At 42.1% G+C, this 144,179-nt stretch overlaps 1 protein-coding gene across 4 annotated transcripts; it reads right to left on the reverse strand.

The window, feature by feature from the left end:
* Nucleotides 1–14,871: 14,871 nt before the first annotated feature.
* Nucleotides 14,872–108,095, reverse strand: LOC148529023 (uncharacterized). Of its 4 annotated transcripts, none has more exons than XM_088468980.1 (20): nt 107,938–108,095; nt 31,558–31,662; nt 30,960–31,009; nt 30,336–30,404; nt 30,135–30,179; nt 28,949–29,021; nt 28,651–28,680; nt 28,357–28,392; nt 27,426–27,467; nt 27,099–27,135; nt 26,795–26,857; nt 26,588–26,641; nt 25,513–25,609; nt 25,010–25,096; nt 24,482–24,568; nt 23,942–24,040; nt 23,703–23,783; nt 23,014–23,079; nt 15,050–15,246; nt 14,872–14,918 (listed from the first exon to the last, which is right to left on the reverse strand). In XM_088468980.1, the coding sequence occupies exons 1-19, from the start codon at nt 107,970–107,972 to the stop codon at nt 15,122–15,124; spliced, it is 1,281 nt and encodes a 426-aa protein (XP_088325106.1). In that variant the 5' UTR covers nt 107,973–108,095; the 3' UTR covers nt 14,872–14,918; nt 15,050–15,121. The 4 variants fall into 4 exon arrangements, with proteins under 4 accessions (XP_088325106.1, XP_088325108.1, XP_088325107.1 ...); XM_088468983.1 differs by lacking the exons at nt 14,872–14,918; nt 15,050–15,246 and adding exons at nt 22,905–22,926; nt 23,497–23,535; XM_088468982.1 differs by lacking the exon at nt 28,357–28,392.
* Nucleotides 108,096–144,179: the final 36,084 nt, after the last annotated feature.

A 144,179-nucleotide genomic window follows, 5' to 3' on the forward strand; every position in this document is an offset into this window, starting at 1 on the left:
GACTCTGATACTATGTTTACCAATATATTTATTCCACAATGGATTGTTGTGGTGTAGTAGAATCCAATAAAAAAATTACAAAGGAAAATAAATGCAAAAAATAAACAAATATATAGATAAATATCATGGATAAAGTCTGTGCAGATAAATATATAGTCCCAATGCGTTTCATCCCTATAGGGGACTTTATCAAGGGCATATGGTGGTGACTAGCTTCTTGAATAACTTTAAATAGGCCCCGTTCGCACGGCAAGAGAGCCGCACTTCCGGGTTGCTGTCTGTAGCGCATGCACACTTGTTTGTTATTGTGCACTGTCATAGTAACGGAACCTTCCATCAGAGATAAAGTGTGGCTTTGTGTTGGGTGTCATGGAGACCAAACTCTCTGCTGGAAGGTCATTACATGGGACACCCTGACTGTCAGTATTTTTCTTTTCCAACATAGGGGGAGGTGTACACTACACATGGACATGAGTGTCCCATGGTTTCATAGACAACCCCAGTATCTTCTCCCAGGCCTTATATGACTGTATGACTGTTTACAATCTTTTCAACCTGCCAATGGATCTGTTCTAATGTAAAATGTGGATGATTTATTGTTGTATTTAGGTCATGTTTAAATGATATTAAACTGTTGTGCTTTATCTCTCGCACACAGGACACAAGGTCGCTAAGGATAAATGGCAGCCATGCCAGGCTAAGGTCAAATACTTGGAATACTGTCCAACCCAGGGACCCAGGCAATATTTAGAGCAGTAGATATTGATAACAGAATTTAACTTGCAGGAATTTGTGTACAAATACAGTGTCCCTAGAATAATTGAATATAGGAGGGATACTCTTTTCACAAGTAATGTCTTTTATAACCTGTGTAAGGTGATGGGTATTAATATCAAGATCATCCCAGACCATCTGTCTACCTGTCTCCCTTTGAGATACTGTTTAACTGGCAGCCTCATGTGAAAATATGATAATGAGGTTACTGTGCAGTGTCTCACGAAGATGAGTAAGAACAACTGAAATTGAAAATGTTATTTTCCAACATTGATGCAAACTGTCATGATGTCAAACCTTGGGAATTTGTTATGATCCAAATTTTTTTTAGCTCAGGTTGTTTGACTGACCGGTGGAAAGGTCCATATCTGACATTGTTGACAAAGTACCACATCCTCAAAGGGTGGCCGGGGAAGATACGTGGCTCCATTCCACTCACTATAGGGAGGTTAACCAACTGGTGGAGATACAAGGCAGAGATGAGGCCGATAATGTGGACCTGTCGATTGCGAGCTTGTGCCGGGAGGATTAAAAAGGTGACAGTGAGAAATCTGAGCTAAAAGAAAACTGTAGATCAGTGTCGCAGGAAGGGATTGTTCTGCTGTGTTCATTTTTTTTTATTCTTCTTCCAGAGTTTCCGTCATCTTGGTTTGTTTGGGGATACCATGTTTCTGTGATGGAGGACAGATAGAGGAGATGGGAGCTGATGGCAGTGCTGATGGAGTGTAGCCAGGAGGAGTGCAATGCCAATCAGGGGAGTATCTGACCAATCTTAGTACTGGTATTGTTAAGAGAGCTATAATTCCAGATACTTGGGGATGGTGTGGAGGTTTATCATCTGAAGATTCCTGTATTTGTGAGCTTTATGGGTCCCTAGTTGATGAGAACTGTATTCAACAGTGCCAGACTAAATATAACCCGTATTGGGGTGGGTATCCTTTAGAGGATTATCATAGGATGGTAGGCAAAGTGTTAAATCAAATTGATTGCTGGGTGTGTTCACATGTGCCACAGGGACAGCATAACGTAGGGTTGGTGCCATTTCCGCTGAATATCACAGAAATTTTAGAATTACAAAAAGGGAAAACATTGGATGGGAAATTCCTCTCATCCAAACGCCTCATTTCAAAATCTATCAATTCCAAGTAGATAGATCACTTTTGTGTTTAAACATAACCAACCCCAATAAACCCGGGAGTTGGGAAGTGACGGGGAATAATCAGACAATGACCTTCTCATAGAGAGGTGATAATGAGTCCATAAACCATGATCTGTTATGTTCAATTAAATCTAGTGGGAAACATTTTAGGTACCGGTACACATTGAGTTCCACCAAAGAAATTATTGGTAAAGTACCAGATGGTTATTGTGCAAAAATTATACAGCCCTGAACTAGGAAATACCATCATCTAATGTATTATATTTAGACGTGCATAGAATGTATTATTGAAATGTTACTTTTGAAACACCTCAGATAATGTAAAGTCTCAATTTCCCTTCAAGACTGCCTTTATAGGACTTGTGCATCCCCACATCTTTCACATGATCTCCCAAGGTCCGTGGTGGGTAGTTTTATGTCCCTTCCTAGAGACACATTATTGATGGATTAAGAACCACCTTGTGCCATCCCCTAATAACATTAAGTAATATACGTATGTATGCCTAAAATTAATTTTAACATCAGGATGGGATAGCATGTTGTTCGCTATCAAAGGGTGGACTGTCAAAGCTGGATTAGTGGTTGAGATGGAATCAGCGTAAAAATTAGCATGCACGATGCCATCTTGCGAATGGCAGCTAGACTCCATTTTAGAAACAAGAATCTGCAAGACGCCATTTTGCGACCAGCGCCATTTTAAGTTACAACTCATGAGCTAAGTACAGGAGGCAATGTTTTTGTTAATCTACCAAGGACAACTGGAAGAACAACCTCCTGAGAAAAAGTAAATAGAATAGACAATGCACCAGAATACTGTGAGTGTTTAACATACAATTTGGGAATCACTGTATATAGACAAGTATAGTTGTGGCAATTGTAATATAACCCATACATTGATCTACACAATTGAATTTGTCTGAATCCTAAACAGGTTTAAGTCCCACACCCAGACAGAATGGCCCCGGCTTCACAGCTGGGGGTAACACATTTGCATTGCAGTTTGAAACTGTGAGAGAGGAATGAGATGTATGTGTGTGTGTATATATATATATATATATATATATGTGTGTGTGTGTACATGTATATATATATGTATATATTAAGTCCATCATAGATAGAATCTCATGCATAAACACCACACATTACGCACAGTTGAGCTGCTAACATGACACACATTAGCGAATGCACAATATCCTGCATACAAACACTGTTTATCAGCTGCATGCATGCACATCTGCCCCAAATCAGATAAACCTAACTAGCTTCTTTTCCCATATCCCTAATACTTACATAATGCACATTTACACAAAAGGTTCCATAGCTATAAAGTAAAAGATTCAAGTATTATTCATTTATTACAAATGCTGTGAAATAAAGACTATTTTGGTATCTAAGGTTTAATACATGATAAGTAAGCCGTGTTTGATATTATACTGATCCGCACTTTATCCACAGCTTCCCGGTATCAACGGTGTGAAGATCGGAACATGCGTTCACAACTTATGGACCATAAAGACATAAAGAACCAAAATGTATTTTTGTGCATGCAGGGGAAATAGAGGAGGCAACAAGCTGTTAGAGGCTGTTCTGTGTCCATTTGAACCAACCTGTTAAATGCTCTGTAACAGATGCGTCCCCCTTGGGAACCAATGGCATCAGCAACAAGCCTTTCTATTGTGTTGTCTATTTCTGGGAGGGTATAAATATGTGTGCTCTGACCCTGGGTTTCTAGTCTTCTTGCTGATTGCTGATTGACCGAGGTAATCTTGCTGATGCCGGGATCTGGTCCAGAGCTCCTGCGTATGTATAACTGTACTTGGTTCTGTATAATTTCTTTGCGCTAAATAGTACTTAGATCATAGTGTGTAACTGACTGTACTTTTACTTGAATAATACTTTGTGCTTTGGAACTACAGGTTCAAGATCTGGAGTCTTTATTTAATGTATAACTGCGTACGCAAATAGCGTCAACCTTAGAGGTTTATAGGCAGGATATTAGAAGGTATAGGCAGGAGTGTATAGAGGTTAGAATCCAGAATCCTTAACCTTTGCCACAGAGAGAGAGCACGAGAAAAGGAATAGTCTTGTTGCTTCACTTTTTAGCTGGCTCCACGATTCACAGCTCCTATTGAGTCACCAGAGGAACCCATGCAGATTGGAAAATCTCCTCTTCCTACCACAGAAAGAGAAAGGAGGTTCAAGAACAAACTGTTTGTACTGTGGTGAATCAGGTCACCTCCACTCTGGCTGTCCAAAGCGTCCGGGATATGAGAAGGCCTAAATGATCGAGGGGTGGTCAGTTTAGGTGCATTGAAATGCACCCCAAAAAATCAAGTTACTTCCCAGTTTTCCATCAATGTAACCCTGGTTGTGGGAGATTCCTGTGAAGAAGTCAAAGCCTTCTTAGATTCAGCTGCTAATGGCAATTTCATCATGGTTAAAAAGTTCCAAGAGTTAGGTATTGCTAGCATGAAGCTGCAAAAACCCCTTGGCATCATTGGCATGGGTGGAAATAAACTTACCATGGCTACCATTAATTCACAGATGACAGAAATCACCATGCAAATAGGGGCTCTTCATTGGGAATCAATAACATGCTTTATCCGCCCTTCAGCCGAAAGTCCTGTTATCCTGGGCCTTCCTTTGGTTGCAAGCATGCCTCTGTCCGGGCCTGGAGAGAGCCTCAAATCCTGTCATGGGGTTCTCAATGCCAAGGGTCTTGTTTATTGTCTGTCAAACCACCTCTTCGTATCATTTGGACCTCCGTTGTCTCATCAGAAGATCAGCTTCTGGCTCCATACCAGTCCTTCAGAGATGTGTACAGCAAAATGGCTGCAGAGACACTTCCTGTCCATAAGGAGTGGGATTGCAGTAAAGATTTATTGCTTGGAAAGTTCCCACCTTGTGAAAGAATTTTTCCCCTCTCACTTCCCAAATCCCAGGCAGTTACTGAATACATTACAGAGAACCTGGAACGTTGATTTATCAGAGTCTAAGGGCCTGATTCAGAGCTGCTTGCAAAAAGCGAGCACTCGCTCTGAATCAGGACGGGTGCTTGTTTTTTAAGTTGCGGCCTCCTGGCTGCTCACACAGCTGTGGGTGACCACCCACAGTTTATGTGAGCGGCCAGGTGATGGGCTTGCGATGAGACCCTTACGGTAGGGTATCGTGGCTGCAAGCCCCAGTGGACTTCCTGCTCTAATAGTAGGGCTGCCCATAAATGGCAGGTATTCGTGCAGGAACGACTCCTTTTTCCCAGCTACCCCCCCTCCCCGCCTTCCAAACGGGCGAGCTGTCGATCATCATCGACAGCCGCCCCTTTTGGATGCAAGCACCGGAGCGAGTGCTTTTGTGCTCGCTCCGGGGCTCATGCGTGTGCACTGGCCCACCATCAACCCGCTTGTGAGTGCTATGCACTTGCGAACGGGTCTGAATCAGGCCCTAAATCTCCTGCTGGAGCGGGTCTCTTCTTTGTTAAAGAAAGGATGGGGTTTTGAGACCATGCATCAATTACCATTGCCTGAATGCAATTACCATCAAGGATCAGTTCCCGCTACCCCTGATTTCAGAACTCTTTGATCGAATTAAGGGGGCAAAGATTTTCACTAAGCTAGATCTTCACAGGGCCTACAATTTAAACAGAGTCCGATCTGGAGACGAGTGGAAAATGGCCTTTAACACTCGAGATAGCCACTACAAATACTTAGTTATGCCTTTCGGATTAAGCAACGCCCCAGCTGTATTTCAAAAATACATTAATCATATTTTCCAGGATCTGTTGTATAATTTCGTAGTGCTGTATTTGGACGATATCCTAATATTCTCTGAAGATATAGCAAGTCATCATCAACACGTTTGTGAGGTGCTGTCTCATCTCCGAGCTAATCAGCTTTTCTGTAAACTTAAGAAATTTTCTTTTGAACAGAATGAACTGATATTAGTGGGGTACATAATCTCGGGCTCCTGCCTTCGAATGGACCCAGAGAAGCTTGCAGCTATTGTCAACTGGTCCCTTCCAGTTGGATTGAAAGCAATACAACACTTCCTGGGTTTTTGCAACTTCTACCGTCAATTCATCAGGAACTGCTCTTCCATCACTGCTCCCATCACTGCTCTTACCAAGAAGGGTCAGGACACTCGTGAGTGGTCAACTGAGGCAGAGGAAGCCTTTGTCCATTTAAAACAGCACTTACTTTCAGCACCCATCCTAAGACAACCTGATTGTGACCAACCATTTTTTCTGGAGGTGGATGCTTCCACGGTTGGGATTGGGGCAGTCCTGTCACAGAGAGACAAAGGAAATAAGTGGTAGTCCTGCGGTTTCTTCTCCTGAAAGTTCTCTACATCAGAGAGGAATTATGCTGTTGGTGACACGGAACTACTTGCCATCAAATTGGCTCTACAAGGATGGCGATACTTGTTAGAAGGAGCTAAATTCCCCATAACAGTCTACATGACTCATAAGAATTTGACGTACCTCAGGACAGCTCACTGTTTAAATTATCGTCAGTCCAGATGGTTGTTGTTCTTTGATCGATTTAATCTAGTGATTACTTACTGGCCGGGTAATAAGAACATCAAGGCCGATGCCATGTTTCGAGCATTTAGTTCTGCTGAAATGGAAGAAGTAAAGGAGGATAAGGCCATTCTAAACCCAGCCTGTTTCTTAGCAGCCACCAAGAGGGTCAAGATTCCACTGGGGAAAACATTGAGAACTTTGGGCTAAACTACTTCAGTGGGCGCATTCATAACATTTCAGCAGGCATGCAAGCATCAAGAAAACCTTGGAACTGATGATCAGATGGTACTGGTGGCCGACGATCCGTAAGGATGTAAAGGACTTCGTGGTAGCTTGTCATATTTGTACTCAGCATAAGATTCCACTGCATTCTTCATCGGGTTCCCTGTTGCCACTAACAGTGCCTGATTGTCCTTGGACTCACATTTCCATGGACTTTGTGACTCATCTTCCTTCATGCCAAGGATTCAACACAATTCTGGTGGGGTGGATAGGTAGTCCAAGGCCGCTCACATTATTAATTTAAAAGGTCTACCCTCAGCACCAAAGTTGGCAGAGATTTTTGTAAAATAAATCTTTAGGTTACACCGGTTTCCTAAGGACATTGTTTCCGCCAGAGGGGTACAGTTCATCTCTAAATTCTGGAGAGCATTATGCAGGTACTTTGGCATCAATCTGAGCTTTGTTTCAGCCTATTATCCCCAGTGTAATGGCTAGACTGAACGAGTAAACCAAGAATTAAAAAAATTCATTAGGATGTATGTTTCAGCCAATCAAGATGACTGGGTCTCTCTGCTACCTTGGGCTGAATTTGCCCACAATAACCTATACCATGAGGCATCGGGACATTCTCCATTCTTTGTTCAGTATGGTCTGCATCCAGTGTTACCCGAGTTACCAGGTCTTCAGCCAGTATCACTCCCAGCCGTGCATGGTACAGTGAATCGATTCCTTAGGGTCTGGAAGATGGTAAAGAGGAATTTGTGTAGATCTTCTTCAAGCTGTTTGCAGATAGTAGAAGGCAGAGGTGGGGAGTCCCCAGCGCCCACTGCCATGCCGTCTCCCCCCGGGCCCCCTGCATGCCGGCTGGAACTACAGGTGGCCGCGGCTCTCCTAGGAGCACGCTTGCTGTCCTGCAAAGTAATTTAAAGGCACAGGCACTCCAAATGTGAAGTCACGTTTGCCCTGAGATTTGAACTTCCTCTATAAGAGGTAGTCTCTGGTGCCAGAATATAGGCTCCATTCCATACTCCCGCATTCATAGTATTTACCTGTTACCCTGATCTTGATCTTGGCTTGTTTGTGACTCTGATTTCATCTGACTCCTTTTACTGGTCCTGATATCTGGTTCTGACCTCAGCTGCTTCCTGTGACCTGTTTATGTCTGCTCCCTGGTACCGTCTCTTCTGTTTGGTTCTGACCTGGCCTGTCGACTATGTTTATTCTTCTGCACATGATCCTTTGTCCACAGGTACCTGTATAAGGGAACCAAACCTGAGGGCTGTGACCTGTGTGTCGGACAGATGCCAAGCCCATACCTTCTTGCGAGGGTCCCTGGTGAATACCGCCGGCACATTAGACTCTGTGCCTCAGCTATAGGTTTAGCCAACTCCCTAATATGTTTTTGTTGTGAGTCTGCACTGGCAAAATACATGTATAATTAAGCTGTCTTTAATTAAAAGCATTGTCATTTATTTTAGAATCTGTATTTGTGTGAATTATTGCATTATCTTTTATAATAAGTAAGGTTTGTAAGTAATCAGGAACATAGTGCATTATCAATTTTTGAGGCCCCAGCAGCGGGATGCTCCCAGTTTACTCCCGCTATAGGTCATTGATTGAGGGAAGGAGAGAGAGAGGGCACGGGCAGTAAGTTGTGTTGCTCATAAAAATTTTTTTAAGTGCGGTATTGTTTTTTTCTCTCCCATTTCTCCCTCGATCTCTCATGTAGTGGTAAGTTAAACTGTGCTGTATTCATTGAATGTTATGGATTTGTTCATTCTTGTTAGAAGTTTGATAAGTTTTTCCCCATATATTAATAGGGATTATAATAAGTGTAGTTTTGCAGCCTGTCAGAAAATGGTGCTATGAGCTGTGTGTGTTTTTTTTTCCTTTCTGCTTCTCTCTCCCTTAACAGTCTGGGCAGTGTACCAAGTAAATAAGAAAAGCTAATGGTATCTACTGTGTTTTTTCTTTCCTTCCACTAAAATATGTCAAAGGGTAAAATATTGATAGTCTTTGAATTTGCAAATTGAGTGATTGTCTTTGCATTATTCTTTTTATTGGTACATTGATTTTTGAAATTATAACTGAATTACAGTTTTTAAGGGATTGCATTATCTTTCAGATATTGGACAGACATACTGATGTGCCCAGCTATAATGTGGCATCACAGCGTTATCTCTCACGCCACGCATGGCGTGCCACACACCACGCCATGAGTCACGCCACAAAGAAAGTTTAGTAATGAATAAAGTCATTACGTGTAATACAACATTTTGCCCACCAGATGTCACTTTTCCTAAACTACATAGCGCATGCGTCTGATTTCATTACCTGTAATACAACATTTTGCCCACCAGATGTCACTTTTCCTAAACTACATAGCACAGGCGTCTGATTTCATTACGTGTAATACAACATTTTGCCTACCAGGTGTCACTTTTCCTAAACTACATAGCGCATGCCTGTGATTTCCAATGTACCGTACGGTATGTTCTGTATCACCGCCCGATGATTGTTTGACAGAAGCGGTGATTCGGTACACTATACATTAATACAGCGTTTTCCACATGGAATCAGGAATGTACGGTATAATAAAGCGGTAGAAGAATGTCTAATCCAGTTTGAAATCCTTAAGCTCTGTATTACCTACTGACTGTGCGGTTGAAATCATACTGTGTTTGCGCAAATGTAAATACTGTCAGCACTGTCCCAGACTTAGACATTAGACTTTACAAACTACAGAACTCTAGTAATGGGTGAAGTGTGTTGCCTAGCGGTCTAATGCCTAGTCTCACTGCTTCTCCCCTCTTCTTGTTCAGTGGGTTCGAGACCTTGAAAATATGTTTTTTTTAAATCTTCACTTAAAATATTTAGTTTTCAATACAGTACATGTGGAGCGCATGTGTCAAAATTGCGTCAATGTCAGCGCATGCCCAGTGGTCGGGTTTCAATCACAATGGAATGTGTGCCGCATGTCCAGTGGAGCCAAGCCATGCACTAAGTAGCGCTATGCCATGGCGCATGCCCAGTTGTCTGTATTGCTACAGTACTGTTGAATTTTCACACTTGTGCCATTCTGCACTGTCCGAGACTTACCGTACAGTATACACAATAGTAAATTCATGACTTCAGAAAGTGCTACAGTAGTGGACTTAGTTTGGAGGGAAGTCTGTGTATTACATACTGACTGTGATGTAGAGCGCAAACTTGCGTCAATGACAATGCTGTCCCAGACTTGGAAACTTTAGTAATTTAATGTGTTCAGTAACTGATAGTTGACACTGTTTAAGAGAGAGGTCCCTGTAGTACAAACTGACTCTGTGTTTAAACCGAAAAAATTGCATCAATGTCAGCACAGTTGGTGCTGTGGTGACTTTTAGCCAGTTCTGATGGGTTACGGTACAAATAGGATCTCTGGCGCGTGCCCAGTGGTGGGGTTGCAATGCATTGCCAGTGGTGCTGTGCCATAGCCATACCCTTGTAGCGCTATGCCATGGCGTACAGTATGGAAGATCATACAGTAGCGGGTTTAATATTATTATTACACTGACTGTGTAATAATAATATTAAAAATAAAATGTGTAACCTTGACTGTCTAATAATAATAAAAAAAAAGTTTAACCTTCCAGGTTTCGAACCCGGAACCGGGTTGTACAGATGTCTGCAATGTAGAATTTCAATTTCTTACCTCTACGCTATAGACGCCTGAGTACTTCATCGTATGGTACTGTAGATGTCACATAAAGTACTGTAGAGGACAGATGCAATTCTTACTAGGAGAGACTTGTGAGCAAGGGGTTAGGTGATCCGTCTTGCTTCCACTTCTCTCCTTATGTTCGAGGCCTTGATAATTTAATTAATTTTTTTAATGTTCACTATAGTACTGTAGTTCAGTCTTGTTATACAACCCTTACAAAAATCAATATATTGTACTGTAGATGTGCCCAGCTACAGTACTGTAGTTTGTTGCTCCATACGGTACGCCATACAGTATACCGCATTGCTAGTTGCGCACTACACTGTGACGTATTGAGTCTCATAGCACTGCGCATGCCCAGTTGTCTGTATTATAGTAAGTACAATATGGTAGACATTGTAGTGATTCCATGACTCTAGGAACTACAGTACAGTAGATACAGTAGTCTAGGGGGCTAATGCCTAGCCCTACTGCATCTACCATTTTCTTGTCCCGCTGGTTCGAGACCTTTAAAGTATATACTGTATACGGTAATTTTATTTTGTTTTAAATCTTCACTAATACATTATCCAGAAATTCTGGTATTTCTATGCCACAGTACTTTATGACAAAAAAGTTTGACCTTGACTGTGTAATAATAATAAAAAATAAAAAGTGTAACCTTTCAAGTTTCGAACCTGCAAAAGGGTTGTACAGGCAGCGTAATGTATTGGTTTGATTATTTACCATTACACTACAGCCACCTGCAATACCAAGGTTGCACCTGGCTTGAGTGTTTCCTACAATACTGTACATCATTGTATCTCAGGCGCATGCCCAGATCTACAGTATACCCATGTAGCGCTTTTTTTTTTTTTTTAAAGTCTTCGCTACTTTTGTTCAATATTGTTATCCAACCCTTACTAAACTCAGTACATTTTATATATTAGGGGGTAAATGTACTAAGATGGGAGTTCTATTAAGAAGCGATGTTGCCCATAGCAACCAATCAGATTCCAGGTATTACTGTATCTTCTAGAAGGTGCTACTGTAGATAAATGAGAAGTAGAATCTGATTGGTTGCTATGGGCAACATACAGTACAGTAACTTCTTAAATAGAACTCCCATCTTAGTAAATTTACCCCTACATGATTAACTTTTTCCCCCCAATTTTTTTTCTTCCGCCCCCAAAATGAAAGTGAATTTTTAGTGTGTTCTGACTTTTTTTTAAAAAAAAGTTACGCAGTTTACAGTACCTTTAGGGGACTGTCTTAAGGCTGCACGTTAAAGGCTTCCAGCAACGTTGCACCCCAATTCACCAATTTTTTCCGCCTGCTATTCACACAGTAGGCGAAACTTTTTCACATACTGTCTTACTGTACATTGCATTGACTTCCCGCCTACAGTAGGCAGAAAAGCTTTCAAATTGAATACAGCGATAATTTTACACCTGGCGAAATGACGTACTCTGCGAAACTTTTTTTAGCCAATCACGTGTTTTTGCTCCAATGGGTGAAAAAGTGCAAACCAATGTGCTCCCAACTGTCATCTTACAGGCTGTGTTGGAAAAATGACAGTTGGGAGCTGATTGACTGACACTGCTTAGTACAGTAAATAGACCCCTTGGAGTGAAAAGTTGAGACCGGCTAAAAAAAGTAAATAGACCACCCCTAAATTGAAAACGGCCCTCAGTGTATACAGTACTGTATGTCTACTGTACTGTATTCTACTGTAAGTGCCAGGCAGCTGTGAAATCACTGGGATGGGCAACAGGGATACTGTACAGTATATGACTGAGGGTGGCAACCCCCATCGGCCGGCGCGCCCCTGGTGAGTGAAATCCTGGCCAATAGGACGATACAACCCTGCATCTGTGTGTTATTGACTTTTTGTACCTTTTTAATGACAGATGCACATGTTGGGTCTCAGGTGTACTCAAAGACTGAATTACAGTACATACAGTACAAACACCAATTGTATAAATTAATGACAATTTTTATTTAACCTACAGTAACATGCTGTACAGAGGTGGGGGACTTCTTTAGCTTTCCACCCTGTAGTCCTCTACTGTCCCATGCTTCTTTCTTCTACCGCTGGCATGTCCTGGAATTCCAAGCTGGACATGGATATGACTACTGTACAGTACCTACAGTAGGAGGAAGGAGATGACGTGAGAACAGTCCTTCCTCAATGCCGACCAATACGCCCTACTGGACCGAGGACTACAGTACAGAAAAAGATTAGGCTTTTAAGATAAAATCATCACTGGCACTTTTGGCCTCAGATCCAGAGTTTCACGTATACCAGGTGCAGACTCTACCTTGCATCAGAGTGCAAGGTCCACTGTAAGCCCTGAAGAAAGGAGGATAGGCATAGACAAACAGACAGTAAAAGACAGACACACAGGTCCTCACCAGAGATGCTTTTGTTCTTCATCCTGCTTGATCCCACACACCCTGTACTGTATGAGAGAGAATCTGCTGTGCAGGGCCCTTTCCTGCTCTAACCGTGTCACACTAATCCACTTCTCCACATTAATATACTGTATATGCCCTAACTAACCAGACTAACAAATGTATTAATTACTAACTTGTATTATAATTAAGCCTGGTGGTGAAATACTGTAAGCAGTGCCCCTAGGCCCACAGCCCATATAACGATAAAAAAAACAACACATGCAACAAGACAGTATTTGGGTGCCCCAGATGGAGGTGAACACCAGCTGTCTTTTTGAGGTCAAAAGTGAAAATAACTCCACCCCCCCCCTACTGTAGCAGCAGGTGGCCCTGGGTTTCCCAAAGAACAAACTGGCAGGGAGCTAGAAGTATCAGAAGATTTGTCTGAATGCGATGACAGAGGACTAACATTGGCAAAAATGCTTTTCTCACCTTATCCTGATGTCGAAGAGACCACCGCTTCAACCATACAGTAGATGTACAGTAGATGTACAGTAGAAGCCTGTCTCTCAATGCACGGTGCACCCACTACTGTACAGTACTGTATGTCTGCAACTATGGATGTGGATGTTGAAGCAGCCACTACTACTGTACTGTATATGAACCAAAGGAACCTGAAAACTTGAAACATCTGCATTACAAATGGCAACATCAAGCGCAGTAGCAGAAACTGGCAACTGCAGCACAATCTGTGACGATGCCAATGTGTGCCTTGGAACAGGGGGCAATGTACAGTAAAAGTAGGTGTAAGGAAAAGAGGAAAAGTATGAAGTACAGTACATAAGGTACAGTAAGGGAAAGTTATTGTAAATAAAGAGCTTATAAAATAAATTAGGAGAATACTGTATACTGTATAATGTAGGGACAGAAAGCACAACCACAATACTGTACATACAGTATGGACACAGTGTACAGTACTTAGCAGTCCGGATCACAAACTGAAATGAGGAAGTTAAACCCCTCCTCCACATTACTAATTATATACAGTACAGTATAAGCTACATAGCAGTTGCTTGACCATTTCTTTCGATGACAACTGGTAAGACTCTATGGAGATGATCAATATAATTGTTACACTGGACACGTGTCAATACTGTTCTCCAAAACTTCATTATCCCATCCAAAAGTTCCTGTTTAGTTGTTGGTTTCACATCAGACCTGATGAACCTCTTCAACTGGGCCCAGACCATTTCAATGGGATTCATGTCCGGTGACCTACAGGAAAGTAAAAAAAAAATCAAATATTCAGTCACACTACTGTACTTTAGTAAAAAGTGTACTAGAATAATTACTGCTCGGCACTGTAAATACTTTTTGGTACAATAAACAGTTAATACAGTACTATAGGACAATACTCACTCTGGTGGTGTGCATTCCCAATTTATCCCTCTCTCTTCCATGAATTTCGCTGAAGCCGAATGTTTTGGATTATTGTCCTGGAATAATCGATTTCCTGATGGAAAGCATTTTCTCACAAATGGCACCATACAGCAATCTACTATTTTTTCTTGGAAGAAGGTCTTATCCATGATGCCTAAAGAGATGAGAAATTGTCAGTAATAAGCGTACACTGTACAGGACTGTAAATAATTTTTACAACAAACATTACTGTACTGCACCTTCAAAAATATAGATTGGTCCTGTACCCCAAAGAGATATACCTCCCCATACATGGACCTTTAACGGATGCTTCGGACGTGGTTTAAGTGAGAGATGTGCATGGTGTCGGAAGGACAGTCTTGAGAACCTCTCGAGAGAATCTGTGAAAATTACGTCATTAAAATTCTCTCCACTCTCTATCCACCGTCGTGCTTGTTCAACTCTCTTTACTTTATTAACATCCCTTATCATGGGATTTATCCTGTGGAATAAAAACAAGTTTTAGTTTACTGTCATGTAAAATCAGTGCATTATTAATATACAGTATATATATATTTTATGTACAGTACCTTGTAGGGCCAAAAGTCCATCCCAGTTCCTTACCCATCCATTTGATGCTGGAACAGGAGATGTCCAGGTCACATTCTGCTTTTAGAATACGTTGGATTTGTAAAGCTGTACGCTCATCATCCTCACAAGTCAATTTGTGCACAATCTTTTTGACGCTCCTACGGTAGAACACATACAGGGCATATACTGTAGCAATTATTGGACAGTTAGTGTTGAAATTGGAACACAATACAGTAGCAATCTAGCAACATACAGTATAATAAAAAGAAGGTTGATGTAAAGTACCTACCATGTGCATTTAGAAGGAAATCTATATCTGGTCTGCGTTGTCTCAAATGCATGATAGCGCACAGTCTGTAAACTAACAAGAACACCACACTCTTTCAGCCAGGCCTGGATCTGTCGTGTTGTTTTGTGTTATTTTTTCATGCTTGCAATTATCTTGCTGATGGCTTTGCTGATTTTTGCCATGTTTGATGACAAAATCTGTGGAGAGAACAAGAGAAATATGGTACAGTACTGTTGCTGAGTATACAGACTGAGTACAGTATACAGTACATAATTTAATGTTCAGTATCTTAAAAAACACAGAGGGGTATTACATTGTTACTGTACATCAGCCGTAACATGTCTACTCCGGTATATACTGTACTGTACAGTATAACCAGCTAGTAAATTTCATTTTGCAGGCTGTGTTTAATAAATGATAGTTTTGAGCTAATTAGTGATATATATTTCCCAATTTAATCTCACATCAAGCTTTCATACAGTATGCCCCTTAATACGCAAATATGCATCTACCGTATGAAGGAGACAAACAGGACAATGGGCCTGATTCAGAGCCACTCGTAAGCGGCCGCTCGTTCGTTCGTAGCGATGTTTTCCCAACTGCGCATGCGTACGGATCTTAATACGCATACGCGAACCACACTGTGAATCTGCTACTTAACTGTACGGACTTGCTGCTCGGATTGTCTCAACGGCACGTATCAACAGTACGAACCCTTGAGATACTACTACTACCACCTGCAATGCTGCCTGACTTCTAAGTCGCTGTTGCTGCTGCTCATTACCGTGATCTACCTCTGCAACTCTGCCTGACTTCCGAGTCACCTTTGTTGCTGTAACCTGAGCTTCTACAGCTGTTTCCTACAGTATCAACCCGCTGGTACTGTAAATACGGTAGGTTGCTATGTTATGGTTCACGGTCATTTTGCAGTTTGCTGTATTAGACGCTGATTTGCGTAGCGAGGTTTCAATGCATACGGTACCGTTTTGTTTTGCTCAGCAGCCATTTTAGTTTCAGTCGCAATATTGCTGTGTTTATCGTCCCGCTGCCTCGGTATGCCCCGTCCTTCACCCATCCCCATAGATGCTTATTTGTGTATCGAGTAACTATCACACACACACTGATCGTTTCCTAGCCTCCCGCTGCCCCTCATAGCCTCCCTTGAGTGATCCTCCTGTCCCCGCCGCCATCTTGTTTTTCTCGGCAGCCTTTTTAGTTTTAGTCACAATATTGCTGTGTTTATCGTCCCGCTGCCTCGGTATGCCCTGTCCTTCACCCATCCCTGTAGATGCTTATTTGTGTATCGAGTAACTATCACACACACACACCGATCATTTCCTAGCCTCCCGCTGCCCCTCATAGTCTCCCGTTAGTGACCGTCCTGTCCCCGCCGCCATCTTGTTTTTCTCGGCGGCCATTTAAGTTTCAGTTGCAATATTGCTGTGTTTATTGTCCCACTGCCTCGGTATGCCCCGTCCTTCACCCATCCCCATAGATGCTTATTTGTGTATCGAGTAACTATCACACACACACCGATCATTTCCTAGCCTCCCGCTGCCCCTCATAGTCTCCCGTGAGTGACCGTCCTGTCCCCGCCGCCATTTTGTTTTTCTCGGCGGCCATTTTAGTTTCAGTCGCAATTTTGCTGTGTTTAACATCCCGCTGCCTCGGTATGCCCCGTCCTTCACCCATCCCCGTAGATGCTTATTTGTGTATCGAGTAACTATCACAAACACACCGATCATTTCCTAGCCTCCCATTGCCCCTCATAGACTCCTGTGAGTGACCGTCCTGTACCCGCCGCCATCTTGTTTTTCTCGGCGGCCATTTTTGTTTCAGTCGCAATATTGCTGTGTTTATCATACCGCTGCATCGGTATGCCCCGTCCTTCACCCATCCCCGTAGATGCTTATTTCTGTATCGAGTAACTATTACACGCACACTGATTGTTTTCCTAACCACCCGCTGCCCCTCATAGTCTCCCGTGAGTGACCGTCCTGTCCCCGCCGCCATCTTGTTTTGCTCGGCGGCCATTTAAGTTTCAGTAACAATATTGCTGTGTTTATCGTCCCGCTGCCTCGGTATGCCCCTCCCTTCACCCATCCCCATAGACGCTTATTTGTGTATCGAGTAACTATCACACACACACCAATCATTTCCTTGCCTCCCGCTGCCCATCAGTCTCCCGAGAGTGACAGTCCAGTCCCCGCCACCATCTTGTTTTTCTCGGTGGCCATTTCAGTTTCAGTTGCAATATTGCTGTGTTTATCGTCCCGCTGCTTCGGTATGACCCGTCCTTCACCCATCCCCGTAGACGCTTATTTGTGTATTGAGTAACTATCACAAACACACCGATCATTTCCTAGCCTCCCGCTGCCCCTCATAGACTCCTGTGAGTGACCATCCTGTCCCCGCCATCTTGTTTTTCTCGGCGGCCATTTTAGTTTCAGTCGCAATATTGCTGTGTTTAACGTGTGTTTTCATTATTGCACCACTTTGCACATTAAACTTTTACACTAATGGTTCTAATGGTACTGTACACACTAAGGACCTTATTCAGAGGTGGCAGTACGGTCTATGACAGCATGGCCATCTCGATGTTTTGCCAGTGCGCATGCGCACGAGGGAGCTGGCCCCCTCGTGTGCATGCGTGAGACCCGCTATGACCGACAGCGCCAGTCGTAACGGGTCTCTTTCTAAAAGGGGGTGAGCTGTCGATGTTGATTGACAACTCGCCCCATTTGGAAGGCGGGCCGGGGGGGTGGCAGCCCAAATGGAGGTGTTCCAATGGGAATGCCTGCCATTTGGGGGAGGCCCCACTGACATCACTAGTGATGTCAGTGTAGAGCTTCCAGCTCTGACAGAGCCAGAAGCTCTCCGGGGCTTATGACAAGTGAGACCCTACCCTAGGGTCTCGTCGTAAGCCCCGATAGTCGCGATGGTCTCTGACCATCGTGACCATCACCTGAGCAGTCGTTAGAGCTGTGGGTGTTAACCCACAGCCTAACAACCACAGCAGAGGTGGGTGGTCAGGATGCAAGTGGCCGCCCAGTTTCTGAGCGACCGCTTGCATCATCCGACCGCCTCTGAATGAGGCCCTAAGTTTTGATTTATGTTATAAAAATAGCAAATTTGGCACTCTACTTTACAGTACTGCACTGTATATCAGTTCAGATATTCACACATTTTATTACTGATGAGCTGACACCTACCATACAGTACTGTACAGTATATAATTAAGGAGTGTTTTTTAGACACCTGTATTTATCATATTTATTATCTTGTGCCTCTATACAATCTCACAATAGTGGTTAGTGCTTTAACAGTTTTAGTGCTGTAATCTCCTATATTTACCTGTATATACTGTATAACACACGCACAGTCTTAGGAGACAGTGAAACTGTAAGGTACTTTACAAACCAATCAGCTACCAAATGCAATTATTCAAATGCAATGTTGAGAACTGATTGGTTGGTGCAGTACTGTACGGTACCTTACATTACCGTATCTCTTTTCAATGTCTCCTAACACTGCTTAGTATTGTGTACAGTACTGTACCGTACAGTATGTACTACGGTATATTTGATTGAATCTACGGTATATTTACTGTTAAAAAAAACATTAAAAATGACCAGGTTAAATGTAAGGTCAAAGTGACCCTTTCACACAGTAAAAATCTGATCAGCAAATTACTGCACTAAGGCCCTGATTCAGAGCCGGACGCTCTGACCAGAGCGCTCGCTCTGAATCAGGGCCCACCTCCATTAATATGGAGCATCCTCCTGGATGCTCGTATAGCTGTGGGTCACCACCCACAGCATATACGAGCGTGCAAAATGATGGTTGCGATGGTCTTGACCATCGCGACCATCGAAACTGCAAGCAAAAGCCTGCGGTTGGGTTTTTCAACCGCAAGGCCAGGAGTGATTTTGGCTCTATCAGAGCCAAAATCACTCCCACTGACATCACTAGCCGGCCCCCGGCTTCAGACGGTAGGCATTCCCTTGGGAATGCCTCCGTCTGGCAGGCACGCCCCCGGCACGCCCACCAAAGGGGGCGTGCTGTCAGTCAACATCGACAGCACGCCCCTTTTGATGAGACACTCCAAGCAAAGGAAAGTCCTTCACTCGTCAGGTCTCGCACATGCGCACGACGGAGCTCCCTCCGTCGTGCGCATGCACAGTGGGGACCATCGACCCACTTGTGAGCGGACAGCCGCTCGCGAGTGGGTCTGAAAAAGGGCCTAAGTACAGTAAAGTGCTTTACTGTAAATGCTACAGTACTGTAATTTGCTTTTCTGTGTGATAGGGTTATTACTGGAGTTTTATAGAGTACAGTAGCAGCACATTCTTGAAAGTGCAGTATGAGTACTGTAATTGTTTACAGTGTTGTAATGTGAAACATTTACTGTATACAGTACATGTATTTCCACTATTTTACTTAACATTTTATTTAGTGTCTTTATACTTGTGTATTTCAGAGTGCACCGAACTGTAAAAATGGTGAAGAGCAGAGGTTTTTACAATGGAAACGAATCTTGCCCACTTCCAATGACCAAAAGGCTGAGTGCACTAGTCCCACAACGGTCTACAAGCAAACCTTCCAAGAAGAATACAGGTAAGGAAAATTTACAGGTACCTCTTCTAGTCAAGGCAAGGAAGAATGCAAAGCCAAAAAACAACACTTTGCAAGTGGAGCAACCCATGAACGTCGAGAACCAGGAGGAAACACCAGTCATTTATGGGCCAGAAGAATTGGACACCTTTGAGCCTCTTGTTGAAGATGTATCCCACTCACCAACTCATCAAAAACTGTCATTCCAAGAAGATAACGCATGCACATGTAGCTGTGCTAGGATGGTGAGAGACCTTGTTTGAAAAGTTGGTCAACTGGAAGCGAAAATTGACAACTTGAAAGAAGAGCTGAAGGAAGGGCTTAAGAACACCATTGCAGAAGCAATGAAAGAAGCAATCCATCAAAGTAAAGAAGAATGGCAAGAGGCCGCTGCCCAGAGTACCAGGAAGAGACATGACCAGGCAATCCAGTATGAAATGGTCACACCGGATGAATTTGAGCCTGAGGAGAACGACGACGATTTCAACTTGGAGACTGACCCATCCTTCCACTTGCTAGATATGGACAATACAGTGGCATCAGAGCACTTGGACATGACACCAGTGCCATCATGCAGCCTGCCTCAGTGGGAGAGTACACCAGTGGCATCATATCGCCTGCCTGAACGGTCAGTTGAAGAATCGAGGATCAACAATGCAAGCATGCCTGTACTTTCACCAGGAATGTCTGTTATGTCGAGCACCCCAGCACCACTGACTGTATTTGGAACACCATTACCGGATATACCACTGGCTGTAATCAATGTTGACAAGGACAATGAAATTTACAGAGCTGTCAATTGTGAGATGCATCGATATGCGCAAGCAATATTTCAGGAACACGTGCCTTACGACCTGTATTGCAATTGGACGAAGCGGGTGAACTTTGATGGCAGTCGGAAGAAAGTGCCAATCCCCAACAATTTAAGAGAAGATATCCTCTCAAGATGCCGGACAAGATTCAGGATTGGAAAAGAAGAACTTACCCAGATAAAGGACATGCTGAATGGGGTGCTGCGCATGCCAAGGAAACATGCATGGAGGACAGTCACGCATACAAGTACAGATCTGCAATCAACAAACACGACTTGAAGGGACTTGTCAGAAGACGGGAAGACCCGGCGCTGCCGCTGTCCAGGACGTGGCAGCGGCAGAAGAAAGAAGCTGAGGATAGGAGATGACTAAAGGGGTGGAAAGCAAAAGAGCTAAAGAAGTTCCCCCCCTCAAAGCCTCTTCCACCATAACAGATAGGCCCTATGTGAGGCCAATGGAACATTAAACCCAACCTACTGTAGCCCAACAGGTCTGAAGAGAGGAAGACCCGTGTGAAGAGAGAAGCGGAGGACAGGAGAGGACTACAGGGTTGGAAAGCAAAAGAGCTAAAGAAGTTCCCCCCCTCAAAGCCTCTTCCACCATAACAGATAGGCACTATGTGAGGCCAACGGAACATTAAACCCAACCTACAGTAAACCAATAGGTCTGAAGAGAGGAAGACCCATGTGAAGAGAGAATCGGAGGACAGGAGAGGACTACAGGGGTGGAAAGCAAAATAGCTAAAGAAGTTCCACCCCTCAAAGCCTCTTCCACCATAACAGGTACCGGTAGGCCCTCTGTGAGGCCAACTGTAATGTACATTAATTAATATTGTAGTTTGTTAGGCTGGTGAGATACAGTAGGGCTGATATTAATGTTACAGTAGATTAGTGTGACACTATTAGAGCAGGAAAGGGCCTTGCATGGCATATTCTCTCTCCTACAGGGACCTCTGTGTGGGATTGAGTGCGACAAAGAACAAGAGTATCTCCGGTGAGTACTGTATGTACCATACCAGTGTGTCTGTCTTTTACTGTCTGTTCGTCTCTGCCTATCCTCCTTTCTTCAGGGCGTACAGTGGACCTTGCACTCTGATTCAAGGTAGAGTCTGCACCTGGTATAGGTGAAACTCTGGATCTGAGGCCAAAAGTGCCAGTGATGATTTTAACTTAATAGCCTAATCTTTTTGTGTAGTCCTCGGTCTAGTAGGGCGTATTGGTCGGCATTGAGGAAGGACTGTTCTCACATCATCTCTTTCCTCCTAGGTACTGTACAGTAGTCATGTCCGTGTCCAGCTTGGAACTCCAGGACATGCCAGCGGCAGAAGAAAGAAGCGTGGGACACTAGAGGACTACAGGGGTGGAAAGCTAAAGAAGTTCCCCCCCTCTGTAAAGCATGTTACTGTAGGTTAAATAAAAATTGTCATTAATTTATACAATTGGTGTTTGTACTGTATGTAATTCAGTCTTTAAGTGCGCCTGAGACCCAACATGTGCATCTGTCACTAAAAAGGTACAAAAAGTCAATAACACACAGATGCAGGGGTGTATCATCCTATTGGCCAGGATTTCACTTACCAGGGGAGCGCCGGCCGATGGGGGTTGCCGCCCACTGTCATATACTGTACAGTATCCCTGTTGCCCATCCCAGTGATTTCACAGCTGCCCGGCACTTATAGTAGTATACAGTACAGTAGACATACAGTACTGTATACACTGAGGACCTTTTTCAATTTAGGCGTCTATTTACTTTTTTTTAGCCGATCTCGTCTTTTCACTCCAAGGGGTCTATTTACTGTACTAAGCAGTGTTAGGACACAGAGTGAAAAGTGATACAAAAAAAAGTGATAAGGTGTCAGTCAATCAGCTCCCAACTGTCATTTTTCAAACACAGCCTGTGAGATGACAGTTGGGAGCACATTGATTGGCACTTTTCACCCATAGGAGCAAAAACACGTGATGGGCTAAAAAAAGTTTACTGTTGTCGTGTATTTATTTAGTTAAAGCTTAGACAGAGATAAAATTGTAGATAAATAGCACCAACCAATCAGATCCTAACTGTCACTGTACAGGCTGTGTTTGAAAAATGACAGTTACTGTAGTAGCTAATTGGTTGGTGTTACTGTATTTACAATTTCTCCAATTTTATCTCTCTCCAAGCTTTATTAAATCACCCGTTAAGAGTGGTCTGCAATTAATAAAAGTACTGAATGGGTGACTTACTGTACTGTATTTTCTTACCTTTTAGTTGCTACAGTATAAATAAATTTAAATACAGTATACTGTACTTTATCCACATAACCAAGTAAAGACAGAAAACATTGTACTGTATAAAACAAATTTTAATAAAAATCAATATTAAACAAAAATAAAGTTAACAAAAAATTAAAAAATAAATCCACCAGGTGGTGGGCCATCTGGCGATATAGGGCCAAAAAGAAAATAATTTGTTCTGTAGGGAGAAAAAAAGGGTACAGTATTACAACACTAATATACAATATTGTACAATCTTGACACTACCATAAATACTGTACTCTACCTCGAGTCAGGCGTGGTCCCTGCCTCCCTTGGGGCCCCTGCCTCCCTTGGGGTCCCTGAGTGAAGACTGTAATGGAAAAAAATATATTCACATTAACAGTGCTGCATTTACCTTTATATGGTATGGTGCTACTGTACATGGTTTGGCTACTGTAGCTCCTAACAAAGTACTGTACAGTACATAAATGAACAAAACAATACAATGGCTACAGTACGGTACAATGCAGGAAAAGTACTGTACAGTCTAAACATTGCTACACCAAAGGTCATTATATTGACTGAAGCTTCAGGCTGGCAGACAGAGGGATACTTTAGGTGCGGTGTAGATACAGTACAGTAACCTCCCACAATTTAATGACTATTACTGTACAGTATCTGCAAAGCATGTTTGCAAATGATTGATGACCCTGACCCTTGTTCAGAGTAGGCTCATCACATACTAGTAGGCTCATCACATGTAGTAATCATGCAGTGGTTGTCATACCGGTATCTTTAAGTGGATGGGCACCTTTAGAGTGATGTCCTTTATAAAAAAAATAAAAACACAAAGTATGTAAGGAGAAGAGGTTGGAGATGCGTCTTTGTATTACAGAAGAGAGAGAAAGAGATGCTGTGAAAACAAAAAAAGGAGAGAGAGACAGTACAGAAGAAGACAATGTACTGTACAGTTGTGTAGGGTACAGTACTTACACAACCTGTGAGGCCTGCTTGGCCCAGGTTCCGGCAACTGGCCGGTGGGGGGTTGTGGCTGTGGCCTTCCACGTTCCCGCACTGTGGGAAAAAAAATATATATTCCTGTTACACAAGTACAGAAACAATTAGTGTGTAAGGAGAAGAGGTTGGGGATGGGTCTTTGGAGTACAGGAGGAAGAGAGAGGCACTGAAAAAAGGAGAGCACAATGTACAGTACAGTAGTGCACGGTACTTACTCAGGGCGGCAAGCCGCATTCTAAAAGAGGAAAATGGTGGTGCCGCCACTGCTGCTGGTGGAGGTGGTGCTGCCGCTGCCACCATTGGTGGTGGTAGGACTGTGGAAAAAGAACAGTTTCCATCAAAACCATTTGGAAACAAATAAACTGTGTAATGGTGCGTACACACTACACGATATGCTCCCTGAGTCGTCCACTTTAACACCCAGTGGATAAATCTTTATCGCCCATAAATCTTGAACAGAGCGTCCATAACATCAAAAACAAACACATACAGAGGGAGAAAAAGAAAGAGGGAGGGGGGAGAGGGAGAGAGATAGACAGAGAGAAAAAGAGAGAGAGAGAGAGAGAAAAAGAGAGAGGGAGGGAGAGAAAGACAGAGAGGGAGAGAGAAAGAGAGAGTGAAAAAGAGAGAGAAAAAGAGAGAGGAAGGGAGGGGGGGAGATGGAGAGAGAAAGACAGAGAAAGAGAGAGACTGACAAGGGAAAAATAGGTGAGAGATACAGTGCTGTAGAAAAGAATATGGTGTACTGCACTTACGCGGCATGGAAACGCCACAGGAGGGTGGTGGTGCCGCCGCTGCCGCCATTGGTGGTGCCACCGCTGCCGCCATTGGTGGTGGTAGGACTGTGGAAAAAGAATAGTTTCCATCAAAACCATTTGGATACAAATAAACTGTGTAATGGTGCGTACACACTACACGATATGCTCCCTGAGTCGTCCACTTTAACACCCAGTGGATAAATCTTTATCGCCCATAAATCTTGAACAGAGCGTCCATAACATCAAAAACAAACACATACAGAGGGAGAAAAAGAAAGAGGGAGGGGGGAGAGGGAGAGAGATAGACAGAGAGAAAAAGAGAGAGAGAGAGAGAGAAAAAGAGAGAGGGAGGGAGAGAAAGACAGAGAGGGAGAGAGAAAGAGAGAGTGAAAAAGAGAGAGAAAAAGAGAGAGGAAGGGAGGGGGGGAGATGGAGAGAGAAAGACAGAGAAAGAGAGAGACTGACAAGGGAAAAATAGGTGAGAGATACAGTGCTGTAGAAAAGAATATGGTGTACTGCACTTACGCGGCATGGAAACGCCACAGGAGGGTGGTGGTGCCGCCGCTGCCGCCATTGGTGGTGCCACTGCTGCCGCCATTGGTGGTGGTAGGACTGTGGAAAAAGAATAGTTTCCATCAAAACCATTTGGATACAAATAAACTGTGTAATGGTGTGTACACACTACACGATATGCTCCCTGAGTCGTCCACTTTATCGTCCAGTGTGTACGCACCATAAATCTTGAACAGAGCCTCCATAACAACAAAAATGAACACAGACAGAGGGAGAAAAAGAAAGAGGGAGGAGGGGAGAGGGAAAAAGAGAGAGAGAGAGAGAAAAAGAGAGAGGGAGGGAGAGAAAGACAGAGAGGGAGAGAGAAAGAGAGAGGGGAAAAAGAGAGAGAAAAAGAGAGAGAAAGGGAGGGGGGAGGGAGAGAGAAAGACAGAGAGAGAGAGAGAGAGACTGACAAGGTAAAAATAGGAGAGAGATACAGTGCTGTAGAAAAGAATGTGGTGTACTGCACTTACGCGGCATGGAAACGCCACTGGAGGGTGGTGGTGCCACCCGCTGTCGCCGTTGGTGGTGGTGCCACCGCTGCCGATGCCGCCGTTGTTGGTGGTAGGACTGTGGAAAAAGAAGTTTCCATCAAAACCATTTGGAAACAAATAAACTGTGTTTTGGTGCGTACACACTACACGATATGCTCCCTGAGTCATCCACTTTATCGCCCATTGTGTATGCACCATAAATCTTGAACAGAGCCTCCATAACAACAAAAACAAACACAGACAGAGGGAGAAAAAGAAAGAGGGAGGGGGGGAGAGGTAGAGAGAAAGAGAGAGAAAAAAAGAGAGAGAGAGAGAAAGAGAGAAAAAGAGAGAGGGAGGGAGAGAAAGATTGAGAGGGAGAGAGAAAGAGAGAGGGATAAAAGAGAGAGAAAAAGAGAGAGAAAGGGAGGGGGGAAAGAGGGAGAGAGAAAGACAGAGAGAGAGAGAGAGAGAGACTGAAAAGGGAAAAATAGGAGAGAGATACAGTGCTGTAGAAAAGAATGTGGTGTACTGCACTTACGCGGCATGGAAACACCACTGGAGGGTGGTGGTGCCTCCGCTGCCGCTGTTGGTGGTGGTGGTGGTGCCGCCGTTGGTGGTGGTAGGACAGTGGAAAAAGAAAAGTTTCCATCAAAACCATTTGGAAACAAATAAACTGTGTAATGATGCGTACACACTACACGATATGCTCCCTGAGTCGTCCACTTTATTGCCCAGTGTGTATGCACCATAAATCTTGAACAGAGCATAACAACAAAAACAAACAAAGACAGAGGGAGGGAGGGAGAGGGAGGGAGGGGGGAGAGGGAGAGAGAAAGACAGAGAGAAAAAGAGAGAGAGAGAGAAAAAGAGAGAGGGAGGGAGAGAAAGAGAGAGGGAAAAAGAGAGAGAAAGAGAGGGAGGGAGAGAGAGAGAGAGGGAGAGAGAAAGAGAGAGAGGGGGGGAGAGGGAGGGAGAAAAAGAAAGAGAGGGGCAGGGGGAGAGGGAGGGACAGAAAGACAGAGAGGGAGAGAGAAAAAGAGAGAGACAGAAAAAGATACAGTACTCTACTTACGCGTACAGAGGCGAGGGAGCTGTGGCTCTGGTTGCTCCTGTTTGAATTTTTTGACTGTGTGTTTAAGAAAAAACGATTATGCGGTTGAAAAAATAACACCTCCATACTGTACATTAGACCAATACAAACACACAAAAAATGAGAGTGATACAGTAGAAGACAATTTATAGTACTGTATACTGTAGTAGTGTAAGGTACAGTACTTACGCGGGCAAAAACCCAAATTTGGGTCAGTGGGGGCCTGGCGCCGGGGCTTTCCTTGTTGCAGAACTGTGGGGGGAAAAAAACAGAATGTTCCTGTTATACAAGTACAGTATAGAAAGAATTACAGTAGGGCCTGAGTCAGATCCACGCACAACCAGGTCGATTGTCCGGCAGTGCGCACGCGAGCCCCGGAGCAAGTGAGATGGGTCTTTGTAGTACGGGAGGGAGAGAGAGACACTGTGAAAGTAAAAAAAAGGAGTGCGATACAGTAGAAGACAATGTAAAATAGTGTACGGACAGTACTTACACAAAATGGACTTTCCATTTCCACGGATCGTCTATGCCTTCATAGAGAGAAATAATTAGCATGTATTGAGAAGAGGTTGGAGATGCATGGAGAGAGAGAGAGACAGTAAGTATACAGTGGTAGAACAATGTAATGTACAGTACACTACTGTATTTACAGATCGGGGCAGGGCTGCTGCCTGCCTCCACGATAAAGCAGTCATCTGTGTGTCAAAGAAAAACAAATGTTGACAAGTAAAAAAATGTATGAAAACACACGAGAGAGAGAAAAAAAGAGAGAAAGAGACAGAGAATGAAAAAGAGAGAGAGAACAATGTACTGTACTTACGCAAACTCTCGCTGGGGCTGGCTGGGGGTACGGTCTCTGGAACTGTGGGAAAAAAAACATGTAACATGAGAAAGGGAAAAACATGAGAGTGAGAGAAAGAGAGGGAGAAAGGGAGGGAGAGAGAGAGGGAGAGACAGAGAGAGGGAGAGGGTGGGAGAGAAAGAAAGAGAGGGAGGGAGAGAAAGAAAGAGAGAGGGAGAAAGATAGAGAGAAAGAGAGAAAAAAGAGAGAAAAAGAGAGAGAGAGAGAAACAAAGGAGAGGGAGAGAGAGAGAAAGAGAAAGATAGAGGGGGAGAGAGGTATAGAGAAAGAGAGAAAGGGAGAGAAAGAAAGGGAGTGAGAGAGAAAGAGAGGGAGGGAGAGAAAGAAAGAGAGGGAGGGAGAGAAAGAGAGAGAGAAAAAAAAGATAGAGAAAAAGAGAGAGAGAGAGAGAGAGAGAGAGAGGGAGGGAGGGAGATAGAGAGAGAGTTAGAGGGGGAGAGAGAAAAAGAGAGAGAGAGGGAGGGAGGGAGAGAAAGAAAGAGAGAGAAACAAAGGAGAGGGATAGAGAAAGAGAGAAAGAGAAAGAAAGGGAGAGAGAAAAACAGAGAGAGATAAAAAGAGAGAAAGAGACAGAGAAAGAAAAAGAGAGAGAGAAAAAGAGAAAGAAAGAGAGAGAGAGAGAGAGAGAGAGGGGAGAGGGAGGGGAGAGGGAGGGGGAAAGGGAGGGACAGATAGAGGTAAAGAAAGACAGGGAAAGAGAGGGAGGGAGAAAGAGAGGGAGGGAGAAAGAGAGGGAGGGAGGGAGAGAGAGAGAGGGAGGGAGGGAGAGAGGGGGAGTAAAAAAGAGAGAGAAAACAAGAGAGAAAGAGAAAGAAAAAGCGAGAGAGAGAGAGAAAAAGAGAGAGAGAGAACAATTTACTGTAGTGTACAGTACTGTACTTATACAGACTTTCGCTGGGGCCAGCTGGGGGTACGGTCTCTGGAACTGTGGGAAAAAAAACATGTAAAGAGAGAGAAAGAGAGAGAGAGAGAAAAAAAGAGAGAGAGAGAGAGAGAAAGAGGGAGGGAGATAGAGAGAGAGATAGAGGGGGAGAGAGAAAAAGAGAGAGAGAGAGAGAGAGAGAGAGAGAGAGAAAGAAAGGGAGAGAGAGAAAGAAAGAGAGAGAAAGAAAGAGAGAGAGAGGGAGAGAGAAAGAGAGAGAGACTAGGGAAATAAAGCAGAGAGATACTGTACTGTACTTACATGGCATGGGGAGGCCACTGGTTGGTGATGCTGTTGAAAAAAATGACAGTATGTTACAGAAAAGAGAGAAAGAGAAAAAGAAAGAAAGAGAGAGAGAGAAAAAAAAATACGCTGCTCTCCAGCTCCACAATCACTATATGGAGGTGTTCTGTGTAAAGAAAATAATAATACAGTATTGTACAGTACTCAGTGGGAAAGTATAGGGTAAACATACTCAACTGTAACATTACTACAGTATATAATGTACTGTATTACAGTATTAATACAAAATATCCTACAGTATAAAACTATACAGTACTTTCTTGGCTGGGGAGGGGAGTCTGGGTCCTCCTCTTGCCCTTGGGAGGGCTGAGGTCCTTCAATGTCTTCAACTAAAAAACACAAGGACAGAAACAATTATTGTGTATTGAGAAGACGTTGGAGATGTTTTTAGAGAGAAAGACAGAGGGAGAGAGGGAGAGAGAAAGAAAGGGAGAAAAAGAAAAAGAGAGAGAGAAACAGAGGGAGACAGAGAGAGAGAGAAAGAGAGAGAGAGAAAAAAAGAGAAAAACGGAAAGAGAGCAAAAAAGAGAGAGAGAGAGGAAAATTAAAGAGAGAGAAAGACAAAGTGAAAGAAAGAGGGAGAGAGAGGGGGAGAGGACGAGAGAGAAAGACAGAGGGAGAGAGAAAGAGAAAAAGAGAGAGAGAGGGGGGAGAGGGAGTGAGAGAAAGAAAGAGGGAGAGAGGAAGAAAGAGAGAGTGGGGGAGAGGGCGAGAGAGAAAGACAGAGGGAGAGAGAAAGAGAAAGAGAGAGAGAGAGGGGGAGAGGGAAGGAGAGAAAGAAAGAGGGAGAGAGGAAGAAAGAGAGAGTGGGGGAGAGGGCGAGAGAGAAAGACAGAGGGAGAGAGAAAGAGAAAGAGAGAGAGAGAGGGGGAGAGGGAAGGAGAGAAAGAAAGAGGGAGAGAGAAAGAGAGAGAGAAAAAGAGAGAGAGAGAGGGGGAGAGGGAGGGAGAGAAAGACAGAGGGAGAAAGAGAAAGAGAGAGAGAGAGGGGGAGAGGGAAGGAGAGAAAGAAAGAGGGAGAGAGAAAGAGAGAGAAAAAAAGAGAGAGAGAGAGGAGGAGAGGGAGGGAGAGAAAGACAGAGGGAGAGAGAAAGAGAAAGAGAGAGAGAGAGAGAGGGGATGAGGGAGAGAGAAAGAATGAGAGAGAGGGGGAGAGGGCGAGACAGAAAGACAGAGGTAGAGAGAAAGAGAGAGAGAGAGGGGGAGAGGGAAGGAGAGAGAGAAAGAAAGAGGGAGAGAGAAAGAGAATGAGAGAGAAAAAGAGAGAGATAGAGGGGGGAGAGGGAGGGAGAGAAAGACAGAGGGAGAGAGAAAGAGAGAGAGAGGGGGAGAGGGCAAGAGAGAAAGACAGAGGGAGAGAGAAAGAGAGAAAGAGAAAGAGAGAGAAAGAGAGAGAGTGAGAAAGAGAGAGAGAGAGAGAGAGAGAGAGAAAGAAAGGTTTACTGGATTTGCTGCTCTCCAGCTCCACAATCGCTATATGGAGGTGTTCTGCATAAAGAAAATAATAATACAGTATTGTACAGTACTCAGTGGGAAAGTAGAGGGTAAACATACTCAACTGTAACATTACTACAGTATATACTGTACTGTATTACAGTATTAATACAAAATGTCCTACAGTATAAAACTGTATACAGTACTTACTTGGCTGGGGATGGGAGTCTGGGTCCTCCTCTTGCCCTGGGGAGGGCTGAGGCCCTTCAATGTCTTCAACTAAAATATACAAGGACAGAAACAATTATTGTGTAAGGAGAAGACGTTGGAGATGTTTTTAGAGAGAAAGAGAGAAAGAGAAAAACAGAGGGAGAGAGGGAGAGAGAAAGAATGGGAGAAAGAGAAAAATATAGAGAGAGAGAAACAGAGGGAGTCAGGGAGAGAGGAAAAGAGAAAGTGAGAAAAAGAAAGAGAAAAACAGGGAAAGAGAGCGAAAAAGAGAGAGAGAGGAAAATTAAAGAGAGAGAAAGATAAAGAGAAAGAAAGAGGGAGTGAGAGAGAAAGAGAGAGAAAGAGAGAGAGAGAGAAAAACAGAGGGAGAGAGAAAGAGAGAGAGATAAAGAGAGAGAGAGAGAAAGAGAGAGAGAGAGCTAAAGAGAGAAAAAGAGAGAGAGAAAGAGAGAGAGAGAAAAACAGAGGGAGAGAAAGAGAGAGAGAGATAAAGAGAGAAAAAGAGAGAGAGAAAGAGAGAGAGAAAAACAGAGGGAGGGAGAGAGAGAGAGAGAGAGAGAGAGATACAGTACTGTAGAAAAAAATGTGGTGTAGTGTACTTACGCGGCCAGATGAGGCCACTGGGCCGGGGATATACCCTTGACTTGGTGATACTGTTGAATAAAAATAATGTTACTATTACACTAGTACAGAAAAGAGAGACACTGAGAAAGAGAGAGAGGGATAAAGAGAGAGAGAAAGAGATACCATAGGTAGAGAGAGACTGACAAGGGAAGAAAAGGAGAGATATACAGTGCTGTAGAAAACAATGTGGTGTACTGTACTTACATGGTATGGGGCTTCCTGCAGCCTCCTCATCAATGACGAGTCTGTCTGTGTATACAGTATAAGAAAAAAAATATTATACAAAAAATCAAAAAGGCAGTAGCATGACACTATTGTGTCCATACTGTAACTGTTGTAATCATTACCACTATCATTTGAGGAGGAGGCTGCAGAAGGTGGTGGTGGTCGTGGAGGTAGGACTGTGGAAAAAGAACACTGTACTGTCAGTTTCCCTCAAAACCATTTTGAAACAAATAAACTGTACAAATCTTGACCAGAGTCTCCATAACACCAAAAACAAACACACAAATGAGAGAGAGAGAGAGAGAGAGAAAGGAGAGAGAGAACAGTGTACAGTAGTGTGTACTGTACTTACTCCAAAAATTCAGCCCACTGGACCCGGCTGCTGGCGGTGGTGGGGTTGGTGGCAGTGGTGGTGGCGGTGGTGGTGGCACTGCCAGGGCAGGGGGTGCTGCTTGCCCTGTGGGGAAAAATACATGTCGTCATTAAGGAGCATTTGAAAACAAGAGTTCAGACCTCTATTCCAAATTGGAGAGGGATTATGGTACAGTACTGTAGATGGCCTTAGGGAATTAGCTATTGATTAAAATACAAACCAATACAGTATACTGTAGTACAAAAACTACTGTAGTCTGTGAAGCTGGCATTGGGCCCAAAATAAAACAGTATGGTACTGTACTGTACTGTATATAAAAAATAAAGTGGTGCAACATCACACATAGGCTATGTGGGTGGCACTGTCGCCACCCCACGAGGTGTACAAGATGGCACATGCGCATGACACTGGAGCCCAAACCCAGCGGAGGACCTCGCTGAGGACTTTGTGACACCTCGCCGGAGGGGTAAGTACGGTATTAATAAATACAGTACCAGTGGAATTTTCATTTGTATCACAGTGATACTAAACGAAAATTCCCCCTGGTATTTCCCTTCATTTGTAAATGGGGCACAGAGTGAGAAGTGATAAGATACCAGCCAATCAGCTCCCAAGTTTCATTTTTCAAACACAGCCTATGAGATGACAGTTGGGAGCTGATTGGAGACCCCTGAATCTGTCCGTGACCTACAGTAATAATGGCAGACTTAAAGGGGGCATGCCCAGCACCGAAAAATAGTGTGTACAGTACTGTAGGTTAACATAGATTTGGTCGACAGAAATTAGAATGGTGGATCAATCAACTTGCCTTTTGTTACTGTAGGTTTATTAATCAAACAAGCCATGTCGACCAATAGTGTGTAACCCTTTAGTCCATGTACAGTACAGTACTGTAGCTTTAATCAGCCTGTCAATCAAATGTCTGCCAGTCATGTCAGTATGTGGTAACAACTGTCAGTCATCGTCAGATACTGTAGTATCCTACACCCTACAGTGCAGTGTACAGTAATGTAGAGTATGTCAGAGTCATGCATTGTACTGTATTAGTTTTTGTACAGTATACTGTAATTCATGTGATTATACAGCAATGCTGTACTTACTTCGAATTATTATTTGCCTCTTGATGTGCTCTAGGCGAGGCCTGTCCCTCCTCAGAAGGTCACTCCACCTGCACTGGAGTGAGCGTACTTTGCGGCGCACGCCATATAGGCTATATATTTCATGGCTCGCACTGCTGTAGGTGAGCTCTTTGTCTTGGTTTGTGGCGAACGCTTGGTCCCGCCACTTCACCAAGACAAAGAGCTCGCCGGACGAGTAGCGTCTTGCCCTCATAACAGCCATTTTCACTAGCCAGTGACGCACGTCGTACATCGCACGACGCACGATGCACGTCGACACTAATTCACCAGAAATCCCATCGTAACCCTCCTACTGGGCATGCGCCTGCCAGAGATGGAAATTCAACAGCATACCGACTGCAGTAATACAGCCAACTGCACATGCTCAGTGATGGCATAGCGCTACATGGCGTATGGCTTGGCGCCACAGATCCCATTGTACCCCTTCCATTTCTAATCCATCGCAGATGGCTGACAGCCACCATAGCGCCAACCGTTTAATACAGAGAGCTCTCTCTCATACAGATCCCAGTACTACCGTACTTAGTGTGCAAGGTTCGAACAGCATCACCATTGTCATAAGTTTGCGATGCAACGCTATTTTGCGCTTCAAACGCACAGTCAGCTTTGAACACAGAGCACTCTCTCACAGTCAGAAACCACTCTCAGACACAGTCCAAGGGATGTAGCTATCGTGTGTAAGGCCGAGATGCATCTACGTTGTCGCATGTTTGCGTTTTGCGCTTTCGGCGCACAGTTTATGATACAGAGCCCTGTCTCTCATTCTATACAGTAGATTCACTACCAGTTTCTGCAGTTATGAAATCACTATTCTGTGGTGCTAAATTCAATGGCACAGTCAGTTTTTAATATATAGTACAGGCACATTCATAGCGGCACACTAGTTGTCCTAGCAGACGGGGGATGGTGTCCTTGGCAATGGTCACTATTCGTAGCATTTTTCAGGACACTAGGGCAGAGCTGACTGCTTACAGTAAATGGGTTAACAAAGCATCCTTTATTAAGGTATTGAGAGGCTCTTGCTTGCTTTGGGGGAGGGAGCTGATGCACTGTGTATGACTCTCGGCCCACTGGGCATGCGCCAGAAATCCCATCGCAACCCTCTTACTGGGCATGCGCCCGCCAGAGATAGAAATTCAACAGCATACCGACTGCAGTAATACAGCCAACTGCGCATGCTCAGTGATGGCATAGCATTACATGGTGTATGGCTTGGCGCCACAGATCCCATTATACCCCTTCCATTTCTAATCCATCGCAGATGGCTGACAGCCACCATAGTGCCAACCGTGTAATACAGAGAGCTCTCTCTCATACATATCCCAGTACTACCGTACTTAGTGTGCAAGGTTCGAACAGCATCACCATTGTCATAAGTTTGCGATGCAACGCTATTTTGCGCTTCAAATGCACAGTCAGCTTTGAACACAGAGCGCTCTCTCACAGTCAGAAACCACTCTCAGACACAGTCCAAGGGATGTAGCTATTGTGTGTAAGGCCGAGACGCATCTACGTTGTCGCATGTTTGCATTTTGCGCTTTGGGCACACAGTTTGTGATACAGAGCCCTGTCTCTCATTCTATACAGTAGATTCACTACCAGTTTCTGCAGTTATGAAATCACTATTCTGTGGTGATAAATTCAACAGCACCATCAGTTTTTAATATACAGTACGGTCATATTCATAGTGGCACACTAGTTGTCCTAGCAGACGGGGGATGGTATCCTTGGCAATGGTCACTATTCGTAGCATTTTTCAGGACACTAGGGCAGAGCTGACTGCTTACAGTAGCATCCTTTATTATGGTAATGAGAGGCTCTTGCTTGCTTTGGGGGAAAAGACCTGATGCACTGTGTATGACTCTCGGCCCACTGGGCATGCGCCAGAAATCCCATCGCAACCCTCTTACTGGGCATGCGCCTGCCAGAGATGGAAATTCAACAGCATACCAACTGCAGTAATACAGCCAACTGCGCATGCTCAGTGATGGCATAGCGCTACATGGCGTATGGCTTGGTGCCACAGATCCCATTGTACCCCTTCCATTTCTAATCCATCGCAGATGGCTGACAGCCACCATAGCGCTAACCATGTAATACAGAGAGCTCTCTCTCATACAGATCCCAGTAATACTGTACTTAGTGTGCAAGGTTGGAACAGCATCACCATTGTCATAAGTTTGTGATGCAACGCTATTTTGCGCTTCAAACGCACAATCAGCTTTGAACACAGAACACTCTCTCACAGTCAGAAACCACTCTCAGACACAGTCCAAGGGATGTAGCTATCGTGTTTAAGGCCGAGACGCATCTACGTTGTCGCATGTTTGCGTTTTGCGCTTTTGGCATACAGTTTGTGATACAGAGCCCTCTCTTGGCGTTAAAGATCCCATTGTAACCCCTCCACTGGGCATGCACATGAAATCCCATTGCAACCCCTTGAAGCAGACAGCCACCACAGCGCAGACATTGACGACAGTTTTGCACTATTTAAACGCACAATCAGTTTGCAATATCTTACTTTTAAGCAGCCTTTAAACAACAACACTACAGTATTACAGTACAACACTACTAAAGTAGTTTCACTATAGTGTCCAGAGCAGACAGTGACAATAAAAAAAAATATACGGTACGGTATTCTTTTCCAGGGATCGAACCCGGGACCATAATTCTACCAAAGTGATCACCTAACCACTAGCCCACATGACAGCTACAGTGAACCGCACAGAGCGGCCTCATCCTTGTGCACTCCTCCCGCTGCTGTTTTTAATTAAAATAAATAAATAATTGTCATACTGTAATTCATCCCATCTCAGTGAAAGCTGTGAGTGCATCTCATTAATCTACATTATTGGTTATACCATGACAACAACTCGGGCAACTTCTCTACTGTTCAGTTACTGCACCGTACCGTATGTACCATACAATACTGTATGTGCAGTGATTTGCATCCTGTTATAAGATCTTACTGTATGGTACAGTACTGTACTGTATGTACATTATGTGACTGGTTGGTTGTGATTGGTTGTGTGAACATGCAAATGCTGTGAATGTGAAATCCATCCAATTTACTGTAAGTTTAACAGTATGGCATTCAGTACAAGGCATTCAGTACAAATTACAACAGTGGAGCACTCGCCACCCAGCGGTTAAGCACTGTATTACATGCAATTACAAAAGTGGAGCACTTGCCACCCAGTGGTTAAACACTGTATTACATGCCGTAGCATATCATTCATTGAAGAATACCACAGTATTCCACAAATCCATGGCGTGACTCAGAGGCCTGCACGCCACACCACAAGTCCACGGCACGACTCACGCCATGCCATGAGCAACAAAATAGCTGGACAGATCTGTATATGCTATAATAATTTCTTGAGAATAGAATGTATTGAACTTGTATCAATGATTTGCATGATATCTTCTGCTTCTTTTTGTGCTCACTCTGAGATAAAAAAAATTGTGCAAACCAGTTTTAATTTTTTTTTCCTTCCCTGTATTGTATGAGAAAGTGGTGTATATGTGTGTATGGTTGGCTGATTTTTACGACAGCAGGATCTGGTCAGAATTCTTCCTGAGTATTGCTTATGGCTGCCACCTGGAGTTAGAATTAGAATAAGGGTCTTTTGTCACTGGTGAAAAAACACACACTATAAGGTCATAGACAGCAGTGTATGTAACATGTGTGAGTTATCCATCAAAATAAGGTTGCATATACTTTCTCTCACCTTTCCTCCTTCTCCCACATTTATTTTCCTTTGGTATAATCCCCTGATTGGATGGTTAAGGTAGATGTGTTTTAATTGTTGGAATTTTGCTGTGTTAGATTTAGCAGACAGTTTGATTAACATAGATCAGGTTCTCCTGAGGTGTTATGATATATTGTAAATTTGAGGTGTTTATTCCTGAATTTAAAATATTGTTTAAGATTTGTTTTGTATCAGATAAAAGTTTAGGTTTTTTGTTGTTATTAAGTAATTATTTAGAGGTTGAGGTGTTAGATATTGGTGACATAGGTGTTTTTTTGGATTTTCTTTGTTGTCTTTTCTGAAAGGTGTGTATTGAGACATGAATCTGTTTATGTGGGAGTTGCAGGGGTAATATTATAGACAAAGAGAAGAAATCCATGTGGCTAGATAGTGTTAAAAAGATCTGCAGATCTCTGATAACAAGATAATATTGATGTAAAGGTGCTAAATCTGATAATGAAAGACAGATAGCACAGGGTAGACTTGTATAGTAGTTACAGGTGGTGTAACAGGTGTGCTGATCTGATAATGAGGGACAGGTAGCACAGGTAAGGTGTGTTAATCTGATAACGGACACAGGTAACACGGGATAGGTTTTTTTGAGGTTTTTATTGTGACTGATGTGTTACAATTTTAAAGTGAAAAAAAAAGGTTAATCTCTGTTGTCTTTTAAGGGGCAACACTGTCTAAGTATTTGTATGGGATTGAAGAGAGTTCATGTAAGTGATATAGAGGGTATGAGCAAGTGATTTGAATGTGCAGAGGTTTACTGCAGTCTGCAATAAAACTACAGAGTACGGGCGAAGGGAGTGTGAATCAGCTGGATGGCAATGGTTGTTTGAATGAAGGTGAAGGAATTGGTTTGGTGAAATGGTTAATGATACCAGGGTAGGTTACTACAAATTGTATAGTATCCCACTAACAAACTTAAGCTTAGAAAGAACTAATGTTTCTCATCGCAGGTGTAAACCTTCTTTGAGGCGCTGGAAGAAAAAGTGTTCCTATTTTAAGGTCAAGAGATTAGCTATTTGAAGGTAAAAAAAAGAGTTTTACTTTGCAGCAGAGAGGAAAAAAGAGAAAGACATTTCTTGTATATGGCATGGAGTGAATTGCCAAGAGTTAAGGGGGTAGTCATTTAAAAAAATGTTTAGAGCTTTGCAGCAGAGGATGGGGAATGAGATTAGCATTATACGAGATTTAGGGATAATAATAAAAAAATCATATGTGATTAGGAATGACAAGTATGACATAATGCAATTATGAAAGGCTTGTATGATGATGATAGTGTGAATTTTGTTTCTGAATTATATGAAAATATCCAGAATGGTCACCAGAACCAGTGTTTAGCACATTTAAGATGTCTATTTAAGAAGCTTTTAAAGCAACAATTATTGTATCCAAATTGGCCAAATTTAATTAATCAAACAACTGTAATTTTTTACAGTGTAGCAATAAGAAGCTACACAATGACACGTACCATGCAGGATGGCAGTCAGCCAATGGCACCCCCTGCCCTCACAGCTCTCTCCTCCTTCTTCCTCCCTGTGCCTTCCTTCCCCAAACCCTCTTACCTCCTTCCTATAGAAATGTTATTTCATCTACCCATTTTGTCTCTTTATTCTGTTTTATTCAAAATTTATACCTCAGAGACAGCTGTCTCTGATTATGACAATGCCGAAGTTTACTGCTATATTTATGCTTGCTTTTCCTAATCAACAATACCAAGATTTGTACTTCAGAGACTGTGGTCTCTGATGAAGCTGATTTAATGTCTAAGCTTACTGTTATAGCTATGCCTGTTTATTTTTAATCAATAATTTGTTTATAACCATTCCCCAGAAGAGAATTGTTAAATCTGATTCAGCTGATTCAATTTATGACCATTACTGATATCCGTGTCCCTCCTGCAACTAATCTCACTATTATTAGCAGGTTCAATGTGTCCTGGATACCTTGCATTTATCTAACCATTTATTGCTTGTGAGTACTTCACAGTTTCCTGATGAAGTGACCCGGATGTTGTCACAGGAATCCTACATAATGTACAGCATCATTCACAGCAAATAAATTGTGCAGGAATTTGTATCCAAATATAGTATCCATTGTGTTGTTGAAGGTGACAGAGGTACACATTTTACAGGGAAGGTATTCCAAGCAATGTGTCAATATATGAGTATTAAAAAAAATTTAATATGTAAATATTAACATTAAGTACAAAGTTAGATAAAGTGGGTGTGGGGACTGCCATGAGTTGACTGGGGGTTTTACCCCTGGTTTTGTTTAGCATTTGCACCACTCCAAAGCAGCCACTTAACCTGTGCCCTTATGAGCTACTTTTTGGAAAACTGCCTATCCTCGTTGTAATTCAAGCAACAGACTTGTCACTGTTATATGATTTAACTATGGACTATGTTATACAATTCTCACAGTATCTGAAGACTTTACAAGAAAAGCAAGGAAAGTTTATGAAGAGACTCCCAGAGGGACCTTGTCATGGAGTCCAGGCTGGAGACTATGTAATGGTGAGAAATTTATTATGTTCTGGTTGTCTCATAGATCAATGGCAAGGCCCATTCCAGGTTTTGCTAACAACCTTGATGTGGCTGAAAGGGACAATTGGATTCACTCATTTCACTGCAAGAAGGTTTCCGACTTGGTGGTGAGGTCAGTTGAAGCAAGAGAAGACACATATAAAGACATTGACTGTGACTTAAATTTAACAAACTTATTTGATGATGGGCCTGATCAGAGCCACAGTTCAGACCAAGATAAGGTTAACAGAATCAGGAGATATCCTTAGTGATGTTTCAGTGGATTGTGGACAAAGAAAAGGAAAGATGGCTATTGGTGATCAAGTCTCTGTGTAACCATTGATTGAAGTAGTTATTTTTGCAGCATTTTTTTTTTTTTTTTTTCTAGTGAATATCAGGGACTGGTGGCTGATGAGGATGGTGTGGAGAGTTATCCTAGGGATACTGCCAGGGTCATAATGGTGGACTCCACTCCTACTTTAAAACCCATAATTATAAGGGATAGGGTATTAACCAAATTAAGAGCTATAACCAATGTAAAAAATTCTTAATAACCCATATATAAAAATAATTAGAAAGTTTTAAAAAAAGAAATACATTAAAGTACTAAAATATAGGTAAATAGGGACTCATACTGGTACTGGGTATAAGATACATCTAGTGAAGTATCGTGAAAAGAAGAGCCATTACAGTAAGGAAAAGTTGTGGAGGTTTGCCTCACAAATCCAAAATGTATATGAATACTGTGGTTTAAATTCAGAGAAGATGTATATACAATGGTACAAAGACAGCACCTCTATAAAAACTGACATTTCGTCCATGGACATTTATATTGAGCTCATAGGAAAAACAATAAGGTTGGTTGTTGGGTATGTGGTCACCATGTCATTCAGAGAATGTTGTGTTAATGTCTATCTCACTGAACTCAAATCAAACAATATTTCACTCACTATGTGGTACTCACACACTTGAACCTTATAATGTCACAGGTTCCCTATATTTAAAATTAATAAGGTATCCAAGGTATGATCAGGACAACATCATGTGTATTAACAAAATGGTACGAGAGCTGAAGGTACTTATTTGGGAACTAGTATTTATAACACAATCTTACAAAGCGGGCTTTTCAAAATTAAAATTGTTTGGGGTTCTTTTAGAAATTATTAAATACACAAAATCTAATAATGAAGAATGTGTTAATGCATTAATACACTGTGTAATAACAGAAGGAATGTGGGGGTACAATAAAACATACAGTCATTGATTGCAGGATTAGAAGAGTGCCCGTTGTAATGTTCCTTATAATGCTTTTCTAAACACATTGTCTAATAAACCATGACACTACCACAGGAGTTATATTATATATGTATAAACATAGGGCTTATAAATGAGTATGGGTAAATTATTTTGGAATATGTATTATAAAAACATTGCTACCAGACGCAGTGATAATACAACATGAGGATCTAAAAGAAAGATATAAAATAATTACTGAGTAAAAATGAAAAAAAAAAAGATACAAATGATATAGGAAAAGTACAAGCACCTTTTTACACTGTCCCAAGATTACAAGGTTGATAGAGGAATTAGGAGAATTAATAAACAATATCATGGACATTTTGGTGTGTGAGCTTCAAGCAATAAAACACTGAATTAATGCAGCACAGATTATTTTATAGCTGCAACTTCAGGATATTGTGTCACATTACAAACAGTATATGAGTTAAAGTGTTGTACATACATCACCAATTATTCTGATGCAGAAGAAATAATAAAATAAAGGTTAAATAAAATTACTCAGATTTAATCAAAATGAATTTGCTGAACAAATAAACATGATAGTGCAATTCCTGACAGCTGGTTCACCTGGTTGAACCCCAGTACCAGGTTCGCATGAGTTAGAAATTGGTTAATCAATATTATGTACACATTGGGAAGGTTAATATATATTTTTGTCATGATAATGTTGTTGATTTTCTATATATTAGTGAAATGCTTCAAGAAGGTTTTCCAATGCATTAAGAAGAAATCAGACGATGCAATTTATGAGAGATATGATCTTTCTTTGGAATTATGTTCAGAATGTTCAGAGGATGGAACTGATAACGTAGGAATATGTGGATGTCCACATTCCTTCAGCAATTCACAAATATATGCAGGCTTATGTTATTTTATTATTTTACACTGCAATTTAGAGTATATAGAAATAAAGAAGAATATATAAATTAGTTGAGTGAGTTGCAGAAGACCGCTTTTGTTGAATGGCCTCCGGCCTAGAAAGGATAAGGCCTTCCATTTTCTCTCTAAAGTAAGCAAGTGTATGTCTGATGCAGCAGCCATCTTGTTTAATATTTTAGCTAAAGGTATGTTAAATGATGAATTAAAAAGTATGTAGAGATTAGTGTTTTATTTCTATGCAATTGTGATTAACTGCAGATATATGTATTGGTTAAATGCTAGATCCAATGTTTTAGCAATAAGAATTATGGGTTTAAAATGTGTCAGTTTTAGTGTGTGAAGAAAAGTAGACAACAAGTATCAGGAATTTTATAAACAAAAATAGTTAAATCAAGATAGCATTTGTCTGCAGTAAGCAGCTGAAGGCTAAAGGGGCAATTATATTAGAATTCTAAATGGAAACAAACTGAAAACACAGAATAGTGTCAATATTATGGTTAAGACACCCATAACCAATTAAGGCCTAGCACATATGAATTTTAATTAAATTAATATTCCCCATTGAGTTAACTGGAGGTATAGCCAAAATTATAGTATAAAACTCACCAGAGAAGGAAGGAGGGGGGAGCAGTCAGAGAACAGAGTAGAGAACACACAACGAGGGTCTGGGTGTGCTGGTGCCATACGTATGTATGAAATTGGCTGACTGATATTCTGCACTGTGTATCACAAATTTATTTTACATGTATTCCCTAGTGCTGCTGATATAACCTATGTATTTGTTGTGAGTCTGCACTGTCAAAATACATGTAAATATTAAGCTGTCTTTAAGTAAAAGCATTGTCATTTATTTTAGAATCTGTATTTGTGTGAATTATTTAATTATCATTTATAATAAGTAAGGTTTGTAAGTAATCAATAACATATCGCATTATCAATCCTTTTCCCTGTGGGTTTTGTTCCCAATAAGTATCCTGGTAAGCTTCGGCTCATTTAGCATCTCTCTTACCTATCAGAGTGGTCTGTGAATGAAGTTGTATCTCCTGAATTCTGTTTGGTGGTGTATAATTTTTTGACAATGCTTTTGCTATTGTTAGGTATTATGCATCCAGAGCCCTCATTGCTAAGATAGATGTTGAATTCACTTTTTGTCAGTTTCCCTTGCATCTTGATTCTTACACATCTTACAGATGTGTCCTCCTACATCTATCTTCAATATGTCAAGCAATGTGGCATGCAACGCAACTTGCCTGCCATGAGTGAGCCACCAGGTCCTGTGCAACTCTACGTCAGGCATCTTTTTGTACCTAAAATGCATCTCAGTTGCAATGCTAAAGTTTTTCAAAAAAGCACAAGAAATGGATCATCCCAAAGGCAAGCATTTATCTATAAAATATCCACCCTTAGGGGGCACATCCACTAGCAGACTTTGAAATTACTGCATGTTTGCAACATTGTAATCATGCAGTAATTTCACAGTCTCTGCTGTGCCTACACTGAACATTCAGTCATTCTGTGTAGGCACCCTCCCTCATCACTGAACATGGCCAATCTGTCATTATCGTCAGGTTGACCAGCATGTTCGGGCAATGATTGATGTCAGAAACTAACAGCGGGCATGTGCATCGCTGGTCATTTCCGACATTAATGTGCCCAATTCATGCATGATCCATGAGCGATTGAACGATAATGATATCATTATTGTACAATCTCTCATAGAAATCAGCAAGTTTAATGTAAAATCCCATGTACAGATGTGTCCTAGTACATCTTTGTTGCTGATCCACTAAACAGCCCTCCCAGGTCCCATGCGCAGCACATTAGCCTGCGGAAAAGGTGTGGATGTGTCTCACCAGAGATCTGTAGCTTCTAAATCTCTTTTCAATCATGGTTGCTTTGGAAGTATGGAGCAAGCAGCTATGTAATTGCAGTATAATGCTGAGATGTGACAACTTTGGCAATGTTCCTGTAATTAATCGGCAGTGAGCAATATCTTTGCTGGTTTTGTGTGTGCTTAAAGCATTTGTTTTAACTTGTTTGCAATGTAACATGATTTTTAAGGCCCAGCACATGCCTGAGAGAGAAAAAGTAATAGCCAATGCATTCTTTCAAATTCAGTCTAATAGATTTAAAATTTTGGCTCCTTAAAAGGATTTGCAGTACGCGTATTAGGTCTATGGGAATCTTGATGTGGGACCTGCCAGTGCTAGAGAGGTTACCAGTCTCAGGAGTTTTTTCTTAAACTGTTTATTTTATTTTCAATTTAATATTACAAAATAATAATAACATTGAGAAATAAATCTACTGACCAAAAACAAAATGTATAATACAAAAATCCTTTCCCTAATTATGGACCAACAGTCCTCTTCTGGGGAATCCCAAGATCACTTTCCCATTGTAACTCATATTTGGGAATGGAGGGTTCTATAGTATGTAAAAGTTAAATAATTCTCTCATGAAAGGTATAATTTAATCTCTATATATTTTAACAGAGTAGTTCAAACTGATTAGTTTGTATAGAACAGTTTTGTGATGCAAAAAAAAAAATTTAGTTGTAGATAATTGAAAACATTTACATCTTGAAAATTTAATTTGTTCTGTCTGTCACCCAGGCTCATACAAGTGCCATCTTTAATAACATCCACTACAAACCTAATACCCCTAGTAAACCAAGGTGTAGAGAAAGTCTGAGAAATTCCTGGGGGAAATAATGGATTGTCCCATAGAGGGATCAATGGGGAATGAATTAGGGATGAGCGGGTTCGGATTTCTGAAATCCGAACCCCCCCTCCCAAGCCCCCCCGATCCGAGCCGGGAACCAAGTCAGGCTTGGGTTTTCCTGCCTAGCTCGGAACTGAAATCGAGGCAAAACGTCATCATCCCACTGTTGGATTCTAACAGGTTTTGGATTCTATAAAAGGTCCCATGATCGCTGCCATTTTTCATTCCATCTGAGAAGTGTGCACAGGGGGGTAGCTGGGATATAGATCTTGGTTGCTGCTGACTGACGCTGACCATAGGGGCATGCTGACCATAGAGGCTGGCTGGCTACTGTTGCCCAGTGTTGTGCTGCTGTCTGTCTAAGGCTGCTGTGGAGTGTACACAGGGAGGGAGCTGGGATTTGTTGGTTGCTGCTGATGCTGACCATAGGGGCTGGCTGGCTACTGTTGTCCAGTGCTGTGCTGCTGTCTGTCATCGGCTGCTGCCCCGAAAAAAAAAAAAACACACCTGTCACTGTCATCAGCATAGCTGTTACTGTCACTTTCATAAAAAAACACCTGTCACTGTCATTGGGGTGGCTGTCGCTGTCACTGTCATAAAAAAATACCTGTCACTGTCATCGGTGTAGCTGTTGCTGTCACTGTTATCAGCATAGCTGTCGCTGTCATAAAAAACACCTGTCACTGTTATCGGTGTAGCAGTCACGGTCACTGTCATCGGTGTAGCTGTCACTGTCACTGTCATCGGTGTAGCTGTCACTGTCATAAAAAACACCTGCCACTGTCATCAGTGTAGCTGACGCTGTCAAGGTCATCGGCGTAGCTGTCGCTGTCACTGTCATAAAAAAACACCTGTCACTATCATCAGTGTAGCTGTCGCTGTCACAGTCATAAAAAACACCTGTCACTGTCATCGGCGTAGCTGTCGCTGTCATAAAAAAACATGACACTGTCATTGGTGGAGCTGTCACTGTCATCAGTGTAGCTTTCGCTGTCACTGTCATAAAAAAATGACTGTCACTGTCATTGTTATTGCAGTCACTGTCATAAAAAACCCACCTGTCACTGTCATCAGTGTAGCTGTCACTGTCATCGGTGTAGCTATCACTGTCACTGTAATCGGTGTAGCTGTCACTGTCATTAAAAAAACACCTGTCACTGTCATCAGTGTAGCTGTCACTGTCATCGGTGTAGCTGTCAGTGTCATCGGTGTAGCTGCACAGGGGTCATGTGCTGCTGTCTGTCAAGGAGGGCTTGCCCCCAAAAAATATATTTTTACAGGGGTGGTTAACTTAAAATAATGGAGGATAAAATATTGGAGGACAAAACAGGGAAAGTTCAAAAACCACTTCCTCCTAGTGCTGAAGCTGCTGCCACTAGTCATGACTTAGACGATGACATGCCATCAACATCGTCTGCCAAGGCAGTTGCCTTATGTCATAGTAGAGGGCATGTAAAATTCAAAAAGCCAAAGTTCAGTAAAATTACCTTAAAAATAAATTTAAATCATCTGAGGAGAAACGTAAACTTGCCAATATGCCATTTAATACACGGAGTGGCAAGGAACGGCTAAGGTCCTTACCTATGTTCATGACGAGTGGTTCAGCTTCACATGACGATGGAAGCCCTCCTCCTCCCAGAAAATTGAAAAGTTAAGCTTGCAAAAGCACAGCAAAGAATTGTGCATTCTTCTAAGAAGATATCACAAATCCCCAAGGAGAGTCCAAGTGTGGCGGCGGTTGCAATGCCTGATCTTCCCAACACTGGATGGGAAGAGGTGTCTCCTTCCTCCATTTGTATACCCTCTGCAAGTGCTGGAAGGAGCACCCACAGTCCAGTTGCTGATATGCAAATTGAAGATGTCACTGTTGAAGTACAACAGGATGAGGATATTGGTGTAGCTGGCATTGAGGAGGAAGTTGACGAGGAGGATTCTGATAGTGATGTGGTTTGTTTAAATCAGGCACTGGGGAGACAGTTGTTGTCTGTGGGATGAAAAAGCCCAGCATGGTCATGTCTGGGCAGAAGACCAAACATTCCACCTCTTTGGTTTGGAAATATTTATATCCAAATCTGGACAACAACTGTCTTGCCATATGTACCATATGTAAAGGTGGAATAAGTAGGGGTAGAGACATTAACCACCTAGGAACATCCTCACTTATGCGTCACCTGCAGCGTGTTCATAAAATTTTACTGTCAAGTTCAGAAACTGTGGCTATGACCATAAGCAGTCCAGGGACATCTAAATCCCTTTGTCCTGTTGTATCCAAGCACCTGCAAACCACTCCATCAACTCTCTCCTCATCAATTTACTCCTCAGTCAGGATCAGAAGTAGTCTTGCAGGCCATGTCACTGGCATGACTGACTTTCCTATCCGTGATTCCTCAGGAGGATCCTGCATTGCTATGCCTACTGCTGCCGCTGCTGTTGTTGCTGCTGGGAGTCGTTCATCATCCCAGAGAGGAAGTTGGAACACCACTACTTATTTTACTAAGCAACTGACCCTCCAACAGTCCTTAGCGAGGAGGATGAAGTATGATAGCAGTCATCCTGTTGCAAAGCGGATAACTGAGGCCTTGACAGCTATGTTGGTGTTAGATGTGCGTCCGGTATCCGCCATTAGTGCAGTGGAATTTAGACAATTGATGGAGGTAGTGTGTCCCTGGTACCAAATCCCATCTAGATTCCACTTCACTAGGCAGGCGATACAGAGAATGTACAGAGACGTCAGAAAAAGTGTCCTCAGTGTCCTAAAAAATGCGGTTGTACCCAATGTCCACTTAACCATGGACATGTGGACAAGTGGAACAGGGCAGACTAAGGACTATATGACTGTGACAGCCGACTGGGTAGATGTATTGCCTTATGCAGTAACAACAGCAGCGTCACCAGTAGCAGCATCTCAGAAACGCCAGCTTGTTCCAAGGCAAGCTATGCTGTGTATCACCAGTTTCAATAAGAGGCACATCACATACAACCTCTTAGAGAAAATGAGGGAAATCATCGCCCAATGACAACACCACCAATATTGTGCGGACATTACATCTGGGCAAATTCCAGCATGTCCCATGTTTTGCACACACAATAAATTTGGTGAATTTTGGCAGAATTTTCTGAAAAAATGACAAGGGCATGCAGGAGACTCTTTGGGTGGCCCAAAAACTTTGTGGCCAATTTCGCCATTCAGCGACTGCGTGCCAAAGAATGGAGCACCATCAAACACTCTTGAACCTGCCCTGTCATCACCTGAAGCAAGAGGTTGTGACACAGTTGAACTCAACCCTCTATATGCTTCAGAGGATGGAGGAGCAGCAAAAGGCCATTCAAGCCTATACATCCACCTATGACATAGGCAACGGAAGGGGTATACACTGGACTCAAATGCAGTGGAGAATGATTTCCATGTTGTGCAAGGTTCTCCAGCCTTTCAAACTTACCACATGTGAAGTCAATTCACACACTGCCAGATTGAGTCAGGTCATTCCCCTCATCAAGATTTTGCATAAGCAGCTGGAGAAAGTGAAGGAGGAGCTAAGATGGATCGAATTTTGCTCGGTATGTGGGACTTGTGGATGAAGCCCTTCATTCCCTTTGCCAGGATTTGAGGGTGGTCAATTTGTTGAAATCAGACCACTACATTTTAGCCACCGTGCTCATTCCTAGGTTTAAAGCCTATGTGGTGTCTCTCTTTCCAGCGGGCAAAAGCCTGCAGAGGTGCAAAGACCTGCTGGTGAAAACACTCTCAGCTGAAGTGGAACGTGACATGTTAACGGCTCCTTCTTCATTTTCTCCAACAACTGGGGCTGTCAGGAAACAACTTAGGTATCCTAAGCAACCCGCTGGTGGTGATGCTGGGCAGACAGGACCAAGTTAGGACATCTGGTTCAGACTGAAGGACCTGACAACAATTTCTGACATGTCTACTTTCACTGCATATGATTCTGTCACCATTGACAGAATGGTGGAGGATTACATCGGTGACAGCATCCAAGTAGGCATGTCAGACAGTCTGTACCTGTACTGGCAGGAAAAAGAGGCAATTTGGAGGTCCCTGTACAAACTGGCTCTTTTTTACCTAAGTTGTCCCCCCTCCAGTATGTACTCCGTAAGAGTTTTTAGTGCAGCCGGGAACCTTGTTCATTGAAAGGTTTTGCTTCCAGAAAATGTGGAGAAGATGATGTTCATCAAAATGAACTATCAATTCTTCCAGGAAGACTAGCTTCCAGAAAGTACAGAGGGACCTGTGGTGGTGGATTCCAGTGGGGATGAATTAATACTCTGTGAGGATGAAGACAACACTGAAGAGGGTGAGGAATCGCTGGATGAGGAGGACAAAGGCGACATCTTGTCTCTGTAGAGCCAGTTTGTGTAGGGACAGATTAATTGCCAGTCATTTGGCAGACCCTGGCGCTGAAATGATTGATTTGTTAAAGTGTGCATGTCCTGTTTATTCATCTCTTTTTTCTCTGCAGTATGTACTCTTTGGGGACTAGTTTTTCAAACTGCCATCCTGTCTGCCACTGCAGTGCTACTCCTAGATGGGCCACATGTTTGTGCCGCCATCTTGTTTCGCTTAGCATAGTCATCCAGCTATCTCCGGTAAACCTTTTTGCCTAAAAACAATATTGTGAGGTGTGTGGTGTTCAGAGTAGACTGGAAATGAGTGGAAATGAATGTTATTAAGGTTAATAATAGCGTAGGAACAAAAAAAAACAAATTCTGGTATTTTAGCTGTTTTAATGCATTTTTCCAAAAAAATACAGATCCAAAACATAAAACTAGAGATGTGCGCCGACCCTTGTGTTTTGGTTTTGGTTTTGGATCTGGGTCTCCCCTGGTTTTGGATCTAAATCTGGTTTTAGATTTTTTTCCTTGGTGTTTTGTTTTCGTGTTTTGGTTTTGGATCTGGATTTTTTTCTTAAAAAATAAAAAAATCATCTAAAATCACATAAAATGTGCCTTTTCTTGTTCCTACAGTGTTAGTAACCTCAATAACATTTATTTCCACTCGTTTCCAGTCAATTTTGGTTACCTCATAGCTCACAATATTGATTTTTTTCATCTAGTTACAGGGCCAAAAGGTTGCATCCAGCTTGCTGGCTCAAAACTGATTGGTATAATTATTAATAGAGTTGAGGACTGTGCAAAGATGATGGTTGGAATACCCATGAGGATTGAAGGCATGGGCCTTCATAGAGGACAAGGAAGTTGACAGTTTTGCATTATCATGATGACTGCTGGCAGCAGCTACAACATGTGCTTCTTGGCCTTGCTCTCCTGTCATGTGACAGCCCTCCATACTTTCTGCAGTCTTGAAACAGTGTCACAAGCACTAATAGTGTAGCCAAGGTACGGTTACAAAATTCACAGGCATGCAAAAGACACTATTTATTTTGGAGGGGGTCCAAGAACTTGGGCCCAGAGCACAGATTGGTGACGACTGGAGTCAGGCAGCACTAGGTTGCATTGCTGTATCTTGTGTGACTAAGCCTAACATGCACACACAGAAAATAAATAGACAAAAGACTATTTTTGGGGGGTTATCGAGTCCAGAACTTGGGCCCAGAGCACAGATTGATGACTGGAGTTGGGCAGCACTAGGTTGCGTTGCCGACTTGAAAGATCTTGTGTGGCTAAACCTAACATGCACAGACACACAGACAAGAATTTGAAAAAAATACAATTGATATGCATTTTTTTTCAGCTCCAGAACTTGGGTCCAGAGCACAGATTGATCACGACTGGAGTGGGGCAGCAGTAGGTTGCGTTGTCGACTTGCTAGATCTTGTGTTGCTAAGCCTAACATGCACAGACACACAGACAATTATTAGAAAAAAAAACAATTGATTTTTATTTTTTTTCAGCTCCAGAACTTGGGCCCAGAGCACAGATTGATCACGACTGGAGTCGAACAGCACTAGTTTGCAACTTGCATTGCTGGCTGGATCTTTTGCGTTACTGCGGTTAAGCCTAACACACACGCAAACACTCACACAGAAAAATATAAAAGACACTTTGATTGATTTTTTTTTTTAGCAGGACTGGAGTCGGGCAGAACTAGGTTGCAACTTGCATTTCTGGCTGGATCTTGTGCAGTACTGCAGCTAAGCCTAACATGCACGCACACACAGAAAAGTATAAAAGACACTGTGATTATTTTTTTTTTTACTAAATATATATATTTTTTTTTAGTCCAGAACTTTGGCCCAGATGGACACAGCACCAGCCCAGATGTATATGCAGTTCTGCACCAGCCCAGATGAACACAGCAGCCATTAATAACACCAGTCCGGAATGTATCAGCAGCCCCAACCCAGGACACAGCAGACACACAGACAGCCCAGATGGATCAGCAACAGCCCAGATGGACACAACAGACAGGACCAGCACCTCTCCCAGCCCTACACTACCCACCCTCACTGTTCAGTCTCCATAGCCGGAGTGAAATGGCATCTGTCACGTGGTTCCTTATATACTACATTGATCATAGAGACAAAAGCTTGCGGACCGAGTCAGGCGCGAAACTCTGAGCCTGCTTGGATCCAACTTGGTTCTGCTAAATTTGGGTGGGTTCAGATCTCTGGAATCCGAACCCGCTCATCTCTACACAAAACCCAGAACCCAAAACACGGAAGGGTGGTTTTGGCAAAACCAATCCAGATCCCAAACCAAAACACAAAATACAAAAAGTGGCCAGTGCACACCCCTAGAATGAATAAAGATAAGTTTAAATTTACAAGTACACTGATCCTAAATTGTACAAGTGAAGTTAACTATGGGGTGATATGAGACAATGTTTTGAGGGAATCCCTAATATAGAGGGAAAGGAAACAAGCTTGCAAGCAGCAGTTTCTAGTTCTACCCATCTCTAAGAGGGAAACAGTCGGGAAGCTGTCATTAAACCTATGCCAGAAGCCCGACACCCAGCTTACTGATAGAAGGTAAGCCGTGTGCCAGGTGCGGACAGCCATTTTAGGTTAGGGGCTCCCGGGGTGGACTTAGGGTTAGGCACCTCCCCGGAAGACTGAGTGTTAGGCTGCAGGGAAGGGGTGGTTAGGTTTAGGCACTTAGAGGGGAGTTAGGGTTAGGCACTTGGGGGAGGTTAGGGTTAGGCACCCCTAAGGGAAGGTTAGGATTAGGGGGAGAATTAGATTAGCTATACTTACCTTAATGGACAATCAGGATTTCCACCTCTGCCGGGCTGCCGCTGTTGGGATTAGAACCGCCGTGCGGCTGGCGGTAAATCATACTGATTCCCTCTGAGAGGTAGTCCGAGCAAACAATGCTTTAGCATGACTGAGGTGTGCAGATAAATAATAAATATTAATATCTGGGTATCCTCAACCCCCATTGGAAGTCTCTCTTCTTAAATTTAAAAAACTAGTTCTTCGAATCTTTTTCTTCCAAACAAACTGTTTGAACCACTTGTGTATTTGAGAAAGAACACTATTCAGTACACTAATTGGTAGTGTTTAAAATAAATAGAGAAGCCAGAGTAAGACATTCATTTTGATAGCTATAATTCTACCAAACCAGGAAATAAAATAAGATTGCCATCCACCTTTATAGAGGATACAATTCTAGGATAGTTAGCATTATAAAGTAAATCATAAGTACGAGTGAAAAAAATTCCTAAATATTTTATTCTGTCGGTTTTCCAAGTAAAGCTATAAATAGATTTAGGAGCATCTAATTGGGAACTAGGAATATAAAAGGGAAGAGCCTCTGTTTTTGAATAGTTGATTTTATATCCAGACATAGGGCCTGATTCAGAGACAGACGCTAATGCGATCACAACTGTGTATTCATACGCAACGCAGTTGTGAAAATATGCAAAATGCCAGCAAAGATTACTTGAGCATTAAGACGCCCACTGCTGCCTTCTCACCTGCGTGTGACTACGCATATCTACGTAAACATCGGTAACATCGAAGTACATCGGCAGCCATCTTACCCTTGCAGCAGGTCTGACTTGCTGCAGCCATGGGAGCTTTTCTGACACGCAGAGCTGCATAGGCAATCACATTGGCTAATTTATGCACGTCCATGTAACAGCGTTTAAACGGACAGGCACACCTGCGTTTTTGTGACCACAACCTATTATCTGCGAGAAAATTGCTTTAGTGTCCATCTCTGAACCAGGCCCATAGAGCCATAATAAGTAAGGAGATCAAACAATTTAGAAAGCGATTGCTTGGGAGAAGACAGGTGATTAGAACATCATCAGCAAACAGGTTACAATTATTCTAGTTTAGCATGCACTCACATTGTAAATATGTCAATATAATGTACAGTGTGCAGTAAATTAATACAATTAATGAGGATATGTACTTCAAGTGATTTCATAAGTTTTTATTGATATGCTAGGTATAAAGAATAATTTGCCAGATAAAGGGTGTGGCAAGGGTCAACAAACGTGGGCAACAACAACAATGGGAGTTGGGAATTTTTCTTTCCCCTAGTTTCCTTAAAAATATTCGTATACCTGGAGATAAAATTGAAAATGTAAAATGTATATAGTTAAAAACTAAAAATTCAATTGAAATAAGTAAAAACTAGCTAGACAAATTGACATCCATATTTTTGGCTCCTGTAGCTGACACTCTTACTGTGCTTTGCTCATCTTGTGTTTGGAAGGTAATCAAGCAGGCATGGAGGGCTTAGTGAAAAATCTTTTACCCCAAGCACTCTGAGGGTATACTGTCAAGCTTAGGAAGAGTGAGAAGCTTTTTCCCATGTATGCAAACATGGAAGTTAGAGTGGGCTTCAATTGATGTTTTCTTTTACGTGGCAGCTTTATGCCTCTGACAAATCCAGGGCAGTGGTTTCCTGATACATGGCGAGTATTTCATTTTTCTATAAGTTAAATAGCCACCCCAACCTTAAAACAGTTATTGATTCTAAAAGTCTTGAAAGGATGGACGTGCATGGCTCTGTTTGTGCTGGACAAGAGGCGTCCTATTAATGTTTTTCTCCTTACTTCAAGTCTTATGGCCTTTGAGATTTCAGAGTTGGAGGCATCCTCCATATGGGTAGATGTGGCTATGTTCCCATCAGATGTCTTGGTTGGAGAGCAATCATTTCTGTATAAGCTCAGATGCTGCAATACTGATCAGCTCGGTAGGGGCTACAGGATTTTGCTGGTTCCTTCTCAGGACTAAACACAAGAAAGAGAAAAAGTAATTCCTTTGTGGGGCAATCGTGGATCAAGACTATACAAGATGGCAATAAGTATGTCAACTAAATCGGGGAAACATTCTGATATATTAAAATTTAACTTTTATTTGTCCTATCTAAAATAATATCAACTCACAAAATATAAAGGAAAAAGCAATACATAAAGTAAAACTGCGTAACCACTGTTATTCTGACTGTGTTATACACTATAAATTTAATACACATATACTCATCATCATATAGCCAAATGGTTTATTCTAAGTTCATTAAAGTTAATTTAACTGGGTGTCTGCAGTACATGGGACATACCACACTTCCCCTTAATTTGATAAATAAGATACTATATTATGTATCTCCCCGGGGTACTGTTGTCCTACCTTAATAGAGGAAGTCTATTAGTTTGAGTTTTAATATATCTTAATATCACATTATCTTAGAGGCAGAATATTATGTGGAAATATCTCACATCAGGTAATAAGGCTTGCAACAAAGATCCACACTATATTATCCCTACATACTAAGTATGCAATATACTGTGTATCAATAACATCAATGAGGGATCTCATATATATGGTAAATCTACCCATGTACTGGAAATTAAAATTCCCATACTTGCTATTGTGTCACATGAGGTAAAAAAATGTTCAGCACACCTTATATATACAGAATGTGTAGTGATTCCAAAGTGAGATCTCACTATTGCTAAAATAAAGTATTCCTAGTCTGCTATGAGTTAGTATCTATGTGGCTGTCCTTATAATGTTATAAAATATAAAAGCTAGACTGCATTAGCCTCCTATAACCATTATACTAGGTTGAATAAGTGTCTCAAGTCACTGTATCCATTGGCGTCCCTTGATCCAAATTAATTGAAACAGTGTGTCTCATACTCTCCTAAATCTTGCAGGTCACATGCACCTGCTGACAGCGTCCTTATGTCTAACAGACATCCTCCATATATACAGTGATATTTACAAAGTGATAGTGGTTTCAACACATAAATATAAAATAGCACACGCTAAGTAGTGAGTGCCGCGTGTCTCCTGATGCACGTTTCGCATCTAGTGCTTAGTCATAGGATAGTGATAGTGATCCTATGACTAAGCTCTAATTTTGTGCTCCCCTCAATTAATTTTAGTTTGTGCTGCAGTCTGTGTTCTGTAGCTGATGAGTGTACCTGGAACACCCTGATGAACTGCCCCTGTCTTGCATCAACTAATACTTTCTCTCCCCAGAAATTTTAACCAGATCATTGTTATCAAAATATGAGCTCCAGTGTAACTGTATTTTCCCAGAGTACTCTACTAACCTGTCCCTGAGTTGCAGCTATCTTGCACTCCTGTAAACCTGCTCCACTGTTCCAGTTATAAGGTATCCTGTAAACCTGCACCAGTGTCCCAGCTGTCAATCACTCCAAAATATCTGTTCCAGTGGTCTGGTTATCAGGCACTCCTGTAAACCTGTTCTGGGGTTCCAGTTACTAGACTGTCCTGTAAATCTGATCCAGTGTCCCAGCTATCATACTTCCTGTAAACTTGATCCAATGATAAATAGGCCCCTTACACCTGTGTCTGCCTCAGCTAATGTAGTACACTCTGTGTGTCGGCCTGAATAAATGTTACCTTGCTTTAACTTCTGCAAGTGTATAGCAGTATTTTTTACCAGAACACAGTAAGCTTATCAGGAATCATAACAATTTGTAATTATCAGCACAATATAGTGTCTGAGGATGCAATAGAAGCAGCAATGGGTGTGCTCACCCAAATACTGTGCACTGATCCGAGGGCCCGATTCAGACCCACTCTCTAGATGCATTCGCACACTGCCAAAGTTTGCAAATCCTGCGATCGCACAGCAAGGCAATAGCATGCCCACTATGTCTTGGCATGCGATCGCGGTGTGTATGCCAATGCCCACCAGCCTGTCTTAAGATACCCAATTTCCCTTCACAATAAACATCATCTCCAGGAAGTGTATGCAACAATCAGTAACATCAAGAAACATCCGATGCATACGCAGAACTTGTGGTTGACCATATCCTACCGCAAGCACTGTGAGTGCTTCAGTGTAAAAATCAGCCAAGTGACATGTACGATGATGCTGCATATTAATTATGCACACTCCTGAAATGGCGTTAAGATGCTCAGGCACACATGCGTTCACATCACCACTCCCGGGTTTCCATCGACCAACCCCTGTCACCACCCACAAATGGCTCACCCTGTCTGTCACTCAAGCTAGCGAGGCATCTATGCACAAGGGGCAATCGCTTGGCAATTGCATGGACTGGTTCATGCACGCGCACTACAATGCATAAGCATGCGCAGAATGCAAACATCGGCAGGCTGCGTGCGAACGCATCCTAGCGAGCAGGTCTGAATAGGACCCCAAGTTCCCAACAAACACAGAAGATAAACCGTATAAGCCATTCACAGAGTGAAGCCATTGAGATCTCCCATGCCATTTACAGAGTCAGCCCGGGGTCTCCCATACCTATGTCATCATGCGCATTTCTTTTCAGTTAAAAAAACCAAACTGTTATATAGGGCCTGATTCAGACCCATTCGCGAGCGGCTGTCCGCTCGCAAGTGGGTCGATGTTATGGACTGAGCATGCGCACGACGGAGGGAGCTCCGTCGTGCGCATGCGCCAGACGCGACGAGCGAAGGAAAGTCCTTCGCTCGTTGTGTCTGATCAAAGGGGGCGTGCTGTCGATGTTGATTGACAGCACGCCCCCTTTGGTAGGCGTGCTGGGGGCGTGCCTCCCTGACGGGGGCGTTCCCACGGGAACGCCTCCCGTCAGAAGCCGGCCCACTGACATCACTAGTGATGTCAGTGGGAGTGATTTTGCCTCTGATAGAGCCAAAATCACTCCGGAGCTTGCGGTTGAAAACCTCAACCGCAGGCTCCGGCTCGCAATTTCGATGGTCTCGATGGTCTCGGCCATCGCGGCCATCAAAATGCACGCTCGTATAGCCTGTTGGTGGTGACCCACAGCTATACGAGCGTCCAGAAGGACGCTCCATCTTCATGGAGGCCGGCCCTCATTCAGAGCGTGCGCTCTGCTCAGAGCGTACGGCTCTGAATGAGGGCCATAGTGCAAAAAGAGCAAAATGTGTTGATAAAATTGTTAAAAGAATACATCACTATGTATGTGATTTTGGGTTATTTCAACTTTTGAAATCTACCATTTACCTTAGTAGCTGGCGTCATTGATTTCAAGCTGAGCCAGTAGACACAGGTATGGCAGACTGATAGACTCCAAGGGGTAAATTTACTAAGATGGGTGTTCTATTTAAGAAGTGATGTTGCCCGTAGCAATCAATCAGATTCTACTTCTCATTTATCTAGCACCTTCTAGAAGATAATACCTGGAATCTAATTGGTTGCTATGGGCAACATCACTTTATTGAACTCCCATCTTAGTAAATATACCACCAAGGGTCAGGGAGGCATGTGCTGAGCTCCTTTAATCAGAGTCTCACCGCAGCAGTGTTATGTCTGCAGGAGTGATAGTATCTGGTGCCTCTGCAACATGCTTTAACCCTTGAGGCAGCAGTGGCACTACACTGTACGTTTGCAGAAGTGTGCAAACTTATTCATTTTGACCCCCTTCACCTTGTCCACGACAGTTGCTGGAGTACTTAAAAAAAAAGACTACATTGTGAGTCATGCTGATGGTGGCTTGCTTACGGGCCCCTTAGGACCTACCGGGCCCTAGGCAGCCACCTCCACCACCTTGTGAATAATCTGGCCCTGGCCATCCAGTCACAGACAGTGAGAAGTTTAAAGGAAGACTCTGTAAAATATTATTGACTCCAGTGTCTTCTGCTTTCTACTGTAGCCAGCCTGACCTTTGAGTACTAGACGACGAACAAAGAGTGAAATTCCTTCTGATATTTTGTTACATGCAGGAAACCATAAACTGTATGATTCAGGTCTCTGCAAACCTTCAGTTTTGCAAACACTTCTCTTTGTTGGTCTGTGTCTCATCTCAAATACATATTGAGCTCAAAAAAGGAGTTGTTGTGTCAGGATAACTGTTTTCTAAACCAACAAAGGAGTGGAGAGAATCTGAAGCTACAACATGTTTCCAGCACATGCCACTGCCCTAACGTGTTTAAAGATTGAACGACTAACTTACACCCACGTATCCATTTTCTTTCCGACAAACATGGTATATATGTTTGCCATCTATCATCACTTTCTGAATATGCTGTACATTGTTGTAGTCATGCATATAAATCTGATTGTTTTTATAAAACGTTACACTTAAATTAATCATAAAGCCATTCATACTGTAGGACTGCATTTACTTATTTACATGTCATTTATGTTTAAAGAAGTTGCTTGTAAAATAATCACAAACTTTATTTAAGGAAATAGTAGCTTTTGGCAATGAAGTGTCGACTTATTAAGGGGCTGATTCATAGGGAATTGTATGGCCATTTGTGGAGCACATCTTGCATTTATTTGCACTGCACAGACTGTACTCCAAATACAGCCACATGCAGGTATGGGCAATGCAGGGACATACAGATTTCAATTGCATTTAAACTTACAACCACATAGGGGGAACATGAGTGTTATAGGACATTTTCATGTAGATAAATTTCAGTAAGGATGTGTTCTAGCAAATATGGGCCTTGCAGACCTGGCCATAACCAAAGATAAGACTGAAACATGAACCAGCCCTATACCAGCTGCAAAAAGAGACATATGCTACACACACAGATGCCTGGAAATCACCAGATGCATTCAGATCTGCATTTTTTATGTGCATCTTTTTTGAGAAATTAATTCCAAATTTACTTCCAAGCCTCCCTATATCTAGTACTGTTACAAAATAATACTAGTGCTTCATGACAAAAATCTAGGAAAGAAAAGGAATAACTGTTGTTCAATGTAGGTTAACATGTTATAGGAGTAAAGAAAGAAGGGCGTCCTCCAAGTTCACAGCTGTAGAATGTCAGGCAGCTATCCTAGGGGTCCACTACCACCCAAAAACCAACCGGAAAAGATAAATAAAATGTGATAGTGCCAATCGTCTAACCCGGACCAAAGAGGTACACAACAAATTGATAATAATATAATGCAATTTATTGTTGGGTAATTATAAAAAACAGGTCTATATATGCAGATCCTGGATAATTAACATACATAAAGTGCATATGTACATTAAAAAGGAACCAATTTGCACATATAGTTCCACAAGTGATATCACTGAAATAAAAAAATGAAATAATGTGTAAATAATCATAATAATAATGATAAATAAGCAACAATTTAAATGAATAATGATATATAAATTAAAAATAGATTAATTCAATGACAAATGTCAGATCTTATGCCACCTATTCAGTAGTGTGTGCAAATAATAAATATAATGACATAATCATATTGGATTCATAATAAACTAAATGAATAAGAAAAAAAGTCCAAGAAATTAAGTATAGATTAAAAAATAAAAATTGTAATATAAAAATGGTAAACTCAATAGGGCATTTCAAACTATTTGTGTGGCAATCGGGGTGCACCTCTTCGAGCACTATGAAAAATGTGTCAGTTATCTTCCCTGAACAGGCAATCCAAAGGCGAATGACAAGTGCTAGATGGCACTCCGTTTTCCTCCGATTTTTTATCCTGAGTCTGCACAATATGTTGTGTTTTTTATAAATAGCCAACAATAAATTGCATTATATTATTACCAATTTGTTGTGTACCTCTTTGGTCCAGGTTAGACGATTGGTGCTATCACATTGTATTTAACATGTTATTGGGCCTGATTCAGCAAGGTTTGCAACTGCGATCCCGGCTGTGATTGTGCACGCAGTCTGTCTGCAATGATATGCTAATCCATTGCAATTGCTATGCCATCACAGCACTACATAAGAATGCCCTCCTTACATTACACACATCCACTATGTTTAGCAAGACTGCAACACCATCGGTAACATAAAGTACAATTGGAGCCTCATGTACACTTGCACAAGGTCACACCTTATTCAGAAATTTCTAACCTCATCGCACGCAGTAAAAAGCCAAGCTGCGTATGGCATTACAGTGGATAATTTATGCATGCCCCTGAAACAGTGTACTCAACCTCCCACTCTGTTGTGAATACAGTAGGTCATGTGACAAGGAAGCCAGCAGAATTTTTACCCCAGCTGGGATTAGTGCAGCAGTCTGAGGATTCCTCACAGTGGTATCAGGGGAGGGAGAGCATGGCAGCTTGGAACATCCAGCAGACAAAAAAAGTCAGCAATGGGTAATCTCCAATAAAGAGTCACCGGAGGGTATATGAGCATGCTAACATGTTTCACAGCCACTCCTGTTGGCCATGTATTATTATTATTTGGTAATATGAACAAGAAGATACAAGGCCACATCTCAAATTAAATTTTTTTAATCAATCATTCTTTTTTTTAGCTTCCTTCCACTACATACATTTTCCCTGTACTGCCCTTGTGCCTCTGAGCTAGTTCCCCTCATATTCAGAACTCTGGGTAATACACACTTTAGTACATTTATGAGATGCACCAATTAGGAAGAAGAAAGGAGGGGGAGTAGTACAATCAGCTTTTCTTGCAACCCTTGTCAGGAATTCTTGGCTAAATTAACATTGTATTCATCTATGGGCATTTCTCTTCTGACAGATCTCAAATTTAATTTTCTTAATCAATAAATCAATCAATTAATGATTTACCTGCCTTCCACTAAATACGTAATTTCCCTGTAGTGCCCTCATGCCTCTGATCTACTATAGTTCTATGGTGTGCATGTACTATCTTTTTTTACTATTTTTGGGGTACGGGTGCTGGCCACCTGCTGGCACTTGTAGTTCCACAAGTGCCAAATGGCAGACATGCAGGCACCTGTAGTTACACTGTAAAAAAACAATAGTATAATTCTATTTTTCACACTATTACTCCTGCACCCACCGGCTTGGGGTGCAGGGAAGAGCCCTGGGCTTCAGCATAGGCCTGGGGTGCTTGGGAGAGAAGGGACCCCTTTATTGGGGGTCCCCACCCCCCCTGAGAACCCCAGCTTGGACTGACTAGCTTGTGTTGTTAATGCTTTGGCCAGGGAGACCTGGTGAAAGGAGCTCCTGGCTGTGGAATGATACCCCACCTAGGTTTGAGTCCGGTGCTGGTTTAACCATAGGGGAAAGCCTACTTGTTTTTTTCCCCCTATTTTAAGAACCAGGTCTGTCTCAGGAACCTGGGCCTGGTTATGCTTTCTCTGGGGGGAACCCTTCGGTTTTATTTCAACATTAACCCATTATTTATTTTTTAAACACACAAGCAGCCTGCACATATTTCACTTCTATGTGCAGGGTGCTGGTTTGGGTGAGTTTGGCTGTGGTCAGATTCAGGGAACTGAAATCTTGATCACATACTTTACATCAGGGATGGGGAACCTCAGGCCCGGGTCCGTATAAGGCCCTTGGAATCATTTGGTCTGGCCCTCTGGGATTTTTTCTGCTATCCTCATCTGGCAAGCAGGGTGCCTAGAATGGCACCCTGCAGCCAGAATATATACAGCAGTGCTGACTGGGGTGTCCTTAGGATGCTTCAGATGGTCACACTGCTGCCCTTACAGCTCCCTGGAGCATCCTCAGGATACTCCGGACATTGTTGAATTCACTGGCAATTATGGACCTGTCCCCATGTTGCATCAAATGGAGGGGGCGTGGCTGGCACCGGCCGTGCAAATAATGTTATATATATCAAAATGGCCCTCGGCAGAAAAAGGGTTTCCTGCCTCTGCTTTACATCATCGGAAAATACGATTTCATCAATTTCCGATTCTTGGTGAATTTGAGAGTTACAGCAGGGAAAATCACCAGAGTTCAGCAATGAAAATTGAGTTTCTACTTGGACAATCTCGACCAGATACGATTCTTAGTAAATTTACCTCCTAGCCTCAATACACCATGCGGCTCAAGATACCTTGTGCGAGTGAGCCACAAGGTCCCATGTGACCCAACTTGTGCTGGGCATCTTTTTTTGCCTGAAAATGCATCTTACAGTAGTCACAAATGGATGCAACAAATCGGTACAGGAGACTACATTGTTTCATTTATATGCAACCCTTGTATATCTGTGTGCGGCTGAGTCTGATTCTGTACAGAAAGTGTCACAATGCAGTGGCCACAGCTTTTTTTATGCCAAATCAACCAGACCATTACCTGGGAACCCCTCAAAACAGGGATGGACTGTGGATAACACGGTGGGGCATGGCCAGGGTCCTAGCAGCCAACAACAGTATATTCAAAAAGAAAACTACATCATGAGGCATCTAATAGTAAAAAAAAGTAAAAAAAAATCCATACCAAAGATAAATGAATAGAACAAATGGCAAGTAGAAAAAGGTAAAAATAGGGATGAAAGGAAATAAATATGTATACCGAAGTGTGACCAATGGTGACACTCAAGTAATGCTGATAATGAAACTTTGCTAAACTGATCCCTGAAGATGGTTTGTAAATAAATAAAAATTTTGAATAAACATTTTGCCATTTTTTTGTTTGATTTAAAGTCCATGGAGTGCCGCCTTGAGGAAAGGTATGTGCATTATGCTATTAGTATTAAGCCTTGGATAGGCATACTGCCCAGTAATTCTTTTTAATGGAGCACCAGAATAAATGTGCTTTTGTATTTCCACTGCTGTATTGTTGGTTTTAATACAGTTGGCTGGTTAGAATGGGTTCATATCCCGACGTTGGAAGCCCAAAGGATGAAGATGCCTACAGGGGTGGTAAGTATGCTAACTCTACCCCTCTCCCCACTCTAACACTAAGCCTCCCTTAGTGGTGCCTAATCCTAATCTCCCCCAGGAGTGGCTAACCTAACTCCCCCTCCCCGTAGCCTGACCCTAACCCTCCCCGGGAGGTGCCTAACCCTAATCTCCTTATTTGACTCCTAAAACTAACCATCCCCCCATGGCTAACAGCTTACAGGGCCCCGCTTACCTTTGTTTGGGATGCCAGATGTCGGGCTTTCGTTGTTGGGCTAAAGATAGGCATCAGGATTCTGACAGCCGGCATCCCAGGCACCAGTAAATTAACTACTGTACATCCTGGCTGGTCTAGGCACACAATTATTCTTTTAACAATTGATGTACCTTTCATGTGCAATGCTGTTTTGATATATTTTGTTATATATCTATGGATTGCACAATCTTGTTTTTGACTAGTGTATTTTCACGTATTGTGAATACTAATAGGTATGCAACCAATACCACAGATCAGATACACTAAAAAACGGGGATGTGGGAGCACTAAATAGAAATTATGATAAATACAGAGTCACACTAGAAAAACTAGGGGAACAGTGTCCCACAATTTAATAAGTATCAATATCACTATGCAATATTCATAATCTTATAAAAAGATCATCATGCGTGGTAAACATATTTAAACAAATAGCAAAGCAAAAAAATTATCAAACATCAGACATTACATTTTACAACAGACATACACGTTACAAATATGTTGTTTTAGCAGGACTATCCTATGTACCATGCAGTGGAAATAGGGTTTCCTTTAATTAACTGGCAACAATTAAGTCTTAAGTTTTAAGTATTTCACCTGTAAGTGATAGTTATCACCCTAGAGGCTTATAAGGATGGTTTACCAGTGTGAGACTTGTTACCTCTGAGGAAACAGCCAGTTTACCTAAGGCCAAGAAATGCATTAGGTTCTCTCACTTGGAATTGCCATTGTTACAGATTTGCTTATTTGAAACCAACCCATAATATTGAGTTGGACTTTTGGCTCCGAAGCCTTGCACAGTGATATACTGTACGAACAGAAGCAATGGCAGTACTATCACAGCCGTACCTTACCCGGAGCTCACCAGAGCGAAATACAATTTGTGGCTATATACATTTCTCCTGGCAGCATCGTGTCTCTCACTACGCTGCTCAGGACATATCTGTCAAGCGGGTAAGCTGCCGGCATTATTACAGATTTTTATATTTTTTTCATGTTCTATTGTCTGATGTTTGATCCATTTTATGCTCTGCTATTTGTTTAAATATGTGTACCACGCATGATGATCTATTTATGATATTATGAATATTGCATCTATTTGATACTTAGTAAATTGAGGGACACTTTTTCCCCTATTTTTTTCTAGTGTGACTCTGTATTTATCATAATAACTATTTAGTGCTCCCACATCCCAGTTTTTTAGTGTATCTGATTTATTTCTCTTGGGGCAAGCCTTTCCCCTTAGTGGTGAGCTGAATCTTCACTCATTCACTACAATTTTCTGGAGCACCTAAATCATTTTATTGTTGTTATTCAATACCACAGATGTATACAGAGGTATTTCCAGACTATCCCATCCACTCTGTGAAATATTTTCATTTTCAGACAGAAAAGCTAAAGCAATGCTATCTAAGCATAATCTATTTTCCACTAGTTATTCTACCAGTGGGTAACTCAATTTTGAGTTACTAAAACTTAAAAAAAGAAATTGATTTATTATTGCATGGAAACACACATTCAGACTATCATTATGTCAAAAATACACAATTACTTATTGAGATGGTATGAAGTTGTATTGAATTTGCAAGTTGCTCCTTCAACTTGATGTTACTAGTCATTGAGGAGTCAGCTAGAGAACTCCATACCATCAATGAAAAAAAACAGCCAGTTTGCAAGTACATAGAAACCTACTCTACTGGCAGATACCAGCTTAAATTGGCTGTAAAAATTTGAGAAACAAGTTAGTACACACAAAACTGACTTGATAAGGTTAAAACAAGAAAAAATATAGAAGTTTAATATAGATTACCTTGAACAAAAAAAGCACAACTGGCTAACTAGCTTTGAAGGAAATGGACACAGATGAAAACCCACGTTCCTTGAGCGAAGGCCACCCAGACTCACATTTGAAACCAATCCTCTAGTCAACAGTTCTAATCACAGAATGAAATTGACCCCTCTACCCTAACCCTACAGACAGGCCCCTTTCAGGAGTGAGCACAGGCATTTAGCAGGGAGGAAGAGACACTGCACAAAGAGTTGAGGCCAATGACAAAGGAGGAAAAAGTGTACTCTTGCAAAGGGGCCAACTAATGTTTAATTTTTCTTTTAGCTTGTTTCCCCAATTGAAACCATGTTACTTAACAAACGTTTATCATTTTAAACAACATATTATTTTAAAGAGTTTGATTGGAAAATGTACCTGTATAAACTCCACAGAAATCTCAAATTGAAAGAACACATTAAGTACCAGGAGTCTATCCCAGTTGGGAAAGAATCAGATTATTCTAAATTTAAACCTAGATCAATATTTGACCCCCTCATCCAATTCCTGTATAAAAAGCGTTATGAGATTCTTGGAAAGTTCTGCTAAGAAAAATTAATATTGGTTATTCACCCAGTGTATAAGGGAGGTGGTGTGGCCAATGAGAATATGTTGGATTACAAAAATGAAATCGACTGACAACTTGCAGAAACCATGGTCTATAAAGATTTGAATGTGACCCTACAACCATTTTTCATAAATAATTAGATACCGAAGTAAATTTTTTTTATGTACAATGATTTTCCTAAAGTACTTCTACTCTATACCAAACCTAAAATACATTAAAAACCTCAAAGAACCCCATGGCCAGCCCATCATACCTGCTTGTGATTCTTTATACCAGCCTGGATCACTTTCAACCCTGTGTCCAGGCTAAATGGATTTCCTTAAAGACACCACCTCTCTTTAGATCAAACATTGTGAATTTGGCCCTATCTCTTAGAACATATGGCTTTGAAATTGAGATGTTAATAACTTATACAGCATTCCCCATGTACAAGGTATTCAAACAACTATAAAGCTGTTGCTTTACAATCCACTATACAAAGAACCCAACCTTGATTTGTACCTAGAGCTACAGTACATGAACTCACATTAACCAGAAATGTCTTTTATTTTGATTGTATGTAAATACTATCTACAACAATCTGGCTGTGCTAAGGGCGGAACACCATCACATGTTAATGCGTATATGTTTGACATTGAATAACAATTCTTCTGTTCAGTTAGGTCTACCAGTGACAAAATACATTTTTATAGCAGCTATATTGATGACATTATCTTGTGTTGGACTGGTACCCTCAGTCAATTTATAATTTTGGTTTCCATGATCAATAACTTTGATTGCCCTATCAAACTGTATACCATTGTGATCGAAATGAAATAAATTTCCTAGATGTGACAATCAGAATTATGAACAATGAAATCAATACTAGTGTATACAGTAAGCTTATGGGCAGTAACACCCTCTGGCAAGCACAGAGTAACCATCCACTGGCAATTGTTAATTGTTTGCCATATTACCAGTTATACAGTGTGAATATAATATCCAGTGATTTGAACACCAAATCACAAATGGATATCATGTGTAAACTTTTTCTTTACTGTGGATACAACAAGAAATGACTAGAGCAAACCAAAAAAATGTTATCTATTCCACTAAGACACTAGAATTGTACCATACTTCAAACCCTGAAGGATCACATCTATTGGTCACAACAATATACTACTGCAGGTCCTTCCTTCAAAAGAAATGCCAGTAGAATATGTCCAATAATTAATATAGATGAGATCTAACCTACTCTCAAGAAGAAATCAATTATGCCATGCTATCGCATAGGATGTAACATAGGAGTTTGACTAGTACATGAAATTGTCACAGACAACAAGGGCCCTGAAACACCGAAAGTGGCATTGCTATAAATGTTTGGGATGCTCTACTCAGGCAAAAAAAAAATTCAAATGAGATGCTCACTGACTTACACTGCTACTCATGTGATTTACATGATTATGTGCCCATGCAATCTGTTATAGGCAAAACTATACGAATGTTCAAGCAGTGTATGGCCTTGTACCGTTCAGCCATTTGAGCTGCACTAGAGAACAAAACAACCACTGGCTAAACATTTTTCTGAAGTCAGATACACTCTTGCCATCCTCAAATATAAACTTATCAATCATATCACGTTAAAATTTAAAGGTGGAGATGGAGACAAAGAACTTCTTTGGCTTAAAAGCAAATGGATTTTTCATATGAACATAATTCATCCCAAAGGACTGAATGATCTATTTGGTCAACAGAGTTTCCTTTAAAATAAATTTAAAAAAATCCCAAAAAAGTTACTGTCGCACCCATTTTTATTTATTCATATATTTTTGATAATTTTATTTATTCATGTTACTTATTTTTATAAGTTTCTGCCGTGAAAGGATTTATACTTCTCATTGTCATTACTATCATCAAGCTGCTGCATTGAAATTATATTATACAGTATATGCGTTTTCTATATTGTATGTAATGTATCAATGTCCTATATAAGTTTTGTTAGACATGGTCAGTATATCTTTATGCACCTTTGCTAGACATTTTCTGTCCCCTGCTATAGCATCAGCCCCAGGCTGGTTCAGCCTAGTGCTGATTTTTGGAAAATAGGTCGTACCCCACACCATTTTTCCCCATATTTTCAAATATCAGTCTAGGCTCAGACGCCTGGGGTAAGGTATGGATTTGGGGGGGGGACCCCATATATTTTTTTCTGATTTTAAACATTTATAAATATTTTAAGCAAACGAAGCATGATAAAATCATAGTGATCTGTGCAGTGCTTCACTCAAACTTGCTGCCACAGATAGGTACTATATAATGTTTGGTTGGGTTTGCCGTTGTTTTTATAGTCTGCTTTTAATAATTTTGCAAACTTGTGCTTAGTTATTCTACGGTTTGTATACTTGTCTATGTGAAATAATCGATAATTGATTCAATGTTTTAAAGTTGGTCATTTTGTTTTTCCATAAATTTTTTGCCTTTAGTTATTAAGTCGATTGCAAAACCAATGGAAAAGCAAACAAAAAAAATAAACTGGACCTTCAGTAAATTTACCCTTAAGAGTCTGCTGTAATACTATTGGGCTGCCTGACTCACATAGTGGGGAACCAAGACAACCCAGCCTCATGGTCCTGCACCACAAAACCACCCATTGCAATTTAAAAACATAAACTAAATAACCTAATCAATAGGAATTCATCTATCCGTCAATTTGTCCTAGGGCTATGTAAATAATAAATAAAAGGCCATCAATAGCTGTTACTTCACCCTATACATTATATATAATAATAAGACTAATGGGAAATCTGGACTATGTTTATTACATGTGTTACTATTATACATTTGAATATAACATTGGTTAAAAATATTTTTTCCTCTATAAAGTGTACTTGGAAGTTGCAAAAGACATGTATAAGCCATGGCCCAATCTTCAACATCTACAAAGATATTTAATCCCTACGCTGCAGAGGGGTGATCACCAGACAATAAGTTCTAAGGGTACCCTTATTCAAATGTATATGCCCCTGAATTTATGGAAGCCAGGTTTGGGGAGATCTTCCTTATCACTGGACTTCATGATTATTTTGTAGAATAGCACCCTGTGATCACACCACCATCTTTCTAATTGCCAGGATTGGGATATATAGTTACTTAGGGCCTAAGGGACTGGGATGGCACTTTATTCCGTTATCAAGATGGCCACCAGACCCTACTATGGCACATGTTTGACACCTTTTAGCCACTGTGTATGAGTGACATAGTGGGAGACTGACTGATATCTTCCCCTTAGCTCCTTTGACCTGCAACCTATACCCGCAATACCTCTGTTCCAGCACCAGCATCGCTACTTTATCCAAGAGAAAGTCAGCAGCTGGTGATCTATCTGAACCATGCTCCTCTTCATGTTCTTTAACCAGTGTAACAGTAAGTACAGCTGTACTAAAATTTGCTCAATAAACCACATTGTCTGGTTAAGCTTTACTGGAGTTATCCTTGGGTCAATCACACATTCTGCTGGTGTGTACATTAACTCTGCCAAACGACCATCTGTACACACATTTCCAACACACACCAATCAGTATTATACCGTTCATGGGTGCTAAATGTCAGAGACTCAGGGGTTTATTTATCAAGCAGTGAAAAGTGTGGAGTAGTGGAGCAGTGGAGAAGTTGCCCATAGCAACCAATCAGATCCCACCTATTATTTGATAGACTGTACTTGACAAATGCCATTTCAAAGCTGATTGGTTGCTATGTGCAGCTTCTCCACTGGTTCACTTCTCCACACTTTTCACTGCTTGATAAATAGACCACTTAGTCCTTGCACATCTGGACACACAAATGTGCATAAGGAAAGGAGTTTGTAGGCCATTTGCATATAATTGCAGATGGGAGACTGCCAATAGACACTGCTGCATGCGCTTTTGCGTGTGACTCAGAATCAGGCCCTTAAGGTCCCTCCTCCAATTTTAAAGCATTTTATTTTCTACCTGTATCCACAAGTGCAACAGTACAACACCTCCTCCAACTTGGGACAAACATTCTGATCACCAGATTGGGCAGTCCTCGAAAAGCTGTTGACAACATCTCTTTGTTTTAATAACATATCTGTCAATACTTTGCTAAAGGATTTGCTCAGGAATCTCGTTATATGTTCCATTTGATATATATAGAAATCCTTGTAGCAGACCACAGTGATGATGGGCGAGAAATGGGTTCTTTCAGGAGACAAGTACAGTATTTGTCATGTAGCGGCTCTCAAAATATGGCAGAATTTATAGGTGTGTTTAGAAAGCAATATATTTTTAGTGTATGCCCACCTATTAGATTTGTGAATGTAAATAAGATCTGCCATTTGCTTCCTATTAAGACATACTTGGAATACTTGCTGCACTTCTACTAAGTGAGGGTAGGAAAGATAAACAATAATATATGTCTAACATCTTCTCCGTTAAACCTGTTCATGTGTAGTTTGATTTAGATGTCTTTCAATATTATTCCTTAAATTGTTTAATAGAACTAGTCCAGATGTTCAATGCACTATTTATAATGAGCAGCACAGATTTGCAGCGACATAAACAAGACGCTTCTTATTGTTATAAAGCAGTTAAAGCGATCTGCAGTAGATCACAAGGAAACTACAGTTTAGCCCGTATTCAATTAGTTACGCACCCGCAATACTTTTTCGCACTCTGGACTTTTCGCCTACTTCATGTGTTTTGGACTCGAAAACTTTTCGTGTGCGCCCCTGCTATTCGTCGTATTCAATTCCAAATGACACGAAAATGCGTCCAAGCAAAACTCAAAAAGGCAAAAAGTGCTGTCAAAGATGGGGAAATCAGCCTAACACCCCCCAAAAGATTCACTAACATTGGGGATCAGTATAGATGTCCCCAAATAGCCCCCCTGAAGCTATTTGGGGTACTTAAGTGCTTTCAGTTGCCTCTATATAGCGTATTTGCACAAGTGGTGAAGAATAGCATTAAGCAGTATTTTTTGTGAAAATAAGTAGTCCTGACAAATTTGGGGTACTTGAAAATAGGTGCTAGCATGGTTTAAATTTGCTAAAGTGAAGTTTTAAGTGACGGCAAAAACGCACCTTCAGCAAGTGCATGCAATCAAAAGAACACCTCCCCCATACTTGCAGACCACCCAAAAGTCTATTTTGCTACTTTTTATGTGTGTACCCCCACTTTGTACTTTTTTACCCCCATTTTCAAAGTAACATTTTTGTTGTTTCCCTCTTTTTAAGTTTTTTTTTACGCAGTTATCCTTTGGGGGGCTGTCCCAAGGGTGCAGAGTGGTTTTGTCACCTTTGCACCCCAAAACCGCTATTCTGCACTTTTTCCGCCTGCTATTCATAGACTAAACTTTTTCGCCTATTACATTGCATTGACTTTCCGCGTACGCGAAAAGTCTTTGCAATTGAATACAGCGAAAGTTTCCACCTGGCGAAATTACATTATCCGTGATACTTTTTTGAGGATCACAGCTGTTCACCGCTAAAAGAATATGGCCCTATGTTGTAGACCAGATATTTTTTTTTACCAGTTCTATATACTGAAAGTTATATTGTCTATATAGAATAGATTTATCATAACTCATAGAATATTTATGGTGTTCTATGCTATCAAAATAGAATAATATATATTCAGAAAGATAGAAAGCTACACAATGGGGAAAATGTATTAAGCGGTGGGTTCTAAACCTCGGGGGTTTGGTGGCAGTTTGGCGGTGGTTTCTAAATGACAGCCCTGTTCTATTCTGTTCTAAAATTTGTTTTGATGGCAGTTTTGCAGTGGTTTTGGCGGCGTATGGCAAAACCGCAGGGGTCTAGAACCCACCGCTTAGTAAATTTTGCCCAATATGTTTTAGTTTTTTGACAAATCGTTAGATCTGTTATGCCAGTTCCCCATGAGGAGTATGGTTTAAATTTGTACATACAGTATATTGTTTGAGCCATCTACTTTATAGATACAAGATGGTATTTACATACCCCCTACACCAATGCCGGAGACGGTCAATTTTGCACCCAGTGCCCTGCCATCCCTGAACATGTTGGAAGAAGTGTGCTCCGGTGCTACCTCCTCCAAGTACCCTGACAAGGTATGCTGACTTGGCAGTTGCTAGGATCTGCTTGAGTCAGTTAGACAGGAACAACCTCTGACATGCGCTACTGTGCAGCATCTCCAGTCGTCTTTATGCCATGGTGTTCCATGGGGACAGTCGGACCAAGGAAACTCACACCATACAGAGCCGCAATACCAAATAGCAAGTACAGTACACTGTATTACCACCACTAGTGTGTAGAGCACCAGTGATACCGTCTGCCGGTGTACAGTATTTAGAACAATTATGCCCTGTGCACTACAACACTCAGCAATGCCCTAAGCTCAAGACTGCCATTACTTATAAAATCTTCATACTGCTGTTACACGTGTGATATCCCTGTGTCCTATGCTACCTGTTCTTCTACCTGATTCAATATATCTAAAAACTGGTACTAAACTGTACCACGTGTGGACTAACTGCCACCAGCATAAACAACTGAGTAACACCACATGTACCTTAGCCAAAGTGCATTATAAACTGGTTAAACTTGTCTGGAGTACTACTGCTCCCAGCATGTCACTTGCATTTTATATTGATAGCCACATTAGCCCTAACATATTGCATGTAGTTCTGTATGCTTGGTTCCAGAACATGCGCAAAGAGAAAACACAAAATAAACTCTGCAAATGGACTTGTGTTCAACTCTGTACAAGCCTGATTATACTTTTATTATTTTTAAAATAAGTTTACTATATTTTATACAGTAATATATTATTTTTTTATTAGTGGAACTGAAGTCCAAATCTGTCACCTATAAAACTTGGCTCACCAAAATCTTTGTTAACTAACAATACTTATTTCTTATTGCAATGATGCACCAGTGCTATACTTACTACTGCAACCATGCTTCTATTGATAACTAGACTACTTAATACTGGGTGAAAGTCTAATTATTACTCAGGGCCTAATTCACTACCGATCGCAACTGCGAATGCAATAGCGATTACACACACAGTTCAACTGCGATAGTATGCGAATCCATTGTGATCGCTATGCCATCACAGCATAACATAAGGACGGAAACTTTATCTTACATACATCCGTAATATTTATCAAGACTGTAAAAGCATCAGTAACATTGAGTACTATCGCAGCCTTACGCACACTTGCACAAGCTCTGACCTTACTCAGAAATTGCTAACTTTATGCTAAGAGTCCTCAAGCTGCGTAAGGCTTTGCAGTGGATAATTTATGCACACCCCTGCAATAGCGTTCAAATGCACTGGCACACCTACAGTGTACTTCCTGTCAATCACTCTGCGATGGGTCTACGTAGTTACTGCGATCACAGGCCCTGATGCAGAACCAGACGCTCTGACGGAGCGCTCGCTCTGAATCAGGGCTGTCCTTCCTGATTTTAGAGCGGCCTCCTGGCCGCTCGCATAGCTGTGGGTGACCACCCACAGCTATAGTGAGCGGCCAAAAAGATGGTCGCGATGGTCACTCACCATCGACAGCATGCCCCCTTTGTAGCGAGACCCATAGTGATGGCTTGCCCATCGCTATCCGGGTCTCGCGCATGCGCATGACGGAGCCGGGTCCATCGTGCACATGCGCAGTGGCCCAACATCGACCCACTTGCGAGTGCTCAGCGCTCGTGAGCGGGTCTGAATCAGGCCCACAGTTCCAATCACAGTGGCCGGTTCGCGCACAGCTGGCATACACATGAACAGTATGCAAAAATCATCCGATTGCATGTGTAATCACAGTTGCGATTGGTAATGAATCAGGCCTTTATTCACTAGCTAGTACTTACAAAGTGGCTGATAAGCAATGCAGAATTTATTTTGAATGTGCTGTGCACCATGATTTGTGCAGGTTCACCTAGATTTCCCACAAAGTACAGTATATGCATTTGCATTGCTAGCTGTAGAGAAGCAGAGGTATGGACAGACAAAGGGAAGACTTAAGCAAACTGAGGGAGTCCCTTGTTAACAACACAGAAGGCTCATTGGTACACCTACTGTAGTTTTTGTAGCACTACGAAAGCTATATTTAATTTTACTGAGTGAGATTATTAGGGTGGACAGGGCTAATTTTTAAAGGTATTACAGGCGAATGGGCTCATTTCCACTCTGTGAAAGGACTTTTGCACCAGCATAGAGCTAATGAGATTGAATCTTAACCTAAATTCTTAATGAGCTGAACATCCAAATGCACTGCAGCAGAGAACCACCTTTGCAGTAGCACTATGTTGAATGTAAAAAGTAAATAAACCTTCAAACACAGAAAAAGACTACATATGATATTATTAGTCCCAATATCCCCTCACTCATGACCAAATTAAGAAGTAATCAAGACTAAACTGAATAGTAATGAATGTGAAGAACTTGCGCATTTCTAGAGTCACAGGAGGTTGACCTTTAATATAATGCTTAGCCTTTTTTGTGTGTCTCCATTATGGTCTCATTAAATAGCATGTGTCAGGATCCAACTAGTTTGATCCAAAGTTTTTGACTGTGGGCACATGGACTGGGACCACTGGGCAGTAGATGAAGCTGAATTGAGATTGGCAAGTGCTTTAATAATGCTTCTTGCTGGAGTAGACTCTAGGGTAATGAGCTGGCTGGAAGTGGTAATGCTGGAATAAGGTACACTGAACCCCAGACTGATACCGGTGGGAATGAACACCAGACTGAACTGGTTGCACTTGAACTGAACATCAGGCTGATACTGATGGGACTGAATACCAGACTGAACTTGTGGCACTTGAACTGAACACTGGGCCTGAACTGGAGGAACTGGACATTGGGCTGGAACCAGTGCAACTGGATACTGGATTGGGATTAGTGGAATTTGTCTGGACACCAGGCTGGTACCTGTGGTGCAGGACACTGTGGTAGCTGCAAAATTGCAAAACTATGGCTGAACACTAGGCTGGGGCAGGTGGATGAGAGCAAGACAACAGACCAGAACCAGTGGATCTGGACACTGGGCTGGGATCAGTGGTACATGAGCTGGACACTGAGCAAGGCTCAGTGGAACTAGAGGGATGATTGTTTGCTGAAGTGGGTTCAGCGATGTTGGAGATGTTGCTGTACAATGAGCTGGAATTGACAAGTAACCAAGGAAATATACACACAGGAATATATGCTTGCTTTCAGGAGATTCTGGGGTTAAATGCACACCAGGATACAGGAACACTGCAACAGAATGAGGAGTACACTAATCCAGCAAATGGTTAACAAGTCTGAGATGAACTCAGGCCCTGAATCAGCTTCAGACAGAATAGCTAAGCTGTTCGCAAGCAGCTTAGTTATTCTGTCTGTGCTGATATGGTAATACATATCCAAGCTGCGCTGTCCAACGCCATGGGGTTATGCAGCCGGCCATGGCAGCTGAGAGGAAGAGTTCAGGAAATCTCCATCAGCCAACAGAGATCATGGCCTCTTACCTACCCCCCAATGGCAGTGACAAGCCTTCAGGTAACAGAAGCTGTCACTGCCCCCTCGCATCCCCAAATGGCAGCAGACTTGTCAATCACTGACAGCCTGCAGCCAGTTTATGTTCGGGCTCGCAGACCCATTCTGCATATGTGTAGAACAGGTCTGGTTCCTGCACAGATCCCAGAGCATAGGGAATCTGTGTTCAGCAGTGCACTGACGTGCACTGCTGAATTAGGCCATCAGTGCAATTTGCAAACAGCAGGCAAGATATTCAGGTGAAACTCACAGGTGGATGATTAATCTGGAAGGAAACAGCAAACTGAGAAGCAGACATTTATGCAAAGCTAAAGGTACCTACAGACTGGGAACTTGAATATATTAAAGAGTTTTTGAAATCAGTGGACTGTAGCTGAAGTCTGCACAGAACTGAGAGGTTGGTGTCAAATATGCTGTAGCTTGAATTGCAGGAATTTAGCTGATAAGTGTCCAAGGAAATTAGGAAAATGTTGTGGCTTGGAAGTCTAAGAAGACATTAAATCCAGCAAAGCAAGAAACTCTGGAAAACTAAGAACTGTAGTCTTACTACTAACTGGAGCCAGGAAAAGCAATGTAGCTTGCTGCAATCAGGAGCTTGTGAGTCAGGATGTGACTAATTGCTCTGGCAATGAATTAATGGCCAGAAAAGGCTTAAATAGGAATTAAAGCTCTCTGATTGGTTACTAGTGTAAGCTAAGGCAAAGAGCACTCTGACTTGAGAAATGCATGCAGCTATCATGCTCCAACATGGCAATGTCAATGCATCTGTACACCATCAAGACCAGCAGAAAACCTAACCTGCAGGACAGTTGAAGGTAAGTCACATGAGTGTAAAAAGTCCGGGACAGTACTCCCCTGTTCAGGATGGCCACTGGACACCACAATAGATCTGGGAGAGAACTTGAAAATCTACAACAAAAATAACTTGATAGGTGAATACAGGTTTATTGATGATTCCTCTTTTTTCTTCGAGAAACCAACCAAACCAACCAAAGGAATCAGAATCTCCGGTAAGGAGAAAACTTTGTCAGAAAACATTGGACCTCTAAGGAATTGAGTAGCATCATGATCAGGATCATAATCAGAGTCAGAGTCCAAGTCTAGTATTAAAACTGAATCCTTCTTCTTTGTATTGAAACATTCCAAAGAGTCACTATAATAACATAAAGCAGAGGATCCTATACAAATTGTAAGACTCGAAGGACCAGAGGACTGAGTATTAGAAGAACACTTGGAAGGCTGGGTAGATGATGAAATCTGAGGACCAGAATACTCAGAGGAACCACTATATGAAGAAGACAGAGAAGTATACCCAATTCTCATGTAGGTTCTGAAGTGCTGCTTTTCTTAGAGGCTTCAAAGTCCTTAGTATGTTGGCCCTTTAAAGTTTGATTTTGCTCATACTGCAAAGGAGTGGAGGACTGTGCAATAGATGGATTCTTGGCAGAAAAGGTAGAATGCTTAGATGACCCCAAACGGAATGTATTTGGACCAAATCTTTTAATTACAGTATCACTGAAGGACAGTAAACCTTGGATTAGCCCATTTTAAGGCTTCCCCTCTGAAGGCCAGAAAAAGTTATCTAACTATATTGGCAGGAGTAATTCCAGATGACAAATCAGACTTCATAACAGTGAGATATCGATCTACCAGTACACAAAATTGAGTTAGATCTCCATCGAAATAAATAGATGATGAAGAAGCATTAGACTGACTCTTGGAGATTGAAACTTGCAATGAACATAGAAAGGCAGTAGTAGAGTCAATCAGAGACTCTCCTGACTAGAAAGAGGATGCCATCTCTGGAACTGACTTGCAGATGTCCCCGACTGGTACTGGCAGAACACTTAGAGCCCCCATTGGTGTTGAGACATTTCCATCTCCTTTTGAGGTTATCGGCTCAGTACCCTTAGTTAAGAGAAACAAATTGAAACCCCTTCTTGGGGTGGCAGGTTGATGTCTTTTACTGAGACAAACAGATGGAAGTTTTTCCAAGGAGTCAAATCTTTGCTTAACTTTATTATAGAAGTCTTGAAGATTGTTCAGTACTGGATTCTTAGACTCAATGAGTTGATTAGCACACTCCAAGGCTGTACCCCTAAAAACTGAGACTAAGTAGTTCACTGCTAATGCTAAAGAGATAGGTATTGAGGCTGTTGTTTGAAAGTACATATGACATTGGTGCATCAGAGTGCAGAGTTGAGCAAGATTTTCCATCAAAGTAGAGGGAAGTCTGGGAATCAACTGAAGATGGAATAGGATTTTGTCTATAGACACTTGAATCATCTAGAACCAGAGGAGACAGAACCAGACATATGTATTGAACCGGATGGAGTCTGGATGAAGTAACAAAGACTGAACTGGACATAGAGATGAAATTGGATTGACTCCATATGAAATTGCATTGACTGGAACCAAAGGAGATGAAATCTGGCTTGAATCGGAATGGGCAGAATCCAGGTTGGAACCGGAACAGACAGAATTTGAATGTTCAAATGACTCTTCTTTGCCCTGAGCCATGCTGAAAGTTTTGAGTCACTGGGCAGAATTCAAAGACAGATTTGAAAAAACGTTACTCAAACTGGTGTCCAACAGAGTGGTACTTTCAGGAGATGATTAACAAGAGTTGATATCTGAATCTGTGGTGCTAAAGATCCTTCCTTGGGCTGAGGCTCTGGACACCCCTCCTGGGGTTAGAAACACAGACACACCTCCTGGGGTTGTCAACTCAGATGCCTCTCCTGGAGCTAGAACATCAGACAACCCTCCTGGGGTTGGAAAATCGGACACCCCTCCTGGTGTCAGAGCATTGGACACTCCTCCTGGGATTGGAATATTGGATAGTTCTCCTTGGGTTGTAACATCAGATACCCCTCCTGGGGTCAGAACATCAGATACCTCTCAAGAGGCTGGCAAATCAGATGCTTCTCCTGAGGCTGGCAAGTCAGATGCCTCTCCTGAGGCTGGCAAATCAGACACTTTTCCTGTGGCAGGAAAATCAGATGCCTCTAGATTAGATTATATTATTAGAAAATTAGATTATTAAAGATTTGAAGATTTTTTACTGGTTCCCAAACCTGAAATAGGGTCTCCTTGACATAGGACCCCAATACTGAATGTGAGTTTCTTTTGGGTGACTTCTTCAACACACCTAATTGGAATGGTGGGAACAGAAGCTGCAGATGACACATGATATGTGCTTTTCCTTCCTTTACTTATATTATCTACTCTATACTCCTTATAACAACACCTAACCCTTGACTTTTGCCATTCTGCTACTGTTGCAGCAATGTTTATATACCATGTACTTGTCCTGCAATGTCTTATACTGTATGTCAGTGTTTTCTTGTTCTGTTCAACTGTTTATGTACTGTTTCTGTACTTTGTTTTTGAATTTGTTAGGCGCTGCGTAAACCCTTGTGGCGCCATATAAATAAAGGATAATAATAATAATTTGTAGACATTAATGCTATGACCTTGAGACTTGTCACCATTTCTTGACTTGCAAAGGGAATAGTCTTTAATGAGGTTATTAGAACTTCCACAATAAAGGTGAAAGTCCTTGCGACACTGACATTCAGCTTCTGAGAGCTTGGACCATGGGTAGCTCCAATGTTTATCTTTTCTTCTTGGTAGTAGAGACCTTAGTTCTAATGGATTTAAATTCAGTAGGCTCTTTGGTCACAGTAAATGAAGCAGGATTCTTAGCAGTGTCAAGAGTACTTTAGAGGAATTCTCTGACAGTATCCCGATAATACTGGTTTTGAGATTTTGTAACTGTTCAGCCATCTTACAAAGGACTTCCAGAGCAAACTGTCAGGATCCAACCAGTATGGATCCAAGGTTTTTGTCTGTGGACACAGGGACTAGGACCATTGGGCAGTAGATGAAGCTGAGTTGATATTGGCAAGTGCTATGATGATGCCACTTGCTGGAGTAGACAAGCTGGCTTAAAGTGGTAAATCTGGAATAAGGTACACTGAACACTGGACTGATACCGGTGGGACTGAACACCAGACTGTACTGGTGTCACTCAAACTGAACACTTGGATTGAACTGGTGAAACTGGACACTGGGCTGGAACCAGTGGAACTGGAAACTGGATTGGGACCAGTGGACTGTGGCTGGAAACTGGGCTGGTACCGGTGGTGCTGGGCACTGTGGTAGCAGCAAAATGCTGACTTGGAGAGGTGGACAAGAGCTGGACACTGAGCCAGAACCAGTGGATCTGGACACTGCACTGGGCTGGGACCAGTGGTATATGAGCAGGACACTGAGCAGGGCTCAGTGGAACTAGAGGGAAGACTGTTTGCTGCACTGGGTTCAGCAATGCTGGAGATGTTGCTGTACACTCAGCTGGAACTTTGAAAACGAACCAATGAAATATACACACAGGAATATATGCTTGCTTGCAGGAAATTCTGGGGTTAATTGCACACCAGGATACAGGAACACTATGACAGAATGAGGAGTACACTAATCCAGCATATAGTAACAAGTCTGAGATTAACTCAATTTGGAAATAGCAGGCAAGATTATCAGATGCATTGAAGAGTTTTTGAAATCAGTGGACTGTAGCTGAGAGGTTGGTGTCAGATATGCTGTACAGTAACTTGATTTACAGGAATTTAGCTGATAAGTGCCCAAGGAACTCAGGAAAAGTCTGTGACTTGGAAGGCTTATCAGATAGGAAATCCAGCAAAGCAAGAAACTCTGGAAATGTAAGAATTTAGCAGACAGGAAATCCAGCAAAGCAAGAAACTGGGAAACTAAGAACTGGGGGTAAATTTACTAAAGTGAGAGTTTTTAGAAGTGAGTTTTAGAAGATATGTTGCCCATAGCAACCGATCAGATTCTAGCTATTATCTTCTAGAAGGTGCTAGTTAAATGTTTAGTAGAATCTGAGTATGGGCAACATCTCTTTTAAAACTCACTTGTAAAAAATCTCACTTTAGTAAATTTACCGCCTGTAGTCATACTACTAACTGGAGCCAAGAATAGCAATGTGGCAGTGCTGCAATCAGGGTCCTGTGAGTCAGGATGTGACTAATTGCTCTAGCAATGGATTAATGGCCCAAAAAAAGGAATTGCAGGTCTCTGATAGTGTCAGCTGAAACAAAGAGCATTCTGAGTGGAGGAATGAAAGCAGCTGACATCATCCAACTAGAGATGGCTAATAGAGGGGTGTCCATCAATGGTTACCATTGATGGGTCAATCTGTGGTTACCATTGATGGCATAAAAATCTTCTATGGTGAACCATCGACAGTTTGCACCCCTTGAGGGCCACCGCTGCGTGCAGGGAACAATGGGGGGCCGCATGCCAGTCAAAAACATGGGTGGGGGTTAGACGGCACTGTGGGGATGGGCTAAGCTCTGTCCCATCCAGAAAAAAAAAATTGTCTCCCACTCATCCATCGATGGCATATAATCATTGGCTCTTTGCCATCAATGGTAAAAGTATTCAACATCGGCCATACACCAGTGATTATTTTGAATCATCGATGGTCGATGGTCATCCCTAGCTCCAACATGGTGACGTCCATGCATCTGTACTCAAACAAGACCAGCAGAAAATCTGACCTGCATGACAGGTGGTGAAGGTAAGTCACAAAACAGATTACTTAGAATATGAGTGTAGAAAGTCAGCATCATGACAGCATGGTCCTTTCTTTTATTAGCTTGTTAAAAAAATGTTTTTGTGTTTCACTTTTTAACCTCTCTACTTTGTAAATAAATCAAATATATTACTTATAAAAAAAATGTAAACTTCATATTATATACATTATTTGTGTCATAAAATAAATAAACAATCGAGCATAAGTTAAAAATAGATACATCACTTATCCCTATTATATTGTGCATGAAGGTATAGTTTGTTATAAAAAAAATGTTAACCATATTTCCCACATTTTTTTAAAACCTTAAATCTAAGATCATGGCAAAGTACCAAAATGGATCTGATATATTACATTTTTACACACATACCCTCAGTCTTAGGTGTCTCGGCACCCAGCATCCACGTGACGTGTGCCCCCATCCCTTCCCTCACTGTGCTCTCCCCCAGAGCATAATATAGTAACAGAAGCAAGTGGGTGGATGCCGTGGACCTACTGCAGCTGATCCCCATCGCTCCTGTGCGGCCGCATGCACAGAGTGTGCCTGGAGTCAACCCTGCATGCACACACACACACATATGTTAGTGAAAAAGAAAAAGGAGGGGGCACTCCATAGTGCATTAAAAGAGTTTTTTTTAAATTATAGATACATAAACCTGGCATCACAAGGTAAGATGGAATCGTACCAATGTTAAAAACAGTGTGGGCTGGTTACCACATGGTTTAATTTGAAAGTACTCCACCAGCAATCTTGTCCAAGGCACCACAGAAGACTTCACCGGGCACACGTCTCATGCTGTATACTGTAATCGGGAATAACAGCGTTCCGGGAACACGCTGACTTGAGTGTGATGAAGGAGACCAGGGAAAGTTAAGTGACGTCACCAGGCCACGCCTTTTGACTTTTGAGTAAATCACCCTACATTAGGACATAAGGATTGCAATTGCAGTGGCAAAACCAAAGCAAACCTAGAAAAAGTGGGACGTACAGTACGGTATAGGAGGGGTAAAAATACAATTCTTCTATATCACTTAATTTATTTATTTCATACCTCATAATTTAGTTGATTATCTCAACCCTCACCTTAATTTTCACAGGCAAAATGCATCAAATTTTTTTTGTCAGATATACATTAAAGTCATCAAAACAAATAACATTACTGTTTAGAAAGCATGGGTAGCTTTTAACATCATATATCATTCTTCATCTAGTTTGATAATAAATTTGATTAAGGAAAAAACAGCCAACTTTGTAATAATAATATTTAGCATTTTCTGCATAGAAGTCTGGTCAGACGCCCAGCCTTCACAGCAAAGAATGCCCAGAGCAGACCAATAAATAAAATTGGCACCAGTCAAACAAAATTAAAGCAATGTTTTTCTAAGAAGCTGGAGTCCTCAAGATTGGTTTGCTGAAAATGCAGACTCAAGTCGGAAAATATTCTACATATTCTCCAGATTTCACTATCAAGGTGTAAACCAGATGCTAGCACATTCCATCTATGCAGACATTTTTGAGCTGTGATATTACTCATTAGGGTATGTACAATAATAGCAATAATGCAATCAACAGAGACAATTTGTTAAAGTGAATGTACTTCTTTAGACACAAGTAGCATGGAAAGAATGTGAATCTTTTTTAAGAGTCAGTGCAACTGTACAGTAATGTGTTAGTCACACTGTACAACTTCCTTACTACAGTTTACTTAACCAGTATTGTGATTCTTCTCTTTAAGGGCCAGATGTACTAAGCTATGAAAAGTGATAAACTGGAGAGTGATAAACCACCAGCCAATTAGCTCCCAACTGTCATTTTTCAAACACAGCCTGTAACATGACAGTTGTGATCTTAGTGGCTTGTGGTTTATCACTCTCCAGTTTAACACTTTTCAGAGCTTAGTATATCTACCCCTAATTTAGGAGAAATGTGACACAATAATGTAGTCAGTGGGTTTTGGCATTTGCAAAGAAATATATATATGTCAAAAAAAGGAGAAAGGGCGCTCACTTAAACAGTATAAATCATACTTGCCTACTTTTGAAAAAGCATTTCTTGGAGATTGTGAAAGCAGCACCTATGAGCGCGGCGGTAAAGTGGGCGTGTACTGCTACATCTGGGAGGCGTGTCATAAAATTGATTTACATCCAAATGTAAACGAGCCCCAAAGCAGTTAGTAAGATCTACACACTGATACTTTTTAGAAAATGCATGTAACCATAGGGATCATTGTGCCTTATAACCAATGCAGGGAAATTATACTAATGATCCTATTTGAAAGTATATAAATCTGTTTTTTATTTTATATAACAGCTTCATAATGGGGGCAAGGTGAAATGAGGGAGATTGCTAGACTATTCAGGGAGACAGGGAGATTGCTACTATTTCAGGGAGTCTCCCTGACCATGAGGGAGTGTTGGCAAGTATGGTATAAATATGTATAAATTATGAAACAGTCAACAATAACAGTAAACTGCGTATTTCAGATATAGTGTAAACAATATTAACGGCAATCGTGGCGCTCCAATAATCAGTCCTAGATACAAAGATAGATGATGGATTTTCTCTTCTTTTCCAGGATGTTTTGGATTATGGAATCCTGTTGATCTTTGAATGTTACAGGGTGATGACAACACCGTTTTCAGGATATGCAATCCCTCCTTCAGATATAGCTGAAAGATACCCTCACACCAGAAATACACCCAAACAAACAAACAAAAAAAAAAAGGACCAATAGGCTATATCTGAAATACGCAGTTTGCTGTTATTGACTGTTTCATAATATATACATATTTATACTGTTTAAGCGAGCTCCCTTTCTCCTTTTTTTGGTGTTTATCTATTGGATATCTGTCTAACAGAGATATAAAGAGAAAGGTGCGGCCACTCACTATTAATTTTGTATTTATTCTTACTACTGTTATTAAGGAATTAGCGCAATATAAGGGCATTTGTTTGTTTATATATTGCCCGCCTTTAATTCTTAAAGTTATCAATGAGTTGGATATAAGTGACAAAATTTACTTTCTAGAGTATGAATAAGTGGTTGATTATTTCAGAAAAAGTTTTGTTATTAAGAATGTTTAGTGTTTTTGAGAATACAACAGAAGTTACAGTAACTAGTTCTTGACACTATTAATTTATCTATAAAATGGGCTGAAAATAATGAACCGATATTAAGATATTACTTTAACTATAATTTAATGTCAAATATATTACATTTGTTTTAAGATTATTATGTAATGTTGTACATATCCATCGAGTGGAAGGCCCAGAACAGGCTCCATGGTACAAAGTTCAGTCAAGCGCACTCCGCTGTGTGGTCCAACCAGGACCCTAAGCACTCCGTTAGGCATTCAATACTAATTGCCACCCGTCTGTGCAGGGCCAGTGCAAGTTTTCTCTGCACCCTAGACAAAACTTCAGCCTACTCCCTCCCACACAATCCATAAGCTGACCTAACTGCATGACGCATTCTAAAGAGGTCTGGCCAGGGAGGCACAAGCCTCCCTGTCCCTGCTCCCCAACCCAGCCTGCCCCTGATGCAGGTACAGCTCAGAGAACAGTGTATGTTTTCTTCCCCACCCTGTACTCTTAGTGGTATGGCATACCACTGTATACTGGCTCACTTTGAGCCTTGATGTGGGGTGAGCTGACTCATAGACAGCGGCACCCATGACCACCGCTAGTGCAATTGAAAAGAAGGATGTCCAAAACATCCTCATTTTTTTGTTTCATTGACTCAGCGCTGCCCTCCAGGTGCTGTCACCCTTAGGCAGCTTAATGGTGGTGCTGTCCCTGCCTCTGTAAAGTTTTTATCCAAGTCTATACAGTGGAAGGCCTAGAACAGGCTCCCCAGCTCAAAGTGCTGCCCAGCGTTCCCTGATCAAAGTTATGCAGAGCATACACCAACAGGAGGTCCAACAGGCACCTCAACCACCTAGTATGTCTTCCGGGAGCCAGTGTTACAACTCTGTGAAGTTTTCATCCAAATCCATCCAGTGGAAGGCCCAGAAAAGGTTCCCCGGGGCAAAGTTCTGCCCAGCATACACCAACTAGAGGTCCAACCAGGAACCTAACCCACTTTAATCCGGTCAGTAACCAACTGGACCATCTCGCATTGGTTTTATCCAAATTGGTGCAGGGGTGTCCAAATGCATAACCGGACAGTCAGAGTAGTGATATCTGATACATGCCCAATGCTATTTTGAAACTAATTCATCAACACATACACAGTTAAATAATTCCAGTATTCGCCTTGTATTGTGAACACTTGCGAAAACATGTAAATTGGTAATGTAAATGGGTCCCAGTAAAGAGTTATCAATCGAAAAGTGATTTGCCATAGTCACTTTGGAAAATGCAGAGCATAGTTTGCATGAAATGGATTGCCTGGAAAAGGTTTCTCTTGGTGGCATTCAGTGTACCCTCAAGAGATACGCCATACACAACAGTGTACCACGACCTGGACAACACGAAGTAACCACAAAATAGGAGGACAAATTTATCAGAGTGTGTTACAAATTGGACAGATTCCATACAGTTCATTAGATCCATGCTGCTCAGATAGAAATGAGGAAGAAAAGCATGTTAATCATGACCGTCAAATGCTGCCTTGTAGCATTTGACTTGATGTGATGTGTTGCAGCCTGAAAACTATTGCTTATGCCAATAGATAAAAAGAAGAGGCTGTTGTTGGCAAAAAAAGCACAGGACCATAGTCAATGGAATAAGGTTATTTTCACGGACAAATCAAAGTTTGAGGTGTTTGTGTCCAAGAGGCGCAAGTTCGTTTGTCATGCAACAGGCGAGCATATGTTTCCTGCTTGCATTCATCCCACAGTCAACAATGGAGGAGATTCCACCAGTGACGTGCAGTGAAGTAAATGGCTGGTGAGGTGCTGGCTAGTATCAGAGCCAGATTCACAGATACATATATGATCCCAAGGATTCTTGTAATGTCTATAGGGGGTGCACGCTTCTGTATGCTGTGCTGTAGTTTGCCATATAGGCTGTATCCACACTCACAAGTGTGCATGCTGCTGTTTGCTGTTTTGTACTCTGCTGTTTTGGCTGAGCTGTGTCCATTAGTAAGACATACATGTGCATATATAAGCCCTGTGACTCCATTCCATGCTGTTTGAATAGAGCTGCATCTGCCACATCAAAAAAAAAAATTACTATTATTGTACTGTTTGGTGCGCTTTGTTTTGTTCACGTGCATATATAATCCATGTGGCTCCAGTCCATGCAGGAATAGAGCTGTGACATAAAAAAAAATAAAGTAAATAATTGTACTGCTCTGTGTGCTTTGTTCATGTGCATATATAAGGCAATCCCTGTAGCTCCAGTTCAGGTAGGAATAGAGCTGCGCGACCAATAAAATAAATATTGTTTTTGTTTTTACTGTTTGGTGTGCTTTGTTTTGTTGTCATGCATATATAAGCCCTGTGGCTTCAGTTCCCATAGGATTAGAGCTGTGACATCAAAAAAATAAATTCAATAATTGTACTGTTTGGTGCATTTTGCTCACATACATATATAAGCCTTGTGGCTCCAGTCCATGCAGGAATAGAGCTGTGACATCAAAAAAATAAATTAAATAATTGCACTGTTTAGTGCACTTTGGAGCTGATTCAGACCCGCTCACTAGGATACATCTCTTCACTCATCTCAAAATATCTCCCAACCCGACCTGACCGCTCAGCACAAGATCTGCGTCTCTCATCCCCATGCATTACTTGCTCCCATTCATGGTTACAGGAATTTCTTCGCGCTGCACCCACTCTATGGAATGAACTACCTCGCACAATAAGACTTTCATCTAGTCTCCAATCCTTCAAGCGATCCCTGAAAACTCACCTCTTCAGGCAAGCTTATCAAATTCCAGAACCTCCCACATAACCTTCATAGCTTCCATATCTAATTACATCCCCTTTTACAGTCCACACACAATCTCACACATTGTATTTCTCTCACATCCTCATGACATTTGGTCGACATTCCTGTGTGACTGGATCATGCAGCCAACCAAGAAACTGTGCATTCTGGCTGGACCAAATGCAATATATAGCTCCTTTCCTTGTGTATCAATGCCTATTTCCCTATAGATTGTAAGCTTGCGAGCAGGGCCTTCCTACCTATATATCTGTCTGTTATTACCCAGTTTTGTTCTATTAATGTTTACAATTGTAAAGCGCAACGGAATATGCTGCGCTATATAAGAAACTGTTAATAAATAAACTGTTAATAAATAGCTGGCAGATTTTTGCAATCTGCACATGCATCGCTGTGCGAGTGCACAAACAAGTGTGAGAGATCAGGAAGCGTTCGATCGAAGCGCATAGACAGCACTGAAGAGTGAGTGTCAAGAGAAGCCATTTGTGGGTGATGACAAGGGCTGACCATTAACAATGGGGGAGTGGAGGGGTGAACGTTGGCATGCCTGAGCATCTTAATGCCATTTTCAGAGGTGTGCATAATTAACAGGCAGCGTCATTGTACACGTCACCTGGTTGTATTTCACACTGAAGTGATCGCAGTGCTTGCAGCAGAGTATTGTTAACCTCAAGCGCTGCGATCACATCCGATGGTGCTCGATGTACCAATGTTTTCAAGCACTTCCCGGAGATGACGTGCACAAGTGGGAATTTTAAGAATGGCTGGAGGACATCTGCATACACTAAGTGATTGCATGCCAAAACATAGTGGGCATGCTAATGCCTTGCTGGGCATGTGCTGGATTTGCATATGCAGTTAGCGAGTGAACGCATCTAATGAGGGGGTCTGAATCAAGCCCTTTGTTCACATGCATATGTAAGGCAAGCCCTGTGGCTCCAGTCCACGTAAGAATAGAGCTGTGACATTAAAAAATAAATTCAATAATTGTATTGTTTAGTGCACTTTGTTTACGTGGATATTTAGGCCCTGTGGCTCCAGTCCATGCAGGAATAGAGCTGCAACATAAAAAAAAATAATAATTGTATTGTTTGTATTGTTTTGAGCTAATTTTTTCACGTGCATATATAAGCCATGCAGAGATCTGCAAAGCGAAAAATGGATAACATTCAGTTTAGAGAAGAGCAACCAAATACTGTCGCTGCAGCAGCTGCCACCAGTCATGATGACAACTCTAGTTCTTCAACAAATCAAAAAAACTAAATGCAGTCTAAAAGAAAAAAACACATCTAATAAAGGGTAAGTGTGGTCCAGAAAAACATAACATATCCAACATGCCATTCACCACACTGAGTGCCAAGGAAAGACTTAGGCCTTGGCCTTTATTTATGAGTGTTGGTTCTACCTCTCATGATGATACAAGACCTTATTACTCAGAGTGTAGAAAAGGTGTAAAAACATGAAAACCACTAAGGCAGGAGAACATACTGTGCATTCAGAAACAGAAATGTCACAAATCCCTGAGGAGAGTCTAAGTGTGTCCACAAGTGCAATGTGTTTGCCTGATGTTTCTGATACTGTTGTACTTGCAGAGAAGCCACCTTCCACCATATCTGCTCCCTCTGCAAATGTGGGGATAAGCAGCACAAATATAGCTGATGACATAGAAATTTAGGATGCCACTGAGGAAATGCAAAAGGATGAATGGGATATTTGTGTAACTGACACTGGCACTAATGAGGATGTTGAGGATGAGATGTTGTGTGTGTAAGTCAGGAACCAGTGGAAGCAGCTCTTGGCCATGATAAGAGGGAGGATATTGTCATGCCTGGGCATAGGACCAACAATTGCATCTCTTATGTGTATAATTGTTTTTAACCAAATTCTGACAACAATTGTCAAGCCATCTGTAGTGTTTGTAAAACCATGATAAGTAAAGACAGGGATGTTAACCATCTAGCATCCTCCTCCCTGTTACATCACTTGCAGTGAACTCATGAAACATTTTAACAACATCAGAAACTGGTGATAAAAAAATAATAACAAGTAGTCCAGAATCAGCTAGCTTCCTTTTCTCAAGTTCAACTAGATCCCAGCACCTGACATCTTTACCACCAAAATCTTCATCCTCAATTTCCACAGTAATTATCAGAGGTAGCCCTGCATCCAATTTGTTAAGGCTAGGTGACTCCTTCCCTATACAGTATTCCTTAGAAGAATCCTTCAGCGCTAGTCCTGCTGCTTCTGATGCTGCTGCTGGGGATGGATATTAATTTTAGGGGACCAAAAATACTACTATTTAAAAAAACAAACTACTGACTGTGAAAAAGTCCTTTGGAAGGGATAGCAAGTATGACAGCTCTTACACAGTCACAAAATTGAATATTGAAAACAATATTGTGAGCTGTGAGGTGGTCAAAATTGAGTGGAAATTAATGTTATTGAGGTTAATAATACTATAGGAACAAAACAAGGATAAAACTCCAAAACCAAAAACAGACACGGCGTTTTGGCAAAACCAAAACCGGCCGATGAATTAGAACTAAGACCAGCAAAAATGGTCCGGCGTACATCTCTATGACAAAGTAATAATAAGCAAGTAAGCAATCTGTAACCCAGACCTTGCAATTATTACAAACTATCAGTAGATGGCAGCAACAGTGCAGGCAGTATAACAGGTAGGAGCAAGTTTCAGACACAAACAACCAGGAAGGAATACACAATATACAGGAGAAAGGGTAAACTATGGCCTGAGTTACAATAGGTATCCAGCTGGAGGCTGGTGTAGAAGAGAAGGGTCAGAGGGTAACACCAGTCCATTTCTCACAGACTAACCCCTTTTCCAACCAGCAGCACTAGGATCAAGGATATACTGAGTTGTCTGGATTATTATCTCTCTGCATATATAGTAGGACTAGCCAACCACATTGGAATTAAAAGAGAATTTTCAAAATTGAAGAACCCTACAAGAATCATATTTCACCAAAAAGGGTAAATGTGTCAGAGATTAGGGGCTGCAATGACTTTCAACAAATATTTAAACAACAAATAAAAAATGTAACTTTTATTGTTTTATAGGGACATAAAGATACTAAAATTTTAAGAAAACACATGGGGCCTGATTCATAGATTTACACAATGCCAATATTTATGCAGATCAGGTGATTTTTACCCATTGCGCATGCTTGAAACCCATAATTGCAATTACACTTGCACAGTGGATTAATTTGACAGCAGGGGTGTACAGTATTAAGAGCGGAGGGGGCATGTATGCAGTCTCCATCTGGGGTCCCCTCCTCTCTGCCCAGCATCACAGTAGACTCTGAGCATTAGTAGACTCTAGTGTTTTGACAGAATCTACTGGGTGATGAAGGGGTATATTTTCAAACCCAGTAAAAAATCCTAAATGATTTTATATATACTATATGCCGAGGTCAGTGTCTTCTGTTGCAGGTTCACTGGCCCTGGCAGCGTGAATGTCACAGCCATTCTGAGTAACCTGGGGGTTACTCAGCTGGCCAATGTTAAAGCCAGTGTCCTCGGAGGCAGCAGCAGATCACATAAGCCAGCAAGAGGCATTTACTTATACCAGATGCTTTCCTGCGGCATTAGCATTTTCTTGCACAGCAGCTGTGCAGTAGATTACAACTAAGACCATTGTGTGCTAGGTTATGACTACTAAGAAAAAAAAATTGATTTGGTGATTGTGACCGTGTTATAGTGTGAATAATAAAATGGAATAAAGATAAAACTCTAGTTGTATAAATTGTACATAAAAATAAATTCTAATTTATCGAGATGACTGGTTCGGTTTTGCTGAAAATCAAACACACCCAAACTTAGGGTTCCAGAGGAGAAACCAAGTATCTGCTTGGGTCTTTCCACCAAGATGGGATCTCAAAACGATGCAAAACTTAATTTTCCCTGAAATCTCATATCTCATGTGTTTTGGATTGCATACAGTATAAGACTACCTCCCTTGTGATCAGGCACCATTTCACACAGGAGAGTATATAGAGAGGTTGTGTGCTGTAGTGTTGCATCAAATATAGGCCATTAGGATCCTGTTAGGCATATTGCCCACAAAGAAAGCTCAGTGTCACAATTTTATAAAGGGATTACTATAGATTTACAAGTTTCATTATCATCTGAACTTTCCACATGGACTAGCCAGTCCATAGTTTCATATATTTGTCACATCGGTTAAACCGCCACTTTGGATTACGGGAAGTAGGCACATATTTTGGCATTATATTTATTCAATTACACAAACTGTCATTCTCTATAAAGTAACTTACAGTGGATAAGAGCTTCCCTATCCTGAAATCCATTTAGTAATAAATAATTGACAGAATGATAAGTGATACTATGTAATACAGAAATATTTTTAGATTTTTTTTGAACCACTGACTCCCTTGTCAAAAAAAACACCAGAAAAGATGGAAATGTATTGCCTGGTCATTGGTAAACCTACTGTAAATTACTCTTATGGCTAGTTCAGAAAAAAAATACTGATTTGTTCAATGACTTTTGTTCAACTTGTCCGGAGGTTTGTCTCAATCTCAAATTAGATGTGGGGATGAGCAGTTAAGTAGTTTCGAAAACTGTGTCCAAGGTATGTAGTAATTTGCCCCAGACTGCTCACCATATCACTGTATTTATTGAGATTCACCAAAGGCTTCGGTTCTATTTTATTAACTATATCTACCAAGTTTTAGAACCATTTTTCCAGTTTCTATTGAAATGTATGCAGTTTAATGTATCAATGCACTCTGAAGTGAAAGCAAAGAACAAATATACAAATGGAGATAAAAATCATTTTGTTTAACAAAATGTAATCACATTTTTTTACTCCTCAAGATATCCACATTATGCAGATATAACCAAGAACACACTTGTGGCATACTTTCAACAATGGAAATAAAACATTGTTAGCATGGTCATCAGATCAGGGGGGGAGCAAAGGAGTGGCTCAACCACCTCATAAACAATTTTCTTAAAGTTGTGGCAGCCATGAAAGGTCAGGGGCTCTGCTTTATAGCAATATGCTGCACATCCCCTGCACCACACAGAGGAGGTGGTGTAATGTGCAGTCTTTAAGTTAAGGGACTGTAGATTACACCTCCTCCTCTGTGTGGTGCAGGGGTTGTGCAGCCTATTGCTATAAAACACAGCCCCTGACCACCCGTGGTCACCGCTGCAAGCAGGTAAGAGAGAGGGAGAGGGGCAGGGGCGTTGGAACAATTTTATGTTGCCCCCAACATAAAATCATTCTGAAGCCCCTGATTGTTAGGGAATTTCTTCTCAACACTATTGCCACAAAAGTGTTGTACATGTAGGTTGCTTTACTTTCATCATTCTTTCCATTTCATCCCAAACCAGCTTGATGGGTTTTAATCTGGAGACTATACTGCTCTTTTCTTCAAAAATAGTTGTAACATAGCTTAGTTGTATGTTTTGGGTCATTAAATTGCTGTAGGGTGAACCTTTGACCACCTAGGTGTAGACAAGAGGGTATTGCATAGCGCTGAAAAATAATGTCGTAGCCCTTTTGATTTTATGTGCCTGTCACTCAGTTGAAGTCACCATCTCAGAGTCCAGGAAAAGATCCCCAGACTTTCACACTTCCTTCTCAATGTTTGACAGTTACTGCCACACATTAAGGAACCATTCTTTAGGCTACTCTATGGCATACAAAATCACAGCTTGATGAACAAAAGATTTCACATTTTGATTAATTTGTCCAGAAAACCTTCTTCCAGACTTTAGTGGTCTACTTGTGGTACTTCATTGCTCACACACACCTCTTATTCTTATTTTGCTATATTAGCAATTGCTTTCTTACTGCCACTCAAGTGTCAAACCTGCAGCTCAAGGTCTTCTCTTGACAGTTGAAACTGAGACTTGCTAAATTCGACCAGTGTTGAACTGTTCTTGAAGCTATTCTCCGTGAGCCAACTATCACGCAAGCTATTGACAGAAATTTGTCTTCTGATTCTGTTGTGGCTTTGGGCCTCCAATTTCCAAGTGGATTTTGATAGTGTGGAAAGCTCACTAAAACCTTGGCTTCTTTTTGCAATTTCTCCAAAGGAAATGACTTACGCCAGTAGTTTCCAAACTTTCTTGAATCACGGCACCGTAGAGCATGTTTTCACAGCACCCCAAGACCAAGTTATTTATTGAGAAATTCAACAAATTATAAAATTAAGTAAATTGTGCTTACCTGTCATACATAAATTCCATTGTGTGGTGGTAGACAGGACTACACTTCTGTTTGTCCTAATATTTTATAATTTGCAGTAACCACCACTGGGATAGCCTATGACACTGACTATAAATAATTTTGGTCCTGATTCAGCAGTGATCGCAACTGCAATTATGCACGCAATCGGCCGATTGTTGCGTTCTGCACATGCATATGCATCGCATTGTGCATGCGCAAACACTCCAATACGATTGGGATTGCGACTGCAGTGACCATGCAGACCCATCACAGAGTGATTGATAGGAAGTACTGCTTGAGGGTGGTGATGGGGGGGTTGGTGAAATGCAGGCGTGCCAGCGCGTTTGAACACCGTAGCAGGGGCGTGCATAAATTAGCCATTGCGATGCCAGACGCAGCTTGGGCTTTCACTGCATGCGATGAGGTTAGCAATTTCTGAGTAAGGTCAGACCTTGTGCAAGTGTGCGTGAGCCTGCGATTGTATTCAATGTTACCAATAATTTTGCAGATTTGCAAAGTATTACGGATGTGTGTAAGGTAAGGTGGGTGTTCTTATGTTGTGCTGTGACTGCAAAGCGATCGGAGACATTAGCATATCTTTGTAGTGAGACTGCGTGCACAATCGCTATTATGATCGCAGTTGCGATACGCACTGAATCAGGCCCTTTACTTGATGGTGACCACCCAGCCCATGGCACCCCTGAGCTTGTGATCCACTGACTTACACTTTTAATGGTCTAAGGGGGTCATTCAGACCCACTCGCAAGTGGCAGTACGCTCGCAAGTGGGTCGATGGTCCCCACGGAGGGAGCTCCGTCGTGCGCATGCGCGAGACACGGCGAGTGAAGGACTTTCCATCGCTCTTGGTCTCGCACCAAAGGGGGCGTGCTGTCGATGTTGATTGACAGCACGCCCCCTTTGGTGGGCATGCCGGGGGCGTGCCTGCCAGACGGAGGCATTCCCATGGGAACGCCTACCATCTGAAGCCGGCCCCACTGACATCACTAGTGATGTCAGTGGGAGTGATTTTGGCTCTGATAGAGCCAAAATCACTCCTGGCCTTGCGGCTGGGAAACCCGACTGCAGGGTTTCCCTCGCAAGTCCGATGGTCAAGACCATCGCGACCATCTTTTTGCACGCTCGTATATGCTGTGGGTGGTGACCCACAGCTATACGAGCATCCAGGAGGACGCTCCATATTAATGGAGGAGGGCCCTGATTCAGAGTGAGCGCTCTGGTCAGAGCATCCGGCTCTTAATCAGGGCCTAACTGTCTTTCTTTGTTAATTGCTTTTTTCTCGCCATTGTGATGGTAATATAGAACTTTCTGCAATGCAATATTGCTTTTATACAGACAAAGGGGTTTGTAATCAAGTAATCAACTATCAATGTTTAATTCTTAACCCATTACTTCTTCCCAAAACAAGGCCTTTGTGGCTTTTTACATTTCATGTTTATTTTTTTCTAACCTAAAGTTTTTTTTAACCATTAGTAGTTTACTGGTGATCTTTGTATAATATCAGGTTATTCACTGAAAATGCTTCAGTTTCAATAACAACTGGAAAAATGTGGTATTCTAAAATGTCTGACTGGTAGTTTGTACAGTTCCACATTCAGCCATTGGTTCAAAGTTTACAGCTCTACATAGTCTTGTTCAAAGTTAACGGGTCCATCCACAACCAGTTTGATAAAATGCATCATGAATTTGAGCTCATTTGAGCATGACCAATGTGCATTACTGTGTATTTTGTTAGTACTTTATAAGCATTGGATAATGACAACAATAAAGCACACAGCACACAATGTACAATGTCTGTATCCAGTCCAATTAAATGGGCAGATAACTGCAAGACCCTGTCATTCCCAATTATTGCATCTTCATATTCTAATCTAAATGTAATATCTTAGTGATAATCAAGACCACTAATAACAACAACCATATGTATTAAAAAAAAAACTTGCCATCACAGCTCCACCAATAGAAAGCTGTCCCAGCAGAGTATTTCATTTTGGTTTTTGGACACTTTTTGAAGCTAGATACATTCAACCAGATCACAGTCCCCATAAAAAGCTCTTGAACCTGCTCTGCCATACAAAAATAGGTGGCAGATTTTGCCAATACACTGTTCTTACATATGGAGGAAACTTAACTGTTTTGGGAAAACATTCCATTTTCGGACTGACTTGATAAACTGGAGAGCTAAGATGTTTTGTAACTATATGTAATACCCATGTACAGTACACAGAGATGGAAAGGTTAATTATGCTGTGTCGGCCTCAAGACAGCATGAAACCTTTACAACGTGAAGACATGCCAATGGTGGAAGTCCATAGGTAATTGAATTTCCCCAAATTAAAATATTATTCCTCCCTCGCCAACCATTTAATGATATAACTAGGTCATCTATGAAGTGAACAATGCTTCTTTATGTATTCAAGTGTACTTACTTCCCTTGGGACTGCCCCCAGAGATCACTCTGTGCCTTCATTCTTTTCCATTGGGAAATAAAGAGACATTATCAAATTAAAACAATGAACTGAAGTCTCTGTATAATCTAGGGATGTGCGCCGACCCCTGTGTTCTGGTTTTGGTTTTGTATCTGTATTTCCTTCATGTTTTGGATCTGGATTTGGTTTTGACAAAACTACCCGTGTGTGTTTTGGTTTTGGTTCTGTATTTTTTCTAAAAAATCATAAAAACAGCTGAAATCACATCATTTGGGCCTGTTTTTCTGTCTACAGTATTATTAACCTCAATAACATTTATTTCCAGTCATTTCCAGGAAATTTTTACCAGCTCACAGCTCACAATATTGATTTCATGCAGCTTAGCCCAAAAAGTTGCATCGAGCTAGCTAGCTGACTAAGCTAAGTGACAGCAGTGGGTGACACTAACATGTGGCAGTTCAGCTTCCAACATGGCACAGAGTTGCACTGCAGTGGTAGACAGATTGGCAGTTTAGTAAACTATATGACCTCATAGGAAGTTTAAAAACCAAGAACGTTTACATTAATCAAGAACTAGGTCAGAGGCCCAAGGGAGTTGGAATATGTCTATTGACTGAAGACAAGGAATTGACAGAAGGACTGAGAAGTTTGTAAATTTATTTATTTTAATGTTTTGATTCTATAGAAAATGTATGTGGAAGCATCAATGTGAGATCAAATTCTTCAGTTATTTTTTACATCTAATAGAAATGTGGTAGTCTTGCTTCCACCTTGGATCCAGCATGGTCGCCAAAAGGCATTAATCCGATTGTAAGATCCTGACAACACTTGGATCCTGGCGAAGCGAATAAAAGACTAGCAGGGGCGTGCATAAATTAGCCATTGCGATGCCAGACGCAGCTTGGGCTTTCACTGCATGCGATGAGGTTAGCAATTTCTGAGTAAGGTCAGACCTTGTGCAAGTGTGCGTGAGGCTGCGATTGTATTCAATGTTACCAATAATTTTGCAGATTTGCAAAGTATTACGGATGTGTGTAAGGTAAGGTGGGTGTTCTTATGTTGTGCTGTGACTGCAAAGCGATCGGAGACATTAGCATATCTTTGTAGTGAGACTGCGTGCACAATCGCTATTATGATCGCAGTTGCGATACGCACTGAATCAGGCCCTTTACTTGATGGTGACCACCCAGCCCATGGCACCCCTGAGCTTGTGATCCACTGACTTACACTTTTAATGGTCTAAGGGGGTCATTCAGACCCACTCGCAAGTGGCAGTACGCTCGCAAGTGGGTCGATGGTCCCCACGGAGGGAGCTCCGTCGCGCGCAAGCGCGAGACACGGCGAGTGAAGGACTTTCCATCGCTCTTGGTCTCGCACCAAAGGGGGCGTGCTGTCGATGTTGATTGACAGCACGCCCCCTTTGGTGGGCATGCCGGGGGCGTGCCTGCCAGACGGAGGCATTCCCATGGGAACGCCTACCATCTGAAGCCGGCCCCACTGACATCACTAGTGATGTCAGTGGGAGTGATTTTGGCTCTGATAGAGCCAAAATCACTCCTGGCCTTGCGGCTGGGAAACCCGACTGCAGGGTTTCCCTCGCAAGTCCGATGGTCAAGACCATCGCGACCATCTTTTTGCACGCTCGTATATGCTGTGGGTGGTGACCCACAGCTATACGAGCATCCAGGAGGACGCTCCATATTAATGGAGGAGGGCCCTGATTCAGAGTGAGCGCTCTGGTCAGAGCATCCGGCTCTTAATCAGGGCCTAACTGTCTTTCTTTGTTAATTGCTTTTTTCTCGCCATTGTGATGGTAATATAGAACTTTCTGCAATGCAATATTGCTTTTATACAGACAAAGGGGTTTGTAATCAAGTAATCAACTATCAATGTTTAATTCTTAACCCATTACTTCTTCCCAAAACAAGGCCTTTGTGGCTTTTTACATTTCATGTTTATTTTTTTCTAACCTAAAGTTTTTTTTAACCATTAGTAGTTTACTGGTGATCTTTGTATAATATCAGGTTATTCACTGAAAATGCTTCAGTTTCAATAACAACTGGAAAAATGTGGTATTCTAAAATGTCTGACTGGTAGTTTGTACAGTTCCACATTCAGCCATTGGTTCAAAGTTTACAGCTCTACATAGTCTTGTTCAAAGTTAACGGGTCCATCCACAACCAGTTTGATAAAATGCATCATGAATTTGAGCTCATTTGAGCATGACCAATGTGCATTACTGTGTATTTTGTTAGTACTTTATAAGCATTGGATAATGACAACAATAAAGCACACAGCACACAATGTACAATGTCTGTATCCAGTCCAATTAAATGGGCAGATAACTGCAAGACCCTGTCATTCCCAATTATTGCATCTTCATATTCTAATCTAAATGTAATATCTTAGTGATAATCAAGACCACTAATAACAACAACCATATGTATTAAAAAAAAAAACTTGCCATCACAGCTCCACCAATAGAAAGCTGTCCCAGCAGAGTATTTCATTTTGGTTTTTGGACACTTTTTGAAGCTAGATACATTCAACCAGATCACAGTCCCCATAAAAAGCTCTTGAACCTGCTCTGCCATACAAAAATAGGTGGCAGATTTTGCCAATACACTGTTCTTACATATGGAGGAAACTTAACTGTTTTGGGAAAACATTCCATTTTCGGACTGACTTGATAAACTGGAGAGCTAAGATGTTTTGTAACTATATGTAATACCCATGTACAGTACACAGAGATGGAAAGGTTAATTATGCTGTGTCGGCCTCAAGACAGCATGAAACCTTTACAACGTGAAGACATGCCAATGGTGGAAGTCCATAGGTAATTGAATTTCCCCAAATTAAAATATTATTCCTCCCTCGCCAACCATTTAATGATATAACTAGGTCATCTATGAAGTGAACAATGCTTCTTTATGTATTCAAGTGTACTTACTTCCCTTGGGACTGCCCCCAGAGATCACTCTGTGCCTTCATTCTTTTCCATTGGGAAATAAAGAGACATTATCAAATTAAAACAATGAACTGAAGTCTCTGTATAATCTAGGGATGTGCGCCGACCCCTGTGTTCTGGTTTTGGTTTTGTATCTGTATTTCCTTCATGTTTTGGATCTGGATTTGGTTTTGACAAAACTACCCGTGTGTGTTTTGGTTTTGGTTCTGTATTTTTTCTAAAAAATCATAAAAACAGCTGAAATCACATCATTTGGGCCTGTTTTTCTGTCTACAGTATTATTAACCTCAATAACATTTATTTCCAGTCATTTCCAGGAAATTTTTACCAGCTCACAGCTCACAATATTGATTTCATGCAGTTTAGCCCAAAAAGTTGCATCGAGCTAGCTAGCTGACTAAGCTAAGTGACAGCAGTGGGTGACACTAACATGTGGCAGTTCAGCTTCCAACATGGCACAGAGTTGCACTGCAGTGGTAGACAGATTGGCAGTTTAGTAAACTATATGACCTCATAGGAAGTTTAAAAACCAAGAACGTTTACATTAATCAAGAACTAGGTCAGAGGCCCAAGGGAGTTGGAATATGTCTATTGACTGAAGACAAGGAATTGACAGAAGGACTGAGAAGTTTGTAAATTTATTTATTTTAATGTTTTGATTCTATAGAAAATGTATGTGGAAGCATCAATGTGAGATCAAATTCTTCAGTTATTTTTTACATCTAATAGAAATGTGGTAGTCTTGCTTCCACCTTGGATCCAGCATGGTCGCCAAAAGGCATTAATCCGATTGTAAGATCCTGACAACACTTGGATCCTGGTGAAGCGAATAAAAGACTTGATCTACAAGTCTGATATACTTAGCAGGATCGCTTCATTTCAGCTCCTCCTTTAGTTTTTCAAGCTACTTTTCCAACAGTCTAATTAGGGGAATTGTTTTCCAAAATACCAAGATGAGTTTTGTCTGTTGTGTGGCACACAGTAATTTGTATTGTTATAATAAAAAAAATAATCTTTATTAGATATACACTAAAATGCCCCATTATGGGACAAGACCATCGAAATAGAAGATAACAATACAAAAAGGTAAATGTGAAATAAATTGAAAATTTTAAATAACATCAAAGAGTATCCTCGCTGTGTGAACTGATTCTTATTTCATATATCAATATGTTTATTTCTTTGAAACTCTTGGTAAAATTATCATTCTCCTAGTTTAGAGTAATAATAACTACGTCGGATTACTTCCTCGTTTGTGAGACCCCTCCTATTGGGGTAACTTGGTAGATATTGCAAGTTTATAATTCCTACTTGAAATTTGATCCTTTTACACAAGCAGATGGTTTAATTCCTGACAAATTCCTGGGAAATCTTTATTGTTATTTAATATGCATTTGCGTACAGGGAAGATTATGGGTCTGATTCAGACCCACTCGCGAGCGGCTGTCCGCTCGCAAGTGGGTCGATGTTCTGGACTGAGCATGCGCATGATGGAGGGAGCTCCGTCATGCGCATGCGCCAAACGCGACGAGCGAAGGAAAGTCCTTCGCTCGTTGTGTCCGATCAAAGGGGGCGTGCTGTCAATGTTGATTGACAGCACGCCCCCTTTGGTAGGCGTGCCGGGGGCGTGCCTCCCTGACGGGGGCGTTCCCACGGGAACGCCTCCCATCAAAAGCCGGCCCACTGACATCACTAGTGATGTCAGTGGGAGTGATTTTGGCTCTGATAGAGCCAAAATCACTCCGGAGCTTGCGGTTGAAAACCTCAACCGCAGGCTCCGGCTCGCAATTTCGATGGTCGCGATGGTCTCGACCATCGCGACCATCAAAATGCACACTCGTATAGCCTGTGGGTGGTGACCCACAGCTATACGAGCGTCCAGAAGGACGCTCCATTTTCATGGAGGCCGGCCCTCATTCAGAGCGTGCGCTCTGCTCAGAGCGTACGGCTCTGAATGAGGGCCTCTATACACTGCTTAAATATCTGTTACTGTTTGTAGCCGTATAATCACATTCAGATATGAGGTTATCATTATGCACTTCCCTCAATTGCTTTAATAAAAATATGGTTTTCCATGTATTTAACAGAGAATCTATTAATATTGTTTGTCAGTATGTAGTCAATTATTGTGACATATTATTTATCACACTTACATTGACTTGATTTAATTGTATCATTATACTCAAGTAGGATCTTTGTTAGTGTATGGGTTTAATCTCAAACTTTGTCATGAACCTACAATCATAACTCTGCTTTTTTCTGCTGAGGGCCGTTTTGATATATATAACATTATTCACAGGCCCGTTGCAGGCCATACCCCTCCTCGTGATGTCACAGGGGACAGGGCCATAATCGCCGTTGATTATAGCAATGTCCGTAGCATATTGAGGATGCTCCATGGAGCTGTAAGGGCAGTGGTGTGACAGTCTTAAGCTTCCTAAGGATGCTCCAGGTGGCACTGCTGCATAGATTCTGGCTGTAGTGTGCCATTCTAGGCACCCTGCTGGCCAGATCAGGATAGAAAAAAAAGCTCTGAGATCCAGACCAAATGATTCTATGGGCCTTATATGGCTCTCGGGACGGAGTTTTCCCCATCCTTACCTACAGCGTCACAATATTTTTCTGAATAGTACACTGCGGTATCAATGACCTAAAGCATCACAATACTTTTATGAATATTACACTGCAGTATGAGATGACCTACAGCATCACAATACTTTTATAAATATTACACTGCAGTATGAGATGACCTACAGCATCACAATACTTTTATAAATATTACACTGTGGTATGAGTGACCTACAGCTTCACAGTACTTTTATGAATATTACACTGCGGTATGAGAATGAACTACATTGTCACAATACTTTTATGAATATTACACTGCGGTATGGTCAGCAGCATCACAGTGCTTATTATGGATCCACTGGGTGGTATAGCATACAGTGTCACAGTGCTTATATGGATATGCTGAGGTACAGCCCAAAAAATGTCTAACTTTTTTCAAACTTTTTTTTTCGTGGACAAACAGCACATCCTTGGATTGGACTCACAGCCCCCCCTGGATGGAGCACAGCTCACCCCTGGATGGGCAACACAGCTGCCCCCCCTGGACAGAGCACAACACACCCATGATTTGGACAACAACCCCTGGACAAAGCACAGTGACAGCAGACCCTTGTATTTGACAACAGTCCCTGGCCTAGACACACAGGGCCTGATTCAGAGCCGCTCGCTCTGACAGAGCGCTCGCTCTGACTCAGGGTCGGGCTTTTTTTTTTTTTTGGAGCGGCCTCTTGGCCACTCGCATAGCTGTGGGTGGCTATAGCGAGCGGCCATGATGATGGTCGCGATGGTCAAGACCATCGCAACCATCGGGCTTGCGACGAGACTGTTGTGGTAGGGTCTCATTCATTGCAAGCCCCAGAGAGCTTTCAGCTCTAACAGAGCCAGAAGTTCTCCACTGACATCACTTGTGATATCAGTGGGGCCACCCCCAAATGTCAGGCGTTCTCATGGGAACGCCTCTGTTTGGGCAGCCACCCCCCTGCCCACCCACCAAAGGGGGTGAGCTGTCACTCAACATCGACAGCACACCCCCTTTGGTGCGAGACCCAGAGTGATGGAGTGCCCGTCGCTAGCTGGATCTCGCGCATGTGCTGTGGGCCACCATTGACCCAGGGACTTATATTCAATCCAAAATCCGTGAGAATGTGACAGCAGGGGGATGAAATTTTTCCATTCCGAGTCAGGCGGTAAACCCGAGCCTGACTTGGCTCCTACTCGGATACCCTATGTTTGGGTGGGTCCGGTTCTCTGAGAACCGGACAAGCTCATCTCTAGTATAATCTGTGCAATATTAGAAGCAAAGTATGTAACAAATTAGCAGGTTCTTAACCTCAACCTTCCAGTTTTCTCAACAGGTCCTGTTTTGAGGATTTCTGTCTGTGGAAGCAGGTGGAATAATTACTCACCCAGCAATATAGATTATCTCACCTGTACATGAATAATGACATCCACAGACATTGACCTGTTGGTGGTATTTGAGCACTAGAGTTGAGAAAACCTGCTATAAAAGTATCCGAAAACTTGAATGAGTTTGAGGATATATAAGCATCCTATTTTGTTATGAAAATTTGTTAGGTAGTTTAAGAGTTAAGGGCTGAGATGGTGTGGTTAGATATCGGTCACTTGATAAGTGTAAGCCTATTATAGGCATTAAGGGGAGGGCCTAGAGGACTCATATAAATAGCCTGGTGAGGGGAGCCTTCTTCCTCTTTCCAGTTTATTCAACTAGGCTGTTTAAGTGTTTAATCATAGCTTGATCATTAGTCCTCTTTCTGTCTTTCTTCTCACTTTCTTTTATCTTTAATCTGCTTTCAGTTCTCACCTTAATTTAACCCTTCATTCTCATTTCAGTCCCTCCTTTCTCATTCTCTCCTTTGCCTCTATTTCCTCTCTCTTTCCTTCTTGTTATCCCCCACTTCCCCTTCCCCTTCCCCTTCAGCAGTTAGCGCCTCTGTTCTCTCCCATCAGCAGCCAGCACCCACCATCCACAATAGGCATGTCCCATCCCTGGTGTTCTGCTCCCCCCCTCCGCTGCTTGATGAAGACAGCCAGGTCTCTCACATCAGCGGCTCCAGCCCTAGCCAGATACCACTCACGGTCTGCATCAGGCCGCAATACCGTGCCTGCACACACCCACTCTGGCAGTGCTACGAGCAGCCCAGACAGCCCCCAACTGCCATCCCCACTCACATCACAGACCAGCCCATGCCCTGCATCAGTGGTTGGACCCATCCACAGGGTCACAGTGGCCATTTTAAGGAGAGGTGACTTGATTAATGGCAGCCAGTGCACGCCCATTGGCCCCTCCCCTGCCCCCACTGCTTTAGGAGCTGGGTGCCCCTTGTCACACTGCAAGCCTCCACAATCCTGTTCAGCCCCAGGGACTCCCACCTTAGTGTAATTTCAGCTGGGGGTCCCACATCATTGGGGCTCCAAGTGCGCCACCCCCCCAACTTGCTAACCAATGCATCCCCTGCACCAATACGTGGGAGTTACACCCTCTTGTTGGGGGTTTTGGGAGTGCAGCCAGGTAATCATGCCCTGTAGAAAAAAGGGGGGGTTTAACCCCCTATTGTTCCTCAGCACACTGAATTGCACCTGCAACAATACATGAAGACTATATGGTGATAGAAATTCACAGATATTAGTTGCATGCTTATGTAAATCCATGGGAAGCTGCTAGGCCATTTCATGGCTTCTCTATTACTAGCAGTCCCTAACTCTAAGGGGTCACAGTGGCCATTTTAAGGAGAGGTGTCTTGATTAATGAAATCTGGCCCCTCTCCTGCCCCCACTGATTTAGGAGCTGGGGTGCCCCTTGTCATACTGCAAGCCTTAGTGTAATTTCTGCTGGGGGGTCCCACATCACTGGGGTTCCAATTGCACCACCCCCAAACTTGCTGGTCTGCTTATTTCTCCACCACTAGGCCACCGCACTCACTACCCTTGTAGTTTACACACCCTTACTGACTGCTCCCAACTGTACCACCAGCTCCCTTTATCTGAACCTTTGCAGCTGCACCCCCCTGTTCCCTTTCTTCCCCCCTCCCCCTGCGATCGCCGCTGCTGTCAGCCCCCAATCCCCATCCCCTGTCAGCTCCAGCATCCCCTGTCCCACCTCCTGTGGAGGGATTTTCCAAATCACTTGTCTCACATGTTATTCCTTCAAATCCTCAGGTCGCCATCTCTGGGCATTCCAGGTCCGTGGAAGAAGTCATGCAGGTGTTCTGTGCAGTACCAACATCGAGTCAAGTTTCAGTGGGGCACAGAACTGCGAGGATAAGGTCGTGGGCATGAAAGAGGCAGTGGCTGGTCCTTCAGCTGCAGGATCTGGTGAGCATGGTGTTCTCCCATTGCGCAGCGCACATTCCCCATCCTTGGATGATTCCTTAGAATCTTCCAGTTCATCTGGTAGGCTGCACAAACTCATGCATTACTTACCACAGAAATTTAAGGAAAAGTGAGGGAGCCCTAAGAGATCTTGCACAGTGTCAGCAGCTAAGGTGCCGGATGCGGTGGGGTTCAATGTGCAAATATGGCCATCCTTGGGGTTTAAGATCTAAGATTAGGAAGCAGATAAGGAAGTGTAAATTTGTAGATATATGTTTGCCATTATGGTGGATGCAAAAAAGGCGATGGATTAGGCCAAGTCCGCCGGGGTAGAGTACACCTCTACCCCGGCAGACTTGGCCTAATCCATCGCCTTTTTTGCATCCACCATAATGGCAAACATATATCTACAAATTTACCCTTCTTTATCTGCTTCCTAATCTTAGATCTTAAGAAGCTGGAACGACGGAAGCCCGTCGTTCATACCAGAATTGGTTAGTGAGTATGTATGTCTTTGCAGCGTGCTACCTAGAGTCAAAGCCCGGAGAGTATGTGAATGTTCTAAAATACATGCTCATGGTACTCGTCAGCTAAAAGTTCTGCTTGGCAGCAGTATGATGAGACCTTTAGGAAAAAGCAGGAGGGGCAGTCAGTTTTTCAATTTGGTTTTATGGATGTTGTAGAGTGGCTTTACGTCAACCAGCTGCTTTGCGTGGTCGGAGATTCCTCGGGTGGTCAAAAACAGTCCTTTCTGGCCCACCCAGTGTCCGTGGGCATCTGTTGCAGGAAGTGCTATGCGTTTAATTATGCAAAATGCAACCAGGGATCAGGTTGTAGTTATAGGCACATCTGCATGCTTTGTGGGAGTGGTCACCAGCCAAGGAGTGCGGTCAGGTCGGTGGGGCAGGTACAGGTAATGGGGAGCAGTGCGCTGAGCAGTGCGGAGGTGTTAAGTAAGTGCTATTGCCAGTAAATGTAGGAGTGTTGTGGAGCTGGTTAGGCCATTATCCTCTCAGGGGGAAGCAGCCTTTTTGTTGCATGGTTTTACTGAGGGTTTTCGTTTGCCCTACTCAGTAGATTTGCGTAATTTCTAAGCGAAATCTGAAATCAGCACGGAAGTTGTGAGGTGCAAGGTAAAGGTGGAAATTAAATTGGGGTGCACATACAGCCCTTCTACTTCCGCCCTTTGGAGGGTTTATGTATATTGCCTTTGTGGGTAGTGCCAAAGAAGGAGTCGGGTAAATTCAGGCTGATCCAGCATCTCTCTTACCTGGATGGAGGTTCAGTTTAATGACGCATTAGATCCAGTGGATTGCTACATCGTTTACCAATCCTTTGAACAGGCTCTGGAAATAGTGCAAGGTTTCGGGCGGATGGCTCTTTAAGCTAAGGTGGATATTGAATCAGCTTTGGCTGCTGCCCCTTCACCCCGAGTCTTTTAAGCATATGGGGTTTAAGGTAACAGGGCTCTATTACGTAGACAGATGTCTGCCGATGGGCTATTCCATTTCGGGTTCTTTTTTTGAGTGTTTTAGTTCATTTTTGCAGTGGTGCATGTCCCATTACCTGGATGATTTTCCATTAGTGGAGCCAGCAGACATCCAGGTTTGTGAGGATTTACTTTATTCCCTGCAGGCTCTGTTCGCCAATATGAGAGTACTCATTTCTCATGACAAGATGGAGGGTCTCGTGATGCATCGGTCCTATTTGGGTATAGAGATTGATACCTTGCTAGATTTATTCCGCTTACCTATGGAGAAAGTGCGCAGTTTGGGGGAGTTGCTAGAAGCATTAATTTTGCCAAAAAATGTTTATCTGAACAGTTGCAGTCACTATTGGGCCTCCTCAATTTCGTGTGTAAAGTTATACCTATGGGTCGGGTTTTTGGTAGACGGCTGGAGAGAGTCATACCAGCGGTTAGGAAGTCACACCATCTTATCAGCATATCGCAGGATCTGAGAGAGGATCTGCATGTTTGGATTTTGTTTCTGTGTGAATTTAATGAGGTTCAAATAAGGCTGCCATTTATTAGTGGGATGCCTCAATTAATTATGTGTGTATGAATTAATCATTTTGAGCATACAAGTGGTGATGTTGCTTTTTAATAGGTATGTGTTTTATACACGTGATTTATATATGTTTTGATGTATTTTCGCCATCACCTAATGGTGACTAGAGTAACTACACCAATTCACTTTACACTCTATGCACTACTACTCATATATTTCCCCCTGTTTTTATTTGATTAATGTTACTTCATTACTGTATGTACTTGTGTATTGTCTGTTGAGCATAGATTACTATGTGAAATTTTGAGATCTTGTGTTTGCTCTCACGTGTGTTCTATTTTTACTAATCAAGTGAATCCTATAATTTAGTTGATTTTACTACTAAAAGTTATATTTTATTGAGGTGTGCCCCTATAGGAGTTCTTTCTTTTCCTTTATTTTGTATAGATGCCTTATGGGTGGCAGAGGAGAAGTTTGGGGCCCCTGATTGGGTGGTCATACACTTGAGAGGCAATTACTTGGGCATGTGCAAGGGCATTGAACTAATACTTGCTATTAGGGATGACTTGTAGTCTCTCGTCTATTGTTGGCCTGATGTCGGGGTGGCATGGTTGGAAATTTTCCCATGGCAGTTTTGGAAGGGCTCACAGGGTGGCAGGCATTAGATCAGGTCCGTCGGAAGGTCAATGAGGTGATTTTGCATTTTGTTAGTACAGTAGCTTTGGGGGATGCATAATATGGCACCCCATTTGTGTTATGAGGAGAGCTTTTATAGGCCCGATGGGCTACACCTCATGGAAGTGGGCTAGAGTTTTTCATCAAAGAACTCTGCGGGTTCCTTTGAGGATCAAGTGGTTTCCAGTTTGGTGGCGGTCCTGGTTCTGTGAACGAGGCTTTGGCGTGAAGAACTGCTCCTAGGAGCTATTATGGTGCAGTAGTGTCTGGGTAGCATCTTTCCTTTGAGAGTGGCAAGTTAGTTACCATCTAAGGGATGGACCTGGTCTCCATCCAAGGAGCGACTAAGGCTGTACCAATTAAGGGGGGATGGTACTGCCTTAGGTTGGTCTGCGCAGGGGGAATGGGTATGATTCGATTCCCGTCAGCGTATGCCCGACAGGAGCAGAGTTAGAAGCAGTGGAAGCCCGACAGCGCTGGAAATCCTGATCGTGGATAGGTAAGTATAGACTAACCTAACCTAACACCCCTAACCCTAACCCTCCTTAGGGGTGCCTAACCCTAACCACCCCCTTCCCTGCTGCCTAAACCTAAGTCCCCCGGGTGGGTGCCTAACCCTAAGTCCCCCCCAGGGGTGCCTAACCCTAACCCTCCCTCCCCCTAGCCTAACCCTAACCCTCCCGGGGGGGTGCCTATCCCTTAGTCCCCCCCGGGAGCCCTAAACCTAACCCTCCCCCCGCGGCTGTCCGCTCGTGGCGCCCGGCATCACTACGATTGTGATGCCGGGCGCCGGTCTCCCGGCATCGGGGAAATGCGGGCGTCTACATCTAGATGCCCAGCATTTCACCCTTGCCGGGATAAGACAGTCGAGAAGCTGGCTGCCGGTATTTAGGGAGTCGGCTTCCCGATTGCTTCCCGCGCTGGGTGGGGATCCACCCTTCTTATTTAGTTTATTAGTATCCATCAGGCTGTGGTCTCGGTGCACTGCTTTCTTCCTGCCAACTATTCTCAGATTTCAATTTGATCAATAAATTCTGGCGATTACCTCTTTTAATTCCATATATATGTCGGAGTGTTTATTTCTAGGTATAGGTTTAAATTAAGTAAACAAAAGGGAATAATAAAACAAATGGGCGACTTAAGCTTAATTGTGCACATCATTGTATTTTCATTTTCATGTTTCAATACTTCTCAGTAGGTTTAACAACCAGCAAAGTTCACAACACATTTAAGATCATTACACTAGGTTAATTTAGCTCTACTCACAAAGATACTGTAAAGGAACTTTAGATAACTGTTATGACATTCAGCTCAGATAATGACGTGAGAGATAACTGAATGGGTTACTCCAAAGCAGCTAGTGACTTATGATAAAACTGGTGAGATTAAGTATATACAGCACATAGAAATATGTATATAGATAAATATGTATACATACACATTACACACTGTTGTAAATACTTGTCTTATCATAGAATGGTTTGTTATGAGAAATATTTTTATTAATATTATTATTATTATTATTATTATTATTATTTTTAACAATTATAGGCAAGCCTGAATGTCATAGAAAATAACAGCACAAATCCAATCCATAGTAACAATGTCAGTCTTTGATCTTCTGGTGTTTATAGAGAACATTCACCAAAATTACCCATACTGAGTTAAGCAAACATCCCTCGATAAGGATTGAGATGATCTCTCAGCTGCAAGTATGTATACACTGTATACAGTGTAAAGCTAGGTACACACTATGCAATTTTTTGATCAAACAGATAATTGGGACAATTTTTCATCAAAATCATGGTCCTGATATATGTGCTACACACTATACAATGAATAAGGCTGATCACCTGATGGAAAATCAGCCTAATAATTGTAAAGTGTGTACGTAGCCTAAGTGATATTGGAAGAAATCAATGTCAATTAATAAAATATAATAACTACTCAAGTATAATGATTGGCTTAAATTTAAAATAAAAAGTTACAAAATATATTAGGGAGTGGATGCACAATAGGCTCTAAAGGTTTAATTTCTTTATAAAGTAGGGCATGGGGGCACTGTTTGAAATGTGGGAAGCAAATACCACTTATCAATGTAAAATTATATGCTTTATTTAACGGCAGTGGACTAGGATCAACATTTTCATCACTAGGGCTCCTATACCTGCTGCCCATTCCTATATACTGCAGCAGCTGGTCTGTCTTAATGATCATATACTGACCTGGGAGCCATCTTGGCTGCAGCCAGGGCCGCCATCAGGGGGGGACTGCCGGGCCTCCAGTCCCGGGCCCGGAGAGAGAGGGGGCCCGGGTGGCAGCGGCAAGGAAAGCCATCAGCGGTGCGGCATGTAAACACTGGAGCTGCCGTGAGCTAATCATAGCTTGCAGAACGGCAAGCAATCAGAGCAGCCTCTCCTGATTGGCTGCTGTTCTGCGAGCTGTGATTGGCTCGCGGCCAGCTCCAATTACAGCTCGCGGAATGGAAGGCAATCAGAAGCGGCTGCTCTGATTGGCTGCTGTTCTCCGAGCTATGATTGGCTCATGGCCAGCTCCATAGCTCACATGCAGCAGCGGCACACTGATGGTCTCTCTGCCTGTCTGCCACCCAGTTCATTCTTCGCCCCTCTCTCTCAGGACAGGAAGTGCCAAGAAAAGAGCAGGTAGGTTGATCCTGCCTTGTGCACCCCACTAGTCCAGCCAGCCTTACCTGCACTGCCCCCTTAGTCCAGCCAGCCTGCCCACCCCCTAGTCCAGCCAGTCATTCTGCCTTCCCTGCACTGTCCCCCAAGTCTAGCCAGCCTTCCCTGCACTGCCCCCTAGTCCAGCCAGCCTGCAACACCCCCTAGTCCAGCCAGCCATCCTGCCTTCTCTGCACTGTCCCCCCCCAGTCTAGCCAGACTTCCCTGCACCCCCCCATTCCAGCCAGCCAGCCTTCCCTGTCTGTATCCCCAACCCCCATTCAAGCCAGCCTGCCTTCCTACTTTCTCTGCCCCTCCCCCAGTCTAGCCAGCCGTCTCTAAGCCCCCTCCCCAGTCTAGCCAGCCTTCCTTCCCTGCCTACTGCACCCTGGTCCAGCCAGCCCTCTAGTTTAGCCAGCCTACTCTCCCGGCCCCTCCCTCAATCCAGCCAGTCTTCCCTGCGCCCCCTACCCCCTCCTAGTCCAGCCAGCTAGCCTGTCTTCCCTGCTCCAGTTCACTCTTGCCAGCCCAGTGCCCTGACTTGTCCAGCCTCCCCTGCCCTGTGTTCCCCAGTAATGTCCATCCTTCCCTGCCCTGTGTTCCCCAGTAATGTCCATCCTTCCCTGCCCTTTGCCCCCACCCCCACCATGTCTAGCATCTCTGGTTTATGCACCAATTGATGCATCACCGCCGAAGTAGCTCCACAGCGGGGGCCCCACCTATTTTGTCAGTACCGGGCCCCACGATTTCTGATGGCAGCCCTGGCTGCAGCTATCCCCTGTCCTCATCACTGTGCAATCCTATTTGGGTTACAGCAACAGAAATGTATCTATGTACCTTTCCTAAGTTGTAGATAGCAATATAAGCAAATTAATTTATAAATTATATGGTTTATTTATTTTATTTTACTTGGATGTTGGCTTATTTTGAAAGTGTTAGTTCAATAACTATATAGAGAGTATTTAATGAATTATTTAAAATGCATACAGTAGAATCCCAATTATCTGGGGTCATATTAACCATGGGGTGGATTAACCGGGCTGCTAAAGAACATTTTATGTTCTATTCCTCCCCAGTGTAAATACAGTATGAATACAGTAAATACTGTACTGTACAGTAGTGCAAACTAGGCCACACACATGTTCATTGTTCATGTTATGTTTCCGATGCACACCTAGGTATTTGTTTTTCCTTTAGTAAACAGATGCAGTTTCTTTCAGTAGTACTTGTAATATTAATTCAAATTATTATTAATTCTTGCATCGCATGTGTAAATGCCCATTAATTATGTTTTTTGGATTATGTGTGCAACCTCTCTGTATAGGCTAATGTTTTTTAAATATATACTGCATATCTCTTTATTGGCAATTGAGCATAGACAATATAGGACAGGGGTATTACACATCATTAGAGCCACAATAATATCATTTGAAGTCTCAACCGTCTATTCGCATTATGAACATTTCTATTTGTTTCGTTGCAGGAAATTCCCATTTGCTTTTTAAATAAGAAAAAAAAACAGGTGCTTGTATTTAATACATATTTGTATTTACACTTGTATTTAATTACATTTTCTACTAAAAATGCAAAACACTGGATTACCACCTGGATCACATAATTAGTTAAGTATATGAAATATATCTTGTACAGACCATGCAACATGACCATCAGGTACAAAATGGTCTGCTCCTGTACTTCCCACCTAATTTATGATTGCTGTCACCTTTGTGGAACTAGTTAATTAGAAAAAATGGTGTTTTAACACAGGTGATGGCAATTATATATTATTAGGGAAGTCCAGGAGCAGAGCTTATGTACCTGATGGACGGGATCATGTTGAATGGTCTTCTTGTATAGTACATGAGTGTTTAATTAAAAATACAAGTTAAGAGGCCCATACACTAGGCAACTGACTGCGCGATTGCTGATCTGACCGGTGGCCATCTATATTCCTAGATCTGTCAGAGGATCAATGAAAATATACATGTTAAAGGTCACCAATTTGCTAATCATGATCATATTTTGATCATGATTGGCAAATCCATAAAATCCAACATGTTGGATTCCACCAGTCTTCCAACACGGCATCTCAGGATTGCAGGAGCACCACAATCCATCGCTAGTGTATGGGGGCCATTACCTTATATACAGTGATTGGAAACCATTCTAGAGGCTGCTTGTGGCTAATTGAATAAATATTTGTAAACATGTTTAAAACATATTTCAGAGGCATTGACTGGCATGTAATAATTCATGATAGATTGCTACTGTAGGGGGTATATTTACTAAAGTGTGGGTTTTAAGAAGTGGAGTTGTTGCCCATAGCAACCAAATTGTACTTATCATTATTATCCTGGACTGTTAATGTGCCTTTAGGACCGAGTTTGGGAACTACAGGTGAACCATATCTAAATACGTTTAAACTAGTCCAGGTTTTAAGAATATCCATTCTTGAGCACAGTTGGCTTAATTAGTAACTCAGTTAATTCAATTTAACCATCTGTACTCAACCATGGATATCCTTAAACGATGTAATGTTAAGGTGCCTACAAGGCCGAGTTCGGGAAATGCTGATTTAAACATTAGTTTTACATCAGCCATTATATGGAAATCTTTACATACATAATAAAATAGTTTTGTGTTACTGTTATTATAATGTAATTGAAGTATCAAGAGTTAATATGTAAGAATACTGTAGTTACAATTGAACATCAAACAAAACGTTATAAACACAGATCTAGATGGGTAAAACATTGCCTCACTTGCAAGTTTGATTACATTTATTTATTCAATTGTTGTTTCAATTATATAACAAATAATCATGTGTATGCATACTGGAACTTGAAAAAGCAGGTTAAACTGCATTGGGTGTTTAACGTATAGTTGCAAACAAGTCTTGATCAGTTATATCTGGTACTATAGACTAAAAGGCACAAATATACATGTATGTCAATCAATGCAAATATAAAGCATGCCCTATGCTTAAAATTAGTAAAAGTGAAAGTTTTAGTAAAAACTGGAATTTATAAAACTGAAAAACTGCAGTGACTAATCTTGTGTGCAGCGACTTGTTATGGCATGCCCAGAAAACGGGGTCAATATGTCCTTGTTTTCTGGAACGCTCTCTGTTGTTGCACCCAAATGCCAGCAGCACGTCAATCATGCGCAGGAGCCATACTTCATATTTGCTGATCAACAAACATTGGAGCTTTTATGTAAATCTCTGAATCAGGCACAAAGTTCATACTTTCAACCTGTTACTTTGTAGTTTTGTAGCATCTTAAGGAAAATAAATGGAATGTGTTTTATCAAGAGATTTGCTATTGCAATAAATAGCGCTTCTATCTGTTATTACTCTGTTCTTGTGATTCTGTGAGTAATTATATCAGTGAATTAGTAATGTCATAGGTTGAAGGATTCCTATTGATTATTTGGGGGACATTACGTCGTATACACAAAGGAGAGATACTCAGAGATACTCAGTAGGTTATCATACGAATAGTGATCTAAGGTAATAATAAATTATCTACTGTATCTTATGTGTCTAACTGAATATAACATGGTAATTAGAAATCAAGTAATCAGAGTAAACCGCATAGTTTTAAAATCCATGGTTGATCTTTTAACTTAAATTTAAAACCCTTATCTCACCTGATAATATGTACTACTGCTGAGAGTCCCAGTGTTCCAGTATTGCTCATGTAACTCTGATTTTTGAACTGGCCAGGAAGCAAATCTTATACAAGTGCTTATAAAAGACCTTATTCAGAATGAGACACAAATGGGATATGCACCTTTTTTGGATGCAAGTTGCATTTTTTTAATACACATGTGCAAATCTTCACAAATCATGTTTTTTTTTTTTATGTACATGCCGGACCTTCGACTGCATTTGAAGAGGGAGCTGGGACTGGAATGAGCTTGCAGACGAGGGCAGTGGGTGTGCAAATGTGGCCAAAGTACAGTAAGGGCATGGTGTAGTCTTGCAGATGCAACATGCAGCTAAAATGATTGGCGAAAATACACAAATGTAGATGCCAGGGGGGTCATGGCTGCCTGGTGCTCACAGATGATGATGTCTGCATGATGTCAAACAACCCAAACATTAAAAATACACCTATTTATGCACGGGCTCAGCAATGGGAGGGGGGATGGGTACCGACCCTGCTGGTGAACTAGTTCATTAGTGACAGCTGGTTCCTTACTACTTGAATAAAATGTGTCTATGTAAACAGTGAAGAGCACACTTAGGGCCATATTCAATTGCAGGCGAAAAGTCGGAATACGTGAAAAAGTATCGGCGATTGTGACTTTTCGCTTGGTGGAAACTTATCTCCGTATTCAGGTGCAAACACTTTTTGCGTACGCCGAAAACGCAATGCAATGTAATAGACGAAGAAGATTCGCCTATGAATAGGTGTGGAAAAAAAGTGCAAAATCGCTAATTAGGGGTGCAAAGGTGGGGAAATCACTCAGCACCCTTGGGACAGCCCCCAAAAGATAATTGCATTTAAAAAAACTTTAAAAAGAAAGGAAAACCCCAAAATAAAACAGAAAAAGGGGGAGAAAAAGTGCAAAGTGGGGGTACATACTTAAAAACTAGCGAAATAGACTTTTTGGGGGTCTACAAGTATGGGTGAGGTGTTTTTGGGATTGCAGGTGCTTTTTTAAGTTTTTTTAAACTTTACTTTAAACCATGCTTCCACCCATTTTCAAGTACCCCCAATTTGACAGAACTACTCATTTTTACCATAAAAAACTGCTTAATTCGATTCTTCACCACTTGTGCAAAGATGCTAATTTGAAGAAATTGACACACCTTAAGTACCCCAAATAGTTTTATTAGGGCTATTTGGGGGCATGTACATTGATCCCCAATGTTTGTGCATCTTTTAGGGCGTATCAGGCTGATTTCCCCAATTCTGACAGTACTTTCCGCCTGGTTGCATTTTCACGTGTTTTGGAATTGAATACAGCGAATAGCGGGTACGCGCACGATAAGTTTCCACACCTAAAATATGCAATGAAGGCGAAAAGTCCGGAATGTGAAAAAGTATTGCGGGTGCAAAACTAATTGAATACGGCCCATAATGGAAGAAGTTTCTGATGGCTCATTAGAGAATTCTCAAATGTCCAACACGCAATAATATCAAAAATCTTTTTTGTGTCAACACAAACATAAGCATACACTGGCCGCTGTTAAGAAGTAATACCCGTGGAGTCTACCCATGATTTAAGTGGGGCATTGCAAAACCCAGCATATCTTGAATACAAATTAGAAGTAAATACTCTCTCTACTCCCAAGAAGGAGTATTTCATGGTGAATAATAAAATAACATCTTGTTTTTTGAATTTGGAATATATATTTTTTTGACTCCCCCAAAATATGGGACTGGAAAATATAAGTTACTACCTTTGGAGCTTACTACCCCTACTTGAAACAATATATATAGTATACTGTGTATGAGTTCAAACAGTTAGACAGAAGGTTTATTGAGCCATCAAGGTTATTATCAGTTGTCGATGTTTCGACACCTGAGGGTCATTATCAAGACAACCACATGAGGACATTAGCACAGTATGTAAGCAGTAGGTATATATATATTCTGTAACTTCTACCTACAAAAATATCTAGAAATATAAACAAAGATTATAAATACAAAATGACAAAATAAAACAGAGACACACTCGCCTCTTTTGAAGTTTGATATATCATTTTATTACAAGGACTAGAAAGTGGGTACAAGTGCACAGTTTATTTTTAATCACTACTATTCTTTTCTCTCACACATTCTTATATCTGTCACATTTTATATTGCTGTTTTTTCATTAAAGTTATGTTTTATATATTATGTACATAAAAAATATGCACCAGAAATAACAATCTTTCTTTCTTTTGGATTTGGTGTACTTGTAATTGTCAGTGGTTGTACCCCCTACCTTCATATAGAAATGTATGAAATATTATAAGTGAAAGTGTATTGATTATTTAATATATAGGGCAGTGGTTCCCGTGGCACCCTGAGGTGCCTTAGGGGACTTACTGGGGTGCCTCAGGCTAGTGGTCCAGTACCAAATAAAATGATTTTTAGTCAGTGTGATAGGCAAAACCAGTGCTAATGACTGCCAATCAAAAATATGTGGACAAAAAGAAGCACAGCCTTGTCATCCACCATGTAACAGAACCTAGAGTGACATATAAACACAATTTACTTCATTTATTTTAATGCCGTGGAAAAAATGCTGATACTGTACTCTAGGGTACCGTGATTCGAAAAAGTTTGGAAACCACTGATATAGGGATACAAGTCTGATGTAGACATCTTATCAATATATAACCAGTGCATTTGGTACAACTCTGGTCATATAAACCTTCCTACTCTGAACCAGTTACCTGCCTTGTGGTGGATGCCAAAGTATTCCCTCCCATCCCTGCCTGAGACCATGAATCTTAACCCACTCCTATCCTCTACAATGCCTGTCACCCAAAATTCCATCCCCTCACCTGAGTCCCCACTCTTTCTACTCATCTATCTTTTTATTCTAATCTACTCCCTTCTATCCTTGCCTGAGACAACACCCCTCACCTGAATCCACACCCCCTCCTCTCCTCTTCCCTGTCTGTCTATTCTTCTACCCCATACTATTCCTGCCTGAGGGCCTGCCGCTCACCAAGAGTCCCCACTCCATACTCTCCAGTATAGTCTGTACATGTATTCCTTTCCTGTACCCTGGAATTCTGCATGGACCAGACAAATCCTCCTTCTGGACTGTAAGTGTCAGTGGAGCTATGAAAATGCTTTAATGTTGTCTAATGGGTTGTATATTTATGCAATAGGGAGGGGTGGTGGTGGTGGTGTGAGTTTTAATACTGTCTGTTGTATGTATGTGTATAGTTGATGTATTAATATTGTGTGTAAGTGTGTTTGTGAGGGGTGCATTCATATTATCTGTATTATATAAGGGTCACTAGTGGTCTCTGCATTATATTGTGGGCACCATGTTGTTCTCTGCATTATATGGCAAGCACTGATGGTCTCTGTAATACATAGTGGTCACTACAATGCTCTCTGCCTTATATGGTGGTCACTAATGGTGATTGCCATATAATGCAGAGAGCATCGCAGTGACTGTCATATAATGCAGTCACTTTGATACTCAATGCATTATCTGGTGATCACTGTAATGTTCTCTGCAATATATGGCAGGCACTGCAATTCTGTACATTATATGATGGTCACTGATGGTCTCTGTATTATATGGCTGACAGTGCAATGTTCCCTGTATTATTTGGATGTTAATGCAAAACTCTTTGCAATTTCAGGTGGTCACTGTGATGTTCTCTGCATTATATGATGGTCACTGCAAAGTTCTCAGCATTATTTGGCAGTCACTGTGATGCTCTCTGCATTATCTTTTGGTTATTGTTATGCTTTCTGCATTATATGGTGGCAATTGTAATATCTCCTGCATGGTACGGTGGTCACTGCAATGTTCTCTGTATTATATGGAAGTCACTGTAATGTTCTTTTTATTACATGGCAGTCACCGTAAAATGATCTGCAGTATATGGCAGTCACTGCAATGCTTTCTGTATAGTATGGTGGTCCCTGCAATGCTCTGTGATGTGTTTGATAGTGTAGTACAGACAGAAACACTTAGGGGCCAATTTATTAATTATCAGATTTTAAACGCGATAATTAGAATTTCTTATCACCACTATTTGCAACAATAATAAATTCTGTATCATATTGATTGTTATTAATAATAAATAATTATAATTCGTTACCTACTGTATATAACACCAGCATATTCCATTCCTCTTTACAATTGGGAACAAACAGTAATAAAACAAGTCTAAGTAATGACAGACAGACATAGAGGTAAGAGGGCCCTGCTTGCAAGCTTACAATCTATGGGGAGATGGTATTTATACACAAGGATAGGTATGGTTGGGAGATAGTTTGAGCTAAGTGAAAAGATATATGTTGGTGTAGCTTGGTTAATAGCCTTATGTGTAAATAAAGGTATGTTATATTGAATTTGGCGGAATACAGAAATCACTTCACTGTGATGTGTAAGTAAAATGATTGCATCAGCAGTATAAAAAAATAGGGTTTTACGAGTATAAAGTATATGTGGAGAAGTCTGATGTCATATAAGGGGCGTATATTTAATAATATACAGCATTTAATTAATTATGCCACTTGCCCCCAACCCTTATGTTTAATTAATGTGTGCTTTAATTAATTGCCACATGCTTAAATAAGTTGTGCACCTGCCCTCCTATTACATATTTAATTACTAGACCCCTTATACATTTTTAAACTCAGGTTACCAGTGGAGGCTCCGGGATGTCTGTCTGATGCTTCACAGCAAAGCAGTTCCTCCTTTTTTGGATCCTCTTCTTTAGGTAGTCAACCGCAGGTTGGTAGATGAGGCCGGTTTGTCACAATCACTGGCACAGTGAGTGGTGGTGGTGGAGGCCAGGTTGGGTAGACTGGGACAGCCATCCAGGAGTGCTGCTCACCTACTAACCAGCTGGCCCTGTAGATGCTGCACACATATATGCAAGGTCAGCCCACAGACAGTAGACTGGCCCCAATATTCCTGTCAGCCCCAATATTCCTGTAAATGGTCGGGTCCGGAGGAAAACTCATTGGTGGTCTGACAGCCGGCAGCTGCAGGCCCCTTAGTTCCCATTGGCCGATGTGCATTGTGCTGGCTGTACTGCCAGTAGTTCGACCACTTGCCATTATAGTGTTACATTGCCTCGTAAGACCCTAGTTTCCCCACAATGCCAAAATGTATCCTCTTATTTATAATATATTATCTGTTAATGTATACATATGGTCTACAAATTCCATCATATAGCCTATTGGCACCATTCAGTTTTTTATAGCAATATAATGTAACCACATGCCACACCCAAAGCAAGATTGTGTACCCAGACCTGTTTGCAGATACCTATCACTAGCACTGACCAAAGAGTCTACAGAGTATAAATTTGTGTATTAACATAGCACTAACATTTTACTTTCTAGAGAACTTCAAGCACCTGCATGCAAGATTTATATCTTTCAAACTGTCCACTATGGGCCTGATTCAGAGCCGTTTGCAAGTGGCTCGATGGTTGTCCACTGCGCACGCACCGCATCCGGTGTGCGTGAGCCCCGCTGAGTGACTGAAGTTCAGTCACTATGGGGCTCGCAACAAGATGGGGCAGCTGTTGATGTTGATTGACAGCTTGCCCCGTTTTGTGGGCAGGTAGGGGGGTGGCCGGACAAACGCAGGCGTTCCCTTAGGAATGCCTAGCATTTGTAGGAGGGGTTACTGACATCACTAGTGGACGAAAGTCAACTCGTCTTGCGGCAGCTAGACCCTTCCCCAGGGTCTCGTCGGAAGCCCGATGGTCGCGATTATCACTACAGTCTCCCTGCCGCTCGCACAAGCTGTGGGAGAAAAAAAACAAAAACGCCCAGATTCAGAGCGAGCGCCCGCCAGCAGCGGTCCTATGTACTATAAAAAGGTAAAAGAAAGCTTGATGTACATATTTAAGAAACACATCAGTTATATCATGTATATTGCTGCAGCTCCTTAATACGCAGTAATAGATATTCATTTCAAACATATGGGGCCAAATGTAATAGGGTGAGAGGTTAGCAAATGTGAAAGTTTAGCAGTAAGCTCTTTCATTCATCAAGTTTTATCTTCAAAATGGGAAAACATCTGAATGACACTTTAAATCGTGAGAGTTTTTTAAGTCTAAAACATGCAAGTTTGCATTTTCTCAGACTCTTACATTGGCAGAGTTTAGAAAATGTGAGTGTTTAGCAGTAAGCTCTCAAACTTTTTAAACTCTCACCCTATTACATATGGCCCATGGTCCTTTTGCTCACTTGAAAGTATTTCCCATGTTCTAAAAGTTGCTAATAAAATCTGTGGTTTTAAAAGCAAGGAACGTTGGTATTTATTGTCAACTGTACATGTACAGAATAAATATTGGGCATATATAAGTAACAATTAATTGCACCAACTCTCATTAATTGCCTTTTTCAATTACTTTAATATTGTATTCATGAATTCATGAAATGTCCAATATATGAGTACTTCATCAGAGAACATTTGAATTACTAAATACAACTCCTCTGTGCTCTCTCTGGTTCTCTTATTACTGGAATTGTTGATTAATTTATGCTTTTGTATTGCTGCCAAATCTCTCAATCCCCACTGACTATTTTTATTTTCTTCAGGAGGATTTTCTGTCACTTAAAATCCAACATTGCACAGTACAACAGTCACGTCTGCTCATTAATCACAGCATTACCATTCTGTGCACTTACTTAAAGTACTTTAGAGAAGGGCTATTACAGAAAGTTGTTTTTTTTATCATTACACAATACAAAGCACATGGGTGTGACTGTTTTCCTTATACAACTATTAATTATGATGTGCTTCTAAAGCAAAATATATAAATTAAATTTCACTATCATGTAATAGTATGATTATCAAGGAACAAAAGTGTTTAGTGTTTGAGAGTGACCTAATTCATACAAAATTAGCAGCCGTTTTCATGGCCTCTGTGTATACCATAAATGGAGCTGCAAATGTGCTTCCAGAAAAAGCAGCATGCATGTTACATTATAGCCTACATTAGGGTTGGATGAGAGGAAGGCTAAAGGACAAGTAGGAAAAATCACATAAAGCTTTTGTGTTATATTCCCAGATAAATTGTTCACTGATGTACATTGGTATAATTTTTAAATCTTAGGGGAAGATTCCATTATATGTGGTGTTTATTATGCGGGGAAAGCTCTGGGTTTACCGTTCAGAGCTATTCAATTATTAGTCAATTTCCCTGTGTGGTAAAGCCATGGGTAGTGCATGTTATTACATAGATTCTGTGCTAAGTGCTGGAAACTATTGGTTTCCCCATGTGTTAACACTCAAAGGGTGCAATTAATGGGGATTTTGTTATCACAGCCTCAGGAACTGTGAGGACAAATCTGTGTTAAATGCACCCTCTGAGACCTAATGCGGCAGTCATTTGTGATCCTCAGAGCTGATTGAAACCGCCTCTTAAAGTTGTAACCACTAGAGCATCAGGCTGAGCTTCTCCCCTTCATCATTATCTGATAGGAACCTGTTGGACCATGCACATAAAACAGCTGTCAGGGTTTAAGGAGCACCCAAAGAATTCTATGGATTGCAATGCAGTTGTGCCTGAGGCAACCGATTGGGTGTATGTTACATCTATTATACACTTATCATCAGTCACTATATACCTTTGTTTCAAATATTTGAATTCTCTGCTCTCTGGCTCCTATCAGGCAATTCCTTAATTCCTTTTGGCATATACCTACAGGTTGGTAGTGGATGTGAGCAAGGAAGTCAGTCCACACGTTGGGATCAAACCAGAGTAGGTTTTATTGAATATAACAGAATACACATTATAAAAGACAAACAGCAGTTAATATAATAAGGTATCAATCTCTCTTTGACTAAATATTGTACAGCCGTACAGCACTTTGGCACTCCAATAGCACAGTTGCAGACTTGTGCACATGCAGATCCTTTTATAGAGGCATGTAAACAAGTCTTGCATCCGGAATCTGACCTTTAAGATTGGTGTATAATGTTATAGATTATTATAAATTCAATATAATACATTTGGTGGGCTGCAAACTCTCTTGATGTTTTCTTCTATCTCCCTGATCTATCAATAGTGCCTGCACCCATGTCTTGTGATTCAGCCCTTATCCTTCCCACTGTAATCCTATCATTGAAGCAGACCTGGGAAAACTCCAACAGGTAAGAAAATAGTATAAGTAATAGAATTCTAGTATTATCCTTTGCACCTTTAGGGTTCTCTCTGTCCTCTGCCCTTCTCAGTATCAGTAGTTGGACACAGTAAAACTAAAAACACACTTAAAAGCACATATTTTATTTGACTGCATGTCAGGATTCATCCTGGTATTGGCTGTTACTCACCGCGGTGCAGGCTTCCCCTGACTATCCTTGCGTTCAGATGCCAGGTGTGGCGGTCGGTGACACACTGAGTATTTTCCCTGGGGCCCTGTTGAGGTCCACACGATCCTCCATATCAGAGTTCCTGCTGCGGCGGTCATGGGCACAGGCATGTTTTCTTACTCACCTGACTGAAACCTCCCCAAATGGGAGCCTTGCCATCTCTCAGCTGACTCTCTCCTCCAATGGACAGCTACCTAAGGATATAAAGCAGGACTCCAGGAAACAGGAAATTTCCTGAACAACTCTTCTCCAGTAGCTGTTGCATCAGATTGCTGTTCCAGGCTCCATGCTTTTGTATCCTCAGTGTGCTTTCTGTTGTATTACTCCAGTGTGGTATATCAGGCATTACTAATATTCTCCAGTGATATTCATCATTGGTCATTACCAATATTCTCTAGTGATATTCAACATTGGTCACTACGATATTCCCCAGTGATATTCAACATCGGTCACTACCAATAATCTCCCGTGATATTAAACATTGGTCACTACCAATATTCTTCAGTGATATTCATCATTGGTCACTACCAATATTCTCCAGTGATGATCTACATTGGTCTCTTCCGATATCCTCCAGTATTATTCTCCATTGGTCCCTACCAATATACTTCAGTGATACTCAACATCAGTTACTAATGATATTCTCTAGTGATAATATCCAGCCACTCAGTTGTCTTCCTTACCTACCTGTCAGTTGCTAATTCCTGGGTCTCTGACCAGGGGGTTGCGACCTGCTCATTGAGCGCAGCTAAGCCCATATCCCATTTGGAGGGTTCACTGGTGAAAACCACCAATGAGTTAGACCCCGAGCCTCTTATCAGGTCTCATCAACACCCAGAATTAGCTGACAAGGAAATCTTATATACGTCCTCCTCATCTACTGCTGCGTTCTCACCTTGTCTCCCCGACTCCCAGTCCTCTGACTGGAAACCGCAAGTGCCAGGTCATGACACTGGATCTCTCCTTCTGTGTTTACTGGAGGCAATTCAGTTGTTGTGTGTGGTGATAATACGTGGACGCCCAGTGTTACAATTAAATTGTTCTGGGTGCCCATTAATTATCATTAGTCTTCACGCCCTATTAGACTGGGTTTTGCCATGTAAAATGGCTAAACCATCTAAAGTCCTGGTTAGGGTGTCCAAACTGCAGTTTTGGCACCATAATCATGGGTTTATCAAATTTTTTTTGCTTGCAATCTCCAGATATGCCCGCACTGTCAGCTATTGCATCCAAATGAAGCAACAATTGAATTGCTCCGTCGGGCGCCCTAAACAATAGATGCTCACACAACAATTGAATCGCCTCTGCTAAGCTAGAATCAATGAAAAGGTAACTGTTATCACATCCAGTTAGTGAATCTTCATGATAAATTCATTATTACTAAGTAACACTTTTTACAGATACACAAGTAAAAATGTCATATCGACCTGAATAACAACACTTTCCATTTAGAAATATATTAATAAGTTTAAATATAATAATCTAGTAAGGCTTTCTGACTGGCTATACTATATATTTCTGAAAGCTGCAGCTGCTGCATTGTAGCACTTTGCATACTGATTCAGAAACTCAATCGCACTCAGATATGCAAGTTTTGCATATCAAATTAATCAGCACAGTTTTCTGGTCCTTCCTATTTGCATTGCGACATTTTCGGCAAAAATAAAACACAAACAAAAGATACCCTGCACTAACAGAGTCTCACGGGACCTGGCATGTCAAGAAGGGCTATTTGGCACAAATGTAGTACAGATTTGCGAGGACACTTCTGTAGTTATATCTAATACTGCAATCTAAATAGTTCTTATTAACCCTCTACCCATTTCCACACTCCCATTGGTGCACATACTTCTTAATAAAACAGGGTTTGATAATAAACTAGTAATCCTCTAATAAATAAATGTTAGGGCCTTTGCGGCTATTACACTGTCTTATTCTAGCATTGGGTAATGGCAATAAGCCTTCCGCATCTGTCGGGTAATTGATAAGTGGTGATGAGGTATCCTTACTCACATGTTTAGTATAGTTCTTAAAGGCATCTGACTGTTTGTTTTATGAGTGACAGCCTTAAGGTGTCTTGACTGTGAGTACCCTCTCTTCCACTGCTGTAAGCTCTGTCAGTAAGCAGTAGTTGTTTGTTGCCCCTGTGCAAAATATACTGTAAAGATCCTGGCAGCCAGTGAGCTTTCTTTTACCATCCATGGGACAACGAATTATAGTCCATAATCTTTATCTCCTCTTAAGTAAGTAAGTCTTGCGGTTAAAGCTGCCGACAGGGAGGAGTGGAATGGGGAGTTGTGGGTGAGGGGGGGCACCAAGACTGGTGCACGGGTCACAGCTAGGGCTATTGCTAGGGAGGAGTGGGAAAAAGAGTTGTTGGGGACAGGGTGTGCCGAGAATGCTGCATGGGTCTGAGGCTAGGGCTGCCACCAGGGAGGAGTGAAGTGGAGAGTTGTGGGTGAGGGGGGCACTAGATGTGTCACACTGACATAAGAAGCTGCTGGGGAGCAGTGACACCAATTAGTAGGGACAGACTTTAGATATGTAGACAGAGGCAGCATCTGATGGTCTGACACAGAGCTCTCTCTAGCGTATGGTGGCTTTTCAGGTGCCGAGAAGAGGTGCCATGTTTTGGGCAGCCATGATGGTACACTCCAGGTACGTTACAGCCCTAAGTGGGGTAAATATATTGTGGGCAATAGAAGAGGTGCCCCTTCAGTGCTGGTGCCCGGTGGGAGGCACCTCCATTGTCTCCCATAGTTCTGCCCTTGCCCCTTTACAGGTTCCAGACTCTGGCAGCCTTTTTAGCACTTTCCTTTGATACTCCTCTTGTGGGTCACTAGTCTTCTCCTTCACATATCTCTGTTACAGCTGCAGGTTTCACCAGCGCTGGAACCTGCCCCCTAACTGAGGCAATTACCACAGACATTGCTCTCCCTTTTCCATTCACTAGATGTAGGGGAGCCAGCAGGACTCTCCCTGTCCAGTCAATTACCTTAGACCAACTGTCACTCTCCTTGCCTAGTACTATTTATACTTCTTCTTAGGTTACCATGGAAACCTTCAAATCACCACACAGCTAACCTCATAATGAACATATCTACATTAATCCCATCACTGTCCCCATGCATGGGGCATCTGGAAATCTGTAGAAGGCTAACAACTGCTGTCAGTTACACATATAGTGTCCCTCAGGTACTCTGGAATGTGACAGATTTTAAATATGACAATTGGTCAACATTTGCATATGCTTTTTAGATAGTAGTACTGCAGTTTACCGTATAGGGGCATACATATTTATGAAAACTTGCATTTATCCCTAATCATAATTTCTTATTGATGCATATAGTGGCAATAAGAAATTATGTATCAGAGCAAGTGTAAAAAGACCACATGCAGGGACGGGGTTTGAAAAGTTATTCACCCTGCAGTGTGTAAAAACTAAACTCATCTCTTATGGGATAACTTTATGTCCAAGCTCAGACCCAGCAGAGGTACAGTACTGCACATTTTCTTCATCCTGGCATCAGTTAGTTCAAGGGTATTTTCTATATGTCTGTTAGGTTGCCTAGTTTACAAAGTGGTATGCATTGTTGGGTATCATATCCTTACTGTACATATTTTATTCATTTCATTTACACTAGTAAAAACTGTAAATTTTATTATGAAACTGTTCAGACTTGTGATTCTTGCTTTGGCATTTCAGAACAGCAAAAACCAAAAGTATTTTTTGCAGATAATTACAAAAAATACACACATTTGCCTTTATCCCAACTTCTTGCAATTTCGATTACAAATAGAACACTTTTGGCAGATTTTTATTTGACGTGTGAGGAGGTATAAGAAAACTAATACTATTTTCCAAAAATGTGGGCTATCCCCCTCATATTATAAATACTGTGGGTACTATATAAAAAAATACTACTGATATTGATGTTGGTATATGACTAGCCCACATACTGACAAAATAAGCTCAGCAAAGGAGTGTGAATATTTTCACTGGCGAGGACTAGAAGATTACTAGCAGAGTGTGCAATGTGACTATCATGCACAAGAGTAAGGTGCACCCACCTAACAAATAAAGGGAGATGATTGGCCCAGCTCATCCTACATGAAAGGCAGCATTCAACTGCCACTCTGCTCTCCATCTATCGTCCTCAGCACTGTAGCTTCAGAGATGAAGTGATCACACCTCCTTTCTAGACTGAGTACTTGGGTGGGGATGGGGCTGCCTGATGATTTATGATCAGTCAGCCAGTGATCTGAGGAATCTGAAGTAGCTTATAAAAACAACAATCTAAACCTAAATCTGCCAATGGCCCACCTTGTGCATACATAACTACTCTACCAGAACATCAGTAATAACTAAAGATGTTTTCAGGTAGTCCATCAGAAGAGTGGGTGGCCCTCACAGTGAAGAGGGCAGTATGGGAGTTTAATGCCAGGAACTGCAGATCCAAGTGGAGGGGGCATGGTAATATGATGCAATTCAATGATAATTGCATCATTTTGCCCTGCTCCCTCATCATCCATGCATGATTTGCAGCATTATGTCATGATGGGGGCTGGGCTTAATAACACAAAGCACACAGTCCTGCCCTCTGAGTGGCCAGATGCAACTCCTCTCAGGCTTCTCCCACAGAGGAGTTAAAAAAATCATCAAGTATGACCTGCCAGCCTCTCAGCAATATCAATACAGTGGGGAATATTTATTAATGGGGAGACAGGTTATATTACTCTTCAGGAAGGGTGACATTTAAAAATACTTTGCGGAAATAGTATTTGGTTATAATAATAAAACCTAGCATACTTGGTACATAAAATACCTGGCCTCCTTTTTAATCAAATAGTCGATATCAGCAAGTTCCTAGTAATTACATGCAGGGGACCATGTGTTTGGTGCAAGTATATAATCAGGCTGAATACAGTTTAAAAATTGCACAATTACTAAGGAAAATAGGGCCACAATAATATTTGCAGTAATAAAACTGATAACAGACAGACAATTAGCTTGCAGAGTATTGTATATTTATTATATAAAATATACTGTATATCCTAAAATGTATTGTCACTTATCAACATTTCAGGGCGTAACTTGTTAATAGATTTACTGGTGAGTCCTGCTTGTCATAATTCAATAATCTAGCTTAGTGCAAGTTTTTGGGGAACATACAATCTAACCCATGGACCCAGCTCTGTGATATAAATCTAACAACTGAGCCCCCATGCACTATATTACATTTTGTAAGTATAGCTAATATTTTGTTGTATTAAGTCAATCTAATTTTTTATTTATTGCTTTCAAAATAAAAAAAATTCCAATAGCAACTGTTCATGGAAAAAAGAAATGTATTCTAACCGATTGTGGCATAATACATTTGCCAAGGACATGTCAGCTTATACTGGTTAGATGTCAGTATCACTCATTGTGTGTATATTGTTGATGTTCACAATAAGTTACAGGATCACTAATCACTAACTTGCTCAATTCCAGTAAAGCAACTGTTCACAGTGTTAACCACTTTGTATCACTGCATTCCTTATTTAATTTTTAATACAATTAAATATTGTGCATTTTTTTCTCTAGTCATTATGGCCCTCATTTAGGGCAGGATGTATCAAGAATCACATTTTGAAAGCAATATATCCAGCCATTTACCGCATGTATAGCGATGTTTGAAAACACTGTATGCATGAAGGTTTAAAGAAAGGATAGTTCTTCAGATAACAGCTGTCCTTTGCGGTGTTTGGACTTCAAGGTTTAATGACACGGGAGTCCTCCTGTGTGAGCACTGTCATCATCCTGCGTGTGTGCAAGCCCCTTCAGAACCCTCTCTAGAGCTTTTCGGAGTTTAGTACCGGTAGTTTATACCATCTTCAGATGGTGTAAACTACTGTTTGTCTATTGGGTCGTCAGGGGTAGGAGAGAGGTCTTTTGATCTCTCCCTCGCAGCTCCTGGCCACCCATGGAAGCGGATGCTGTGTGCATGCACAGTGTCGGCTTCCATTGGGGAAGTCTTTAACTGCAGTAAAAGACTTCTCCAAAATGCCAGGGATATAACTTGCGGGGACAGCGGTTACCGCAACCTCTACACCTGCGAGCTCTCGGTAGTACATAGCCGGGATATTTTCATTAAAAATTAAAATAATTTCCAGCGAGTTGGATTGTTAATAATTGTGGCAGTACCATTATTATTAATACATAGTCACCAAAAATAAGTGTAGGAGTTGGAGTTCGCGGACTAATAGTATTGAATTTAGAGAACCGAATTAGTTCTGATTTATAGAATTTATCTTGATTTAGAGCAACTATGTGTTATAGAAAGTAAATTTAGGTTTTAGGCAGCCAGAGATTATGGCTACTTTCCAAAGTCCTGGGCATGAAGACAGAGCCACAACAGAGGCGAGTGTGAAGAGACAGACTTCTGTAATTTAAGAGATTTATATCACTATGCTATAATTCATAGACACACTATTAAAAGAGAACCTGTAGTGTTTCATAAAATAAACTGTTGCACAATGACTAGTACTAGAGAAGCAGCAATGGGGGGGGGGACTGGCATGGCAATGCCCTACATTTATGAGGAGGGGAAGGTTGCCAGCACCTGAGCCAGAGTCACAACTGCTGCCCTGATCCCTGGTGGGATGGGAACATCCAGTATCTTAAAACCATGGCTTGTGGGAGGGGGAGGGTGTGGGCAAGGTCACAGCAATGGGTGGGATAGATGGTGGATAGAGACAGTGTACAGCCTCCAGCAGGCAGCAATTCGAGCACACCCTCAGGTAGCATGTTTTGTGATCCTAGCAGTTATCAATCACTAGCAGACCTGTGGTGAGGTTAATGGCTTAGGAGGCATTGGCTAAAATCAGAGTCAAATTTACAGATACATATATGAACCCAAGGGTTCAGGGGCAGAACTATGGGAGACAATGGAGGTGCTTGCCACCAGATGCCAGCACTGAAGGGGCACATCTTCCATCGCCCACAATATATTAACTCCACTTAGGTCTGTAACTATGTACCCAGAGTATACCATCATGGCTGCTCAATACATGGCACCTATTCCTGGCACATGAGAAGTTACCATAAACATATACTAGTGGAGGGCTCTGTGTCAGACCATCAGTTGCCGTTTCCATATAGCCTATCCATGCTCATTGGTGTCACTGCTCCTCAGCAGCTTCTTATACCAGTGAAACATGTCTGAAAAAGGGTTGTTTTTCTTTGGGGGGGGGATAGCCCACAAATTTACTTTAGTAAATAGACCTAATAGAAACATAGTGACATATTTGGGGGTGGGAGGGCACCAAATGATAACTTTCCTCAAGGCGTCTGAGATGAACTTACACCACTGCGAGGGTTCATGTGGGCATTATACAAAGATACAGCATTGTATATAGTGCTGGAAATGTGGTGTGTTTTGTTCAGGGATGTGTGGAAAAGGTAGTCAGGGGAGGCAGTGCCTCACCTGCCATACACTTTTTACACCAGAGTTTCGACTATAAAAATCAGTGGTCGAAGTGGAAATTTTTAAGTGGGGGTATGGCGACACAGTGTGTTTGCGTGTTGAATGTGCGCATCAAAAAGGGCATGGCCGTATATCACAGGGGTGTGGCTATGAGTCATAAGGGGAGTGGCCACTCAAAATATACATTTTCCATAGGCCCCCACAGAAAATATATTAATCACATAACACTGCACACAAAAAAAAACCACACACACACACATTGGCACCCATAGGGAAAAGCTAAACACATAGGCCCCCGCAGAAATATATAAATCAGCTAAGCTTTGCATGGGCAAAAAACCTCATTGACAGCCACAGGAAAAACCAAACTACATAGGCCCCCGCTGCAGAAACAAATTACAGTAAATCACATAAGCTTTGCAAGAAGAAAAAAAAACAAATTGGGGGCAATTCAATTATACATGATGTGAATAGCACCGGGAAAGCATTCCTGGAGCTATTCAATTGTTTTCCCCATGCCTGGCAGGTGTGTAAGCGCGCTAACCAGCATTTTCCAACGAAGTTGCGATACTGTCAGCATCTCGCTAAACTGAAAAACAGCATCACTGACAGCACTTTAGTTGATTTCAGCTTGCAACAATATATTCTCTACTTGGACTAAAGCCCCCCATACATTAGCGACAGATCGCACCGATCCTGCAATAGGATCCGTCGAAGGATCGGTGAAATTCTACCAGTTAAATTTCACCAATCTATTTTGATCGTGATCGGCAAATCTGTTGGATTTCATTGATGCGACGACCCGGCATCTTCTGTCGCTAATGTATGGGGGCCTTAACAGTGTGGTCAATTGAACCCCTTCACTGCACTATTCAACATTGCATTAAAATGAATCTCCCCTAAATAGAACTGATAAGAAAATAACAAAATTCATAGGCTACAGGAAAAAAACACACATTGGCATCGGTAGGAAATTGTTGTTGGAAGGTACACGGGGTGGGGAGGCACACAGGGGTAATCAGGCACTCAGGGGGTAATGAGGAACTCAGGGGGTAATGAGGAATACAGGGAGGTGGGGTACACACTAAAGAGGAGAAATAACTGAATGCAGTATTACTCACCGACTGCTGCTGTCTGACTCCAACAAGGTGAAGCGGAGAGGGATACATAAAGAGGAGTGTGGAGGGAAGCAGGGATAAGTGCAGGAGCCAATGACACCAACAACTGTACTAGAGAGGGGGAAGCACAAGCCCCCAGTCGAAGAGAACGAAGCCTCATGGCTCCCTCAGCAGCCCAGCTCACTGTCACTCTCACAGCGGAGGCAGGTATGAGTGGCTGTGACTCCTTTCACTGTAACCAGTGGGGGACAGGCATATACAGACAGCCTGGAGGGCGAGCGGTGGCGGAGGCAGAGTAACGGACTGCAGTAATAGATACTGCAGACCTTCTGGCAGGGGACACGCCCACAGCACATGTGGACGGGCATGTGGCGGGAGGTCGGTCACACCGTGCAGGCGTGCAGGCTGCGGTCGGGCATATAGTACATGCGGGCAAGTAAGTGGGGGTGTGAAGGTATAGTGTTGGTCTCTGCAGCTAGATGAGACCTTCTGGTGGGGGGCGGCTCCTAGCACCCATGGGCAGTGGGTGGGTTGAGGTTCGGAGGCGGGTGGATGGGCAGCAATGGGGCAGGCAGTTGGGAGGGAATGGGCAGGCAGCAGCACACTGACAGATAGTGACAGTCCTGCCTTTTTACTAAACCAGCCACATAGACACACACTGTGGCTGGCTTTAGGGGCTGTCCTATCAACTAGCAAAAAAAAAAAGTTCAGTGCATGAAGTGGCGGTATGCTATACCGTTACAAACCGGCACACTTCGAGCACTGATAAAAATGATAAGAAAAATCTAAAGAAAATATTATAAATATTTTCTTTGTATTATACTAATAATTTATATAGCAAATATTCTGGAGTATACCTAAGTATGACAGGAAAGGCTCTGCCTCACCTGACTGCACATTACTGCTAGCAGAGTATGCGGTTAGCATGGCTGGTGCTTAGAGGAGCAGGCCAGATAGGCACTCATCACATAACAAGGAGACGGGTTAATTGGACAACTACTGTAAATGGGAGCAGTTGCTCCTCGTCAGTCCTGACAGCTCCTACTTGTCACCTGGCCCATTCCTTTGTGATATGTGGGACGGATGTAGATAGCTGGCTGGTAAGATGGTCAATGCTGCAGGGTTACATAGGCTATGAAGAGTGAATTTTTGATAAGCAAGTGCTATCAAATTAAACAATGTGTGTAGGCACCGACATTAAAAAAATCAAACCAAAAAAATTAAGGAAAGGAAGTGTGTAGCTAAAACCACATTGTAATATTTAAACTCATCTTTAGGATTTGATTGTGGAGACCAGGGTCCTAGAGCCGATGATGAAGCATATGCTGGTAAGATGAGCTGTTCCTACACTTTCCCTGTCTTATCTTCCTGGCAGTCTGGATCAGCAGTGTTTCTCTCACAGTCACGGCCAGGAGGTTATGTGCATCTGACATCAGTGAATATCAAGCTGTAGGAACCCAGCAATGATGTCACTTTCCACTGTGCTGTGAACTTCTGATCTCCTGTATGTCTCTCTCTAAAGTTTCATGCCACACCTATCAATTTATTAAGAATCAGTGGCATGCCTCCCTGCGGTGATACCCAGTGTGGGAAGGGGTGACACCAAAGTGCCAACTCCTCCTCACCCAGGCACCCCTCTTGTGATGCCACTGTCAAGGATGATAAAGTGCTCGGTGTGGCCTTGAATACAAAATTTACTTTGGAAGGTGCTGGGGGCAAATATTGTAACAGTAATGTGAAGGTAAGTGCCCACTACAAGGCACAGTACTGAGTATTTAGCTTACCATTTATGGTAGCTTTCTCTATTGTAAGAGTTTTCAGTGCTATGATTATTAGAGATGAGCGGGTCCGGTTCTCAGAGAACTGAACCCACCCGAACTTCCATATCCAAGGCGAGATCCGAGTCCAGCTCGGGTTTTCCTGCCTGACTCGGATCTCAAAGCGAGGCAAAACATCATCCTGCTGTGTCAGATTCTCACGGGTTTTGTATTGTATAACAGTCCATCCCCCACGGTGATTGGCACCGTTTGCTTGCTGAGTCCTGGGCTGTCAGTGCTGTACTTCATCCAAGAGGGACTGCTGTGTCCATCCAGGGGTTGCTGTGTCCATCAAGGGCAGGAGCTTCTGTGTCTATCCAGAGTCTGTTGTGTCAATCCAGGGGTTGCTGTTGCTGTGTCCATCCAGGGGCAGTGGCTGCCGTGTACATCCAGGGGCTGCTGTGTCCATCCAGGGGTTGTTGTTGTATACATCTAGGGCAGGGGCTGCTGTGTCTATCCAGGGCTGCTGTTTCCATCTCTACTGTGTCCATCCAGGGGTTGCTGTTGCAGTGTCCATCCAGGGGCAGCAGCTGCTGTGTACATCCAGGGGTTGCTGTGTCCATCCAGGGGCAGTGGCTGCTGTGTACATCCAGGGGTTGTTGTGTCCATCTAGGGCAGGGGCTGCTGTGTCCATCCAGGGGTTTCTGACTGTCCATCCAGGGGCAGGGGCTGCAGGGGTGTATTCATAAAAAATATTTTCACACTGTAAGTTGAAAACGCAGTATATTCATAAAACATTTTGTCACACTAAGTGGAAAAGGCAGTGTATTTGTAAAAAAATATTGACACTGTTAGTGGAAACAGTGTATTTGTACAAAAATATTGTGACACTAAGTGGAAACTTCACAATTTTACAATTTAATAACACAAAGTTAGCAATAAAAAAACTTTTCACTTCTTTCCTCAATCATGAATAATTGATTAGTCTACACGCCAACTACAAGACCACAACAAAATGCTAAATAATGTGCATAATATATTAAACATAATGACATCACAAACAACTCAGCTGAGATTCACATAAACCATATCCTTTATTTTCAACTTTTGAAAATATGTTTAAAAAATGGAATAAAGCAGCTAAAACTGCATTCTCTGATTATCAGGTAAACTGCCATTTGCGATATTCTTCATGCACACAGGCGATATTAACGCAAGCATGCATGTGGTGAGTGGCGGGATGCATCACATGCAAAAGTCCTGCCCAGTATGTGTATCCTTAATTGTGTGGTGATTCTAACTTTAAAGACTGCATTTTTACACTTCTAATACGGGATGTAGTTATGAGACCGGCGACCACAATGCTGCAAGTCTTAATACTGACAGGCACTGGTATTTCTCTTAAGTCCCTTGTCAGGATTTCTCTATTTTAATCCTGATGCTGGAATGCCGATGGACACCAGCCCGAATGAGGTAAGTCTTGCATGCCCTTAGCATTAGCCAGCATTAGCCACAGAGGGAGGGTTAGGTTTAAGGACCGTAGCGGGGTTAGTTTGTGTGGGGGAGGTTAGGGTAAGGCACTAAGGAGGAAGAGTTAGGTTTAGGCACTAACAGGGAGGGTTAGGGTGCTGGGTGGGGAGGGTTAAGGTTAGGCTACAAGAAGGGAGGGTAAGGGGGAGAAGGGGGAGGGTAAGTATACTTACCCTACCCGTCGGGATACCAAACATCAGGATGCCTCTGTCAGTATTCTGACAGGAGGCATCCTGACAGCTGGCATTACATACCCATTCCTTCCAATACAATGCATACTGTAGTTGTACATACATTACTGCATAGTAAAACAGAGCTTGTCTGTCATTTATTGACTATACACATTATTGTCATCATAGCTGCCTGGGATCTGTAACTAATCCTGAAGTATCCTAATTGCCCCAAAATGCTGTGTTACTAGATGAAATGCAATTGCCACATATAAATTTATGGTCTTCTCTCTACAGGGGAAAAGCTAGTATTTTTGTGTCACCTGGGCAAAGCCTCAGCTTGTCCCCCCCCCATTTGCTAAATAACACTACTTGTACTACACTTCCTCACCCACCACAGTACCAGTAATACAATACAGAAGTCATAATAATGACTGTCATACAATTCACATACTATTACTGTAACACCTATACTGTACAGGTGTGTCCTCATACATCTAGCATCTATATCCATATGGCATGAGACGCGACTGAGATGAGAGTAGTATACCATGATTTCTTTCAATTTTGCATCCGTAGATGCCTGTGAACATCATCGCGACCATCGGCAGCGATGGTTACTGCTTTGGACAAGCTGCGTAAGCTGAAGCCAAAGCAGCCTGGCCATCGGAATTGGACAGCTGGGTCCAGGAAGTCTGCGTCTGCCGATGCAGACCCTGGGATTGGCACGCCTACAAAATGGGGGGGTGTAGCCCAGTCCAAATGCTGCAGCATGTGGCTAAGGGGAGACAGTGAGCAATCACGCAGGACCCGTTCTGCACATGTGAAGAATGGGTGATGCGCATGCGCATACCTCCAACAATAGGAGATGAATACAAATCATTGGGTTTGCGTACATCTCTGAATCAGGCCCTTAATCTTCTAGTACTACATTCCAAAAATATGTGAATGGATTTCGATGGCAGATTTTAATATCATTTAATAAATTACATAACATAAGTGATCAAAATGCAAACAAAAATGGGAAATCATCTACAGCTGAATTGTTTTACATGGACAATGATAATACACAGGTAATAGAACCTTTACTATTGTTGATAATAGTCATGCTACACTGTTTTATGTGCATTCAAATACTATAATGCCTCCTCAACCCACGTGAAAAGTAACACAAGCATTTTTCCTCTAAATGCCTAGTATCCATAGCTGCACAACAAAGAGTAAATAGTATTCAGAAAGTCCTTGGATTTGCTGGTCACGTGCTGTAATAGAGCTGTCATAAACTGTTGTTTGACATGATAACTGGTTGAGACTGATAGATTCAGTCTCACATATCAACCTGTGTAGCAACTGTGATAAAGGGACATCACTCCTAATTCACACTAGATTTTTAATGTGAGTAAGGATGAACTAACGTACCTCCTGACTAGAGATAAGTGAAATTATAGCTAAACTGTGCTCATACAAAGTTTTGCAGCAGAACAGGCCATTTTGCAAAGCTCCAGCAATATAATCTCTGAGTTCCATTTTTGCCTTGTCATTCATTATACACTGTAGACATCAATGTTCAATTCATTCTGCTGTTGTGTGGTTGGCATATACCTGGGGACCCCTAAAGCCAAATTCCACTGGTGAAACATACACATTTATTTTTTCCAAATAAGGAATAGGACAAATGTCATGTAGAACAGGGCTTGACAAATCCCAGAGGCCAGGTCACAATGGCTACCAGATTTTGCTGCCTGGTTACCAGATTCTGCAGTGAGGGAGGAAGCAGATCCTCATCAGCCCCAATGGATAATCATGCCTATAGTATTGAGGCATTCATTTCATGCCCAGGAGTGCATGTGCTGAGTGTCGTCTGCGGTGACTGCTGTGCCTCTGTCCATCCTGGCCTGCGCTGACTCCTCCTGTCTGTCCCATCGTGCACTGACTCCTCCTGTCCTGCTCTGACCCATGCTGCCTGTCTTTGTTTACTTTGATCCTCCTGTATGTCCCGTCTCTCTACTGTCACCTATCTCTGGCTGCATAAAGCTCCCCAGTAAAAGGGTATATGCATGGCCAGGGATTGCAGAGCGGCTTCAGAGGGATAGTGGTGTGACCACGAGGGGAGGGGGGTTCTGTTTTACTTTCTGGCACCATTGTTTTATATGAAATGTGACCTGTTATTACTGGAGGGTGGGGGGGGGGGTGGAGCAGGGGAGCTGTGCAGAGCAGTGAGGGGGCCTCCATGTTACTATATCCATTCAACTGCGACCATTTTGTGGACTAGTATAGTGTGTATAACAGTTACATAACACACACAGCTATGCTCCTTAATCACTCCTGTCATTTTTTGGGGGGGACGGTGGTCTGGCTCCTACACTTTTATACTGGCTCCTAGATTTTAGAAAAATTTGTGACGCCCTGATGTACAAAAATTCACTGATCTCTGCTACCATTACAGAAGGGGAATAACAAAAGCAGTGGCATTAAATACATATTAACGTGCACTCCTAATCTCGTGTAAGCAGCTGTCTAATTGGTTTAATCAGTGAAACTGATAACTAAATAATTTTTGCGTAAAAATAGACGTGCTTGTATTTATCAGTATAGTAAAAATATACTTTTTGTGAGAATATCCTTAATTGTTCAATATAATATGGTTCAAAATAATAAATATAAAATTAATTAGGGATAATAAATGAAATATGATAGTAAAACAATAATTAAAATTAATACGGTGCTAAAAAGTAAAGACCGGCAATGTCTGACAAACTGTGGACTAAATGTGAAACATAAAATCAAAAGATGATTATAGCTCCTTAGATAGATGTAAGTGTGTCAGTTCAGGAGTCCCGCATCTGTAAACTTTAGACTGGATCCGGGGCACCGGTTTATTCACCCTATCTTATCCTAACAGCAGCAAGGGCTGAGGTGTCCTGGCATCTTTCGGAGCAGGTTCATTCAGCTGTGCACTATGAACGTCCTGCTTCTGCTGGTCCGGGCTGTACTTTTTCCCTGGCTCTCTATCACTTTCCAGAGCTTAGTACATCTGCCCCTAAGGAACATATTCATCATGACTTATTGGAACATTACATATACAGAAACACTGGTTTCCACATGTTTTAAGTAGAGATGTGCTGTTCATTTTTCCTGAAAATCAAACATACCCGAACTTTGGAAATCTGGATCGAATCGAGTCCCAGCATGAATCACTTTTGGGGTTCAGAGTAGAACCGAGTCCTGGCTCAAGTCTGCTGTAAGTTCAGGACCAGGATTTAAAAAATTAATCTTGCTTTTGGATTGCATGTAAACAGGTCCAAATGACATTTTAGCTGTTTTTATCAATTTCAAATAAAACCAAAACCGAATCCAAAAAAAAACATTTCAGGGTGGTTTTGCTAAAGTCAAAACATGTGGGTCCTCACACATCTCTAAATTTAAGTAATGGGCCTATTCATCAACAGGGGACTAACCTGTTGCCTCACATACAAAAAAGGGAGGACCATGGGGGGACTGTGAGCAATCACGCAGGTCTAGAGATGTGCGCTGACCCCTGCAATATGGTTTTGGATCTGTAACTCCCCTGGTTTTGGATCTGGATTGGTTTTGCCAAAACCTCCCTTCTGTATTTTGTTTTTTGGTTTTGGATCTGGATATTTTCTTAAGAAATCATAAAAACAGCTAAAACCACATAAAATGGGCCTGTTTTTGTTCCTACAGTATATTTTACCTCAATAACATTTGTTTACACTAGGTTCCAAAAAATTTTGACCATCTCACAGCTCACAATATTTTCATCCAGTTAAGGCCCAATATTTGCACCAAGCTAGCTGGCTGACTACGCTAAGTGGTAGCAGTGGGTGGCACAAACAAATGGCAATTCAACTTCCAACATGGCACATCAGGAAACAAATGTTTTTATTATTCAGGAGGCCTAATGGAGTTGGATTATGTATGTAGTTAAAGGCAGGGAAAGGAACGGTTGATTGGAATCAAAATATTCAATTAAATTTACTAGCAAAGTAAATGTATGAGGAAGAAGGGGAGGGGAGGAGGGAGGCATTTACAAAAAATATTTTGCTCATTCAAATCAGTCATTGCCCCAGAAAAATCATTGAGTGCCATGCCTGATACTGCAGCTGGGAGTGGATTTTTATCCCAACAGGATACCAGGAAGACTACTAGTAGCGCTTTCCAAATCAATTGACTGTTAAATAATCCTTTGCAAAGATTCCACTTGAAAAGCATTTCCCAACCAGTACAGGGACATAAAAAAAACATAGCGGCCTCCAAACTTCCGTTGTACCCACTGTCCACTTAACTACAGATATGTGAACAAGCCAAACAGAGCAAATGCAAGATTTAAGATTTAAGGTTTCAGTCTTGTGTTGTGTCTTTCTTGAGACTCCATGAGTGCCATGCCTGCTGCTGCTGCTGGGAGTGGATTTTCTTCCCAGCAGACACAGATATGAAGAGATGTAAAGAGCTGTTGGTAAGCAAATTGTCAGCTCAAGTATGTGAAGGTCTGGGTTTGTTGTGGACCCGGGGTGGTGACAGGAGTAGACACAGAAGCAGATTTAAATAAAAAGGTGGAGTTTTTAATAAGTGATTTAGCAGACATGGGAATGGCAAAAGTAAAAGTCCAGGTTTAGTACTAAAGTGCACTTGATAACTGTGGTGAAGCAAATGGGAGAATGTCCAGATAGTGACAGGCAGGAAATGTCCACTATGCAGGTTTGGTGAGCTGTAACGAAGAGCAGGCAGAAGTAATGAAGTCCAGCTGGGAGATAGAGTGTAAGGCAAGGTGCAGGGAAACAGCAGGTTCAGGTACTCAGGCAGGGGAAAGGTAAATGGAGGGTGCAGGGTGAGTCCATCAGGTTTGGAGCAGGCAAGGTAAAAGGCTAGTAGTGCTTCCAGGCAGACAGGTAAGGCACAGGTACTCTCTCTCAGCCGCAGCTGAGAAACACATTGCACTGGCAATGAAAGAAGGTTCTGGACCTTCCTAAATACCAGGTGCCGTGTTGTGACTGGCTGGAAAGAGCACATGACCCACCAGGATTGGACAGCTTGAATCACATGACCTGAGGCAAGATGGCAGCGCCCATGCCAAATGGAACAGAAACACCACCAGGGCTCACCAGGCCTCAGTGACAATGTGCCCGCACAGAACCATGCGCAGCCAATGCCCCTCGCCAAACACCAGCACCACTGCCAGAGACCCCTCGCCACAATGACCTCACAGGTAATACCCGGTGACCACCATGCCGAGAAACCCTGGCCGTGAGAAAGTGGCACATGATGCAGTGATGGCTTTTCCAGCAAGTGCATCTGCCGAGAGAAAACTAAACTTTAAAACACACACTGGTGATGCAGGGTAGTCAACACAACCAAGTTTTAACTTTTGACATCTGGACAGGTCAGAATTGCCTACAATTAATGACACCTTTACCGGAACTCCATCTAATACAGTCACCATTGAAAGAATGGTTGAGGACTATTTAAAAAATTATAATGATAGCATCCAAATAGGCATGTCAGACAGTCCATTTGACCACTGGCAGGAAAAAATGTAATTTGGAGGCCCTTGCACAAACTGCTGTCCACCCTCCAGTGTGTGCTCAGAAAAAGTTTTCAGCACAGCTGGGAACCTTGTCAGTGATCGGCCTATGAGGCTACTTCCATAAAATGTGGAAAAGATGATGTTCATCAAAATGAACTACAAATTTTATGAGAAAGACCTTTACCATCAATCACATGCAAAAATTACAGAGGTACCAGTAATGGTGGATTCTAGCGGGGACAAATTAATATTGTGTGAAGATGATGTATACACTGATGAGGGTGAGGAATTGGATGATGATGATGGTGACAACATCTTGCCTCTGTAAAGCAAGTTTGTGCACGTAAAGATCATTTCCAGGAATGGCATCTGCCTACTAGTAGCTTGTTTTGTGTGGGCCAAAACAAACCAAACCAATCGATTCATGATTGAGGATATTGTTGATGAAGGTGTTGGAGGTGAAGATGGCAGGTGCTTGGATCTAGCAGAGAGAAGGCAGCTAGCTGACGCTGTACTGCTTGTTGTTACTTTCTTAGCAACAGTTTCTGAATTTTTTTTGCAAAAATGTTTTTGATGGATGCACTGCAGATGATGTAACAGGGTGGAGGTCCCTACCTTTACTAATTTTGGCTTTACAAATGGTACAGAGGCCTTCACAACTGTTAAAATAATTCCACACCCAAGATGTGGCTTTTCTGGATTATGCTCAGGCATCACCCCAGCCTATAACCCCAGTTTATATCGTTACTCCAGCCTATACCATCACCCAAGCCTATATCGTCATCCCTTCCTGTGTTGTGTATAAATTACAGCTGCGCTCCCTGTTAGATTGGGGATTCATTGTCCACTTTAGTGGATGTGAGCTCCATTTTAGACCATATCACCACACCCCCTACACATGTTTTGACCTGGGCTACAGGAGGAGCAGCTGAACTCTGGAATATGGTTGCATGGAGTTGCCCCTCTGACTCACTGAAGTTCAGGTAGAGGGGCCATGGGTAAGGGAGTAGGGACACTATAAACAGAGAATGAAGTTTTATCTGCTTTATTCCATTTTTTAAACCATGGGGCCGATTCAGACCTGAATGCTATGGACGATTGTTGCCAATCTGCGCATGCATATGTGTCAAAATACGCATGCAAGAACCAGTCACTGTCTCTGGGAATCGTGCACTTGTAGCACACAGACTGAATGCTACATTGAGTGAAAGATAGTGCCGTTTGTGGGTGGTAACAGGGGAAGGTGCTTGTGAATGGGGGAGTGGTGCTGTGAATGCAAGCATGTTTGAAGTTTCAAAATGGCATTTAATGGGCATCCATAATTAGCAAGGAGGAGTCATTGTACACATCACTTGGTTGTATCAGCCAGCAGTGATCACAGTGCTTGCAGCGGGGTAGGGTCTATCTCAAGCGCTGAGTGCAGCTCCGATGGCTCTCAGTGTTACTGATTAATCATACACTTTCTGGAGATGACATGTGCTAAGAAAGAAAAGTGGGCGTCTTTACACTGGCATGCGCTCACTCTGCAGTTGCTCTCTAAGACATAGAGGGCATCCTTCTGCCAGACAGTGCGATCACTAAATTTACATACCCGGCCCCTTTTGGATACGAGCGATCATGGCTTAGCATCCGGGTCTGGATCGGCCTCTATATCTTCTATTTTCACCTTTTGAAAATAATGTTTATGTGAATCTCAGCTGAGGCGTTTGTGATGTCATTCTTTTTAATATATTATGCACGTTATTTAGCACTTTGTTGAGATCTAGTAGTCGGCATGTAGACTAATCATTTATTCATGATTGAGGAAAGAAGTGAAAAGTTGCATTTTTTTATTGCTAATTTTGTGTTATTAAATTGTAAAATTGTGAAGTTTCCACTTAGTGTCAAAAATTAATTTAATAAATGTTGAATATTTCACTGCAGTTCCACTTATTGTCACAATATTTTTTACGAATACACTGTGTTTCTACTAACATTTTCAATATATTTTACGAATACACTGCATTTTCCACTTAGGGGCATATTCAATTAGCAGCGAAAAGCCATTTTCGGCCTTAAAGTATTACGAGTGACATCATTTCGACATGCGAAAAGTTTCCTCCGTATTCAATTCTCCAAACTTTTTGACGATGCAGATACTTAACGCAATGGAACCAGCAAAAAAGTTTTGCCTATGAATAGGTGTCGAAAAATAGTGCAGAATTGGGGTTTTGGGGTGCAAATGTCCGGAAACCACCAAGCAACCTTGGGACAGTCCCTCAAAGGTAAACTGTGTCAAAAAAAGTCTAACAAATACTTAAGAACACCCCAAAAAAGAACTTTCATTGTGGGGGTGAAAAATACCAAAGTTGGGGGACAAAGTTAAAAAATAGTGAAATATACTCCAGGGGGTCACCAAGGATGTCCCAGATGTTTTTAAGTTTGCAGGTGCTTGCGGCATGTGGATTTTGAACGTTTTTTTTAAAACTTCACTTTAGCAAATTTAAAATATGCTACCTCAAATTTGCTGGAACTACTTATTTTCTGCTAAAAAAACTGCTAAATGCTATTCTTCACCACTTGTGCAAAGACACTAATTAGCAGCTATTGAGAGCATTTAAGTACCCCAAATACCTTCAGCAAGCCTATTTGGGAGTATCTATAGTGATCATCAATGTCAGTACATCTTTTGGGGGGTGTCAGGCTGATTTCCCCAAATCTAACAGCACTTTTCGGCAGGTCCAAATTCGCTGGGTCCCGTTTTCACTGATTTCTAATTGAATGCGGGGACGAGCGCAATACTTTTTCACATGGAAAACCAGTGATGTCTGCAAAATGTCCGGTATGCAAAATGTACAGGACTTTTGCACCTAATTGAATATGCCTCTTAGGGCTCTATTTATCAACATTATTTTTACTAAAATAATGTGAAAAAGGGTGTTTTCACACCCTTTTCACATTATTTTAGTATCACATGAATGTACTAAAGGGCAATTGAAGTAGAATTCTCAAAATTCTACTCCAATTCCTAAGTATCACATTTTTTTAGTGAGCAGATCGCATTTCCCACAATTGTAATGGGAAATGTGATCAGCTCACATTTACTAAGCTGCAATTGTAAAAAAATATCACCTGGAGGCTGTGTGATAATAACGCCAGCTCCACATGGCGTAATGCAGTCTCCCTCTCTGCAGATGCGATGTGTCTGTGCTCAGCCTCAGTAGCTCCCTCCCCCTCTCCTGCTCTCCCCCTGCTTCCTTCCCCCGGGCCGTGTGTACACAGCAGCAAGCAGCAAGACTCCAGTTCCAGTGACTGTTCTCCTGCATAACTATCTGGTTAAAGATATAATTTACACATTGCTGTTTAGTTTGTTTGAGGAAATAGGAGGCATTCCTTTGTCAGTTGCTTCTAATATCTAGGTTTTGTCTAGTGATGTCTGTATATTATGCTATATGAATTAAATGTCTGCCTGTGCCATATGCATATTATTTTATATGTATGTGTATATAATTAACAGCATGTAGCCAATATTATTTTAATATTTTTCTTACATATAAATATATTTTTATTGAGGGTTGCTGACATGCTATGTTATATCTATCTATGGGCTCTATTTACTACAATCCGCATATTGAATGCGGATTGAAGTGTGATATTACCGAGTGAATTCGCATTGCGAATTCAGGTAATATCACAGGGATTTACTATAAATCCCTTGCAGGGACAGAGCTTGCGATAAAGCTCTGTCCCTGCGGATCCCATCCGCACTCTAGTCACGGTATTTTCGGAAAAAATACCGCGACTAAGAGCACGCGCATGCGCCGACCGACCACCGCTACTACCCCCCCACCGACGCTAAGCCCCGCCCTCCGGCACTAAGCCCCGCCCCCCGCGGTCGGGGCTTCCCTCGGTATTTTTTTACAATTTATTTTTAGTAACTTGCACACAGATCACATTTCCCATTACAATTATGGGAAATGCGATCTGCTTTACTAAAAATAAGTGATACTGGGGGTTGGAGTAGAATTTTACTAATTCTACTCCAATTGCCCTGTAATAAATACAGGTGAAACTAAAATAATGTGAAAAGGGTGTGAAAACACCCTTTTTCACTTTATTTTAGTAAAAATAATGTTAATAAATAGAGCCCTATATATCTATATATATATATATATATATATATATATATATATGTAATTGCTAGCATGCAGCTATTATTTGTATATCTGTTTGCTCACATCCATGTATGTATGTCATGTCAGTATGTTATTTCATAGCTTTCAGTGGGTAGATGTATTATAGTGGCACGTTAAGTGCCGCTATAACGCTTCCTGCTTCGCCTCTTTACCGAGGCGAAGCAGGAAGCACTACCGGTGAGATGTGTGAACATCTCACCGGCCGGAGAGGGGGAGCGTTAACTCCCCCCTCCGGCGCTACCCGCTCCAGACCACATCTCATCAGCCTAGTGCTGATGCGATGTGTGTCAAGCCCGGCCGGCTCCAATGAGCATGCGCGGGATCTCGCAAGTATCGCAAGATCCCCGCGTGCACCCTGAAGTCGGTAGCCGCCACAGCAGGAACAGCGCTGTCCCTGCTGTGGGTATAGGCTATCGCCAGGCCGTAGCTGTCGATAGCGACAGCTACAGCCGGCCGAACGGTCAGACGATCTGACCGTTCGTACATAGCCCAGGCTGTCGGCGCTGCTATCTTGTAGATAGCAGCGCCGATAATGACAGGGGCGCATAGCGCCCCTGTCATTTACCGCCCAGACCCCCGATCATACATCGGGGAGAAACGGTATCAGCGCACTTAACGTGCGCTGATACCGTTTCTGGGCTTCATACATCTACCCCATTATTTGATTTATGTATATTATTACACTGCAGGCGTTATTTTATCTAAGCAACTTTTTTGTTTGTTTATACTGTAAATGGTCATGTATGTTTTTATAATGATAGTTCTAAAATAAATACACTGGAACTTTTATTTTTGGTATTGTATTGATCATGTTATCTCTCTGTCACATTTGCAATACGATCTGGGCACGATCATAGCGCCAATGGTCACATTGCAGTATGTGATCATACCACCTGGATCTATGATATGGCACCTGCAGGGATGTGGGTTCCGAAAGGAGCCCGTCCCTGTGAAGTGCCAGGAGTGAGGTGACCACATCAGCAGTCTTTTCACTCCTGTGCCAGGACTCCAGCGCATGTGCGGTCTACAGACTACACATGCCCAGGGGCCATTGCTGGGTGACCGGTATTTTTCGTGATGTGTAGTCCAGCAGCTAATGCCACCCTCAGATGGCGTTAGCTGCGGGGACCAATTTGGTCAATCTGGCAGCAACACCTTCCCCATAGAAACCTATGAGGGTTGTGCTGCTGATGGAATTGGAGGAATCGCAGCAGATACCGGGGATATCTGCTGCACTCCTTCCATAATATCAGGTCTATTCATAAAGAACATGAAGTGGCTCACGATAAATATCACTATATATTGCATCACATCGATGCGATATATAGTAATGTTTAATAGCTATTCATGTACACTTACCTGTCCGGCGTCTTGGGCACTGTCCAGCCTATCCGCAATCCCTGGGTGCAGTGAGAATACAGACATATCTGGAGCCCGATATGTCTGTATTCTCACTGCGCATGTGCCGGGATCTGAGCAGCAGGTCAGGTCAGACCAGCTACAATAGGCGCTGAGAAAAGGGGATGGCGACAGCGCCGGGTGCCTGGCAGACAGTAGGGAAGTATGCAGCTTCCCTGCTCTGTTCGGCTTGCAGTACAGATTACTCCACCCTCATACGGCGAATCTATACCGCAGGACAGGAACAGAAAGCAGATTCATACACGAAGCAGGGGTGCCGCTGGAGAAGGAATACCCTTCTCCATGTTAACCCCCTCTGTGAATCGCCATGGAGAAGGAATACCCTTCTCCATGGTAACCCCCTCTATGAATCGCCAAATATGTACTCTTAGGGGTCTAATCATGATGTTACTTACTGTGGTCCGTTCGCACTCCAAACTATTAACAATCTAACGCCGTGGAATCCAGAGCAATTCAGCATTGCTCCAGTGCGGTGACAGCTGATCTCAAAATACGCTGTCGCCGCAAGCAGCTTCACTGCTCCAGTCCAAAAGGAGCAGTGACTCTAGTGCGCATGCGTGACCTACAGGTCAC

Source organism: Taudactylus pleione, unplaced genomic scaffold (assembly GCF_031769625.1).
Source record: "Taudactylus pleione unplaced genomic scaffold, aTauple2 ptg000087l, whole genome shotgun sequence".
NCBI lineage: Eukaryota > Metazoa > Chordata > Amphibia > Anura > Myobatrachidae > Taudactylus > Taudactylus pleione.

Bases quoted from the DNA above. Each gene is read 5' to 3' on its own strand.
- LOC148529023 (XM_088468980.1), bottom strand. From the start codon at position 107,972: ATGGCGGCCCTGGCTGCAGCCAAGATGGCTCCCAG. The intron at 29,022-30,134 runs GTAAACCTTTCT...TGTGTTTTTTAG, and splicing joins GCTGGAGAGCAGCAAATCCA to TTGAAGACATTGAAGGACCT. The intron at 25,097-25,512 runs GTAAGTGCAGTA...CTTTTTCCACAG, and splicing joins CAGTGGCGTTTCCATGCCGC to TCCTACCACCACCAATGGCG.